This window comes from Cupressus sempervirens, chromosome 9 (genome assembly GCF_028749045.1).
Source record: "Cupressus sempervirens isolate cs-2001-9-10 chromosome 9, ASM2874904v1, whole genome shotgun sequence".
NCBI classification, from domain to species: Eukaryota; Viridiplantae; Streptophyta; class Pinopsida; order Cupressales; family Cupressaceae; genus Cupressus; species Cupressus sempervirens.
In genome coordinates, this window is record NC_143126.1 from 677,495,202 (window position 1) to 677,639,380 (window position 144,179).

General features: G+C 34.1%; 1 long non-coding RNA gene and 2 pseudogenes across 2 annotated transcripts; 2 read left to right on the top strand and 1 right to left on the bottom strand.

Annotated features, from left to right (window-relative positions):
* Window positions 1-19,107: 19,107 nt before the first annotated feature.
* Window positions 19,108-77,610, top strand: LOC149540544 (filament-like plant protein 4; annotated as a pseudogene).
* LOC149540545 (amino-acid permease BAT1 homolog) lies at window positions 51,736-53,290 on the bottom strand (annotated as a pseudogene).
* A 57,071-nt stretch (window positions 77,611-134,681) lies between the features above and the next one.
* On the top strand, window positions 134,682-139,374 carry LOC149540546 (uncharacterized). 2 transcript variants are annotated; one of them, XR_016356414.1, is made up of 4 exons: window positions 134,682-135,554; window positions 136,365-136,533; window positions 138,978-139,047; window positions 139,160-139,374. It is a non-coding gene; the product is annotated as an uncharacterized LOC149540546 (long non-coding RNA). The 2 variants fall into 2 exon arrangements; XR_016356415.1 differs by lacking the exon at window positions 136,365-136,533 and having other exon boundaries at window positions 134,683-135,554.
* Window positions 139,375-144,179: the final 4,805 nt, after the last annotated feature.

The following is a 144,179-nucleotide window of genomic DNA, read 5'->3' on the forward strand; positions in this document are numbered from 1 at the left end:
TTTACTACTATATCACATAGATTATAGTCACATGGTAAAAAGCATGGAGAACCTTTATGGTAGAGGTATATAAGAACTAATTTAATGGATCATATGATAGAAAATTTAAAAAATAATAAGACATAGTGAGACAACAATCTTAATAAATCTAGTAATCATGTGTAATAGAATAGAAGACATTTAGTACTATTTATAGTAGGAGTAATAAATTAAAATTTTTTGAGGATCTTTTAATAAAACACCTAGTTCTGTACGTGCAAGATGACTCACAATCAAATACTACAATGAGTTGTAAAGTTGTGAGTTAGTTCATAAAGGGATAAACACAAAGGAACAATCACAGTTCTAAAGCTATGAAGAGGAGCTCCAAATGCCATTCAAGTGGTGGTAGGTTGGTAGTTTAAGGAAACTTATTATCTACTCATATTTTTTCAATGTTGAACTCTATTAGAATAAATTTACAAGTTTCACCTAGCATGAACTGAGAATTCAACAAAGGCTTTAAAATATTTTTGCATACATGTCAGTGCACTAGTGATATATGATGATTTTGAGGCTACACTATATCAATATATTATTATATTGTTACGATGAATGGTGATCTAATGAATAAGAATCTAAAAAATCTAGAGGTCCAAAGTTGTGCAATTGTCATAGCATTAGGGATAAGACATTGAAATAGTGAGGTTTTCCTTTTGGAGAATGTGACAGTTATAGCATTATGGAAATAGTAGTGTTAAAGAAGATGACAATAGGCACTCCAAAATTCATGGCCTAAATGAGCAAAGGGATTCCAAAAGATGTCAAAACAATGAAGTTCATGGTTGTCTTATTAGTGATGTGAAAGATTATTTGTATAGTAGACAAAATGTAAAATTCAAGAAGTTAAAGAACAAAAAGGTTTAGGAAAGTAGTTTGCCACAGATGAATGTGGGACATGCATCCCATTATCTCAAAGCATTGGCATAATACACTTTTAAGGATATTAATTCCATGAAATTAGAGCCTTAAGCTAGGAGACATGGATTGAATGAGGTCAAGCAATAGATGTATGAAAGCTCTCTATAATAGCTAAAAAACATTAGATACTTGCAACCTCTATATTCACCATGCATTAGTTATAGTTTGTGACCAAGTTTTGAAAGGTTTTGTAAATTTATTCAAAGATACCTGTTTGCTGCTAGTTTTGGAGTTGTTTATCATGAAAGGGCTATAAGTATTGTCTCCACCATGGAAATTCCATGGTATTTTGGATTTCAATGCTACAAACCCTAATGTATTATATTATTCAAGCAAGGGCCTTGAAAGTGAGTGCAAAGAATTCTTTGACCAAGCCGTAGGCGAGCTAGGGAATGCCCGGCTAGGGACTGTCAACAAAGAAAGAGCTCTTGAGAGCAAAGCTTGAAAAATGAAAAATTTCCCTTCTGAGAAATTGAAGAGGGTTATGAGGAGGTTATAAATTGTGGAGGAGGAGTCTTGATGAAGTGTGAAAGGTGTCTTAAAAGTGGGGACAATAAGCAGCCAAGAAAACCCTACCAAACCCTCAATTTTGCTATTTTATTTGTACAACCTATATGCATCCTGAGACCCTAAAAATCCTTGAGCATGGGTCCTATGTATCAATTTTTATTAAGGAAAAAGGTGTTTAAACTCTAAGAAAAAGGAGCTATTGGCCCTAGAAATCTGGGTGGAGGCCTAATTAGGGGCTCTCCTTGTAGCCCTTTTGTGAAGAAATCTTGAAATCGGGTACAAACCCATTGTTGTTATCCATTGAAGCATAGTAAAAGTGTTCCAATAATACCTTAGGACATCATGGAAACATTTGTTGGATTGGGAAGTGATATGGTACCCTAGTAGACCTATAAAACTTTTGGAGGGATACTGTTCCTAGAAGAGTAAGGGAGTGATGCTGCAAGTTTGGATCAGTTAACCTAGTGAGGAGGTTGGGAAAGGTCAAGGGATGTTATAAGTAGAAAGAGATCCTATAGACCACATAGGTGTGTAAAAACCACCAAGATCCACATATAATATACAAGGTTGCATGGGGACAGGGGTACTTGGGGTACTTAGGGTACGGGTATAGGTACAAGTATAGGTACAACTATTTTTTATAATAGGGGACGGGGGTACTTGGGTATGTCAAACATTATTTTTAATTATACTTTTATATTTATAGAAAAAAATGAATTAATGAGTCATGACAATGATTTTTCAATCAAGAACAGTGATAAAGTTTGCAAATGTAATGTATTGTTTTCAATTTCAGATTTGTTATATGTTTGTAATAATAATTTATGATAAATGTTTAGATGCATAACATAGAAGGTAGGCTTTAAACATGAACATGAAGATCATAAATCATATGACAATGACATATTGTAAATGATAAATTTCTAGCTCTAACACTGATAAAGTTTATTGTTGATTAATATTTTATCAAAGTTTCAAATTGATTAGGTATTGAATTAAGCTTGATAAACAAATAACAGAGAAAGAAAAATTTAAACATGAACAAGATCATAAATCATATGACAATGACATATTGGAAATGATAAACTTATGCTTAAACAGTGATAAAGTTTATTGTCAATAAATATTCTATCAAAGTTTCAAATTGATTAGGTATTGAATTAAGCTTGATAAACAAAGAGCTGATACACAAACAAAAAATTGAAAAAAATAATCCAAAATCTCAATCAAGATCCTTAGCTATGATGCTCTCCACCGAGTGCCCGGTACTTGGGTACATGGGTACGAGTACCAGGGGTGTGGGTACAAGTACCCATGCAACCTCATAATATATTATGTTAACCAATAATGTCATACATGAACAAACAAATAATATATTATGATAACTAATAATGTCATACATGAACAAACATATAATATATTATGTTAACCAATAATGTCATACATGAAGGAACATATAATATATTATGATAACCAATAATGTCATACATGAACAAACATATAATATAAAATGATAACCAATAATGTCATACATTAACAAACACATAATATATTATGATAACCAATAATATCATACATGAACAAACATATCATATATTAACCAATGATGTCATGCATCAAATAAATGTCATACATCAAATATAAAATGTCATATATACATCAAATGTATATCGAATATGTTCACTGACATAAAATCCAAGATATATGTTCGTTGATGCCTATACATGTATGTCTATCAACTATATTTTCTCCTTCCCACAAGTGGAAGGAAACAAATCTCTAGAGGTCTTTGATCGTCATGTGGAGGGAGATGGTGTCGATGATGGGGTCTTCCTCACACACTTGCTTGTCCTCTTGTTGAGGCTCTTCTCTAACTCAAACTGATAAAAACAAAGTAGATATGAATCAATAATTATTATACATTGAAATACAATATATGTACACACAAAATTAATTATTTCCTTACTACCATCAAATAGTCACTCTGCAAGTCCACCTCGAAGGCTCGTAGATGATCGGGTGTAACAAGACCCTACAACAATTCAATCAATATAATCACTTATAAATAAAATTAGAAATTTTGATACTAACTATTATAAACAAAAATTAAAACCAGGAAATTTTTTTCATACCTCAGTTAATGGCTATGAACTAGCCATAGTTGCAGCCACTCCACGATTGATGGATTGCCAAAGATGAGGAGTCCCAGATGGCAAGAGCTACATGTCATAAAATTAATGTTACATGTAACATGAAACATGAAACAAATATAATCAAATAAATTAAATTAATGTGAAACAAATATACCTCTACGAAGCTTGTATCATGTCTAGGCTCGGAGTCTGTAGTGAATGTCAACGGTCCTGTAGAGAACTGATGGATATGCATAATTTTATTTGTCAATCCTTTATATGATTACTTAATAAATATATGTATTAATTTAAATGATTAAATTGATACATACCTCTGGACTCATTGATGAGACAAAAAATGGGGCTGGGGGATCGCTACTAGGGCCACCAACACTCTGACCTTGAATTTTGAACAATGTCAATACATGCTAATTAGTTAGTCATTCACTATACATATGAAATGTGATCAAATTAGTTTATTATAATTGTAATTTACCTAGATGTGTCAATGCCAAATGTCTCATTCATGAACTGATTAGTGATAAGCCCATCATCCACACCATCTCTAGCATGACTGCCAAATGTGCATAAAGATTTGCATGATGTGCACATGTGACTGCGATGTACATAAGGCTCCCCTTCAACTAATGGACTATCATGAAATGAATGAGGGTCTGTGTAAAAGCATTAATAGTCCCTAGAGTATTGGCCTCTACATGTTCGTTCACAACTAAAGGAATAGTCACATGCTCAACCTATGGCTTGACCATAGGTGCCCTAACTACATTAGGATCATGACATGCCCCCAACCTCCCAAATAATGACCCCCCACCTCTATCCTGAGATTCTAATATATCAAAATAATTGGGGATCTCCCCAAGGATAAAATCACAATACAATTTCCTTAAGAAATACATTGGGACCTCATGATTATTGCAGGGAGGGGCATCAAAAACCATCCACCATCTATCCCAAAAATTATTCCTAATACCATCTTGTATGCACCGATGGATGGGAACTGTTTAGTTGCCTCTCTAACAATATTTTGTTCACCAGGCTTTCTAAACAATGCACAAATTCTATCTTTTGGTATTTTTTTTTTTTTTTACATCTTCATATGATAATTTGTTTTCATAATATCTTTTTTGTTCATCCCTCCTAACCTCCCAAATTTCCAATTGACCACTAATAGAAACTACGTGGGTCTGAATGGACTCGAGGGAGGATGCCAATTAAGCTCTCATTGGATTGGTTTGTCCAAAAGCTTTCAACCTACCAATGGGTGCTTCTAATTCATTTTTGACTCTTTCTATTTCATTTATTATGTTTTCTTGTGTGCCAAGAGGAGGTCTTCCAATTGGTGCAAGTTGCAAATTTTTTTGTTCTTGTTGTAGAGGGTTTTGATTCTCATCTTGTTGAGGGTTTTGGTTTGGATCTTGTTGAGGGTTTTGGTTTTGATCTTCTTGGGGATTTTCCGGTTCATTATTCACATTTCCTAATAAGAAATCAATTGCAATCTAAATAAATAAACAAATTTAAAGAAAATTTGAAAAAAATCTACAAAACAATACAAAAAACATATAAAACAATGCAAATAGAAGGTTAGACAACATACGGTGTGCTCGTGATCTCGAACTTTGACGACGAGGAGACATATTGACAAGTTGGGTGGTGAAAACCTTCAATTTGTTCAATTTGCGTACACTCTATGAGGAGGGGAAGTAGGAAAATGCAAAAAAAAAAGAATGGGCTATGGGTATGCAACCCATTTATAAAAATTTGGGTTTTTTAGAAGCACGTACACACTATTGAAAGTTAGAAAAAAAAAAAAGGGTGTCAACTTTTTGGCACCACAACTTGGTGCACTTACCCACAACTAAGCGCATTGTAGAGTTTTATACATTGTATGAAATCATACAAAAGATATGTACATAAATAATGCATTGTATACCACTTGAAATTCTAAATTTTAAATAGAATGTTTACACTTGTTCCTTTGTAATTTGGTAAGATACTATTGTTTCAAATAATCCTACTCCAAACAATTTTCTTCCTACTATACTTATCTTTACTAGAAAATATTTATTTTCCTCTTCCTTGTCTTTTTTACTTGAATGTATTAGACTCTGCAGTCACCTTATTTTGATAACTCCTTTTCCATAGAACCTTATTAGTTTAAGTTATGTTTCTCTCCTCATTATTAATATTTTACATCTCTTTATTATGCATTTTAGACTTTCTTGGTTTGTCATTTAATGAAATTGATCTTTTGTATGGATGACTATAACAGAGTTGTGATTTTTTTGGCTTCAAAATTTGTACTGTTCTAGTCAATACTATTTGCATCCATTTTTTGTGCACCCCAAAATCAAAGGTATGTAACTTTATCACCTGTAAGTATAATTTGAAAATAGTACAAATGAGCAATTTACACAATAGTTTCTTCTAATTTCATGGTTCTCTTATACTGTGAAATGAGAGAGAGAAAGACAAGAATCACTATACTTCTAATGGGTGTTGCTTTCAACGATTTTCCATCTATCCTATAAAATAGAATCTCAAGTCTTTGTTGTTGATTGTCTATATAGGGTTCCATTAGGAATAAATGATGAAATAAATAAAAAATATGTTATTCATCTGTAAGTCCAATGATTTTATCTTCAAATATTCAGCCAATGATATTGTAATTTGTAAAATCAACTTAGATATTCATTTGCAAGTTTTATGAAATGTCGTTGTTCTTATCAAATTAGCTTATTACATATGTTGCTTTACTTGACATATTGTTCGAAATGAAGTAGACATATAGCATAAGATAATAAATTAGAAATTTAAATGGAAATAAATTATTTCAAGAACATCACCTTAACATTATGTTTATGTTAGAAACCCATTGTGGGAGAAAACTTCCACAAGTAAATTTAGTAATTATAGTTCAAACTGTACAATGGCTTGTTATAGGGTAAGCATTGTTAAAAGTCTTTTGGTGAAAAATACAAAGAAGTAAAGTACAAATGCTTCCCTAAGGACCCAAATTTAGTCTTTTGTTGTGAACTGATTTGGATTCCACATTTGAAAACTCTCGTAACACTTATTATGAGAAGTTTTTATTTATGTATTGTTGTGTTGGAAACTACAAATGGAATAATTATTGTGGTGTTATTGATGTCAAACCAAATGGAGAGACATTTACTAACAATGTAGAGTGTCATATCTATTGATTGATGAAGAGGATTTGAAAAGAGAGATAACTAAATGAACTAGTGAATTCGTTGAGTACAAAGGAGAAATTATGTTGGAATTACAGTGGGCACTTGATCAATTAGTCTTTAACAAGATGATGCATTGTTTAATCATTATATGAATTGAAGAAGACAATTGAGTTGATTCTTAGAAGAAAAGACAAGAAATTGGGTAAAACACTAAGCTTGATTGAGTGATAGTTTTAAAAGGTCAATAAAGGAGTTGAAGAAAAAGATTAAGGAACTTAAGAGTTAACCAAGTAAACAATATTAGCTGAGTGATAGTCATGGCCGAGAAAGTAGACAAAGGAAAATGTAGTAGTGACCAAGCATAGTTATGAATGAGAAAGCTAGTGAAAGTTGAGCAAGATAGAATAGTAGAGACTGAGCTACATAGTGATGATCGAGTGTTAGCAAAATAAGAGTTTGTGAAAGAATTGAGTTTGAGGCTGACATAGTAGAATTTTTGGATTAGTTAAAATGCATGGATGATAATGCTAGTAGAATTTTAACAAATGAATGACTACGTGACTAAAACTTTTAGTTACAAGACCAAAAATCTTAGTCATATGATTAAAAGTGATCAAATTGTAGTAATATTTTGCAATTTATAAGTGATTAAATAAAAGGCTAATTTGATCATTGGGTAAAATCACAAGGTTAGACAAAGATAAGTGACTAAATAAATGATCAAATAAATGACTAAACAATTGGTCAATAATAATTCATCACCCAAACAAATGACTAAATGAATGATATGTGAGTCTTTTTATTATATTAATGAATTATTTAACTTTTATTACTCGTTGATGTAGTTTTTGTAGATTATCAATACATATTACTAATTTACTTTCTATATTAAAGGAGAAATGAACTCAAAATCACCCCAATCTACCCTCAAACTCCTCAAAATCTATTTATGAACTATTGAAGAAAATGAAAACCTTTCATTCACTCAAAAGAAACATGCAAGTCTATCTCTGCACATCAAAAAGATTAATTATCAATGAAGTATTCTATAATCTAATCATGTAATTTCTATTAATCAAATTAATGTGATATAATAGCCATCTTTAAATATAACATTATTTTATTATCGTTGCATATAATATATTTTAGTATTTAGTAAAAGTAAGAACCACTATTTAATAAATATTAAACCTTGAAATAAAATGACTTAATAATAAATATATATTATTTAAATTATATTTATTAATAATATAAGGAAAAAAAACTATAATAAACATAATTTAAAGATTAATGAATTTACAAACAATGTTCATATTACATATACCTATGGGGATTCGTTTGGAAAAAAATTCAAAATTTTATAGGGAAAGATATCCATGACCACCAGATATGTAGGGATCCCAAATGATCCATTACCATGCATGTTATTAGAGATCCCAAATGATAGCTCCTAGATCCTTTAATTTGAAGTCTTAGGACAAACTTGGTGTTAAGATATTTTTCAAGAAAAGTCTTGACTCATCTCATTTTAGAATTACCATGGATAGAGATTTTTATGTCTTAAAACACTCAAACTCTAATTCAAATATGGATATTTCCTCTATTAAAACCTTTTCTATTGGAACCGATCAAATGGATCTCTATGAAGGTTGGTATATTAAGGACATTTAAAAGGTTATTATTTTTCATAAAATGGGGCTTTAAAATTTCCTTCAACCCCTACTAAAATGAATAATAATTTTCTATTGGAAAATTTGAATTCTTATATCATTTTGAGACCTAATGGTTCATTATGCATTTAGAATAAGATTTTGGAGAATCCTTTTGATTTAACCATTCCTCTTCTTCATTTGAACCATGAGGCCTCAAATTGAGTACTTGATTTGGTTTCTAGAATTTGAGTTAGAAGTTTATTTGAAAATAATTTTAATTTATGGACATACTAGCATTTTTTGTACCAAAAAGAGGCGCAATAGTTAGGCCAATAGTAATATATATTAGAAAAAATGAAAACCTAAATATGAATTGATGTAGATTCATTTAAAAATGTGAAATATACAACATTTGTAGAAGGCCAAAATTTGGTAACTTCTAACTTATTAAAATTAATAAAATTATGTTAATCTAAAAATGAATATAATTGAAATTTCAAATCTACTAGCCATTTGTATTAATATTTTAAAATTATATTACTTATATTAAGCCCATGTAATCCAAATAAAATTTACTTAAACATTTGACAAGTAGGGTTCAAATATTTGATAAATAAGAGTATCATCATCCCAAACACGAATATTAGAAATTGGGAGTTAGGAAGATGGACATTTTCAGCTTTGTCTTATTGCTTCAAATATTCAATGTAACATTCATCCACCATGTCAAATATTCAAATAGCATGCTATGAGTTGGGTAGAAACATTATTCTAATAATTCTAATATTTTTAAAATATATAATTGAATATTGTAATAAGAATTATTTAAATATAATATTATTTTTAATTTTGTATTGAAATCTTTAATAACTATAATTAATTATTTTATAAATTAGGATAGGTTCTATATGAATATAGCACCTTTTAAAGTTGAGATGAATGAGTTATATTTGTAAACTATAATGACCTCAAAGTTTCAAGTTTGATGAATACAATAGCTTTAAATGTTTACATAGTACTTTATTAGAAGTGGAAAACTTGAAATCTAGTTTATTTAAAAGCTACACAACCATGATCAAACCATTCAAACATTAAAATGAAAATGGAAATTTTTGGAATGGCAGAGAGGAGTCTCACTGATACAAAAATAATAATAGAGAAATATGAATTATAGTTTTGTGGAGATTTAAATGGTTGATCATGGATTGTAGGGGTATGCCCATTGCTAAATTTTCTCAAGGAAATGATGTTAGAAATTCTTTAGAATAACTGAGAGAGGGAGTGTTTGGGGGGGGGTGTGGGGTGAATCAGTTATTCAAGGTCCAAATGTCCTATTCAAACTTCTCCCTAAGTATAGTGATCCCATTCAACTATTCATTCATCCAAACTTTAACTTTTCTAACCAGAAAGTTACTGTAAATCAACATGCAAGCATAACACATAAGAAATCAACACATAACACAGTGATTTATGTGGAAAACCAATTTGGAAAAAACCACCAGTAAAATGCTACTCAATTCTCACTCTTCTGAAATGATGCCCTATTAAAGGCTTACAACACACTATCAAATGTGACCTTGTTAGAGGATTTAACCACCCTGTGAGAAGTGATCTTGGTTAAAGGACTTTAGAACATTCACTTGGAATGCCACACTGTTAAAGGATTTACAAATGGCTATTAAACCAACCTAAGTCCATATTATTTTTAGATCTAATACAATTTCTAGAGAGTATTAGAAAATCTTGACCTGACTACAACATACAACTTATCTTGTAGATCTCAGATCACTTCTCAGCTCACACTCTTGCTTGGCCTTCAATCTCTGCAATTTTGACAGCTTGCCCTTTCTTTCAAGCTTAATCTCCTTGAGTCTTTATGCTCAATGTACCAGTGCAATCATCTCTTCATGACCACTTATAGAAGCAGAGCCTCTGTGCTCTTCCTTCTTCTAGATGTCTCCCCCTTGACACCCTTCCAACTACTTCACAGATTTGGCTCTTTAGCAGCAACAATATCAGCAACTAATTGCTTCTTGGTATATGACTCCTTAAATAGAAGTCTTGAAGTTCTTTTCTTGCTCGATTCTTCCATTCTTTAATTTCAATTCTTATGGATTAGGTAAGATTCATTGCATTTAACACATATTTTGTTTCCTATAGAAACTTCTTGAATAATCCTTTAGAATTCACCCAAAAATAGTTTACATAGAATTTTGTGCCACTAGCTCATCATCTTTACCTTCCAAATCGTTCACAAAATTCAAGGTAACTACTTTGTTAGCTTAGATTTGGTGAATCTTTGTCATTTGAAATAATGTAGAAACTCGGCACTATTGAAATATTGGTTCTCGACACATACTATGTTACTCGGCATCAACTATGTTTTTTCTGTAGTTTAGCACCTGAAGATCTCTCAGCGCCAACTAAGAATTTTTTGATGCTCGGCACCTAATCTTCACTTGACACCTAAAGATCACTCGGCACAGACTAGATTTTTTTTTGTTACTCGACTTCAATTTGAGATTTTTCTCGGCTTCAACTAACTTGCTCAGCACTCACTAATGATTTTAGTTTAAGCTTTGCAATCAAACTTATTGCGACTTCTTCCTCCAATGTTTCTAAGTGTAACCAACCTCTATAACTTTGAGTATGTAATCAATACATCATTTAACCATTACCTTAACTGATCCTTACACTTCATTACAACATCATAACTCAACCTTTCCCTTAGGTGCTCTTGTTACATCTTGTTGATCAAATCCTCTTCATCAATCAAGTAAGTGATAGTACTTGGATCTTATAAGAAAATGTCATTCCTACAAATAGCAGGTTTGACATCAATGACAAAACAATGATTGAAAACATTCTTTTACAAAAATCTTCCTTCTTTACAACAATCTTCCTCTTTGATTTTCAACAATGAACTTTTTCAATTAGATTTCCAACAGTCTCCCTCTTTGGTATTGATGGAAAACCAAACTAATCAACCATCAGACTAAACTATTCAACCCCAAACTTACTAGGTTAGAATAGTAAGTCAAATGCCAAAAAGTAATTGCATTACCAATAGTTTTCACATCTCCTTTTACTATTCTGATTGCTTCATTTCTGCTTCTCCCTCTTTGTTGTTGCCTCCTTGTTCTTTGTTTCTCTCCCTCTGTATTACTTATCTTCTTCTATTCTAATCAACCTCTGATTACTTCAGTCAAATTCTCCCTCTATCTTCACATTCTTTATCTTCAACAATGGTTGATCAGTTTTCTGCTATTTCTCCCTCTTTGACAACAATGCCAAAGACATATTAGCATATTAATATGCAAGTGTAGCTTTAAAGATTCATTCAATTTCTCCCTCTATCACCTTGCTTGTGACTGATTTGGGACTTCAGTACTTCAATTACTTTAGGCATGGATCCCAAAGTAAACATCCTTTGCATCAATGTGTAAAAGCTACAACATTCAGCTCATTTGATGTAGGGCATTCTTGCTTTTACTTTAAGTAGCCTTTGCTAGGGGTATCACCCCTAATTTACCTCTAAGATACTCAAAAGCATCTTTAAGTAGCGACTTTGTGAAGATGTTAGCAATTTGTTCTTTTGAGTTAACATATTCCATCTTCACTTGTTTGTCTTCCACCAACTCTCTTACATAGTGATACTTGATTGCAATGTGCTTGGTTTTAGCATGTATTACAGGTTCTTTGATATTAAGATAGTACTTGTGTTATCAAAATAAAGTGTCATACGCTCAGTTACCTCTTCCTTCATACCTTGTAACAAATATTTGATCCATACAATATTGGTGCAATTTATAGCAGCTGCGACATATTCAACTTCAGTAGTAGACTGTGAGGTGTAGCTTTGCTTTTTGCTAGTCCATGTAATCAACCTTTTTCCCAAGAAAAGTGCTCCTCCACTGGTGCTTATTCTATCATCAATGTTACCTCCCCAATATGCATCAGTGTAGGCTCTCAGTTCAAACTTTTCACTCATCTTGTTGTACAAACCAAAGTCATTAGTTCCTTTTAGGTACCTCAATATTCTCTTCATTGTCATTAAGTGATTTTCTCTTTTATTTGTAGAAAATCTTGCCACTATACCAACAAATAATGCAATTTTTGGTCTACTATGTACAACATATTGCAGCTTTCCAATCATTGATCTATACAATGTCTCATTTACTTCAGCAAACTCATCATTCTTAGATAACTTATGTTCAGTTGCCATTTGTGTGCTAATTGGTTTTGACTCTTCTAACCAAAATGTTTTGAGTATCTCCTTGATTTATTTGGATTGGGTCACAAATATGCCATGCTTCAATTGATGTACTTGTAATCCAACAAAGAATTTGATTTCTCCAAACATTGACATCTCAAATTCATGTTTCATTTGATCAGCAAAATCTTTGCATAGAACATCTTTTCCTCCAAATATTATATCATCAACAAAGATTTATGATATCAAAATGTCTTTACCTTTTTCAGCTTTGATGTACAGGTTACTATTGTCATCTATTGTCTCAAATCCTATCTTCACAAGATATTTGTGTAGTCTCTCATACTATGCTCTTGTTGCTTGCTTCAATCCATAAAGTTCTTTGTGCAGTTTGCAGACTATGTCCTTGTTCTTTTCATCAATAGATCCCTCTAGTTGTTCTATGTAGACTTTCTCTTCTAGTATACCATTCAAAAAAGTAGACTTGACATCTATTTGGTAGACTTTGAAACCTTTGTATGCAACATATGCAAGTATTGTTCTTACTCCTTCCATTCTTGTAACAGGGGCAAATGTCTCTCCATAATCCAATTCTTCTTCTTGTGCATAGCCTTTGCAAACTAATTTGGCTTTGTTTATTGTTATCACCATTCTCATCAAGTTTGTTTCTAAACACCCATTTGGTACTAATTACATTCTTATTAGCTGGTTTGGGAATTAGGGTCCATTTTTTGTTCTTCTCAATCTGGTCTATCTCCTCATCCATGGCTTTATACCAGTCATCATCTTGCAGTGCATCTTTCACTATTTTAGGTTCAAACTTACTCAACAGACATGATTCATTCCCGAGTCTAGTCCTTGTCATTGGTTTGGCATCCTTGTCACCAATGATTTGATCCACAGGGTGGTGTCTTCTCACATACTTGGCTAATCTTGGTTCTGTCTTTCTTTCCATGTTTGATCCTTTAACTTTAGAGTCATTTTGTTCTTCTTCATCTGACATTTCATCATTCCTCTCATGTATACTATTTTCAGAACTAGAATGTGCACTCTCTACATTCTATAGCTCAGCTTCTGAATGCAACTCGACATTCATAGGCTGAGACTCAGCAGAAACTGAAATTTGTTGCTAATTGCCAATTTGATTTGCATCACTATATTCAACAGTCATTCCTTCATAGAAGTATACAAAGGATCTGTAATCCTTAGTTTGCTTGGACTCATCAACCTGAACTTCTACATGCTCATCAAAACTTACATTTGCACTCTCCACAACTTGTTAATGTTAGTGTTCAAACATTTATATGCTTTGCTTCTAGTGGAGTATCCAATGAATATGCCTTCATCACTTTTTGCATCAAACTTGCCATTTCTAGTATCTTTAAGAATATAACATTTAAAACCATATACTCTTAAATGTTTAAGATTAGGTGAGTGACCATACCACAATTAAAAAGGTGTTGCATTTGTACATTTCTTGACTTGAACTCTATTCAGTGTGTAGACTGCAGTGCTTATAGCTTCTCTCCAGTACTTTAGTGCAACATTTTTCTCCATCATCAAGGTTCTAGCACAGTCAATCACTGACCTATTCCTCCTTTGCGTAATACCATTCTATGGTGGAGTTCTTGGTGTTGATGTTTTCCTTTTGATTCCTGTGTCATTGCAAAATATTTCAAATTCTTTTGATGTGAACTCACCACCTTTGTCTGACCTTAGGCACTTCAGATTCTTTTCTGTTTCCTTTTCAACTCTAGCCAAATACCACTTAAACATTTGAAATGCATCAGATTTTTGCTTTAAAAATATAATAGTCATCATCCTAGAGTAATCATCTACAAATAGCATTATGTATCTATCTCCTAGGTATCTTTGCACTTCTATTGGACCACATAAGTCTATATGGACTAACTCTAGTACTTCTTTGGAAGTGTACATTTTGATTTTGAAGCTAGACTTAGTCATCTTCCCTAGTTGACATTGTATTTTTAGGTTTCTTCAACTTGGGCAATCCTCTGACCTTCTTCTTGCTGATGCTAATCAGATTATCAAAGTTAACATGACACAACCTTTTATGCCACAACCACACATCATCAAATCTAACAACAAGACATGTTGCATCTTCCATATCTAGGTAAAGCATATTACTCCTAGTTTGTTCACCTTTTCCTATTAGATTTCCATCAATGTCATAGATCTTAGCAGTCTTGTTTCCAAATTCAACTTGGCAACCTACATTGTCTAACTCTGATACACTCAACAAGTTGTAATTCAATCCTTCAACATAGTATGCATTATCACATGAAATTTTCTCTATGAGCTTAATAGAGCCTTTTCCTTTCATTTGACATGGAGCATCATTACCAAATCTAACACTATTTCCATCATATTGAGTAAAGGTAATGAACTTACTTTTATCTCATATCATGTAATGTGAGCATCCACTATCTATGATCCACTTTTCATTCTTGTTCACACAGGTAAGCAATGTTGTTGCTTCATCTTCATCTTTATCTGATTCATCCTTCATTGCCACATAGACTACTTCATCATCATTTTCATCAGAATCTTTTTCAATAATGTAGCATCTTTTGCCTTTCTCCTTGCAGTATTTGCTATCATCTTCCCTCTTGTTCTTGTACTTGTTTCCTTCTTTGTAGTTCTTCTTTTATGTACATCTTGCAACAATATGACCTACTTCATTGCAATTGAAACATATGATAGGGAGCTTACCTTTGAATTTACCTTTGCCTCTATGGAATCTCCTAGCCAATAATGCTTCTAACTATTCCACATCTTCTTCATTTGCGAGGCTATCACTAGATGCATGTTTTCCCTTTCTTCTCTTTTTACTTCATGTTTCCTCCTCAGTGTCTTTTATTGTCATCTTGGCCTTGAAATTAGATTCAAGGTTCTCAGGTCTATAATTATCAAAATTGGATAGCTCAAATGTAGTAAGTCTTCCCACTATTCCTTCAAAGGTTAGTGTGTTTCCTTGTACACATCTTAGCTCTTGGATAACTGAAACTCTAATAGCATAAATAGGGAGTAGAGTTCTTAAGTATTTGTTGATGACAGTTTTTTCTTCCAATTGACCACCTATACTTCTTATTGCACTTACCACTTCTTTCATTCTTGTAGCATACTGAGCAGCATTTTCACCTTCCTCCATTTTCATGTCATCAAATTTTCCTCTTAGGCTTTCTCTCTTTGCTCTCTGGACATTATGATCTCCTCCATAGATATCTGATAGGGCTTTCCACATTTTGAATGCAGTGTCATAATCTTTGATGTCATCATATTCTGCATAATTAAGTGTAGAGGTAATATCCATCATTGCTTGATTGTGCTCCTTCTTTTTGTTCAAATCATCTGCAGTAAGAGGTCTTGCTAGATTTACATGTTCTGTTCCAATTGAGGTTTGTGCATAGTCACCTATTAATCCAAGGTCCAATTTCATCATACTCTACCATGCAAAAAAGTTGTCTTTGTTGAGCTTGGGAACTTCTCTTTTGGACATCTTGATCTTCCTGCTTCTAGTACTTTGAAACTAAATCAGTAGATGGCTCTGATACCAATTGTTAGAAATGCTTTAGAATAACTAAGAGGGGGGGGGGGCGGGGGGGGGGGGGTTGAATCAGTTATTCAAGGTCCAAATGTCCTACTCAAACTTCTCCTTAAGTATAATGATCCCATTCAACTATTCATTTATCCAAACTTTAACCTTTTTAACCACCAAGTTACTGTAAATCAACATGCAAGCATAACACATAAGAAATCAACACATAACACAATGATTTACGTGGAAACCCAATTTGGGAAAAACCACCAGTAACATGCTACTCAATTCTCACTCTTTTGAAGTGATGCGCTGTGAAAGGCCTGCCCTATTAAAGGCTTACAACACATTGTCAAATGTGACCTTGTTAGAGGATTTAACCACCCTATTAGAAGTGAGCTTGGTTAAAGGACTTTAGAACATTCACTTAGAATTCCACCCTATTAAAGGATTTACAAATGGTTATTAAACCAACCTAAGTCCATAGGATTTTCAGATCTAATACAATTGCTAAAGACTATTAGAAAATCTTGACCTAACTACAACATACAACTTATCTTGTAGATCTCAGATCACTTCTCAGCTCATACTCTTGCCTAGCCTTCAATCTCTGCAATTCTAACAGCTTGCCCTTTCTTTCAAGCTTAGTCTCCTTGAGTCTGCATGCTCAATGTACCAGTGCAATCATCTCTTCATGACCACTTATAGAAGTAGAGCATTTGTGCTCTTCCTTCTTCTAAATGTCTCCCCCTTGAAAACCTTCCATCTACTTCGTAGATTTGGCTCTTCAGCAGCAACGATATCAGCATCAATAGTATCAGTAGCTGATTGCTTCTTGGTCTATGACTCCTTAAATAGAAGTCTTGGAGTTCTTTTCTCGTTCGATTCTTCCATTCTTTAATTTCAATTCTTATGGATTAGGTAGGATTCATTAAATCTAACCCATATTTTTTTTCCTCTAGAAACTTCTTGAATAATCCTTTAGAATTCACCCAAAAATGGTTTACATAGAATTCTGTGCCACTAGCTCATCATCTTTATCTTCCAACTCGTTCACAAAATTAAAGGTAACTACTTTGTTGGCTTAGATTTGGCAAATTTTCATCATTTGAAATAATGCAATAGCTCAACACTATTGAAATACTTGTGCTCAACACATACTGTGTTACTCGACATCAACTATGTTTATCCTAATGCTCAACACCTGAGGATCACTCGACACCAACTAAATTTTTTTTGATGCTCGACACCTAATCTTCACTCGGCACCTAAAGATCACTCGACACACACTAGATTTTTTTTCTGTTACTCAGCTTCAATTTGTGAATTTGCTCGGCTTCAACTAACTTGCTCGACACCCACTAATGATTTTAGTTTAAGCTTTGCAATCAACCTTATTACAACTTCTTCCTCCAATGTTTCTTAGTGTGACCAACCTCTATATCTTTGAGTATGCAATCAATACATCATTTAACTATTGTCTTAACTAATCCTTGCACTTCATTACAACATCATAACTCAACCTTTCCCTTAGGTGCTCTTGTTACATCTTGTTGATCAAATCCTCTTCATCAATCAACTGAGTGATAGTAAGTACTTGGATCTTAAAAGAAAATGTCATTCCTACAAATAGTAGGTTTGACATCAATGAAAAATTAATGATTGAAAACATTCTTTTACAACAATCTTCCTTCTTTGCAACAATTTTCCTCTTTGATCTTCAACAATGAACTTTTTCAATCAGATTTCCAACAAATGAAAGTATCATTTTTTATATTCTATGCATCTTGAGAGAAGCCTAGAGAGCACATGATCATTCCCCATGGCATCAAAACCTTGATTTCCTTCAAAAAAAGTAATTATTGCACTTTTGTTGCTCCAACACTGAGAGCTTCAAAATCACCAGTTGAGTCAAATCTATAGGCTTTTAGATAAACATGGGAAAACAAGTTATTGCCTAGCCAATCATCACGGTCAGTGTTAGTTATATTCTAGCCAACTATTAAGGTAAAGACTCATTTTCTCTCCACTTGTAAAGTTTTTCTCTATAAAATTTATGATATTATGAAAAAGGGAATAGTGCTCAAGATCTTTGATAAAATAAATTTGTGATTTTTTGGGTCTTTCTATTGCTTCCCCTTTTTTTCTTGTGTAGAGCATAAGATTACTCAGTAGAGCATATTAACATTTTGTATTTTTGTTAGTCTAAGTTTAGAATTTGAGAAATTATATCATGATATAAACATTTGCTATCTTGTCTTGACTATGTTCAACAAAATGAGACATCGTATAGGGTTAATAACATAGATCTCAAAGCAAAGTTGTTACAAATCTACCATCATCTACTAAAAATTTATAAAAGTTATAGATGTTGTTGATTAACACCTAGAATACCTATTATAATATAAGGAAAAAAAGTTATTATTTTGTGTAAAGATCCAATATGCTTTCCAAAGTATCATTCATTTGTTGAAACTATATGATAAGACCTTCTATATCCCAAATCAATGTCATAGGAAGTACTATGATATAAGCAAGGGCCTCTGTAACCAACAAATAGATGTAATTTAATCATTATTACTAATTGTTATGAGTATTTTTAGGCACCCTACTTGCATTGCACATGATTTTTTTGGGAAGTGTTCCATTCATTCTCAAGAGAGTATTTCTTGTGAACTTCTATTCATGAAACATGAGTTAGTGAGATTATTTTGAAAACTACACAATTAAATCTTGATAGAAATGAAGTCCAGGAATATATAAATTGCATGTATATAATATATGTTTTCATATTTTTGTGTTCAAACACAAAATGAGATTTTTTTTTTCCTGGAGATACTATCACTCTTGGGATTTTAGGTAGTAAAAAATGGACCACTGGGGTTAGTCTCAGAAGAAAAAAACTTTAGTAAAAATGTGGTAGCATCAGATCTTGTAGAACCATTAGTTGTTAGATCAATATCCCATAATAAGGAACAAGATATCATTAAGACTCTTGTAGATCATGTTCGGATGTCAGAAGAGGAAATGATTCAAGTTCATGAGTTAGAGGAGAAAGTAAAGTATTTAAATAAATAAAAAATTGTTGCAATGTCAGAGATAAGTCTAAGGAATGTTTGGTGAAACATCACACCAAAGTGCTCAGGTTGGGAGAACAACCAAAAAGAAGCTTTGGCTTCAAAAAAACAAGTTGAGTCTCTAACATAGCAAAATTTTGTTCTTGAAGAATGAGTAACACATTTTGATGGTTCTCTAAAAGAGTGCATGAAGCAACTCTGACATGTAAGAGGAGAAAGAGAATAAAATTCATGAGGTTGTCATCAATAAGACTAGAGAATGTGATAAAGTAAAATTTGAATTTGAAGCCAAATTAGTGGCTTTGGAACAAAAACTTCTTCAATAAAGTGGAGAGAATATTGCACTATCAAGGTCACTACAAGAACAATTAAGATCATTGGTAGAAGTAAATCAAGTTAGATCTCAATTTGAAGCTAAAGTTAAAATGATCCATGAATATTGACTCATATCAAAATGAGAACTCTTCCCTAAAATACAAACTTAATGTACTTAGCAAGGAACTAGAGATCTGCAATGAAGAAAGAAATATGAGCATGAAAAGTACAAAGGAAACTAACAAGCAGTAGTTGGAAACTGTAAAAAAGATTGCAAAATTAGAAGTTGGCTATCAAAGACTCTAGGTTTTTGAATGAAAAAATTTGTCAAGGCCTATTGCACTTTCTCAAATGAATATGGAAGTTGAAAATTGGGGAAAGGGGGTAGGATAAGTAAGGAATAGGAGGTCACTTATGAAAGCTTTTGGTTGATATCTTTCAACTTCATATGATTCTAGCTATGTTGATTCTCAAGAACAAGGTAAAAAAGAGTTTGAATTTCTAACTGGATGCCTTTTTACCATGGAAGAGGAAAGAAAAATGCTAAGAGAGGTCTTATCAAAGCCTAATAGCAAGATTCAAGCTTCAACTACAATGTCTGTTATAACAGCTGGTAAACTTTCCAGTAGTAAATTTTCCAGTTTAGAAAAATAATTAGAAGTTTTAAACAATGGTAAAAAAAAAAAAACCTACCCTTGATCTACATGTAAAATAACCATGAGATCAAACTACAAGCAACCGGCCACCAAGCTTAAGGCTTATTGTGTAAAGGTCAGAATGATGATGAGATAAGTTGTGTAGAGCTATGGTGATGCAGGAGCATCCAGAGGTATAAGGGCAATCCTGTGTCAACCAAAAAATGTACTTAGACTTAGTTTCTATTTCATGTGTTTTCATTTCTGGATACTTGTTTGGGTCAAATAAAGGTTCCAACTCTCATAGTTCCACTATCAGTGTTCTAGGATAGAGTATTTGAACACCTTGGGATACATATAAATGCCAAAAAAATAGGAGTATGTAATTGAGCCATCATTTTGGTGAACTAAAATTGTAAATTGGTCGAAATATTGTAATTGTAATATAGAGCATTCCAGAAAAAGAATCAGGTCAAAAGGCCCCACGGTTTGAAAGTTATCGCAGTTTTTTAGTTTCTGGAGACATCCTAAGAATGTTTCAAAGTCAAGTTAGGGGCATTAAATGACCTCAAATAGGGCTGAAAAATGGGGGATGAGTGAAGCTGGTCCATAGGGCTATAGATCACTTTGAGAGCTTTTTGGAAATGTAAACAGTTCATCAATCGGAGCTACGGTTCAAAAGTTATGCCTCCCGAAAGTTCAGTTACCATTTTTGAATTCTTCTAATTTTGTGCCAACTTCTAATGCGACTTCTAGAGCCTTCTATTTGGTCAGTGGATGCCTACTTGCACTTTCTAGAATTTATTCCTAATCCTTAACCCTTTGAGGTCTATTTAAGAATAGTTTTGGCATTGTAAAAGACAGTTCAGAGTGGAGTTTGAGAGGAGGTACTAAAAGGAGAAATTATCTCCAGACTTATACTGTTGTAAGCCCTTAGGGCATGTTTTGAAGTCTATTTTCTCTATATTGAATGTAATAGCATATTTACATAGTTAATACAATTTTTCCTTTCTTGTTGTGTCCATTCTGTGCTTGGGTCGTGTCCCCATCAAGTGGTATCAGAGCTGGTTTTCCTGATTGTGTAGATAGAGCGCCAATTGTGAGGCAGTTTGCACCAGGGCTGTGTGTTTGTGGGTTTGAGTTAAGAAGATGCCTCCATAAAGAGAGCGTGGTGGTAGGGCCAAAGCTATTAATCCCAAGGAGGTTAGAGCCCTCCAAAGGTAGGTACAAGCATTGCAGGAGGAGCTCTGTAGAGGAACAAATGTTGTTGTAGGTGACGAAAATGAGGATAACAATGAAGAAGAAGAAATTGGACCAGAAGGGGAATTTGATGGGGAAGTTCTGAATTAGGCAGAGGAAAGGCTTTTTAGGGCCATTACTAAGTTTGGGAAAAGACCTACAATTGATATGGGTGTATTTTCAAGAAATTTGAAACCAAATGAGTTGATCGACTGGATCAATGAACTGGAAGAGTACTTTGAGTATGAGGATATCAGGGATCTAGATAGGGTTAAGTTTGCAAAGGCCAAATTGAAAGGCCATGCCAAAATGTGGTGGCAAGAGGTTCAATTGGAAAGAAACAAAAGAGGAAAGGAGAAGATCACAAGGTCGGATCGTATGGTGGACAAATTGAAGAAGCAATTCATTCCTGTTGATTATGAGCTTGATTTGTTTAAGAAGATGCATGGGTTAAAGCAAGAAGGAAAATTAGCACAAGAATATACAGAGGAGTTTTACCGACTTCTGATTAGAGCAGGGCATGCAAAAGCAAATAAGGAGAAGGTTGCTCATTATATTAGTGGGTTGTGACCTAGCATCTAGGAGGAATTAAGTCTAGTAAGAATGACCAGCATTGAAGAGGCATACTAGTTTTCCCTATGAGTTGAAGAGAAGCTAAATAAGAGGTTTGAAGGGAGACAAAGAGGGTGTGGTCAAGGAGGAAGAGGTAGTGGTAGGTCATCTAGAGCTCGAAATGGAACCCAAAAGAAAAATAAAGATGTGGGTACTAATAGGAACCAGAGGAACAAGGGTTTCAACCGCTCCCATGATCAAGACTTTGGAAATCAGAGAGGAAGAGGTAGAGGACCTGGAAAAGGAAGAGGAGGCTTCCGTGGTACCTATTTCCATTGCAATGAAGAAGGTCATCATGCCTTTGAATGTCGTCAATGATAAGGAAGGACAGATAGGAGAGTTGAGGGTCAAGCTAGGGTTGCTCATGTGGATGAGGATGCACAATCATCACATTCAGAGGATGCAAAAAGAGGAGAGACTTTAGTAAATGAAAGCGTCCTACTAAGTGGTGAGATTGAACCAGGACAAAGGAGGAGTTTATTTTGTACCAAGTGCAAGTGTGAGGATAAATGTTGCGATGTGATCATTGATGATGGTAGCACTGACAACTTGGTGTCAGAAGAGATGGTCTCTAAGTTGAAGCTTAAGAGGGAGAAACACACCCAGCCCTATCAAATTGCTTGGGTGAAAGATGATCATAAGGTCTTAGTAAGTGAACAATGTTTAGTGAAGTTCAAAATTGGGAGTTACCATGATGAAGTTCCTTGTGATGTTATTCCAATGGATCTTTGCCATCTATTGTTGGGAAGACCGTGGCAGTTTGATAGGCATGCAGTACATGATGGCAATGTAAACACATACTCTCTAACAAAGGATGGAGTTCACCACAAACTAAAGCCCATGAAAAAAGAAGGTGAAAAGGTATGTAGCAGTGCTAAGATTTGTCTTGTTGATGGAAGGAAGTTTTTAGATGGCATGAAACATTAGCGTATGTGCTATGCTTTGATTCCTAAGAAAGATAAAGAAGGTAGTAGTGAAATACCACTTGAAGTTTTAGATTTACTAGGTGAGTTTCAAGATATCATCTCTGATAATGTTCCAGAAGGACTGCAACCAGTAAGGCAAATCAATCATCAGATAGATTTAATCCTAGGAGCTAGTTTTCCTAACAAGGATGCTCACAGGATGACTCCTGAAATTGAGGAGCTAAATAGATAGGTTCATGAGATATTGAGGAAGGACTTGATTCGGGAGAGCCTGAGTCCATGTGTAGTACCCGCAGTACTAGTGCCAAAGAAGGATAGAGAGTGGAGGATGTGTACAGACTCTCAAGCTATAAATAGGATAACCATCAAGTATCGGTTTCCTTTGCCAAGAATGGATGATCTTATGGACTGCTTGAGTGGAGCTCAGTACTTCACAAAGATAGATCTCAAGAGTGGCTATCATTAGATACAGATACGAGAAGGAGATGAGTGGAAAATAGCTTTCAAGACCAAGGAGGGTCTTTATGAGTGGTTAGTCATGCCCTTTGGATTGACGAATGCCCCAAGCACCTTCATGCGGTTTATGAATGAGGTACTTAAGAAGTTCTTGGGAAAATTTCTTATTGTCTATTTGGATAATATTTTAATTTTCAGCAAGACTTTGGAAGAACATTTATTGCATGTTCGTAGTGTCCTTGAAAGGTTAAGGGAAGAGAAACTGTTAATTAATCTGAAGAAGTGTATCTTTGCAAAAAGGGAGTTAGTCTACTTGGGGTTTGTTATATCACCTGAAGATCTCAAAATGGATCTAGAGAAGGTAAAAGCCATCTTGGAATGGCCTAATCCAAGGTCTAATACTGGAGTAAGATCATTTCATGGTCTGGTTAGTTTTTACAGGAAGTTCATTAAGAATTTCAGTGGCATATGTGCACCCCTGACTGACACAATAAGAGGGGATAGAAAAGAGTTCAAATGGACTGCAACAACTGCGAGAAGTTTTGAATTGCTAAAGAAAAAGGTGATAGAACAAACTGTGTTGGCACTTCCAGATATTAGAAAGGTGTTCTAGGTGGATTGTGATTCTAGTGGCAGTGCTATTGGGGATGTATTAAGCCAAGAAGGTAAGCCTATTGCATATTTTAGTGAAAAATTGAATGATGCGAAAAGGAAGTATTCTGTTTATGATCAAGAGTTCTATGCAATAGTTCAAGCTTTAAAGAAATTGAGTCATTATTTATTGCCAAAGGAATTTTTTTTGTATACTGATCATCAGGCATTAAAATACTTAAATAGGCAAGGTAAATTGAATTAGAGGCATATGAAGTGGGTAGAGTTCTTGTAGAGCTATACATTTGTGTTGAAGCATAGAAGTGGAATCTAATAGGGTTGCAGATGCACTAAGTAGGAGACAATTGTTTCTTACAGTAATGCAGGTTGAAGTAGTTGGGTTTGATGAACTCAAAAATTTGTATCCTAAGGATCTTGATTTTTCTGAAGCATGAAAAGCTTGTAAGGAGGGTGTTGCTGTAGACAGAACTAAGTGGTTAGACTATCTAATTTAGTATGGTATGTTATTCAAGGGCAGTCAATTATGCATTCCAAGGAGTTCCATGAGGGAAAATTTGATTAAAGAGAAACACAGTGGAGGGATGGTAGGAAATTTTGGTTGAGATAAGACCATTGCCATTCTTAGAGAACATTATTTTTGGCCTCAGATTTCACAGGAGGTGAAGAAGTTTGTACAGAGTTGTCAGATTTGTCAAGTGGCCAAGGGATTTAGTCACAATACTGGACTATATCAGCCATTGCCTGTTCCATCAAAGCCATGGGAGGACATAAGTATGGATTTTGTTCTTGGATTACCAAGGACACAAAGGGGTAATGACTCAGTATTTGTGGTGGTTGGTAGGTTCTCCAAAATGGCACATTTCATTCCATGCCACAAAACTCATGATGTTGTCCATATTGCAGACTTGTTTTTCAGAGAGTTGGTAAGACTACATGGTCTTCCAAGGAGTATAGTTTCTAACAGAGATACTAAATTTGTAGGGTATTTCTGGAGAACATTGTGGAAGAAGTTGAGAACAGACTTGAAATTTAGTTCCACACATCACCCACAGACTGACGGCCAAACAGAAGTTTGGGCAATTTGCTGAGATGTTTAGTTGAGGATAAACCCAAGGAGTGGGATTTGATTCTACCACAAGTAGAGTTTGCTTACAATAACTCTATAAATAGGAGTATAGGTAAATCACCATTCTAAATTATATATGGAAGTAGTCCAAGGACTGCACTAGAATTGAGGAAGATAGAGCAAGGGGAGAGGACAAGTGCTGAAGCTGAAGAATTTGCTAAAAATAACAAGCATCTACATGGGGAGGTTAAGGCACACATTACCAAGATGAATTAAGAGTATAAATCTAGGGATAATCAAAGGAGAAGAAACAAGGAGTTCCAAGTAGGGGATCTAGTCATGGTGCACTTAAGAAAAGAAAGATTTCCAGCTAGTACTTATAACAAGCTGAAAATGAAGAAATTTGGCCCCTGCAAAATTTTGAAGAAACATGACTTAGGAAATGCATATGAGGTGGAGTTGGCAGATGGAATTCACATTTCTCCTATTTTCAATATTTTAGACTTAACAGAGTATCATGATGATGGTGCAGATGAGGAGCTGATGTTAGAGCCATGTCCAATTCCTACTTCTAAGAAGGAGGAGATAGAGGAGATTCTGGATAGTCGTGTGGGTAGGAGTACCAGAACTAGGTAGTATGAAGAGTATTTGGTCAAGTGGAAAGGATGGCCGATAGAGGACTCAACTTGGTTTTCAGTAGCTGAGGTTTCCCATTTGGGATTTCCTCTACCATTCATAAAGTGACAGGGTCACTTTTCAATCTACCTTGGGTGTCTGATGCAGTGATCCAGGCGATAAAAATTACTGAAAAGTAAAATGTCCCCAATGCTCCAAGAATCAACATCATTACAAGTGTTCACAATTTTAACTCCAACATAACTCGAACGATCAAAATTGGAGTTCAAGTGCAAAAATTATGATTGGTCAAAATGGTCAAACTGGGACCAAAGGTCATAAAAGGGTGAAAAAATAATCATCTCAAAAGTATTTGACAATGGATTCCAAATGAAAGAGCTTGTCAAAAGCTTTCCAATGGCGTTCGTTTCATCAAGAATGGAGATCGGATATAAAAGTTATGATGGTTTCAAATTCAAGCAAAAGTATGGATTTTGATGATGTCAGCATGACATCACGAAATCATAAAGAGATGGAAAACATTCAAATTCGAATTAAAATAGCTATTTAATTCGAATTAAAGGAATGAGATAATGGGAGTTGAACTCCTAACCATTGGCCTCCTAAAATTAAGGCCAACCAATGGGTTATTTATGGTATATAAAATATTAATGGAAGAGTTTTTATCTATCCATAACAAATCCGCCCAATCTTATCTAAATAAGGGTATTTGTTGAAAACAAACCCTTAATTTTGGTGTGAGATCATAACAAAATATTGGTAAAAGGGGTAAATTCGAAATATGTAACCAAAATGGGGGATTATGTTGGTTAATTGTTTTAGCCCATTTTTGGCTAAATTTGATGTATAAAATGGGGGTAATAGGCTTTGGAAAGGCATCTAGGTGATGAGAAGGAGATTATGATCTTAGAGACTTGATGATTATTCCTGCACATTGGAGAGTAATGCTGCAATTGTGCTTGAAGGGAAGATCTTGAACACTTGTAATTTATTTTGGAGCAAATCGGATCGGTCCCCCTATTGGAGCTGGACCCGGAGACGTAGTCCTTCCTGGATGAACTCCGTTATCAATCGTATTTTGTCTTATGTCTCTATTCTCTTTCTTTCAGTCATTAACTTTTTATGCTTTGTTCATTTAAGCATTTAAGTTGTGTTAATTTGCTAATTAACGCTTTGAAATTTTACTTTATGAAATAATGTTAAGCATTCGTCTATAATAGTCCTAGATCCTAACCAGATCAAATTTGGTATCAGAGCTTTTGTTGGACTAGTATTGCAGATTTGAATGCTATCAAGATCCAAGATTGAGAAAGGCGAAGGAAAGCTTGAGGAATACAATCCTGAGATCAAAAAGCGAAGGACTAAACCATCATCACAAATGGCAGACGAAGGTGGACAAGCTTTTCAAGATAAGAGTATTCAGAAGACTCTTCAAAATTTGTAGACAATGGTAGAAGTTTTGGTACGAGAAAGAGAAGAGAAGATGCAAAGACATGCAGCTTGAAAGTACAAAGGGAAAAAGAAAGGTGTTGATCGTGATCCACCAAAGACACCTCCTTCTTCTCCTTCTTCTCCCTCTTCTCCTTCTTCCCCCTCTTCTCCTTCTTCTACCCATTCTGAGTCTTCTCATATTTTCAAAGGAGGACATAAGCCTCGAATTAATTTGGATGTAAAGTTTGACTTACCAAAATATTGTGGGGAGTTAAATGCCAAGAAACTAGATGACTGGATTCAACAAGTAGAAGTCTACTTTAGAGTTCAAAACCTTGTAGATGATGTTGACAGAATTCAGTTAGCCACTCTTCGTTTAGGTGGTGTAGCCCTAACTTGGTGGGAGAGTAGGTCTCGGGATGAAACTTCACAACATGGTAAGTTTAGTTTGTCTTGGTCAAAATTTGTTACTGCTTTAAAGAAACAATTTTACCCCCTAGGCCATATGCAACAGTTAATGATGAACTGGAAACATTTTAGGCAAGGGAAAGGTCAATCTGTCCAGGATTACACCCATGAATTTCATAAAAAGGCTATTTCATTAAATGTCCCATTATATACCCAGGACACTTTACTCAAGTATATAGGTGGTCTTCATTCTTACCTAAGGCATTCTATTCTCGTCCTGAATCCTTGTAATTTGGATGAAGTATGTGTCTAGGAAACACATTTAGAATCAAGGGGTAAGGGTACTTTCATTGATAAGTCTGATAAAAAGCCATCCAAGTCTGAGGAAAAGTCCAAAGGAAAAGGAAAGGGTAAAAAGACAGCAACAATAAAGAAAGAGGGTGAGAAACCCACATGCTCACATTGCAAGAAAGAAGGGCATGATGATTCTAAGTGCTGGAAGTTACATCCTGAAAAGAGGCCAAAGCGATATGGTGGAAACAAAGGTAAACAGAAAATTGCTGCTGTAATTCAACAAGATCTTGGATCTGACTCCGGAGATGAGACAAAGATTGTTGCTATCGAGGTTCAAGGTAAAGGAAAAGGTATATCTCTTTCATCAGCTCCACGTTCTTCTAGCATAAGTGCAAGTACAAGTAAAGAATCTTCTCCTAAGAATGATAAGCAAAGGAATGAATTATTTCACATTCAAGTTGTTATCAAGCATAATAAGGTTGATACATTATTCGATATGGGTTCCCAAGTTAATTTGATATCTGAGGAAGTTGTTAAAAAGCTTAACTTGACTACAACACCTCATCCAAAACCATACCCTCTTGGATGGGTTTGCGATGATGCACAGTTACAGGTAACTAAACAATGCAAGTTAAGATTTGCTATCACTGCAAACTTTGTAGATGAGGTAGAAGCTGATGTAGTCCCTTTAGATATATGTGGTATTGTACTTGGGAGTCCCTATTTGTTCAATCGTCAAGCTATCTTTTATAGGGGGGAAAATAAATATCATTTGTTTAAAGACAAGATTGAATACATTGTACGGGCACATAAGGTTAAGACTAATCTGGCATTAGTCAATGCTGGTCAAATGAAAAGGTTAGTCAACTCTAGTAAGAATTTTGTGTTGATGATTGTAAAAGCCAAAGAAGATGAAATATCTGAGGCATTTAAGGGATGTGATCCAAAACATAAATCTGAAATGGTCAAAGTTGTTTCCGCTTACGATGACTTGTTTCAAGAACGAAAAGGATTGCCTCCTAAGAGAGATAAAACATGAGATTTAGTTGCAGCAAGATGCACCACTTCCTAATATCGGCATGTACCATTTATCAATCTTGTAGAATGAAGAAATCAAAAAGCAAGTTCAGGAGCTCGTTGAGAAAGGAGTTATTCATCCTAGTACTTCTCCTTATGGTTCTCCTATTGTGTTGGTTCCAAAGAAAGATGGGAATTGGAGAATGTGTATTGACTACAGGGCTCTGAATAAGATAATGGTAAAGAACAGGTACCCTCTTCCTAGAATTGATGATTTACTTGATCAGTTGAAACATGCAATTTATTTCACTAAGTTAGACTTATGTAGCGGATATCATCAGATAAGAATTAGAGAAAGTGATATTTGGAAAACTGCTTTTAAGACAAAACAAGGACTTTATGAGTGGTTGGTTATGCCATTCGGGCTTTGTAATGCACCAGCTACATTCATGAGAGTCATGAATGATGTCTTTTGTCCCTTTATTGATGATTTTTCATAGTCTATTTAGATGATATTCTTGTATTCATTAAGTCTTGGGATTATCATGTAATTCATGTAAAGAAAGTATTTGATATATTGAGAAAAGAAAAACTATATGTAAAGAAGTCAAAATGTGAATTTGCAAAGACATCTTTAGTGTACTTAGGCTATGTCGTAGGGAATGGTCGATTGAAAGTAGACCCTGTGAAGGTCGAATGTATTGTAAAATGGCCTAAGCCAAGTACAGTTACAGAAGTTAGGAGTTTCTTAGGTGCAGTTCAGTACTGGAGGAAGTTCATTCCAAACTTCTCTTTCATTGCATCACCGTTGCATGCATTAACCAGTACCAAGGCAACTTTTCAGTGGGGAGGTCTGCAAAAGAAGGCTTTCGATACTTTGAAGGAAAAGTTGAGTACTGCACCAGTGTTAGCTCTACCTGATTTACGTCAACCATTTGAGATTGAGACAGATGCGAGTGGGTTTTCCATGGGAGCTGTACTCATGCAAGGAGGTAAACCAATCTGCTACCACTCTGAAACTTTTTCAGGATCAATAAGTAACTATCCTACGTATGACAAAGAACTTTATGCTTTAGTTCAGAGTGTTAAAAAATGGAAGCACTACTTAATGGGAAAGGAAACTGTAATCCACATTGATCACCAACCACTACAATATTTGCACTCACAATCTAAGTTGCAACAAAGTAGGCACTTTAGGTGGATGGGTTTTCTGCAATAGTTTCATTTGGTAATTAAGTATAAGAAGGGTTCCCATAACAAAGTAGCAGATATGCTCTCTAGGCCTCCTGTCAAGAATGCTTTGATAATCCTTCGGAATAGTTCTATGGTTCATGAAAGTTTTCAGGAACAATATGCTAATGATGAGAACTTTAAGGATATCTATGCAGCTTTAATCCAGGGTAAACATGTAGAAGAGAAACATTACTATGTGCAGGATAATTTGTTGTACCACTTGGGAAAACTATGCATTCCTAAAGATGAGCAGGCACATGTAATGCATGAAGCACACACCTCTTTGATTGCAAGACATTTCGAGGTAAGTAAAACATTGGCTCAATTGCAAAAATATTGTTATTGGCCTCGTATGCAGGAAACTGTCACCAAGTATATAAAAGGATGTGTAATGTGTGCAACCAGCAAACCAAGTAATAGGAAATTGGGTTTGTACACACCATTACCTGTACCATCCCATCCATGGGAAAGTGTATCTATGGACTTTGTGGGAGGTTTACCTATGTCTAAGAAGGGTCATGATTATTTGTATGTAGTAGTTGATCGGTTCACCAAAATGTGTATTTTAATGCCTTGTAAAAAGCAAGTTACTGCTGAATTGACTGTTCATTTGTACTTTCAAGATGTATGGGTTCATTTTGGGTTACCCACTTCTATTGTATCGGATCAAGATTCTTGATTCTTAGGGGAATTTTGGTCATCTTTGTGGGGACTCATGGACACCAAGTTGAAGAAGAGTACAACCTTCCATCCGCAGACTGACGAACAGACAGAGTTAGTGAATAGGATAGTTGTGCATTTGCTTAGAGGTTACTGTAGTAAACATCCTAAGTTGTGGGATGAAAGTATTCATTATGTGCAGCATGCTTACAACCATGCGGCACACTCTTCTACAAAGAGGTCTCCTTTTGAGACTTGCTTCGGTTACTTGCCTAAGACACCAATGGATTTTTCTTTTGGGAAGGATGATGTTGTAGATGGACGCCATGATGCAGAAAAGGCTTTAAAGTTCATCCAAAAGGTCCAAGCAATCCATCAAGTAGTAGAAGCACAGTTGGAGCAGAGCCAAGCAAAATACAAGGCTCGCCATGATAAGCATCGCATTTGATGGGGACACAACCCAAGAATAGAAATGGACATAATAGAAAAGGGAAATTGTATTAACTAAGAAAATAAGCTAGTACAAATAGTATAGAGAAAATAAACTTCAAGACATGCCCTAAGGGCTTACAATAGCATAAATCTGGAGATAATTTCTCCTTTTAGTACCTCCTCTCAAACTCTACTCCGAACTGCCTTTTACAATGCCAGAAATCTCCTTAAATAGACCTCGGAGGGTTAAGGACTAGGAGTACATTCTAGAAAGTGCTAGTAGGCATCCACCGACCAAATAGAAGGTTCCAGAAGCTGCGTTAGAAGTCGGTGCAAATCTAGAAGAATTCAAAAATGGTAACTGAACTTTCGGGAGGCATAACTTTTGAACCGTAGCTCCAATTGACGAACCGTTTACATTTTTGGAAAGCTCTCGAAGTGCTCTATAGCTCTATGGACCAACTTCACTCATCCCCCATTTTTTATCCCTTTTCAAGGTCATTTAATGCCCCTAACCTGACTTTGAAGCATTCTTAGGAGGTCTCCAAAACCCAAAAAATTGCAATAACTTTCAAACTGTGAGGCCTTTTGACCTGATTCTTTTTCTGGAATGCTCTAAATCAAAATTACATTCATCTGGCCAATTCACACCTTCTAGGTCACCAAAATGATGGCCAAATTGCATGCTCCTATTTTTTCAAGATTTTCTAGCACACTGATAGTTGAACTCTGAGAGTTGGAACCTTTATTTGACCCAAATGGGTGTCCAAAAATAAAAACACATGAAACAGAAACTAAGTCTAAGTACTTTTTTTTTTGGGTGACACAGGATTGCCCTTATACCTCTAGATGCTCCTGCATCATACACCCAGGGTAGATTGAAAAGTGACCTTGTCACTTTATGAATGGCAGGGGAAATCCAAAATGGGAAACCTCAGCTGCTGAAATCCAAGTTGAGTCCTTGATCGACCATCCTTTCCACTTCACCAAATACTCTTCATACTGCCTATTTCTAGTACTCCTACCCACACGATGATCTAGAATGTCTTCTATCTCCTCCTTCTTAGAAGTAGGAATCGGACATGGCTCTAACACCAGCTCCTCATCTACACCATCATCATGATACTCTATTAAATCTGAAATGTTGAAAATGGGAGAAATCTGAATACCATCTGGCAACTCCACTTCTTATGCATTTCCTGAGTCATGTTTCTTCAAAATTTTGCAGGGGCCAAATTTCTTCATTTTCAGCTTGTTGTAAGTATCGGCTGGAAATCTTTTTTTTGTAAGTGCACCATGACTAAATCTCCTACTTGGAATTCCTTATGTCTTCTCCTTTGATCAGCCCTAGCTTTATACTCTTGATTCATCTTGGTAATGTGTGCTTGAACCTCCTCATGTAGACGCTTGATATGTTCAACAAATTCCTTAGCTTCAGCACTTGTCCTCTCCCCTTGTTCTATCTTCCTCAGCTTTGGTGCAGTCCTTGGGCTACTCCCATATACAATTTGGAATGGTGATTTTCCAGTACTCCTATTTATAGAGTTATTATAAGCAAACTCTGCCTGTGGTAGAATCAAATCCCATCCCTTGGGCTTATCCCCAACTAAACATCTCAGCAAATTGCCCAGACTTCTGTTTACCACTTTTGTTTGGCCATCAGTCTGTGGGTGATGTGTGCAACTAAATTTTAGGTTTGTTCTCAACTTCTTCCACAATGTCCTCCAGAAATACCCCACAAATTTAGTATCTCTGTCAGAAACTATACTCCTTGGGAGACCATGTAGTCTCACCACCTCTCTGAAAAACAAGTCTGCAATATGGATAGCATCATGAGTTTTGTGGCATGGAATGAAATGTGCCATTTTGGAGAACCTATCAACCACCACAAATACTGAGTCATTACCCCTTTGTGTCCTTGGCAATCTAAGAACAAAATCCATACTTATGTCTTCCCATGGCTTTGATGGAATAGGCAATGGCTGATATAGGCCAGTATTGTGACTAAACCCATGGGCAACTTGACAAACCTAGCAACTCTGTACAAAATTCTTCACATCCTGTGAAATTTGAGGCCAAAAATAATGTTCTCTAAGAATGGAAATGGTCTTATCTCGACCAAAATGTCCTGCCATCCCTCCACTGTGTTTCTCCTTAATCAGATTTTCCCTCATGGAACTCCTTGGAATGCACAATTGACTACCCTTGAACAACATGCCATCCTGAATCAAATAGTCTAACCACTTGGTTCTATCTACAGCAACAGGTTCTTTACAAGCTTTCCATGCTTCAACAAAATCAGGATCCACGGGGTACAAATTCTTGAGTTCATCAAACCCAACTACTTCAACCTGCATTACTGTAAGCAACAACTATCTCCTACTTAGTGCATTTGCAACCCTGTTAGATTTTCCACTTCTATGCTTCAACACAAATGTATAGCTCTACAAGAACTCTACCCACTTCATATGCTTCTAATTCAATTTACCTTGGCTATTTAGGTACTATAATGCTTGATGATCAGTATACAAAACAAATTCCTTTGGCAATAAATAATGCCTCCATTTCTTTAAGGCCTAAACTATTGAATAGAACTCTTGATCATAAATAGAATACTTCTTCTTTGCATCATTCAATTTTTCACTAAAATATGAAATAGGCTTACCTTCTTGGCTTAATACAGCCCTAATAGCACTGCCACTAGCATCACAATCCACCTGGAAAACCTTTCTAAAATTTGGAAGTGCCAATACAGGCTGTTCTGTCACCTTCTTCTTCAACAATTCAAAACTTCTCACAGCTGTTGCAGTCCATTTGAACTCTTTTCTATCCCCTCTTATTGTATCAGTTAGGGGTGCATATATGCCACTAAAATTCTTAATAAACTTCCTGTAGAAACTAACTAGACCATGAAATGATCTTACCTCAGTAGCAGACCTTGGAGTAGGCCATTCCAATATGGCTTTTACCTTCTCTGGATCCATTTTGAGACCTTCAGGTGATATAACAAACCCCAAATAGACTAATTCCCTTTTTGCAAAGATAAACTTATTTAGATTAATTAACAGTTTCTCTTCCCTTAGCCTTTCAAGGACACTATAAATATGTAATAAATGTTCTTCCACAGTCTTGCTGAAAATTAAAATATCATCCAAATAAACAATAACAAATTTTCCCAAGAACTTCTTAAGTACCTCATTCATGAGCCACATGAAGGTGCTTGGGCGTTCGTCAATCCAAAGGGCATGACTAACCACTCATAAAGACCCTCCTTGGTCTTGAAGGCTATTTTCCACTCATCTCCTTCTCGAATTCGTATCTGGTGATAACCACTCTTTAGATCTATCTTTGTGAAGTATTGAGCTCCACTCAAGCAGTCCATAAGGTCATCCATCCTTGGCAAAGGAAATTGGTACTTGATGGTTATCCTATTTATAGCTCGAGAATCTATATGCATCCTCCACTCTCCATCCTTCTTTGGTGCGAGCTCTACAGGTACAACACATGGACTCAGGCTCTCTTGAATCAAGCCCTTCCTCAACAGCTCCTGAACCTATCTATTTAGCTCCTCTGTTTCAATAGGAGTCATCATGTGAGCAACCTTGTTAGGCAAACTAGCTCCTGGAATCAGATCTATCTGATGACTGAATTGTCTTATTGGTGGCAATCCATCTGAAACATTATCAGAGATAATATCTCCAAACTCCCCTAGTAAATCTAAAACTTCAAGTGGTATTTCACTACTACCTTCTTTATCTTTCCTAGGAATCAAAGCATAACACATATGCTGATGTTTCATGCCATCTAAAAACTTCCTTTCATCAACAAGACAAATCCTAGCACTGCTACATACCTTTTCACCTTCCTTTTTCATGGGCTTCAATTTGTGGCAAACTCCATCCTTTGTCAGAGAGTATGTGTTTGTATGTCCATCATGTACTGCATGTCTATCAGATTGCCATGGTCTACCCAACAATAGATGGCAAACATCTATCGAAATAACATCACAGAGAACTTCATCATGGTAACTCCCAATCTTGAATTTTACTAAACATTGTTCACTTACCAGGACCTTATGATCATCTTTTACCCAAGCAATCCGATAGGGCGTGGGATGTTTCTCCCTCTTGAGCTTCAGCTTAGAGACCATCTCTTCTGATACCAAGTTATCAGTGCTACCACCATCAATGATCACGTCACAACATTTATCCTCACACTTGCATCTGGTACGAAACAAACTCCTCCATTGTCCGAGTTCAATCTCACCACTTAGTAGGACTCTTTCATTTTCCAAGGTCTCTCCTCTTTCTACATCCTTTGAATGTGATGATTGTGCATCCTCATCCACATGAGCAACCCTAGCTTGGCCCTCAGCTCTCCTATCTGTCCTTCCTTGTTGTTGAGGGCATTCAAAGGAACGATGACCTTCTTCATTGCAATGGAAACAAGTACCATAGAAGCCTCCTTTTCCTTGTCCACGTCCTCTACCTCTTTCTCTCTGATTTCCAAAGTCTTGGTCACGGGAGTGGTTGAAACCCTCATTCCTTTGGTTCCTGCTAGTACCCTCATCTTCATTTTTCTTTTGGATTTCATTGCGGCCTCCAGATGATCTACCACTTCCCCTTCCTCCTTGACCGTGCCCTCTTTGTCTTCCTTCAAACCTTTTATTCCGCTTCTCTTCAACTTGTAGGGTAAACTGGTATGCCTCTTCAACGCTGGTCATTCTTACTAGGCTTAATTCCTCTTGGATGCTAGGGCGCAACCCACTGATATAATGAGCAACCTTCTCCTTATTTGCTTCTTCATGCCTCACTCTAATCAAGAGTCAGTAAAATTCCTCTGCATATTCTTAGACTGATCTTCCTGCTTGCTTTAACCCATGCATCTTCTTAAACAAATCAAGCTCGTAGTCCACAGGAATGAACTGCTTCTTCAATTTGTCCACCATGTGATCCCATCTTGTGATCTTCTCCTTTCCTCTTTTGTTTCTTTCCAATTGAACCTCTTGCCACTAGATTTTGGCATGGCCTTTTAGTTTGGCCTTTGCAAACTTAACCCTATCTAGGTCCCCGATATCCTCATACTCAAAGTATTCTTCCAGTTCATTGATCCAATCGATCAACTCATCTGGTTTCAAATTTCTTGAAAATACACCCACTTCAATTGTAGGTCTTTTTCCAAACTTAGTAATGGCCCTAAAAAGCCTTTCCTCTACATGATTCAGAACTTCCCCATCAAATTCCTCTTCTGGTCCCATTACTTCTTCTTCATTGTCATCCTCGCTGTTGTCACCTACAGCAACATTTGCTCCTCTATGGAGCTCCTCTTGCAATGCCTGCACCTGCCTTTGGAGGGCTCTAACGTCCTTAGGATTAATAGCTCTGGCCCTTCCACCATGCTCTCTTCATGGAGGAATCTTCTAACTCGAACCCACAACCACACAGTCCTAGTGCAAACTGTCTCACAGTCGGCGCTCTATCTACACACTCAAGAAAACCCGCTTTGATACCACTTGATGGGGACACAACCCAAGAATAGAAATGGACACAACATAAAAGGGAAATTTTATTAACTAAGAAAATAAGCTAGTACAAATAGTACAGAGAAAATAAACTTCAAGACATGCCCTAAGGGCTTACAATAGCATAAATCTAGAGATAATTTCTCCTTTCAGTACCTCCTCTCAAACTCTACTCTGAACTGCCTTTTACAATGCCAGAAATCTCCTTAAATAGACCCCGAAGGGTTAAGGACTAGGAGTACATTCTAGAAAGTGCTAGTAGGCATCCACCAACCAAATAGAAGGTTCCAAAAGCTGCGTTAGAAGTCAGTGCAAATCTAGAAGAATCCAGAAACGGTAACCAAACTTTCGGGAGGCATAACTTTTGAACCGTAGCTCCGATTGATGAATCGTTTACATTTTTGAAAAGCTCTCGAAGTGCTCTATAGCCCTATGGACCAGTGTTGCTCGTCCCCCATTTTTTAGCCCTTTTTGAGGTCATTTAATGCCCCTAACATGACTTTGAAGCATTCTTAGGAGGTCTCCAAAACTCAAAAAACTGCAATAACTTTCAAACCGTGGGGCCTTTTGACCTGATTCTTTTTCTGAAATGCCCTAAATCACAATTACATTCATCTAGACAATTCGCACCTTCTAGATCACCAAAATGATGGCCAAATTGCATGCTCCTATTTTTTTGAGATTTTCTAGCACACTGATAGTTGAACTCTAAGAGTTGGAACCTTTATTTGACCCAAATGGGTGTCCAAAAATAAAAACACATGAAATAGAAACTAAGTCTAAGTACATTTTTTTTTGGGTGACACAGGATTGCCCTTATACCTTTGGATGCTCCTGCATCAGCATTGATCACCAATTCCAAGTTGGTGACAAAGTTTGGTTACATATCAACAACGAAAGAATGCAAAGTGAAGGAAGGAAGCTCAAGCCTATTAGGTATGGTCCTTTTTAGATCTTGTAAAAGATTGGTACCATTGCTTTTCACCTTAATCTTCCTCCATACATGCAAATTTACTCAATTGTTAATGTTGAGAATCTAAAGTTGTATGAGCCTCCAATGATTTTGGATGAAGATATCAGTGTTCAGGTTCCATCAGTTGATGATCTGTCACCAGATTATATGTCAGAATTGCCAGAAGATGTTATCCTAGACAGGAATGTTAGAACTTCACGAAGGGGACCAGTTGAATACCTCTGAGTGGGATTGAAGGGGATGCATCCAAGCAAGGCAAGATGGATGGAGATTGGTAAAGTGAGGCAACTATACCCTCACCTTCTTTCTAAGTAATCCAAACTTTCGAAGGTCCGAAAGCTCTTCAGTGGGGAGGCTTGATCCAGGGGATAAAAATTACTAAAAAGTAAAATGTCCCCAATGCTCCAAGAATCAACATCATTACAAGTGTTCACAATTTTGACTCCAACATAACTCGAACGATCAAAATTGGAGTTCAAGTGCAAAAATTATGACTGGTCAAAATGGTCAAACTGGGACCAAAGGTCATAAAAGGGTGAAAAAATAATCATCTCAAAAGTATTTGACAATGGATTCCAAATGAAAGAGCTCGTCAAAAGCTTTCCAATGGCATTCATTTCATCAAGAACGGAGATCGGATATAAAAGTTATGATGGTTTCAAATTCAAGCAAAAGTATGGATTTTGATGATGTCAGCATGACATCACAAAATCATAAAGAGAGGGAAAACATTCAAATTCGAATTAAAATAGCTATTTAATTCGAATTAAAGGAATGAGATAATGGGAGTTGAACTCCTAACCATTGGCCTCCTAAAATTAAGGCCAACTAATGGGCTATTTATGGTATATAGAATATTAAGGGAAGAGTTGTTATCTATCCATAACAAATCCACCCAATCTTATCTAAATAAGGGTATTTCTTGAAAACAAACTCTTAATTTTGGTGTGAGATCATAAAAAAAAATTGGTAAAAGGGGTAAACTCGAAATATGTAACCAAAATGGGGGTAATAGGCTTTGGAAAGGCATCCAGGTGATGAGAAGGAGATTATGATCTTGGAGACTTGATGATTATTCCTGCACATTGGAGAGTAATGTTGCAATTGTGCTTGAAGGGAAGATCTTGAACACTTGTAATTGATTTTGGAGCAAATCGGATCGGTCCCCCTATTGGAGCTGGACCCAGAGACGTAGTCCTTCCTGGACGAACTCTGTTATCAATCGTGTTTTGTCTTATGTCTCTACTCTCTTTCTTTCAGTCATTACCTTTTTCTGCTTTGTTCATTTAAGCATTTAAGTTGTGTTAATTTGCTAATTAATGCTTTGAAATTTTACTTTATGAAATAATGTTAAGCATTCCTCTGTAATAGTCCTAGATCTTAATCAGATCATGCAGGAGCATCCAAAGGTATAAGGGCAATCCTATGTCAACCAAAAAATGTACTTAGACTTAGTTTCTGTTTTATGTGTTTTCATTTCTAGATACCTGTTTGGGTCAAATAAAGGTTCCAACTCTCACAATTCCACTATCAGTTTTCTAGGATAGAGTATTTGAACACCTTGGGATACGTGTAAATGTCAAAAAAATAGGGGTATGTAATTGAGCCATCATTTTGGTGAAATAGAAGGTGTAAATTGGTCAAAAGATTGTAATTGTAATTTAGAGCATTCCAGAAAAAGAATCATGTCAAAAGGCCCCACGGTTTAAAAGTTATCGCAGTTTTTCAGTTTTTGGAGACATCCTAAGAATGCTTCAAAGTTAGGTTAGGGGCATTAAATGACTTCAAACAGGGTTGAAAAATGGGGGACGAGAAAATTTGGTCCATAGGGCTATAGAGCGCTTTGAGAGCTTTTCGAAAATGTAAATGGTTCGTCAATTGGAGCTACGGTTCAAAAGTTATGCCTCTCAAAAGTTTGGTTACCATTTTTGAATTCTTCTAATTTTGTGCTGACTTCTAATGTGACTTCTAGAGCCTTCTATTTGGTCAGTGGATGCCTACTTGCACTTTCTAGAATGTATTCCTAATCCTTAACCCTTTGGGGTCTATTTAAGAACATTTCTAGCATTGTAAAAGGCAGTTCGGAGTGGAGTTTGAGAGGAGGTACTAAAAGGAGAAATTATCTCCAGACTTATACTATTGTAAGCCCTTAGGGCATGTTTTGAAGTCTATTTTCTCTGTACTGAATGTAATAGCATATTTACATAGTTAATACAGTTTTCCCTTTTCTGTTGTGTCCATTCTGTGCTTGGGTCGTGTCCCCATCATATGGGCTTCTACACTAATATCAGAGCCATCTCACATTTAGAAAGAAAATATCTCAAGCATGAGTACTAAGGCTCTGGACTCACACAATATGGATCTAATGGATGATTTCAAAGAGATGGAGAAGGTGGTCTCCCTCTTTTCACACAAAATGAACCAAACAATTGTTAAATTGGATGACCCAAGTGAAAAGAGTGTGGTGGGAACCAAAGAGAAGATTTCCTTGGAATAAAGTCTTGAGAAAAGGGATTTAGACACTAGTAGAATTTGGAAAAATAAATGACTATGTGACTAAAATGTTTAGTCATGTGACTAAAATTTTTAGTCACGTGACTGCAAGTGACCAAATTCTACTATTTTTTGTCATTCACCAATATAAATGACTCAATAAATGACTAATGTGGTCATTTGGTAAAATTACAAGGTTAGAATAAATTAAATTGACTAAATAAATGAGCAAATAAATCACTAAATCAGTAGTTACTCAAACAAAGATGACTCAATAAATGATTATTACTTTTGTACACTAATATTTGGTAATTTTAGGATAAATGATGTATATGTTGCTACACAATCAAATCATTTTTCTCAATTCCTCAATATTATCTTTAGGATAATGAAGTAACTAGAGGAACTTATTAAAAATATCATTGACTACACCTTTTAGACACAAATTGTGACATTGATCATTCACAATTTTTTGTTTTGCTAATTCTTTTACTAGATTGTCACATCACTATTCTATGTTACATAATTTGACATTAAAATTTGATTAACTATAGTTAATTACATATTAAAACATTTATTTTAGATTGGCATTCTAGAATAGGGTATGAGACTTTGATGAGGGAATTTATAACCTCCAAGATCACGTGGTAGCCTATTATTAGTATATCCGTGATAACTTTGCAATATATTACATTAAAAATTGTGTATTGATAGTCATGGAAGGTGAGAATCAATGGAGGGGTGTTATTGAGATATTATTTGAATTTATTACTTAAGAGCATGACACAATTTGGGTTCACAAATTAAGCTTTCATAGATCTTGTATTAGTTTATGCTAAAATATTTGTATTACCATGGCTTAGATATCTTTGTTGAGAAAATGGGTGTTGCACACATTGCATAATATTGTTATATTGTATTATTTTATTTTATTATGTAATGTTGTATCTAGGAGCACTTAGATGGACGTGCAATATGTAAAGATTCCATGGGATATACTTGATGAGTTTTATTGTAACATTGTGATAATGTTTCATGTAATTATTTAATATTGGAGAAAATAATTAAATTTTCAATATTAAATGTGGATTCAACAGGTTAGGTAGCACATGGTTTATGTAATACTACTTGGTGTTTTTGTGGGACTTGCTACTAGATAAGCAACCACAAGGGTAGTTGTTAGTGTGATAAGAAAAAAGGGAAAAATCAAGAGTTGAGCAAGAAAAGTCTTGATAGGTTAGCCAAGGAAGCATTTGTGAAGTTTGGAAGCATGGCATGGTATGTGTGGATTCATGCTTGTTCACATAGATTGCTTGGCGGTGGCTATGGCTTTGAACGGTTCCATGGTTGTATTGCAATTGTGTTTTTGTTGAATAATACATGGTGATGGATGCTTTTGGAGACTGGATTTTTCTCTCAATGAGGGTTTCCTAGGGTATATCTTGTGTCACATTTTTGTGAGTATCTTATCTATTCTCTTGCATATGGATTTTAATTGCATATATGTTTTAGATCTATTATAGGTTATGTGGAAATAGTTATATTCTTTGTTGCAAGTTTCCTTACGAGTGGTATTAGAGCTATGGTTTTATTATTGTAACCCTAGATTAAATCTGTGAGAATGCATGAGAGGATAAAAGAAAGGGCAAGATATATGAGTTATTTATTGCAGATCTAAGGCTTTTGAATTTTCTGTTATGATGGGATATTGAAATATTTTGGGCATGTGAAATTGTTGGACAAAAGGGTTTTTTAGATGTTTTATTTAAATGAGGGTTTTAGGTGGGAGGTTGCAGAAATGACCTCCTGGGTAAAAAAAACCTCACCATTGGATCTGGGTTGACATTTCCATAAATTTTGCTATATAATATGCCATAGTTTGGCCATGTTTAAAGGAAATAAAAGAGTTTTTAAGTTTTAGGCCATGATGGCCATCAAATTTAATCTTGTTAGAATTTTTGTTACAAAAAAAAATCATAGTGAAAATGGCAAAAAGACTGTCTTAGTAAAATGGCCATAACTTTCTCTCATGATCTTAGATTTCAGACTTCTTACAGGTGTTGGAAAGCTAATTCAAAGCACTAAAACTTGGTGTAGGTTTGATTTTTTGATTTTGACATTTTTCAAGTTTTAAGAGCCCAAATGTCAGATGATATTTATTTTTGAGTATAGATTAGAGCATAACTTGGGCATATGGAGTCGAATTTTGGACTTCAACTAGTCAACAAAAAGCCCTTGGAGAGCTCTACACATTGGTTTAGATTTGGTGCAAGTTTGGCATGGTTTATTTGGTAATATATTAATTTGAATAGTTTATGATATATATTGAATATGGTAGCATTGCGAGTTTATGGCATTGTATATTGTTGAGATTTGAGTTTGATGTCATTGTATACTTAGCTTATGTTTCAAATTGGTCTCATGATGATATGGTTATCGGTGTTTGGTTTGGATATGTATGATGACTTGTTAGATTTGAAAGTTATGTAGTGTTGTTAGTGGTCTATACTTACAAGTTGCATTTATGGCTTGGTTATGGGTTGTCTTTAACCATTGATATTTCATTATTGATGCATATTCAGATTGGTGTCTTGGATTTGAGTTGTCTATGCGCTAAGTCACATGATTTTTTAATTTTTTCTTCATGTAGAAGGGATGAGATGTTGTTACCAGGTACAATCATGGTGGAGGATTATGGTTGACTATTTTATGCTAACAGGTTGGGCACATTGAGAGTTAGATGCTAGGTTCATGGATGTGATCATGGTGCCATAGATTTTGGCATGACATGATTGGATATATAGGTACATCCTTGATGTTCACTGGTTTGGATTCTTGATTTGGTTATAGTAGTATATCTTCTTGGTTGAGGATCATGGTTATTTGGTTTCTTTTGAGGAGCTCATGATGTGCACTTTGAGTTCTTTGATGGTTTTATGCCTTGGTTGATTCTCATGGTTAGAGGATGGTTTTTTTTATCATGTGTCACGGATAGCTTGGATACATAGTTTAGTGAGAGCTTGTGACAATGATGGGGTGATAGTGTAGGATTAGTTCTTGGTTTGGTTTGTATCTTCTTGGTTTGGAGATCTTGGTTTCACTTTTAACACTTTGGTTGTGTAAGTGGAGACCTGAAGGATCTTCATGTAGGAGATGAATTTTATGATTCCATAAGTTACACAATACCATAGTTGAGTGGGAGTTGTTGGCATTGATATATATATATATATATATAGTGTTTGTAGATGTTGGAGGTTTGTCTTAGATCATGTTGCTACATAAGAATTTTTGACATTTTCATGGTGCACTTGTTATTTCCATGGTGTGTGAAGATGGTTAGATCTTGAGGAATCATGGGGTTCTTGATTATGTTCATGTTGTGTGGAGATGGTTCTTCATGGTATGTGGAGATGGTTTTCTTCATGGTGTGTGGAGATGGTTGCATCTTGAGGACTCATAGGTTTCTTGGTAAAGGTGTGATTTATGCTTTCATTTGACATGTTATCCTTGGTGTGAGGATGGTTTTATTATTATGTCATGATATACTCTTGATACGCATTTAGAGTTTTGACATGTTATAGTATGTTCATATGGAGCATGTTATCTCTTTGGTTGAGATGGTTAGATCATGTTGTCATGTTTATGTTCCTAAGGCCATGGTTGGAACTTTGACATTGATCTTGGTTTAGTTTCTTGGTATTGAGTACATTGATCATAAGATGGATACTTCATGATATTGCTATGTTGCATTTGGAGTTGGCATGGATTGATTGGTTACAGGTTCTCATGGATACTTAGAGATGATGGTGATGTTGATTTCTCTTGGATTAGAGATGTGTTTGTTGGGACGGTTGATGGTTTTAGCAAGAAGTCTGAGGGGCATTCACTTGATATGGACATGAGAGGAGATTGTTCTTAGATGAGTCTTGGTTGGAGACTTGGATAGCTTGATGAGCATTCTCATTCCCCACTCTTGGTCTACTCAGAGGTTTGCTACTTGAGAGGTATAGCCCATTGTTTCTCTTAGGTGCATTACATTTATGCTTATCTTTCATGGATATGAATCTTGAGCTATGATACATGAGTTAGTTCTAGAGGGTTCATTTGAGAGATAGTTTAACATTGGTTATCTCTATTTGCATATGTCATTATGCTGGTTAAGTTTGGGAGATGATTTTATATTAGGCATATTCCTTGGATTAGGAATGGTTTATGAGTTTGATCTTCTTGTGAGAGGATTACACCCATGATTAGTTAAATGGTATGGTTTGGGTGTTGTTGAGGCTTCTTGTTGGGGTTTTATGGAGGAGATCATACTTGCACATTTTACATCTAGAGGTGTGTATAGAAGGAAATGATAAAGTTTATGATTTTCATGGTTTCTCTTTCATCTTGGTTATGTTCTTGGATGTTCAATTTTCACTTACATTGGATATGAGATTGGTTGGAGATTGTGATCACTAGTTTGTGCTCATGTATGTCATGTGAGAGATGACATAGTTATTCTTTTATCTCTTTCCTCTATTGGTTATGGAGAACTTGGGAGAGTGTTGGAGACTTGTTATAAGAGTTATTATTGTAGGTTATTGGTTTATGTATTGTGGATGTCCTTGATACTACATGGATTCACTTTTTTGATATGTTGTGAGTGGATTGGTTATAGATTTGACATTATCCTTTGTAGTGGGAGCTTCTTGCTATATATGTGATAGGTATTGCTCTTGAGGCTTGTCATTATAGGTTATAGATTGGATATGTTGATGATGTGAGATTCACTTGGTATACCTTTGGAGGTATAGATTGTTAGATGGGTTTGACACTTGTTGTGGGTGTTATTTCAGCTATGGATATTTTGACAACTATGGATACATGTGATTACCTTTGGATCAGTTTTTTGTGCTTGGTATTTTAGTTCATACAAGATTCTATGATCTTTTAATGTGATAGGTTGGTTTGATTTCTTTTTGGATGACTTCTATGTATGTCCAGTGGTAGTGGTATAATAGAAGGTGGCTTCATTCATGTTTGAGAAGCTAGATACTTTAATTTTGTTGCGGGTATCAAGATGGAGTACTTGGTCTACTTTAATTCATGATGGTGGATGTGCTAGGAGGGATTGTTCCTTTGTTCATTTATGTGGCTATAGATTGACCCTATGCAATGTATACAACAAGTGGGAGATTGTTGAGAAAATGGGTGTTGCACACATTACATAATATTGTTATATTGTATTATTTTATTTTATTATGTAATGTTGTATCTAGGAGCATTGATGGACGTGCAATATGTAAAGATTCTCATGGGATATATTTGATGAGTTGTATTGTAACATTGTGATAATGTTTCATGTAATTATTTAATATTGGGAAAAAGTATTAAATTTCTAATATTAAATGTGGGGTTAGTGGGTTAGGTAGCACATGGTTTTAGCACATGGTTTATGTAATACCACTTGGTGGTTTTGTGGGACTTGCTACTATATAATTAACCACAAGGTAGTTGTTGGTGTGAGAAGACAAAAGGGAAACAACAAGAGTCTAGAAGGACAAGGCTTGATAGGTTAGCCAAGGGAGCATTTGTGAAGGTTGGAAGCATGTCATGGGATGTGTGGATTCATGCTTGTTCACATAGATTGCTTGGTGGTGGCTATGGCTTTGAAGGCTTCCATAGTTGTATTGCAATGATATTTTTGTTGAACAATGCATTGTGATGGATGCTTTTGGAGGCTAGATTTTTCCCTCAATGAGGGTTTCCTAGAGTATATCTTGTGTCACATTTTTGTGGGTATGTTGTCTATTCTCTTGCATGTGGATTTCAATTGCATATATATTTCAGATGTATTATGAGTTATGTGGAAACAATTATATTCTTTGTTGTAAGTTTCCTTACAATTTTAGTGTAGTCTCAAGCTCATTATATATTTCATAAAAATATTAAGATTTACATTCTATAACTATTATTACTTATTATGTTAATTATTAGATTTTTTTAAAGTATAATGTGAAGCTAGTCTAATTTCCTTCTTGAAACTTTTATAAATGTTAGCATATCAAATGTATCAAATAAATTATTATAAATCTCATTAATAAAATATGATTCTAAAAATTTAGTTACATTTTGAGGGATATTTCAAATTATAATATTACATACACTTTCATTTCAAAAGGTTAAATTAGGTTATTTTAGAACCAATTAGATTCAATTTATATAGATTATAGAAACATAATAATGTTTTTAAAAGTAATTATTTATAAAAGAGTACCTTAAAAATGTTAGAGTAAATAATTAATTAATTATTAATTATATATTCTATTACTTAAGCTTACTTAGGTAAATGTATTTATTTAATATTTAGTATTTAATGCATGTAGTGATTAGTTGTTGACAACACGGGAGTTTGTTCCCTTCTAGCATGTTCCACCTTTTGTGGATATGTGCTGAGTTGTCAAGCTTATCTTCTACCACTTTCTAGCTTGTTTTACAAGCCTTCATAAGCTCTTTATAAGTGGGCTCCCTCTTTGTATTTTCATAACATATCATAAGGCATTGCACATATTGTCTCTCATGTCCATTTAGGGTTTTTCCCTTGCTCCATGCTCTTCCTCTTCTTGGCTTCTCTTTGATAGGTTTTCGCATGCAGGTGATCTTGGGCATCTTCAGAGTTGGCTTTCCTCAACTCCAACATGGTATCAGAGCCTTCCTGCTGCTGCTTGGTTGAAGAATTTTGAAGCTGTGATTTGAAGTCACAAACCCTAGTTTGTTTGTGCATTTTTTTTCAAATTAGGGGATTAGCAAATTTTTGGAGCACTTTGAGCCCAAATGGACATCACCATTGGATCCGAAAGGTCATTTTTAGTCAGGATTCATATGAAGCTTTTCAATTTTGGACACAAGGTATTTTTAGAAAATTTTTGAAGCCTCTAGATCGCTGTTGTATGGACTATACAGACGCAGGGTCAAAAAAATTTTAAAACTGTCGCACCACCAGTGCACCACCGGGCAGCCACCCACGCTCCACTCGTTGGCCACCGTGGCAGGCTGAGCCGCTGTTGGGCTACTCTGGTCTGACCGCTACCGGCGGGCAACCTCGACATTGCATCTCCAAGCGGCACCACACCTCTGCACCAGTGATCGCCACCTATTTCATAGCGTCTGCCTATCTCATTGCTGCCACCGGCTTTTGCTACTCTACCTCCGCTCGGTACGTTCATCGCCCAGTCAACGACAGGTGTCCCTCTCCTTCTGCCAGCTCAACTCTGCATCAACCGTCCCAGTCAGTGCCACGTAGATATCTGCACGAATAGCTCAACTTTTTTCTACTAGTCTACAACGTATCAACAATTGACATGTGGCACGAGCGCCATGTGGCACTTTCCATGTGGCTTCTGCATGTCAGTCGCCTGCCACGTGGCATCCACGTGGTACTGCCAAGTGGCCTCTTTTTTGTAGTGACAACCATGTGGCCATCAAATTTTTTTAGTGAACTGCTGATGTCAACATGACATCAGCATGACATCATCAACCTTGCTTGCACATCTCCTTCTAGGTCATTTTGGACCTACCTTTGATTTTTTGGCCATAACTTGAGCATACAGATGTATTTTTTCGATTCGAAAGAAGTGCCGAAAAGCTAGTTCTAAGATGAAGACTTTGGTGTAGGTATTTTTAGGTTTTGATGCATTTTTATTGCCTATTTTTTTAGTTGAAGTCCAAAGTTGTGTTTTTGACTCTGGCAAGCATATCTTTTATGTTCCATGCCCATTTTTTGAAAACTTTATATTTTTGGAAAGCTGGTTTTGTCACCTTTTTAGAAATGTGGTCCTTTTTTTTGAGATTTTGACCCATGCTCTTTCTATCATAGTTTTGGCATTTTTGCTATATGGTGGATATTTTGAGTGGTTTATGCCCGAGGATCATTTTCCTGACATGGATTCTCTTATTTTTAGCTGTACTTTATTTTTTGTAGCCTTTTTTCAATTTTGATCATTGTAGCTATCATTTTGAAGAACTTTTATGTATCGCACTGAGATAAAGTGTCACTTTTGCATTCTGGGAGTCATGAACATTATTTTGAGTCAGTTGTACATGCATTATTTTTATAAAGCACCATGGGGGGGATAGTTTTTTGTTGTTTTAGGCATTCTCCCTTTGTCATGTGAGTGTCCCTTCCATGACATTAGCCCCATGTAGAGTCAGTTTGACCGTGTCTTTATAGGTATTTTGTACCTCTTTCCCTCTCTCATCATTCTTGGTTCATCTGCAGGAGACTTTGGCCCACCTTCTTAGTTGCCTGTCATCACACCCCGTCTGCATTAAAGGGGGGTTATGCTATTATTCTAATGTATCTGTGGTTTGATGGTTCGATAGTGTGAACTATGTATTCAGTGGTTGATCCTATATACAAGGTGATTGCAGTGGCTGGCTACCTATGCATTTCAGTGAGATGGATCATCTACCATATAGACATGCTCGGTTCGTGCCTTCTTCTTCCATGGAGGTTTTTTAGATCAACAATTTGGTAGATTTTTGGATTCTTCATGCTTCAGTGATACTCTTCATGATCACTTTGTGTTCCTGCTTTAGGGGACATTTCCCTAGTTGGAGGCTTCTTCAGTTCTTCACTAGGTTCTTACCTCTTTTTGGGGGAGGGTTTTTCCCACGTGGTTTTCTCTCTTTCTCCACTTTTAGAGGTTGCATTTTCTTGCATTGTACTTGGGTACCTAACATGGTCTCGTTGTCGGGACCCATTTTGCATTCATCTTAGTTTTGTGAGCATAAGGCATTTCCCTAAGTTGCACTTAAGGGGGGGTGTTAGAGTAAATAATTAATTATTTATTCTATTACTTAAGCTTACTTAGGTAAATGCATTTATTTAATAATTAGAATTTAATGCATGTAGTGGTTAGTTTTTGACAACATGAGAGTTTGTTCACTTCTAGCATGTTCCACCTTTTGTGGATATGTGCTGAGTTGTCAAGCTTATCTTCTACCACCTTCTAGCTTGTTCTAAAAGCTTTCATGAGCTCTTTATAAGCGCGCTCCCTCTTTGTATTTTCATAACATATTATAAGGCATTGCACATATTGTCTCTCATGTCCGTTTAGGGTTTTTCCCTTGCTCCATGCTCTTCCTCTTCTTGGCTTCTCTTTGACAGGTTTTCACATGCAGGTGATCTTGGGCATCTTCGGAGTTGGCTTTCCTCAACTCCAATAGAAAATGTAAGGTCAAAGAGTTATTTATAGAAGAAATTAGATTCAATTTACATAAATTGTATGAATTTAGCTTATTCCAAATGAAGACAAAATAACTCTATAATTTTGGGGCTCCATGTCTTTAGTGACACCTCAAACCTACCATGATTAAAAGGTAAAAAGACTCTAGACCTTGGATTGGAAGTGGTGAGAAATAAACATAATTAATTTTAAATGTTAATTAGTATAACTAAAAATATATACTAATATTTAATTATTAATATTATAATATTATTAATAATAATGCTATTTATTATAAAGTACAATATCAATTCAACTCATGAAAATAAAATAATTTCAAAAGTCTGCAAGTAGATTTCTCATCTTAGACATGACGATTTCTTAAATGAAATTATGAAATAATATATCTTTCAAGTTACTCCAATCCTTCCCTACTAACTATCTTCAAAAAATATACAAATAAAAAATAAGCTACAACTTGTTTTTGTTTATCGGAGTTGGAAAATGCAAGGCATTTACTTCATAATAAAAGACCCAAAATATTTTTTTAATGTAATTGGTCTTTTATGACTAAAGAAACCCTCAAACAAAAATTCAATCTTATTTTTGTTCTTTTTAATATTTTTATTTTATATTTATGCTCTCTCTGCTTGTGTTGCCATGGAGGATAGGGTTTATTCCATGGAGATTTCAGGGAGTCCTCTCTTCCGAGGTTGTGTATCCTCATATATGAATTTGGTATGTTTTTCATTACCCTGAGTTCTCTTGCAAGTCATGAATTAGATCTGGATTATTTTAAACCCTTGTCTTTTCCTTCACAAACCAATGCATTATATTTTCTTTATTTTTATTATATATATATTCTCCTCCATTATGAGAGGTTGTGCATTATTTTTTCTATATCTGTCTGATACTATGTATTCTTGTGGATGTGGGTTTCATAACCTGGTGGGATCCATAACCTTGAATTCTTCACACTTATTCATACTTTTGGTAATGTGCATTCTTAAGGGCGTCACTATAAACAAGGCATGATTCAACTTTTGCAAACCCTTGCAACCAACTCCACTTTTCAAAACTATCATGATTAATTGCTTTATAGATTTACAATATAATATAATAATAAAATAAGGGAAAATAAAATCGGCTATTGCCTTGAGTTAGACCCATTTTTTTTATTGCTATACCTCTTGATAATTCAAGTTTTTTAGTACTTTTCTCTACTATCAATGCAAGAATTAAGGCATTCAAGTATCTACTAAGACTTCTTCAATTTACATAAAAATAAACTGGTTAGAATACAAATGAAGATGTGGAGGGTTCTCTATAATGTAATATGGAAGATTTGCAGTCTTTTGAATTGTTTATGATCTTAAATTACAATTTAAACATCACTTTCAAGTCCTTTTAAGGGAGATTTAAACTACAATCTCATGGTGAAACATCCTTTTAAATTTTTGTATTCAAAGTAGTGCTATAAAATCTAGAAAATAGATCATCAAATATGAGATAAAAATTCTTCAATTTGCATAAAATTGAGCTGGTTAGAATTGAACAATATAGAGGGCTGATGTTATATAATGCAAGCTCGAAGCTTTACAGTCACATTTAAGATTCATAGCCTCAACCAAACTGAAACTTTTAAAGTTCAAGCTCTAGGAGGAAACATTTACACAGCAATAATTCATAAAAATCTAGTTGTAAATCTCCTTATTCAAGTTAATATCATAATCTCTAGAAAATAGGTTGTCAAAGCTTTGGCAAAAATTCTTCAATCTGTACAAAATTGATTGGATTAGAAGCAAGCCAAAAATATGGACGCCCCATGTGAAGTGATATGGAAGATTTATAGTCACTAATATATTTGTGGCTTCTAATTAAACCTCAAACATCAAATTACTTCAAACCCTAAGAGACAAAAAATTACACTATAATCTCACAATGATTCTCCTCATAAATCTCTTTTTTCAATTTTTTTTCTTGTTTAAAAAGAAATTGGTGTGATCGGCTAGTAGAAGATTGTATTCCACTAGAGAAATCTTGAGTTACAACATAGGCTTAAATGTCCTTTTAGAGGAAAATGCTCTAGGTGAAATCTAGGTCTATATTGATTGTAAGAAAAGTCAATCAGAACACTATAAATTGCTTTAAGTAATTGACATAAGATAATGATAGGAGACCCTTTAAAATGCATATGAAATTAAAATCATAATGGCTATAAAAATTATAAAATAATATGTAGGGACTCATTAAACTTTTTCATATGAAGTTTCAATATTCCTTATTGGGTCCTTAAACTACTTTCTTGCATATACCAACCATTAGAACATTATCATTCCTAGTACTACACCTAGTGCTTAGGGTGCATAGTTGAATATATTCTATTGACATAGATACACCATTGACAAAAGGAATACTAAACATACATCATGTCCAAAAGGATGCTATCAGAGAAACTGGATGTATATGACACCCCAAGAAGAAAGGTCATGACTTACAACTCTTCCCTAGAATAACCATTCTAGCAAATAAGAGGAAAAATGTATCCACCAACATATCCTATGGTATAGATTCATGTGATAGTTGTGAATACCACATTTACTTTCAATAAGGAAGATCCAAGATCATATATAAAATTGTACATAACCATATTGTATTTGCAGGAACCTTGTACTTTGGGTGCATTTTATGCCAAACTTGTGAGAATGGAATGCCTTTGTCTTGAGATATAGCATAAACAGCTCAAGAAAATTGTTGTGATTGAAAGGCCTCCAAAGAAAAAATAACACAATATAACAAGTGGCAAAACTACTGCATATGACATTGACAATGAAATGCATAATATAGACTCTTTGCTGGCACAAAGATGCCAATTGTTTCATGGCTTAAATGATATAAGTGTCTAGGGTCTTGAATGGTAAACATAAAAGCTAAGATATAGGCCCATCTAAAAATTGATATAATTCCAAGACTTGTGAGTATTGCAATCAGACCATTGATATTTGGATCCTTTTTTTCTTCAGTTAAACATGTCGCGACATCATAGCCATAGAATGAATGTTGACTAACAAGGAAGAAAAGAATTACATAATATGGATTTATTTGAATTCACTTGAATACAATAGAGGTCTTTAGGTGTGCTAAAACATAGGATGTTGATTGAGTAGATTTTTCAACTAGTTGAAATATCACAAGTTACAATACTATCTGCTTCTCATATGACCCGACACCAAATTGAGATGGTATCAATGAAGGAATCACATCCAACTAAAATGTTTTTAAAATAGACCATATGAAAGTGAGCCCCATGTATATAGAAAGAAAGACTCTACAGATCTACATAACCTCCATCTTTATTTATTCCAATGATCAATAATATACTACTTTGTAAAATTTATGATCGAACATAAGCCTGAGTTCAAATGCCTACAATTCGACTAATGGTTTCTAGCCAAACACAACACCAAGATGTAAATGTACCCCCGATAGAGCTAGCCAAAAGAGAAGCCCCAAAGTACAAGGAACTAGTTGTATAAAATAAATAACAAATCTCTACCATGGAAACTACAACCATTACTATATAAAAAGAAACAATAATCCATCCCAAAATAAGAGTTGTAGGCCTAGTTATAAAAAAATCAACCCATCGAGTAGTTTTATCCCTATGAAGAATGTCATGGTTGAAAATTAAAATACAAATGTCTTGAAAAATGTCATTTCTCTTCAAATATCTTTCTTGTAGCTAAGCTTATTGAGAAACCTCTTTCCATAATATAGACCATTTGTAGGCTCCTGAATTGTCATGCCCAAAACTACGTGGGCAAAAACACATAATTTTTTTTTAAAATTATAATAATTAGAATGCTCTAAGTTTGATAAGTTTGCGATCACAGTTTAAGTAAAGGTTCTCTACATTACGTCTTAAGTTTAAAACTCTAGTGGATGAATACATTGCTAAGATTTTGAAGCTTTCGTTAGAAAACTGATGTCGCCATTTGTTTCTTTATTACATTGCTTATACATTCATTATAATGAAATTTATTGAAAACTATCTAAAAGAATACGGGTCAATTAAATTGAATTATTAAATCAAGAACTAATTAAGATAGAAGTCACAACACGATTTTTATTTGAATCACTTGATTCAAAGCACGAGTCTTATTTAAATCCATGAATACAAATTTTTTTTTGAATCAACATTCCTAATTAAATAATGAATTTAAAACATAAATTCCACCGAATGTTAAAGCAAAACAATTTAACCTTTCTTATTAGTCTCACATAAATATACGACTAATATTAATTTACAACTTTTAAACTAATTACACAACAAGCTATTCTCAAAAAATCACTTTAACAATATTAATAAATCTAATTTTAAAACTAACTAAAATAAATATCTAAATATTATCTAACAACAATTCATAACTAAAAGTAAATACTAAAAATAATTTTAAACTAAAATTAAATAGATAAATAAATAACTTATACTAACTCAAATTTAACTTACTAACACTAACATTAACTTGAATGAAAGACTTAAATTTAAAAATATAACAACTAACTAACTAAAAACTTTAATAAAATAAAATAACATCAAAAACATCCTAACTATCCTAACATAATTACTAATCTAAACTAACATTATTAAAAAAAACAAACTACAATTAAACAAAACTTAATATTAAACATTTAATATGACATAAACTAAAATTAAATTAATAAACTAACTAACCTTAAAAATAGCTAAACCCCTACTAACACCTACACTAACCTAACATCATACTAACCCTACAACTAACCCTCAACTAACACCTAACTCTACCCCCCCTACACCCTACTCTCACCTAACAACTCGGCTCCCGCCCCCACATACCCTTGCGCTTCCCAAAGTGCACTTCTCAAATTCTGCGCTTGGGACAGTGCACTGCCAAGGGAAGTACTTGCTGACGCCTCCCCTCAGGCACATGGCCAAGACTGCCATGTGAGTGCTAGGAAGAAAATAAGGTGGGGAGAAAGATTTAAAATATTTGCCTCCAAAAAACAAAGTAAAGTGAGCGCTCCAAAAACATATGGGGATGGGATGTGGTGACAGGTGACATCACCCTCCCATCATAACAAATTGGCTTTTGCTAAAATAATTTTTTTTTTTAAATAAACAACCAAGAAGCTGGCGCCCAAGGGGACTTGGGTAAGAATTTAAGACATAAAGTTTATTAGGTAAGGGTAGATTTTTTTGGATATTTAGTTTTTAAATATGTTAATATTCTATTTTTGACTTGTTAAATTCATTTATAAATTGATTAATTTATATTTATATTTTAAAATCAAAATATAAAAGGAATCTTTAAAAGATTCTTTGTTGTAATGAGGGGAATTAAATTGCCTCCTCATACAAAAACTAGAGAGTTTTTACTCTCTTGGAATACTTTTTTTTTTGTCAATTTTTTTTTTCTAAGTATAGATTTCAAAGCAATGTTTTTTTTTTTCAAGGTGTATTTATTTTTTTGATGGATTTAAAACATAGATTTAATCATTGTGACACAATAATACAAGATTAATTGATATCTTAAACAACTTAAATTGAACTATCAACCATAACCATTTTTTCTTTCCTTAACATAATTTTCATTTTGAACATATAAGGAAACTTGAAAATTTTGCTTAACTAAACCATCATCATTTCATCCTATTTTTTAATGTGCATCCATATAATTGAAAATTACAATTAAATCTCATGATAAAAAAATATACTCAATCACCATTTTATTGGCAAACTTGATTCAAAGGCTCAGCCGAGAAAGAACCAGGAAGAAAACTCGGCGTCGTTGCCACTTACAACAAAATTTTGAGATACAAATTTCATAAGATTTCAATCCCGAATTACAAAAATTTAATTGAATTTTCTTCATGACCCACATCAAGGGTTCCATAACAATTTCTGCAACACATTTCTAAGAATCGTGGAGAGAACAGAATCTAATTAGGTAACAACAAGTATGACCAAGAAACAAATCAAACATGCATAATTCATACAAGGTTTTCACAAAAGGATTCACAATAAATCAAAACTAGGGAAAGGTGGATTCTTCCAATAGGATAAGTCAGGCACAACACCAAAATAGATGCCCAATTGGGGCTATAAACCAAGAACTTCCATTCTTCCATTTTAACATGCCAAACTCATATGAGGTTTGTGCTGACAGGTAGGGGCCCATAACACCCTACCCTCTCTCCCTCTTCTCATCCTGAGAAGAGACTCTACACTGGTTGGAGTCCAACTAAAAAGAACTTTCCCAAAATTGGTCACTTCTGCCCTATCCAAGGGTGAGTAATACCAAAACACCCATACAAGAAAACCTCAAAATTCAAACATAAACATGAAAGGAAAATATTCAAAAAACATATTTTTCAAATCTTCCCAACATACCCACAATCATACAAGCATTCAAACAACAACAAGGTAGCATAAGCATGAAACAAACATGAAAATCTGTACAAGGGAGATGAAAATTCCTACCTTCACAAAGAGGTAATGGCAAATGAACAAGTTTGAGTAGAGCTTTTCCCTTCCTTGCTTCAATCTTCCAAGAATCCTCTCTAAATGTAGAGATTGGGTAACAACCTCAACTACTCCAAGAAGGGCCTCTAAATAAGCCTCAAAATCAACCACCAAAAAGAGCAATAACTTCACCCACCCACCTACAAATCTAGAAGCTCCTAACTCAATCCACACTATGGTTAATCACTAAGTGGAGTTGAGGTGATGCAACTCATGGTAGCCATAGTCAATTTTCGCACAAATGCAAAAAGAGACTTTTTGAGTGATCTAAAAAGTCAATAAAAGGGGCTTAGGGGTTGGAAAAGACTCCCAACCCATACCCATACCCCTTGGGTATAGATATTTCATGTTTTAAAGCCTTAGGAATAGGTTTGGAACCAAACAAAAGCTAGGAAATAAATAGGACCAACTAACAACTCTAAAATGCAGATTAAGCACTAATCCAGATTAAGGGTGACTAAACTCGATTAAGAACCAAAATAGCAAAAAGATACTAACTTAATCCGATTTAGGTCCAAAGATTACATAGCTAACGCTAAAAGCACACTGAAGAACATAAACAATTCATGAGTGTCAAGTGACACTAAAAGAACATAGTTACGAACATTAACATTTACTGAACACAAAAAGATACATACATACATCTCACAACAAATTGACTATGAACAACAAGGTTTCCAAAATTAGCACATAGGGATCAGTTCTATTCCTCCGTTGATTTTCTCGGCTAAAATATTTGCACACTCATTGCACACATCAGTATTCCTGTAAAATCACATGTACATATATGAATACATATCAGAAATTCACATAAATTGAAACATACATAAATTAGGGTTTCTCTCATTTCTTAATGATTAAAATCTCTTAAATCAAAGTATCAATCCTACATTTACTGATTTCATCAACATACATATACATAAAACATTAAATGACAAACATCAAATATCTGAAAGTAACATCACACAGCATGAAATAATATAATATGTTCTAAGCATCAAATAATGTCTCAACATCTCGAGTCGTGAGTATCAAAATAATAGTAATGTAACAACTAAGGCTATGAAGGGTCGGGGCGAGGCCTCACATGAATCTCAACTTCTAATGTTAGGGTAACTCACACATTGGAATCCATAGTCTTGGCTTCCCTCTTCTTTCAAGTTGACTTCAGCACATGAGAAAATTTATTATTTCAATAGAATCTTCAAATTGAACAATATACTACCTAGTTTTACAGAGAATTTATCCACATAATTAACAAGAATTTAAGAACCAAAAATTAAATCTTGACAAATGATAGTGAAAATCCACCTATTTCTTAATATTAGAACACCTTAAATCGAAATAATATCTTGGGACAACTACATTATGAAATCATAGGGTTTGATTCTCTCTCTCTCTCTAACTCAATAGTCATGCAATAGGAGAGTATGATGGATTAATGGTAACCCATCCTTATCGTTAAGTATGTGCTAAGGAGATTATGTGGTGGGGGAGAATGTGGAGAAGCGTTGGCTACCGGCTGGGCTAGGGTTTTTGCCCTAGCCTGTTCTTGGTGTTTGATCTTTACTATTTTTTTGTTCTGTTTGGATTGCTAGCTACTAGACATAATTTGCGTCGGTGTTTTTGGAAATCTTCTGCAGTCAATTTTAGATTGGGGTTTTATTGTTTGCATGGCAGGGCTTGGGATTTCTTCTCCGTTGGTGAGAACAAATGGTTCTTCTCCAACTATGCATGCAATGCGATCTGAATCGTTTTATTCAGGGGAGAGCTCCAAGCTGAAAAAAGTTAATGGTTCTTTTCCGCATAGCCATGATTGCCCTGTTATGGTTATTCCTCCAATGACTGTAATGGAGGACATTGATTATTGGACCAAGCATGCTTTGATATGCAAATTTCTTAGAATCTGGATTTCCCTATCCACTCTTGAGGCATGGATCTGCCACTCATGGCAGGTGGAAGGCGATATGGAGATTATGTTGATAGGGAATAGTTTTTTTTTTGTTGTATTCTCTTGCATGTCTGATCAAGATCATGTTTTTGAAGGAGGCCCTTATTTATACAACCATGTGGGGTTATTTGTCAAACCTTGGCATTCAGGTTTTAATTCTGCTGAGGATCTCCCTTCAACAGTGCCAGTTTGGGTTCGCTTGCCTCGTCTTCCCTTGGAATTTTGGCGTGAAGACATCCTTCGACAAATTGCTGCTTTGTTGGGGAAGCCGGCTGCAATCGCACATCAATCCCTTGATAAAAAGGTTATTTCTTATGCTAGAATTTGTGTTGAAATTAATTTGAATAACCCATTACCAGATTCTTTGGAAATTTGTATGGGGGATTTTTCTTGGGTGTAGCAGTTAGATTATGAATCTCTCCCTTTCCGTTGCCAGATTTGTCATGAGTATGGTCATTTACAGCGTCAGTGCCCCCGTAACTCAAGTTTCAAAGGAGTGGATGGTTCTACAGCTGGAAATACTAGTGGTTTGTCAGGTACTACAGGGAAAGGACAATCTCAAATGGCTAATACTACCAAGGGGATGAATCTGCAAGATGCTACAGGTAAGGGTAAGGCTCAAATGCAGGATAAGGATGGATTTACCCCTGTTTGCCCTTGAGCTAAGGGACATGGTCAAAAGAGGCCTTTGAAAGAAAGATTATCTTATTTAGGTTTTAACTGCTTTGAGGTGCTGGATAGTATGGTTCTAGAGGAGGGTATTCCTCCTCCTGTCTCTTCTGATCCAATTTTCCCAGATGAGAGATCTGTTCCTAATGATGCTTGTGGGGCATCCCAAGTTGTAGTATATTAGAACTGTGAGGTCCCTATAGCTCCTGTGATAGAGGCTCTAGTGACTCCTGTAGTGTTGGAGGATAATGATGTTGTTTTAGCTGACTTGGTTAAGGATGTGCTACCATCAGGTAAGGGCAAGGGTTCTCCTCTCCCCTTGGGGTTGATGCCTCAAGCCTTTAAGCAGGTTTCTTCTACTCCCCCTCTAAGGAGTGGGCACAAAACAGACCAAGAGAAGATTAAACTTACAGGAGATATATTGATTGAGTCTGGTTCAGTGAAACCTTTGGATTCTCATTTTCCCAATTCTACCCAATGATGATTATTCTCTCATGGAATGTAAGGGGGTTGAATAGCATCCCTAGACAAAAGGCTATTCATAACTTGGTGGTTGATCATAGCCCTGATGTTTTTTGTATCCAAGAGACTAAGCTCTTTGTGGAGTCTATGGTCCAACATGCCTCTAGTATTTGGTCTCGTGGCCAATACTAGTGTGTTGGGGCAACAGGCAATGCGGGTGGTTTAGCTATATTTTGGGATCCTCAAAATTTTTTTCCTCTTGGCTGGATGTCTTCTCACTCGGCTCTCTCTATGGTAGCTTCTGCTCTAGACTCAGGAGAGGTAATCATGGTTTCTAATGTGTATGCACTTGTTGATCTTGTGGGAAAGGAGAAACTTTGGGAACATATTCAATATGTTAGAAATTGTCATCTTTATCATCCTTGGGTGTTAGCAGGGGACTTCAATTCAGTTTTAAGTCTGGAGGAGAAGCATGGTGGTTTGGCTAGATTGGGGCCTTCTTCTACTCTTCTTCGGCAACATATGTCTCTTTTGCATCTCTTTGATGTTAAGCCTTCTAATGGTCTCTATACCTAGAATAATCACAGGACTAGTGTTGTTGCTATCTCAGAACATCTGGATAGATTTCTTGTTTCTTTCTTCTGGGTTAGTGGCACCCTTACTATCTCTTCAGAAATCCTTGATTGGAGGGGTTCAGATCATTGGCCAATTAAATTTTCCACTATAGGGGCTTATGTTCCGAAGCATCCTCCTTTTAAGTTCCAATTGATGTGGCTTCGAGACTCCTCTCTTCATTATTTTGTTTTCTGTTGGTGGAAAGATGGTGCTCCTGCATATGGTACTGCAATGTTCTCATTTTCTAAAAGGCTTCAATATGTTAAAAGGCAGCTCAAGATATGGAATAGGGAATGCTTTGGGAACCTTCACTTTATGAAGAGGCTTGCTCAAGAAGATCTTGATGTCATCACAAGGGAGATTAGAGATCGAGGTTTCTCAGAGGATCTTGGCAAGGTTGAATCCCTTGCTTCTAGAGCTCTAGAAGAATGGGAACTTCAAGAGGAAATTTTTTGGAAGCAAAAGGCTAGAGTTGATTGGCTCTAGGAAGGTGATTGTAACACTGCCTTTTTCCATAAAACAGTGCAATCTCGCCGGAATCAGAGCACTATCTCTTCTTTGGTTAATTCTCAAGGTATCCAACTGAATTCCTTGCCATCTTTGTTCTAGGAGGCTATTTGGTACTTCTCTACCCTCTTCCTTGAGGACTCTCCTCCTGCTGATAATGAAGAAAATATTATTTTGTCCTGTATTCCTTCCCTTATCACTCAGGAAATGAATGATTATCTCATGCGTCCTATTTCTTTGGAAGAGCTGGAGGAGGTGGTCTTTGGCATGCCTAAGGGGAAGGCTCCTGGTCCTGATGGCTTTCCAGTTGAATTCTTTCAGGAATTTTGGGACATCATTAATCATGATTTGTTGGAGGTGGTTAAAGAATCCTACGCTAGCAAGCAGATGCTTCAAGCTTTGAACTCTACATTCTTGACTCTTATTCCTAAGAGAGAGGGTGCTAATCAGTTGGAGTTTTTTAGACCAATTGCCTTATGTAATGTGGTTTACAAAGTTATTACTAAGTTGATTGCTGAGAGACTGAAAAGGTGGCTTCCTATTATTATCTCATAAGAACAAGGTGGTTTTGTTGCTGGCAGACAAATTTTGGATGGGGTGGTTATTACTACTAAGGCTATTCACTCTATGGCTACTTCAAGGGAGAGAGCCATGTTTGTTAAGCTGGATATGGCTAAGGCCTATGATAGAGTTAAATGGAGCTTCCTAAGGAGTATTCTTCTTTCTTTTGGATTTAGCTTTGACTGGGTGAGTTGGATTATGAGTTGTGTTACTTCTGCCTCTTTTTCTGTTCTTATTAATGGTCAACCTTCTCAACTATTTGGTGCTTCTAGAGGCCTCTGCCAGGGTGACCCTCTTTCCCCATATCTATTCATCATCATGGCTGAAGGCTTGGGCAGATTCATTAAGCATCAGGTGTCCCAGAATTCTATTCAAGGCTGGCGGTGGGGTAATGGCTTACCTTCTCTTTCCCATCTTCAATTTGTTGATGATTCTGCTCTTGTTGGTCTTGCTAGGATCAAGGAAGCTGAAGCCTTTCAACATGCTTTGGAAATTTATTTGGTAGCTTCAGGCCAAAAAGTTAATGAGCACAAATCTTCCATTTACTTTTTTAACACTCCTGATTCTATTCAGCACAGGATTGTTGGTATCCTACGGTTTCAGATAGGATCATTTCCTTTGACTTATCTTGGCATCCCTATTGCTGTTTCCAGGCAGCCACATCTCTTCTGGCAAAATTTTATTACCAAGCTTCAGGATAAGGTAAATCATTGGACTCATAGATGGATTTCTATTGTTGCTTGGGTTCCTCTTCTTCAAGCTGTTATCCAAGCTCTTCCTACTTATCGAAGCATGGTTCACGCTGCACCTATTTACTTTCTCAAGGAGTTTGATGCTCTTTCTCAACAATTCCTTTGGAGTGGTAATTTTCGTAGTACTAAATGGAGCTTGGTTAATTGGGCAACTATTTGTAGGCCTAAAAAGGAGGGTGGTCTTGGTCTTCGATATGCTCTATTGAGTAGTCAAGCTTTGGCTGCTAAACTTTATTGGCGATTGTGCTAAGGACAACATCAACTTTGGGTTTGTATTATCACTCATAAATATTTTCATGGTGCTGATCCTTGCTCTATTTCTACACTTCCTCTTGAAGGTCATGGCTCAATGGTTTGGCATACTTTGAAGATAGGTGCGATGTTGGATAAGAGGGGTCTATTTTGGATATGTAAAGGAGGTTCTCAAGCTTTGTTTTGGTCTAATTCTTGGGATGGATTCCCTTCCATTTTATCCATATACCCTCATCTTCAACCTCTTTGTGACTCTTTTCTTGCCGCTGGATGGGATAAAGTGGCTCATTACAAGACTCCTTATCAATTGGGACCTGTTGTTGGTTACAGATGAACGCATTCTTTTGATTGGCCTCCTGGAGGTACAGGCATGGATCATCAAGAGCTTTTTCAAATTTTGGCCTCTAGAGAGTGTTCTTCTTTGCTTGGTCTAGATCTTTTGGCTTGGGGTGGTACCTTGTCTGGTAAATATCATGTCTCTGCTAGGTATCAAGAGATAACTAGACAATTATTTGGGGATGCTAAGGTCCCTTGGTGGAAGCAAGTTTGGAATAAATTTTCTTGGTCCAAGTGCAATTTTTCATGTGGCTAGTGGCTCACAACCATTGTCTTACCTGGGATAATCTTTATAAACGTGGATTTCAGGGCCCCTCTTATTGTGTTTTGTGTGGTAATGGAGAGGAGTCTGTCTCCCATCTGTTCTTCCATTGCTCCTATTCTACTCAAATATGGCACCTTTGGTGGAGCGCTTGGGGTTGCTCTTGTCGGCATGCTTCCTCTTTGCCTGAGTTTTGGGCCCGCTTGGGTATTGCTCCCTCCAAGTCTTCTTTTCTCCATGCTACTTGGATTGCTGGCCCATCTTTCATGCTTTGGCATATCTGGTTGGAGAGGAATCATTGCATATTCCAAGATGTTCAGCTTGGTGTTTTGCATCTTTGGTGGAAAATATCACATTCTCTTCAAGAAACTATTCTGGTGAAGTGTGAGCTTGATGGGGGTATGGATTCGGTCAATCTTGCTATCTGTAATCGCCTCAATTTTCATCTGCAGGATGGGGCTATAGCTCATAGGTTTCCTTCTATGTCTAGGCAGCTTCACCATCAGAGGAATGGTCAATTAACCGGGATGGGCACTGTACTCCTCCTCCCTGTGGAGTTCTGAAAATTAACACTGATGGTTCTTCCCATGGGAATCCTGGTCCGGCTGGTATTGGTGGAGTGGCTCGTTGTAGTTTTGGGGATGTTAAATTTTTCTTCTCAGTTCATAAGGGTGATTATACTAACAATCTCATGGAAGCTCAGGCTATTTTATATGTTGTGGAACAGTGTTGCTTGCGGGGATGGAGTAAGATTATCTGTGAGTTTGATTCCTAGGTGGTGGTGAACATGCTTTCTTCGCAAGAGCTTGAGGATGTTAGTTGGCAGCTGGCCACTATTGTTAAGCAGATTCTTTTCTTCTCTTCCTCTTTTCAGTTCATTAGGTTCACGTATATTCCTCGTGAATGGAATAGAACTGCTGATTGTTTAGCCAAATGGGCATCTAGTCATGATCTGGGTTGGAATATTAGGGATAGGAGGCAACTGTCCTTTGAGATGGTGCAAGAATTTGATGATCTTGTTGCTCAGGATCGAGCTCCTTGTTGAGCTCTCCTTGTTGTATTCCTTTCTGTCTTAATAAATTTTTACCCCTCTTTTTGCACAAGTATGTGCTAAAAAATTATGAAACATATATTTTTTTTAATAAGAGTCAGCATTTCCTACTTGGCAAAGCACTACATCTTTGGGAACATTTCTAGCAAGACTATTTAGAATGGCTTCCACATAACCACATTCTTCCTAATCCATCAATCTCATCTCCTGCTATAGATCAAATGGTTGATTGGTCATTGTGTCGAGTGAACCATTTGATTCACTTGAGTGCATTATGGAACTAAAAGCTGATAATAATAGTCAAATTATTGACATGCCTTTTGAAGGCTAAATTGGATTCTTGATTTTGTAAACTCATTTTGTTTTATCTGCTATACTTCTTTCTTTCAGCACAATTAGTGTGCTTTTACTACTATTTTGTATGAAACCTTGTTAGTGATTCTGAATGTAAGACTTACAGCTACAATAATAGGACCATTTTCTTTTTTTCTTCGAAACCAAAAGTCATATTCTTATATTCTAATTGATGCCCAACATTGTCAAATTTGGGTATGGAAACACCCCTCAACCATGCCCATAATAGAAGGCATCAACCAATGTTGTGTACATTAGCATTAGTAAAATTGTGCAAGCAAGGTTACTACTGTGGAGTATTCTTTGAAAAATCCATATTGCCAACTACCTTAACACCTTTATTTGATGTTCTTGTAGAATATCCAGTATAGGTTGTATCACATGTTCTTTATCCAAAATTTGAACAACACATTCTATATCACATAAATCACTCACAAGAGTACATTTGTTTACAACACCTACACTACATAGTTTTATTTTCCATATAGATTTTTCATTTGATTCAAACACTCAATGGAATCAACAAGTGGTTCAGAGGTGGGGACCATAAGGAGGCTATTTATCGATTCTGCTACATGAACGCATAAGAAATTTTTTTTGTGAATAGGTTCCTACTTGGACCCAGAAAAACTAAAAATTCTACCCAATGCAAAATCTTCTAATAGGATTTTGGGGAGTCCAACATTGTCTGACTGAGCATCTTTATTGGTTTCATGTATCAGAATAGACTACAACTCTCCTCCCCACATTTCCCTGATTAAGATAGAATAAGTAACCATATATGAAGATGACTAATCTGGATAGCATTTGGTATATGCACCTCTAAGTATGTACTATATAAACTTTACTTTCTTAGGCTAGGTAATGCATGACACTATAAAGACAAGCTGGAAGTACTACCAACATATGACAATACTTTTAGTCCAAGTGTTGGGAAAGTGAGCCACTTATCTGTTGCATTTTGTAGCTATTACTATTGAGCTTACACCAAATTTTTCAAATAAAGAAATGCTTATTTAGTGGGGAAAATAATTGAACCTACATCCCATATAAGTTAACATACTACATAATAACAAAGATAACAATGAACTACTTGTCTTATGTTAATTTATATTGATTGTTCTATGGTTTGATCATGGTTTTTTTCTTCAACAATTTAATTACTTATTATGACACAAAAATGATTCAATTATATCTTTGACTATCTCATCAACATCAAAAGTTTGATCCAAACACAAAAGTAAACATTCACTATCATATCTAAATTGCTAAAATATTTTCATTATACAATGGACTAAAGGCCATATAAATTTTTTGGTTTACCTAATGACGTAAATATTCTCATTGCACAATGAAAGTTTTTGTTGAGTTAGGGGACTAGAAGGAAAATTAAAAGTCATTGAATTTTGATTGATTATGTTATAACTTATGCCACCACTGAGTTTGTTCCATTCATTCATTCATTTAGGATTCAAGAGTGAATATTGTTGGTGTAAATATGTATTTACTATTTACACTTTACTTAAGTTTACTTAGGCTAATGCATTATTTTATTATACTACATTATTTTATTATTTATTTAGTGAGACATTTAGGAGTTTGCATACTTTTATGAGTTGTTATGTTGACAACACAGAAGTAAGCAACTCTAATTTAGCACATGGTGTCTACAACACTGGAGTTTGCATCATTAACTAAGTTGTCATGTAGAGAACATAGTTATTCACATTCCTAATTTAGCACATGGTGTCTACAACATAAATTTGAGTGCTACACCTTTGTAGGCTTATCCTCTCATCATTGCACTTACTCCTGTACTTAATAGAGGATAACCCATATCTGGTGGACATGTGTTTGGTTGTATGACTTATCATGTTACTTATTCCTATGCATTCTAGAAGCATTCTAGAGGCCTTTATATACAGACACTCCTAGTGTACTTTCACATTGAATTGAATAGATATTGTTATTCTGATCATACTCTTGGTCTACTATTGTGCTTGTGTTTGAGTTCCTTGATCTTGGGTGAATTTTTCCCTAAGGCAAATTCTTACATGTTATCAGAGCTTGGAGAATTTCTCTTCACATAGTCATTCAAGACCATTGTTACTTTAGCACCTTGACCTAGATCTAGAGTATCGTTGTCATTGGGAGTGTCTAGAGCCAAAAAGGACCTCGCCATTGTGTCTAGAATGTCAACTCAATGAAAATCAGCTATACATTCACCTACCCTAGGCCAAAAGTTAATTTTGAGGCAATTTTTTTTGCAAATCGAAACCTGAAGGCCTAATTTGCAAACCCAGTATGATCATTTGCAAATTTTCCTAATTGTTTTTCAAATCTGTTAATTTTCTCCTTCTCTGCAATATTTTTGAATTCTACATTTGTCGAAAAAAATTCGGCCCTACAAGCCTCTATAGGGAATTTTTTTTTGCAAGAATTGAGCAGTGACACCCTAGCCCCTGTAGAGAATATTCTTTTTCGCAACATTTATCACATATTTTCTAGCAGTCTAAAATTATACATTGGCTAAATCTTACATTTATTTCCAGTGGCATTCATACTTCCCACACCAGATTCTAACTACACTAAGCAGCTGCACAATCCCTCATCAACAATTACTGCTTTGTTTAGAAACTCTGTGGCATAGTGTTTAACAACACTACCCACTACCTTTGCGGGGTGCATGTGGGATTATTCCCATTGCTCCCCTATTGGCATTTGATTTTTTGAAACCTACAGTCAAACCTCTGCCCACCAGAAAAACACAGCACCGACTACTGGTGCCATGCAGCAAGCTCCATGCACGAAAGAATTTGCCATTGACACATCAACTCCTCTACCATCATGGACCAACACCACCTCAACAACTCTGACACAACCACCTCATCTACCACATCAGACTGAGCATGTAAGCACCATACAACTAACACATATGCTTGATCATAGATCCATACACTGATATGTGTCAGTAATCTATGGTCAAGTCAGTGTACCACATCATCTAGGGTGGCTTTTTTTTTGTTGACATCAGCTAGACATAGTGTTAAATTTGATGATCATCTGGCTGTCATTCCCAGGCATTTTTCAATTGCTGCAATGGTCATTTGTTCATCAAAATTAAGCTCACAGCTTTTTGCCTAGACCCCTCACTAGATGTAGTTTTGATTTGACAATTTGACTTTGGGAGGCCATAACTCAGTCATCTGGACTCCAAATCAGGTGTCATTTTTTTTTTTTCAGGTAGAATTTTTTGAACTTTTTAGTGGTGGTATTCTTTCTAGTTTTGGTGCAAGGATTTCTTAGAAATTGCATTTTTTGGTGACTGTACATGTCCAATCCTACATTTTGCAACTTGAAACACTTCATACGGGCTCATCTGGACACATTTTTAGGTTCCATTTTTTTTTTAAAATGTATTATTTTTCATTTAATTTCCAGATCTGCATTCAAATTCTAGTGTTGTGTGGACAAAAATCTCACTTTTAGACTTAGGGATTTTTTGCATTGTATTGCTTTGATTATGTTTCAAAAATTTTGTACATGTGAGCTACAATGCTTAGTGATAGATTTGGGCCTCAAAAGGAAATTGTAAACAATAAAATCAAAATTCCACTTTGTACATTTTGACAAGTGGCCTATTGTACATGCATTACATATAAAGTGCCAACAACATCTTTTTTGGGGAATCTTTTGATTGAGTGAAAAGGGAGGGTGTGTATTGTGTTTTGTGTCTCTCTTGTGTGTTCTTTTCATTTTTTTCATCATGGCTTCATCTAAATGTCCACTTCTAAATTCAACCACAATTATTCTACATGGAAAGATATTGCATGGAGTAGATTAATGGAAAAAGGTATAAGTCTTTATGCTAATGGTACAATTCCCAAACCCACTGATGCTACAACACTCATTGATTAGAAAAAACAAGACCAACAAGCTTTAGAAATTATTAGGAATTGTATACATAGAGATCTCTTCTTCCACATTTCCAGTTTCAAGGAATCCAAACCTGTATGGGACAAACTTGAAGCATTATATGGTATGGTGGATGAGGAAAAGGGTTTTCAGATTGAGGACGATCTACTTCTATTGGATCCAAAGAACTTTGACACAATTCAAGATTACATTAACAAAGCCAATGAGTATAGGGCACTACTTAAACATTATGGAAATCTCATGAATGATGAAAAGTTGATTCATCATATCCTAAAGAGAATAGCTTCAGAGTATGCTTCCTTTGTTTCAAGTTATAATACTCACAGATTAACCATGGGATGTGCTTTCCAAAAGCCTACATTTGATGCATTTGTAAAAATGTTGATTCTTGAACAATCTCACTTGATAGATTTGGGACTTCTCATGACATCAAAGACCAAAGCATTAGTGGCTAGTGATGAGAAACAATCAAGTCAAGGAGGAAAAAGTTCTAACAATAGCAAGAAGAAGCAGTGGAGGCAGAAATCACAATTTGAGACACAACAATCCTCCTCATAGCAAGGCAATTCTTCTTCCAACAAGAAGGGAAATAATGAAAAGGACAAAAAAAATTGTGCATATTGCAAGAAGCCAAATCATGATGAGCATCATTGCAATATTAAGAGAATCGATGAGTTGGAAAACCTACTCAGGAAGAGCAAAATTCAAGTGCTAGATACTTCCAAGGATTCAACTCCACTCAATTCAAAGGGAAAAGGGCAAGTACTTATGGAAGATACAAGTTCTTCATCGGAATGGATTCTTGACTTAGGTGCCTCCTATCATATGGGTTCTTCAAAGGGAGACTTTTCTTCATTGAACCAGTCATAGGTACCACATATCTTTGTGGGAGATGATACTAAAATGGAAGTTGAAGGGACAGGAGATGTGGAATTGAAAAATTGGGAATTCAAATACGTTCTCTATATTCCTAACCTAAGCTCTAATCTTCTCTCAATTTACCAAATCACTCAGCTTGGAGATGGCAACAAAGTTGAGTTCCTTCCAAATTTAGTAATGGTGCAAAGTCTAAAAGATGATTCATTGGTTGCAGTGGGGAAAGCCAATCATGACAAGAGGCTTTATTCCTTCTCCCACTTTGTGCCTAAGTCTCCTTATCAAGCCTTGTTGACTCAATCACATCCACAAATAAAATTATGGCATGAGTAGTTTGGTCATCTTGCCTTCTGTTATCTTTAGCAACTTTGCTCCAAACACATGGTCAAAGGTCTACTAACACTCAACTTTTCTAAAGGAGAATGTTCATCATGTTCAGTGGATACACATCTCAAGGAGAAGTTTGATAAAGGGAAATCTTCAAGAGCACCAGTTGTTCTTCAGTTGGTTCACATGGTTTTAGCAGGTCCTTTTGTAGTGACATCAGTCAACTAGGGTTGCTACATCCTTACTTTCATTGATGACTTTTCACACTACACATGGGTCTACTTTCTTCATCACAAGAATGAAGTGGTTGATAAGCTTCTAACCTTCAAGACTCATGTTGAATAGAAATCCAAGAAAGCCATCAAGGTTCTATGAATGGACAATGAAAGAAAATATGTGGACAAAAGACTTAAAGACTTTTGCAAGCTTGAGGGAATTGATCTTCAAAACCCACCAACATTCAATCCGCACAAGAGAGATGTTGCACCATTGAGGACACAAACTCTTAAGTCCATGGAAACTTGCATGATACAATCCAAGTCTCTTGATCCTACACTTGAAGTCAAAGTTATTAACAGTGCCACTCACATACTTAATAGGTCTCCTCATAGTGCCTTAGATGGTAAGACTCCTTTTGAGGCATGGTGCGGCAGAAAACTAGGTGTGAATCACTTCAAAGTCTTTGGTTGTCCAGTATGGGCCAACATAACGGATGCAAGGCACCACCATCTAGGCCTTATATTTTCATTGGATATGAAGACAACGTTAAGGCATACAGACTTATGGATCCTGAGAATTATAATATTTTTGTAGAGAAGGATGTTCACTTTGAGGAAAGTTCACCCAGTTTATCCTCTAATCCTCTTCGCACTTCCTACACTATGGAAACTGATAGTGACACCAACAATAGTGCTTCAATAGATTTAGATACATGGGGTTCTATCGACAGTTGCAGTGAGAGATCACAACATCAATATAGTCCACATGCATATATTACCATAGTGATAGGTCCAACACAGTAGGGTACACCTTGTCTTCTAGCTTCAACAATAGGGGATGACTACATAGCAGACATTTCAGGTTTGTTTGTGGAGTCATACATAGCAGAATTGGGAGACATCATTGATGATTTACATCATCTCTTTGATGAAGATGATCCTTCTATAGTTGTTGTGAGGGCTCACTCTTACTGTCATGTCCATTCTCTACATGATCAATCTTCACACGTTGACATGATTATGGATCCTTATGTACAATAGTTATAGGAGGTTTCTTCATCATTTGAGGAGATAGATGGTTCATTCAAATAGGTTCTACAGACAATGTTGCGAGATCTACATTCATTCTTTTCAGCACTATTGGATGGGACAACCATCAACATCAACACAAGGACACTTGAGCAAGTTTTGGGGCCACCATACATCTTTGGGATTGTACCTTTGCCATTGTTTCTTCCCAAGGGGAGGAACATGATTCAACATTCATGGACTAGCTTCTTCATTGGAGTAGCTACCACTAGTCAACATTCTTCCTTTGGGGGGGGGGACTACCTTGGCTCTCTTCCCCTTCTTTCTTATGGGGGGGGAGGGGGGGCTTTTTCTTCTTAGGGGTTTTTTTCCTTATCATTCTTCACTATTGTATATACTTGATGTATGTCATAATGGGGGGGTCTTGATTACTCCATCCATCCATGCATCTTGTCTTTTCATATCTCTTTTTGGGGGAGGTTTTTTCACATGAGGTTTTCCCTCTTTCTTCTCTTTATGAGAGATTGCATTTCATTATGTACATTGGTACCTAACATGGCCTAGTAGTTGAGACCCATCATGCATTTCATCCTAGTTTTTGTAAGCTTAAGGGAATTCCCCTAAGTTGCACTTAAGGGGGGGTGTTGGTGTAAATATGTATTTACTATTTACACTTTACTTAAGTTTACTTAGGTTAATGCATTATTTTATTATATTGCATTATTTTATTATTTATTTAGTTAGACACTTAGGAGTTTGCATACTTTTATGAATTGTCATGTTGACAACACAGAAGTAAGCAACTCTAATTCAACACATGGTGTCTACAACACTAGATTTTGCATCATCAACTAAGTTTTCATGTAGACAACATAATTATTCACACTCCTAATTTAGTGCATGGTGTCTACAACATAAATTTGCATGCTACACCTTTGTAGGCTTATCCTCTCATCATTGCACTTACTCTTGTGCTTAATGGAGGATAACCCATATCTGGTGGACATGTGCCTAGTTGTATGACTTGTCATGTTGCTAATTTCTATGCATTCTAGAAGCATTCCGAGGCCTTTATATATAGGCACTCCTAGTGTACTTTCATATTGAATTGAATACATATTGTTATTCTGATCATACTCTTGGTCTACTGTTGTGCTTGTGTTTGAGTTCCTTGATCTTGGGTGAATTTTGCCCTAAGGAAAATTCTTACAAATATATATTTATGTCTTCTACTATGCCCTTGTGATCTATGTCTTCACAGTGAGCTTTTCCAAAGGATAAGAAAGGGAAAAGGAAAATGAAGGGTCTTGTTCAGTCTCTGTATTAGATGTGGCTTACATAAAACCACATTAGTGGACAATAGTAGTTATAGGATGCTCTGTCAGTCAATAGTAGTGGTGGTAGTAGTAGTACTTAGTATTAACTCTACCATAGCGAACTATGTAGAGGCAAACTATGATTCCACATTTTGCATGCCTGTCTACCAAGCTAACAGAGAAAAAATAAAATCCAACAATAGTTCTCTATAATTTATGCTTTAAGAGATGTCTATAACCCATTCCAAATGTTCCATTTTGACATAGATGAGAGGATGTTGGAAAAACACATGTTTTTAACACACTTTCTTTGATATACATGTGCACACTCGTATGTGCATACATGTGTGCAAATATTTTCAGCAAGTCAATTTGCATATCCTACAACATTGACTTGCCTCAAGACAACATTTCATTGAGGCATTCAATATAAGAATTAAAATGTGTTTCCTACGGTTCTACATTTTGCATGCATGTCTACTAGGGAAATTGCAACTTCAACATATATATATATATATATATATATATATATATATATAGACACACACACACACACACACACACACACACACACACACACATCTACATACATATATATACATACCTATGTATACATACATATGTATATGTATGTATGTATACATATGCATACGTACGTATGTATACATATAACTATGTATACACATATATATGTATATATATATATATATATATATATACATATATATATACATATACATATATATATACATATATATATATACATATATATATACATATACATATATATATACATATACATATATATATACATATATATATATATATGTATATGTATATATATATGTATATGTATATATATATGTATATGTATATATATGTATATGTATATATATATATGTATATATATATATTCTCTCTCAATATATCTATTTTGTGCATATCTAATAACCATGGCATTCGATGCCCACATTTTGTTCACACATTATGTCCAACGGTTCACATTACTTATCTATACTTCCATTTTGGAAGCATGTCTCTCAAGGAAAATGCATTGACATCATCTACACCATCTAACAAAATCCCTTATGCATTGTTGGATGGTCATACCTTATCCTAAAGCTCTCATTTAGCATATATGACATGATCAATCAAGAGGAAATAATTGAGAGCTTGTATTATCACAATTTTCAAATGATCATATGAAATGAAATGGGCACGTGAGTAGAAAAAAATTAGATAGACATTGTGTATAGATGGAGGAACAAAATGGATGATTTTGGAGTACTCAGTACAAACACATAGCATTTAGTATGTACATAGCATCATTCGAGATCAAATGGGTGTGTGGAATTATACACACACTAAAAAATAAAGGAGGGGATTTTACCTTCCTTCCCAAGGCTCCCACATGTTGACATCCACTATAGCATTGGCCCTTCCTTTGAAATTGTTGTCTAAATTTTTTTGATGATATAATTTGTCATGAGCTCTTCATCAGTAGGATGTAACCTGAAACTAGGAGGTGGTTGTGATTGTAAATAAAGTTAAAAGCCTCAATTATTGAATTCTCTTCCTAATCTTCTCTCAAAAACACAATAAAACAAATGGATCATTTCAACTATCCTCCACTATATAAGCTAAGGCAAACCTACTCACTTTTCTAGATGCCCACTTAGCCATTTGCAAAATCTGATATGTGGGTTGTGGCGAGATCTTGTGTTGACTTCTTATATGGGTTTTAGGAGAGGTGGGAAAATTAGATAGGCTAGGATGTGTGCAAAGACATGAATATTTTATGATACTATTATATTATTATTTTTTATCATTGTCTTGCTTTTGTTTAAGGATACAACAAGTTCTGAAGGGCCACTGACCCTTGTTACAAACAGGTGGGGGGCATTTGATAGAGAAATTTTTTAAATTTATTCTTGCTTTTAATTTTTAATATTTATGGTACAAACCAATAATTTTTTAATATTTTGAGCATACAAATATTTCAGGATTTCATTATCATTATTAATTTTCTTCCAAGTAAGATATTTTTATCTATTAAAAAGAGGATTAATTTTCTTCCAAGTAAGATATTTTTATCTATTAAAAAGAGAATACATATATATGATAAATCTATGTTAAAATTGATATGCTATTAGATTTTCAATAAAATCTCTAATTACATTGAAATATGTAATTAACATTCATGCTCTCTGACATCTGTTATATTTGAAATATGTCGGTGCAAGTGCTAGTTTTATCCAACCTCGGTAAAATTGATTTGTGCCATAGAAGAGTCAACCAACCCATTCATAATAGATAATTAAGTAGATTCAAATGCCCAATTAGGAGTTAGGACAGAGATTAAAAAGCTAACATATCTTGGCATGCTAGATTTTTAGCACATATTTAGTATATTGGTTAGGAATATTCTAACTTTTTCTTAGCAACCTATCAATTTCTATCCTTCAAATTAAACCAGTCTTTTTGAATAGACTAAACTAGACAAATTATATTTCATTTTAGGAGATATGTGTTTGTAATTTGTGACCTTGGATCATTGATTTTATTGCTAATGCATGTTTGGGTAAATGAGAAAGCCATTATCTATTCAATTTATTACTAATGCACTAATAATATATTATGCAATTAATTAAATATAACAAGATAATGGTAATAATGGTTGAGACATAGTGATTGATTCATAATTGGATTCATTTACTTCTTAAATAAATGAATAATTGTTAACATTTATGATATATCTTAATGGGGGCAAAGAGTACATATTTGGAGTATGTGTTAACAAAATTGATAGTTACATAATAGTGCATTGAGAACAATGCATTTTCATAGTGTATTGTTAATTTGTTACATTATTTGACTTGCCTATATTTTTCAATTTGCATTTGTGAGCCATATTTTTATTCATATTTTCAAAGTTTGGTGCAATAAATGCATCATGTGTAGATATCATTAGTTTTTCTTTTAATTAAAGCTATTAATTGTGTGTACTATATTATTATGTTGAATACTAATTTCTTCATGCAACCAAGATCTTTTGTCATATTCCTTGCTAGTGAAGTGAATTTGGTGGATGGAGTTCAAGATGAGTGTCAAGGTTATCATGTTCATGCTTTACTTGCAGAGAACTTTATGAATAGCTTGTGTAGTGTAGAATATAAGGGTGAAAGCTTGAATTTGAAATATGCATACAAGGTAAACTTCAAAGAGACAAAAATTTGATTAATGTTCGATTTACTTTAAGAATCATGTGGGATTAAGTAAGAGTATTGTGTTTCCTTTATTTATTTATCCTGTGAAAGCATGCAGAAGATATTAATTTATAAGTATGCTATAGGATAAAGAAATGACTCTCATACCATTTATGAATTCACCTTACGGGAGGATCCAAAACATTTAAAAACTTCTCATACATGCATTATGTTAAAGCTTTTGGACTAACATTATGGATTCTTTGTCAAAGTATGTGCTTGAAGAGATACTAAAAGCTAGATTTACTAACTAAATGACTATTCAAGCTTAGGGGTGGCCAATGGCTCTAAAGAGGTGGGATTTTATTTTACTTGTTGAAATTGGTTTTGAGAAGACATTGGCATATCTTTTTCCTAGCATTGTTCATGTTAATGCACAACAAACCTTAGGTTAGTGATTATGTCTTCTATATTCAGTAATTCAAGAATACATTAATATGATTTTATGGCTTATTTAATTTTATCTTCTTTGACTTTTTGAACCCTCTTCTTTATTACAATGAAGTTTCTATGGTGTCAAAATATATTGGTTGAGGAATTTTCTCCAAAGATGGTGAATATTAGATATATGCCAGGCCCAAGAGAAGGTCCTATTGTTTTAGTCCTATCTCCTAAGGAGCTTTCTATTCAAATCCAAAATGAAGTAACCAACTCTAAAACATTTAAAAAAATAAAAGAACACATATGTGTATGGAGGGGCTTGAAAAGGCCCACAAATTCAATATCTTCAAATAAATTGGTTGGTTTGTATGAACATGAACTTTATGGAGATTATTTCAAAATTTTGTCTAGTGTATTTCTTTATAATTTTTCAACTCATTTAGCATCTTCCTAATTTTGATTCCTTTATGTTCAAGGGTTGAGATAGGAATTGCAACAATGGGTTGATTGATTGATATGCTAGACATCATCTTTGAGCCACATATTAGAAAAATGGTATCACAAGTATGTATTCATTTTTATTCAAGCATGTTTTTATCTCAAGTACATACCTTTGCAACCAAGAGTAGTCATTTCTATTTTAGTAAGTATACTTCCTAAACTTTTTACAAGAATATTTTACCTTTAACAATGAAAAATAAATCTTTTTCATAAGTACTACACTAATATTTTATTTTATACTTTTGGCCTTTAATTACCTATGTAAGAAAACATGCTTTTTTTCATTTTGTATAAATGTTTTGATAAAATTAAAGAAGGGGATAAAGTGTGGTGGCCTTTGCTAGTTGGTAGCTCATAGGCCTTGTGCCTCGCTGTACTGCCTCACAGATTTGAATCCTCCATCAAAAAGAAAAGATAAAAGTTTTGCATTCATATGATGGTTGTGTTTTTAGTATTGAGATTATTCACTCCTTATCTATTTTACATGGAGAAAACTTGAATAGAACTAGAGATGTCAATGTAGACATTATAACTATAAAAAGTAATATATCACTTTCTTATGAAGATAAAACAGATGGATCTATTCATCTCAAAGAGAAGAGGAAACCTTCACACAGTGGCCACTGTAGTATTTGGAGAAAATGACATAGTTGATCAATGTAATATTAGTTAGAAAATATGGCTCATTATTTTATATTTTAGTATTTTGAATGTGTTGTTTAAATATTTTAATTATCAAGGTATATTTGAAATCGTTGGAAAGTCTTAGACAATTTTGACATGTTTTATCATATTTATGTGTATACTCTAGATAATTTTGACATATTATTACTTATATATATTTAGATTAATTTTTTTATCCCAAGTTACCTTTTTTTTAATTCATGATATCAAATCAATCCTTTAATTTTAGTGTTGTTCATGTGTAATATTTTTATTCTTCATGATTTTGAACCAACCTTTTAATTTTAGTATTGTTTATGTGTCATATTATCATTTGCTTAATATTTTCAACTCTAATATCATATATATTTTTTAATTTTAAAATTTATGATATTGAATAAATTATTCATTTCATAACTAGATCTAGTACTAGTTAATGGAAATGAACAAATAAATGACAAAATCAACTATCAAATAGATGACTAGTCAACTACCAAATCAACAACTAAATATGCTACCAGATCAAATACCAAATCAACTACCAATTTGATTACCAAATATACTACCACATCAACTAACAAATATACTACCAAATCAACTACCAAATATACTATCAAATTAACTACCAAACTAACTACCAAATATACTTCAAAATAAACTACTATTTAATAACAATAAAAAATCTAATCAACGACCAAATTAATGATTAAAATAATTTAATTATAAATTTGGTTACCTTATTAATGATTGGAAATAAACTACCAATGATCACGTGATCAAAATTGATCATATATATGCAATTTCTAGTAGTTTATTTAGTCATATATTGTTATTTTTGTACTAGTAAGAGCTTCAATCTGTGAATTAGCAATGCTCAGATATGTCCCAAACTCTTGTTTCTGTGTTGAAAGAGTTGATTAAATTGCAATCTAAAAATATTGCCAACAGGAATACTTTAATCAATCTTCAAGAAAGATTAGATATGATATTTGAGGCACAAGCTGAGGGTGGGGATGTGCAAAAGGTTTTGCAAGATGTTCAGTGTGCTGTAGTAGAAGAAGTTGAATCACTTTCTACTTCCCATGCTTGTGATAGGAAGCTCCCCAAATAGCCTGGACCTTCCCATGATATTTGTAATCAAGAAAATACTTTTTTAAGCCACCAAAAGTTTGATAGCAAAGGGAGATATTTCTGGTGCAAAGCATCAAGTACAAAGGCACTCAAACAGGTTAGAGGCCATGGAATGGGTTATTACATCCATATTTGAGTTTATATGATCATATAAATATATTTTAAGTTCATTTGAATCAATATGCAAGTCTATGGAAGCCATTTGTAATAAGTTGTCTAATTTTTTCTAGTTACATCCTCATAATGTAAATAGACTACTATGGTAATTGGTTTATTTGTGTCCATTTCAATTTTTCTAGGATGTTATTACATGATAAGATTTCAAAAGTACAAAGAGCTATCAAGTTGTCATATTGTTAAAAATAAAATGTATTCAAAGTTGTTAAAAAGAGAAGGTACTCAGTTTTGGAGTTAGTTGAACAATTTATAACTATAAAAGACAATATATAAGTCATACCAAGGTCAATCTTGATGAAGGGGAGACAAGTTGGAGGAAGGAATTTATGTTACATCTTTGATATCTTTAATTTTCTCACATTCTGTGGTTTTATTGACAATCACTATTATAAAGTAATTGGAAAATATTTGCTTGATTTAATAGTAATCAAGAGATCAATCTATTAAATAGACAAAATGATGTTTCCTTAAGAAATAATCGTAAAGAATAGAAACATTCTATTCTAGAAACAAAAAATGAAATATTAGAAACATTCTAATATTTACAAGAGATTACAATAGATAACCATTAGATACTAAATATAGATACTAGAAACTATATATTATTATCATACCCTCCCTTAATGGTTAATCTATCTATAGCATGAAGCTATCAAAAGGCATAAAAGACATATTTTGTCTACTCCATGTGCTTCACATTGTTCATTGTGGGCTACGAACCATATTGCTTAGATTAGGACCTACTTGAGTAGGTTGAGTTGTAGTACCTAGAACCATCTTATCATTGTCACGATATTCAAAGATGGCTAGCATCCATTGTTTCCACGTGCCATAATTGTGATCGTTGGACTTTTGTTTTCCATTAAGAAAAATATTAGTCAAAGATGTCATAACACATTTTTCAATGAAAAAGAATGAAAATATGTGAAGGCACATACTTCAAGGAAAAAAATAGAAGACCCTAAAAAGTGAAAAGGTACCCAGAAGAGAGCTCGAATATGTTATCAAGTTCTGGATCTACTAGCACAAAAAATGATGCACAAAAATTGAGGGATCTAGAAAAATTAGACGACAACCCATATGAGCTCTCAAAAAACCCACCAAGAATATTTAAAAATATTCTAAATCTAGTACTGAAAAATTAGGTTTTTAAACAAAAATGGCCTTGGCTACATAAAAGCTTAGGAAAATGGTGGATTTGTAGAGAAAACTGTAGAATGTGGGTGCAAATAAATATAAGAGGTTTGTAAAAAACCTAGACACCTCGAAATACGCAAAAAAAAAAAACCTTTTTTTAAATGGAAAAAATTGGCCAAAAAATAGATGCACAATTTTTCAAAGAAATTGAACGCGAGTGGCAGAAAAATTTGGGTGTGAGTTGCAGAGAAATGGTGCCCAACAAAATTCCACATGAATAGCAAAGAATAACCGTTGATTTTTAGAGGATTCAATTGCACTAGTTGTAAATAGAAGGGTGCAAGTTTGTAGATGAAAAAAATCACAAGAGTTACAAATGAAATGGTGTGATTTTTTTGGTAGAAAATCCTAGTCAAACCAGAGGTTTTGGAAGAAAATATGCATGAAAATGATTTCAAAAATAAAAGGAAAATAATTTCAACAAATAAATTTATAATTATTTTTAAAAAATTAGAGTATTGTCTTTGATGACATATTACGAATTAATTGGAAAATATTTGCTTGATATTAATAGTGATCAAGAGAGCAATTTATACAAGAGATTGAATGATGTTTCCTTAAGAAACAATTGTAAAGAATAGAAACATTCTATTCTAGAAACATAAAACCAAATATTAGAAATATTCTAATATCTACAAGAGATTAAAATAGATAACCATTAGATACTAAATAGAGATAATAGAAACTATCTATTATCGTAATAGTCACAATATTTGTACACCTTTGAAAATATGAGCCTTCTTAGAAAGATGGATGCAGTAATAGGGAAGAAAGGTCCTAATATGTAAATCCCTTGAAAAGTTTTTATTGGTAGATTTAATGAATGTGAGTATTGTTTTTTTTTTGGAAAAATTGATTAATTTTTTCTTTGTCATGCATTCCCAATGGTGTTGAGCTTCAACAAATATAATAGATTTCTGCAATGCATCTTTATAATCAAAATGAGCCAAGACAAAGACATGATTCTATTGGAAGTTTATTGGGATAGTGAGATACTGAGAGGAGGTTGATGGGGGTGAATTAGGATTACTTAAACTTTTATCCTTCAAAGAAAATAATGACTTAACTGTAATCACCACTTAATCTATCTCATATCTAAAGCATGAATAACATAACCTTAAACTTGAAATGGTGAAATAAATTTAACTATTTATCACATCCATTTGTTTAAAATTAAACACAATAAAAAATATTTTGGTTACCTAGAAACCCTCCAAGGTGAAGGTAAAGCTAGGGTGGGGATGACACCCACAAATCTTCACTACTGTAGTAACAAAGTTCATCACTTTTGATGATCTACCATGTGAGGGGTTTGACTTGTTAAGAGCTTTATAAGACTATTTGGTCTACCTTGATTAAAGGATTTAAAACTTACAATGAAGTAAGCACTTTGTTAGGAGGTTTACTTAGGCCTATTATTACTACTTTGTTAAGAGATTTACCCTGATTTATTTGCAAAAATGTATTAGTACCTGATCCTTTAGTTTGCACTCATAATTTTGATTATAGATCTTCTCTTTCCACTCTATGATATTATCTCCTATCTGACATATATTTTCTCTTCTCTTCACTACTTCACCTAGTCGCTATACTCTATTACTTCACAATTTCTCTTGCAACCTCCAAAACACAATTCCTTCGCATATGCATTCACCACTCTTTGCATCATTTTGGAATAGGGTTTGGATTTTCCCTAAAATAGACATCTATAGAATCTTCTAGAATATAATCAATGATCTGGATGCTTCCCTTTTTGCCTCTTTATCTAAGTGGTTAACTTTCCTTCATAGGGATTAATGATCCATGCCAAAATGCATAACACACTCTATAAAAAACTCTACAATCAATAAGATTGCTTCCTTTTTCATAACACAGTCAATGTGCCATACTTCATACCCACTTGTTGTCATCTACCTCCAATTTACAATTATTGGATCCCTAGTAAGTCCAATTTCTATTTTTAAGTTTTAGAATTGCTTGCATACAAGTAATTTGGTCCAATAGTACAACTCAAATTGGTTTGAGCCTTCATATGGGATGTTGCAAAACTTTTGATAGACATTAACAATGGATTTAAACTCCCTCTCTTTCCATTTTCATTATTTTCATTTTGTAGAATATGTGTATGATCTAGCAAATTCGAGCAATGTTGTCACCTCAAGCTCTATAGGGCATTCCATTAACATTTGTAAGTAGGTAGCTTGCATTTTTCTTTCATTTGTATCAATGGTTATTCATTGGAATACTTTTCGCCCAATGTTTAAAGTTATAAAAGGATGACTAACAATGACAAGGGGTAGTTTTTGAAGCATGTAACATGTCTTATGCACCCCTACATCACGTTTTGCAATAATTTATGTTATGAATTTTAATAAGAATAAAGAGTTGGACTATCATCTCATTGAGCCCCTGATATTCTTACTAATATATTGTGCAAGTCTCTGATTATGTCTTTGCCTTTAAGGCATACTTTACAATGTAATTTAGAATAAGTGATCACGAAGTTACTGGATAATAGCCTATGTTATCTCCCATATTGACAACATGTCTCGATTGTGTAGTTAAACTTGTCATCATTTCTTGTAGGTTCATATTTTTTTATTCTATCATTGTTGCATGACAAGGTAGAGACATTTTTCTCTTTCCATGGAGCTTTGTATCAAAATTCTAATTTTTTCCCTTTCTTTCGTAGGTAACTTCCCTCTCAACATTTTGTGTGCCTTTGTAAATGGTGAACAATATATTTGCAAACATCTATAGGATCTGTAGAAAATATTCCATTTGCGGTTAATGAATATGGATCATCTAGTAGAGATCTAAACATTGTGTTTCTTATATGACCTGCACTGCATGATATCAGTCAAAGAATTTTCTTGCCTTGTCAAGCTCTACACCATTACTCCAATCAATTTTGTCTATATCTAGTACATCTTGAAGCCATATAAGTCCATGTATATGCAAAATTCCTTTATGTTGTCACTTATATTTGTACCAATAATTTTTTCCATTAAGGATTTTTTCTATTACTTCTTTGCAAAATATTGTGAATCGTTGATGTAAGTAAAGAGTCATGATGTGTGGGTTATTGATTATATTTTCCAAATATTGTTTCCTTATTTGCATTTTTTATAGAATGACTATTATTAATCAAGTATTGTAAGTTAGACCAATTTGTATCTTCTATGCTTAGCGTAAAGAATAATGTTAGAGAACCTATTTGATTGATCATGTTTGTTAGCTCTATTCAACACTTGATCCAATGTGATCTTATACACTTGATTGAAGATCCAAAGTGTATGAGTTCCTTGACAAGTTTTATTTCTAAAAGATTTTTTAGGTGTACTTGCAAATTTTCAATTATGGTTGGTATTTTTCCCTTAGCATTTCTCTTGATTAATAAGGTTGCAAGGCTCTAGATATGATGTCACATCATGAGATTGTAGATAAAATACCTTAAAAAAGGATGCCTTCCAAATCTTTGGCCAAGATACTACATCGTATGCAATGCAAATTAATGCATTTGCACTTCTTTTAGTCATGGTTGCATAGGTTATTTAGATCCATTGGGGAAGAGGGTAGTAAATTCCATATCAAGCAATCCTTCCATATTATATTCATTTATTGGAGATAGATTCATTTCTTATGAGTTGATAATATCCTCTACATTGTCCTCCAAGTTGAATGTTTTCTTGATAATTTCTAGTTAATTTACTTTTTGGAACTTTTGTTACAAATAATGATGTATAAGCCATGATTTCTTCAATTGTCTCCATGCCCACTTTCATTTCACTACTGGGACTTTCCATTTCTTTATCTACTTCAATACTCTATATAAAACTTGAAATGTCTCTTTGATCCTTTGGTAGTTCTTCTATGTAATTAGTATCTATTGTAACATATGCATAGTATGGATCATTCCTAATCTTTTATAATGATGCATCTCTAACATGGATTTTGATCACATGATAATCATAAATCTAACATTTTTTTTGTATCTTTTGAACTATGAGCACATGTAATTCTTGCAGTCTATGTGGGAGTACCTTTGCGATAGTCTTTATATCTTGTTCAAAGCTAATTGTATGTCCTTTATATTTGTACTGAACTCCAAACCTCTAGGTTACTTTGACTATAGGGTTCTCTTATGCAATGAGCATTTCTTCCACTTAGGCCAGTCTTTGCAACACTACAGGTTGTTCAACTAGGTCCATGTTGTTCAAAGATGAAAATTGATGGATGTCTTTCTCGTTATAACATCTTTTGTTAGTGGTAGTCTTTAATGTTTGGAGTAACATTCCTAGGTAACACTCTTTTCATATAAAGAAAACCTTTAAGTTGGATAGTGCATCAATCCTATTTTTAGTTTTTCTTTTTTCCTGTTTGTAGTCTTTTTTTTTTGCCACCTATAATTTTTTAATTTTGTTCATCTTTTGGGGTTGGTTCATCTTCACTTGTAGATTGTTCCATCCTTGATAGTTATTGTTGCACATTTTTATGTCTATGTCGGGCATGATATATTTGGTTGACTTTGTAGTTTTGTAGCCTTTTTTATTGTATTTGACCATTTCCATCTAGTCCTTGGCATGTCCTTTTAGTACACCTAATTGTAGCTATCTCATCTTTATGACATGCATAATATTCTCTACTTTTTCAATGACTTTGTTGAAGTGCAAATCCATGTTCCTAATTGCTCAACTTTATAATTTTGATGGTTCTATCCATCCTTTAGATCCGTAAACATTAGACACTCACTATTTATTGATGAAAAAAGGTAGTCAATTGAGTTATCTTGTAAAAGGTTTGTTTTCATTTACTCTATGAAATTTTGTGTCAGATCTAATACATACAAGCATGCATTTTAAAGAAAATAATTAAGATTGATTAAATTTTAACAAGGAAATGAAATGCATCATCACATATCAATTCCTACATGTAATATTAAAGTTACAAGACTTAAAATATAGTCAAAAAATTCTTGACACACACTCAATGCCAAATTTTTAGCTAACAGAATTAAATTTTAAAATTTTGGCTGGAAATAATTCAAAGTTTTTTGGAAAAGTTGGATTTCAACAAGAATTATTAAAAAAAAACATAAATTAAAACAATCTTTTGTATTTCTACTTTAAATACTACTTTGCAAATAATTTGGGACATGAATCCAATTCAACCATATAAGACACTACATTACATAGTTAGCATTTATAACATTTACATTAATCATGAGAATAGATGTCTATGTATGCTTGTGGCATATCTCTGCTTGGTCATATAGTTCTTTTTTTTCTTTTTTTCTTTTTCTGGCGAACATCATAGTTCTTTTATGCATGCATACGATGTGTTACATTATTGAGATTGAAGACAAAATTCAATATACAAAACTCCCATTTGGTCTTTGTAACATATATTGTATGATTTTTTTCATGTTTTTATACACTAGTATATTTATTATCTATGCTCCAATATCATTTTTGCTTCCCAGTTCTTTGATTTCACTTTCCAGAGCATTGTTTTCAATAACAAAGTCTATTGGTTTAGCCCACGTGATCATTGCCTTCACTCATTCTGCATCATTGTGCATCTCTTTCTTACATGTTATGATGAAAATATATTCCTTGTTTAGTGTTTTTGTTATCACATTTCTAATATTTGTTTGTACCTCTTCAAAAAGTTGTAAGGAGTATAGCTCCTTTGTAGGTATTCACATAAGCTCTATTGCCCCCTCATAAAATGTTATGACCCATAATATGTCTGTGTGGTCTTGTAATTTTATTTATGGCATATATCTATAATTACAATTAGATATAACAGTTTAACACTTTAGGCAAAATAGATTTCCATCTTTGTCTTTTACTAAATCTTTCTTGAATTGTTTCCCACCCATCACAAGGGGACATGCTAGATAGAAAAATTCATCTATTTTGATGTATATAATATCATTGCCTTTACCGTACATTGGATGGGTTAGTTTCTTGAATTATGTATTTCTTCTTGAGTGTTTGCAATTGTCATTCTTCCAACATCAATAGGTGCTGAAGGAAGCCCCTTTGAAGGATCTAATAAACTAGAGCCACAATTTGCAAACCAAGATTTAATTTTTTTGCATCATCTATGTCTGGGTTTATCGTTAGTGTAGCACCCATTTGTTGCTCTCACAAAATTTGCACTATACTCAGTAACTCAACCACCTCCAATAGAAAGAACAATTGGCTCGTCTTTCAATTTTTTGTTCTATCTATGTTCATTCCTTTTCTGCCAAAGGTCCCCATAACATGACATCTATAGATGTTGTAGACATTTCCAATAGTTGTACAATATGACAATGAACTCCTTTTTCATCATTCCTTCTTATAATTGATGTTGGGCCCACATATTCCACCATTGTAAATATATTTACAATTTTGTTGTTGCTTTTCTCTATAATTTCTTTGATGGGAATGTGTGTTATCATAGAATGGATTGATCATTATCACAAGGGGTGATTTTGTATGAAGTAGGTAGCACAATTTCTAAGCCACTATTCTGCCTGTTGTAAAACTTATTTGCAACTTTTATTCTTCCATGAAATATTTTGTATATCTCTTCCAAATGGATTTTATTATAGTGAACATCAAAAACTTCATTAAAACATGTCACTCATTTGTCACTCACTTCTTTGTCTATTACATTAAAACTAAATACTTGTCCACTTCCTTGTTGTTTTTTGTAGTGTTGGGTCTCTTTTTTCTTGTTACCCTTATTTTGATAGTTTCTCTTCGCTAAAATGGGTTCAATGCTTAATTGGAGTGACTATGATTGATGCTTCTTCCCTAACTTGGGAAGGGTGTAAACTAAACATTATTTTTCTAGATGATGATGATGTTACTAAGTCAACCTCTTTGTTAGACTCACCATGACCAAGGATTCTTCTGTGGCCTCTTTTGTAAGGTTCTCCTCCTCTATCTCTATATCCTTCAGGTGGCAATTATATCACATCCTTCATGTGCACAACCTCCAAGCTATTTATTATAATCCACCAACACATTTAGTGCACAACCATAATTTCTATTTTGTAGTGTTTATTGTGATCATGCGCTCGACCAAAGTTGGAGATTGACATTATTTGTACTTTAGGCTACAATATTGTCTCCCCACTCTAGATTAATCATATTGCATCATTGGTTAATTCTATAGACATGCCTACTATTTTTTTGTTTATTTTTATACATATGTCTGTATGCATTCTTATGATTTTTAGATTTTGTAAATCTTATTTTCTTTGCAAGAAAAAAACCAATTTCTCTTCTATCAAGGATGGTACTTTTTTTTTTTTTTGTTACTACATAAATCTTCACATCAAATATCTACATACAAGACACCATATACATTCTAATGATTATAGAGCTCTTTGAGCTTTCTTTTTGCATTTTTTATACAAGCAACAATATATGATACATTACATTTTCCATACATTATACACTTTTGTATGCTGCCAAAAATTGTTAGTTGCTTAGCACACTAATTCTCAATTACAAAAAAAGGGCATTTTTTTATTAGTCTATTTTAATATATTTTCCAAACATCTTCTAAGAAGGTGTGGAACATGTGTTTCAGTGTTGAGGCACTCCACATTCTATAGTACTTATCATATTTTCTTTCTCACTATAAATTGCAATACATATCTATCACCACACTCATCACACGTTCATGTTGTCACTTCCTCCACCTTCTCTATCGCATGGTCCAAAACATTTTGCAAATTTTGGCTCATTGAACTAATTTCCTCTATTATTTGAATATTTTTTGAAGTGATTTTGTTCACAAGATTCTTTCTAGATTATCTTGACATGTTCCCGACCAATTCATTGAAGAATATACATATAGTCGATATTGTCCCTTTTTATGTGTTGTCAGTGGGGGCATTTGTGTCTCTTTTGCATCACTCCAAATGTCTATGATTTGTCTTGATGCACCTCTATTTTCCATGGCTTGAGATTGTAATGCTAATTCTATATTTGAATACCCTGCAAGCACCCTTTTCATTATTATTTTAGATGAAATGTTCATTCTTCCAAATGGAGTTGGAAAAAACTCTAGCAAGATTTTGTGATTTAATATTCCACTTATTTCTTTTATAAATTGTATTTTGTTGCTTTCTTTTTCACCATACTCTTTAAAATGTTTGAATAAATAAAATTACATTTTGTACCAGAAGGAAAATAATTTGTAAACTAGCATTAACTTAAATACAACTATCAAATATAAGTTGGACCAAAATATATTCTAATAATAAAGAAATATTTAAAGGTGTATCCAAAGTTGGTATGCAATTTAGCTACATATCTGTCTATCTATTTGTCTATCTGTCTATCTATCTGTCTATTTGTTATCTATCTGTCTCTCTATCTGTCTATTTGTCTCTCTATCTGTCTCTTTGTCTATCTGTCTCTTTGTCTGTCTGTCTATCTATCTACCTGTCTATCTATTTGTCTATATGTTTGTCTCTCTCTCTCTCTCTCTCTCTCTCTCTCTCTCTCTCTCTCTCTCTCTCTCTCTCTCTCTCTCTCTCTTTGTCTGTCTATCTCTCTATCTGTCTCTCTGTCTCTCTGTCTCTCTGTCTCTCTATCTGTCTCTTTGTCTATCTATCTATCTATCTATCTATCTATCTATATATCTATCTATCTACCTACCTACCTAGCTACCTATCCACCTACCTACCTACCTACCTACCTACCTATCTATCTATATTCATTTAGAAAGTGGAATATACAACAATATTTGTAAAATATCAAAAAAATTTAGCTTCAAGTTTTTGAAAATTGTAAAATTTTATCAATCTAAAAATGAAAAAAACTAAAGTATTGAAATATATTAGTTATTTATATTAATATTTTAAAAATATATGACTTAAATTAAGACTATGTGGGTTAAACAAAATTTAGTTAAATACTTATTAAATAGGGTTCAAATATTTGTTAAAGACTATTCTCATCATCCCAAACATTAATATTCACTCATCTCACTCTAACTCTTGCATAACCTATATAGTAGCCTCTGGTATAACTAAAATTAGTCATGTTGATCTCATACAATGCATGATTTTCTTTGTTTAAAAAATAAAATGAAATGATTAGGACAATGAGACATTTTTTAAGCTTTGTCCCATTGCTTCAAATCTCCAATGTAAAATTCACCCACCATATCAAACACCCTACTAGCATGTTATGCACCTAATATTTTTAACTTGCATAATTAAGTAGTGGATTAAAATTTATTTTTATGTTTTATTTCATTTTTAAATATTTAATGTTTATATTTAATAATTTATAAATTATTATTAATTATATATTTGAGTAGGGTACATTTATTTCATGCAAAGTTTTCTTTTAGTTTTTTATTTTGTAAATAACATCATTCTTTTAATTTTGTTTATTAATAAGGTTCTTTTAGCTCATTTTATTATTTATTATTATTTATTGTGATTAATTAATAAGTTCGAGTAAATCTGAATCCAAGACCTCCTAAATAAGAGGCTCACAATTTTACCATTGTGTTATAGGCTCTTGCCTGATTTCCCTACTATTAATTATTAATAACAATTTCCTAAATTAATAGGTCACTACTTTACCTTTCCTCATACTCTCATTCTTAGTACCTTTCAAATTCTTAATATTAAATATTAAAGATAAAAGTTACTAAGATTATTTTTTGAGCTTCATGAGTGAAGCTTTTTATCGTCTTTGATTCTTATTTATAGTTAAATCAGGGTAGCAGCTATGATTTTTTGAGCAAATATCAATTTGAGGATTTTTTTTGGTCAAAATATCAGTTCATTGGTTTTCTATTTATTCTAGCCTTAACATTTTCAAAGTGGAAGTCTAGACATTGACAAAATACAACTTGCAAATACTAGCTCTAATTACATTTATGAAGTTCTCCAAGAAGCAACTAAAGGCTTTTGTAATGCAAACAAACTTGGACAAGTAGGTTTTGGTGAAGTGTACAAGTTAAAATTTTAGCATTTGGTAGATATAATTGGAGTCTATTTCTACCAATTTTTTAAGATTGTGAATAAATACCACCTTAGTACCCACCACTAAAAAATACATAAAACCATGTAAAATGTGATATTAAAATGATACTTTCTTAAATTCCTGGTTTGCCTAGGAGTTGGGTACTAAAAATATAATAACTTCACCCACAAGCAAAAGAGAACCCTAGGAAGCAGCATGTGCAGTCTGCCACCTTGGAATTGTAGAGCTCGGAGAAGGGCGTGACACAGACATTATGACCATGTCATGAAGAAATGGGAGGTCGTGGACAAAGAGCTTCCTGTCCAACAAAGTTATGGGCTGCTCTACGGGTCTTAATGGTTGCAATGCCAACTCTATGTCAGATTGTAAATGGGGCATCATTTTGCAGATAAAAATATTTTTCTCAGCTCAGAGCTACAATACTTGTATTGAGTTGGGCTCTCAAGGGACAAATACTATGGATTTGGCTCAGAGATAGAGTTCGCCTCTCAGGGACAAATATCATGGATTCTAGAGAGAAAATACACAATTCTTCACCTCTTTCAGGGACAAATACTATGAATTTATCTCAGAGCCACAATTACTGATCTTGAGTTTGACTCTCAAGGACAAATATTGTAGATTTTGAATTGAAATACAAAAGTGTTCACCTCTAATAAGGACAAATGCTACAATTTTTGGATTGAAATGCAGAATTGTTCACCTCTTTCAGGGACTAATACTACGGATCCACCCCAGAGCTATCTATTACTAAACAAATATTTGCACGTACCTAATAGGTGGATAATTTGGTTTTTAGATGAAGCGTTGCGCAAGAGTCTCAGATTTATCTCTATCCTATTTCAACATATTTTCTTATAGTGTCTTTTGGCAGTTCCAGTTGGCCCAGGTCGGCAAAAGTTCCAGAGCAGTCGACTGGTGTAGTCATCCCTATAAACAACTTGGTTGGGTTGTATTTGTGTTGTGCATTTAATGCACATTAATGGATGCATATTTGTTCATTTTGCTAGAAATAATGAATGGTGGTTCAACTTTCTATTCGAGCTAATCTTTCATAAAAATATATTAAAGACAAAATAAAGTCAAATCTTTTTTTTTTTTTTTTCAAATTATTTGTTGTTTTGGACTATAAACTATGCAGATATGAAGATCAAAGTTGAAATTTTCAAAAAAAAATTCATGATGTTTTTGATCTTTTCAAAATTGGTCACCTGTACATTTTTGTAGGAGGATAGTCGCGTCTCTTTCTATATGATTGATTATAATGGCTTCATTCTAAATAGAGTAGTTTGTTTTATATGGCAACCAGTAAATGTTGTAGTTTACTCTTGCCTTTTTCTTAATATGTGCTACATTGGTGGTGTTGAATACATTAAGTATAATTCGATATGTCGACTTATGTTGTGAGATTATTTTTCAAAGTCCACAATTTCTATAAGTTACAGGCGAGACATCATACCTTTTCGTTAGTAGGTTCCTACATAACTAGCCTATCAACTAATAATTAAAATGTAGTTTTTAAAAAATTAAGATTTTTTGTTTTTTTTTATATGAGGTGTACTTTTAATATCTATTTAAAATATTACATGTATGTATGAATATATATGTTGATAAATAACGTTGTATCAAAAAGATGCAAAGGTTAGGTCCATAGAAATATATATATATATATATATATATATATATATAAGGTGCTACATCATAGAGAAAATAATGATATATGAGTAGAAGATAAATTGCTTTAATTTAAAAGATTTGTTTAAACTTCAAACAATATAAGAAATTAATTTATACAAGTTATTTGGATTTAAATTTTTAAGTGTGATAGATATTTGAAAATAGATTACACTATGATATTGTATATATACCAGAAATGCAAAAAAGAGGTTCAAAGAATAAGGCGACCTTATTATGGTAGGTAGGCGATTACTTGAAATGATGATGGTATTGTAAATCACATGGCCCAAATGAGGTCATCGACGTTGTGGATGGAAAAAAAAATGGCTGATTTAAAGTGATTGATTTAGATGAGCCTTTCTCAAAAGAGTTAAAACCTAATCATGCAAATAGATAATCAATTATCTCTCATGTTGGATTTCAACTCTAGATTTTAACATTTTGCAAATCAACTTTTTGTAGCCATGAGTTTAAAATAGATCAAATTTTATATAAATGTTGATCTATTTGTAAACATCTATAAACTATTAGTACACTAGAACATTTGGGGTCAAATTGTGATGGAAATTTGCCATGGCGGTGTAATTTGTGGTGATTTTCATATTTTGTTGTTGTTGCAATTGTCCCCAACATCATCGCAATACCAATGTTGGCATCATTATTGCGATGCCCGTGTGGGTATTAAAAAAATGGTATAAATCATTCCCCATTTGTTTTGATTATGGAGAGTTGTGCGTGAAAGAGGGTGGAGAGCTCTGAACATTGTTGTGCCCTTGTGATCAGTGCATTCCATTGTCGTGCCCTTGTGATCTCTGCATTTTGTTTTCATGCCTTTGCTTTACAATTTCATTGTCATGTCATGCCCTTGTGACCTCAATGCCCTTGCTTTATGATTTTGTTGTTGTGTCATGCCCTTGTTATCTTTTTGCCCTTGCTCTATGATTTTCTTCAAGGGCTATGTAAATGTTCTTTTCTTTTCCTTTTAAATGTGTATATCTTAGAGATTTAAGGTGCTTATTACATCTAAGTACAATAGAAAAATTGATCCAGCTACATACATATTCTAGAATCCAAATAATAAAATAATTAAACTCACTCAACTTGTGCGAAGTGACTTACCTCAAGATCATGCACAAAAAAATGCAGACTAGGAAAAATGGGCAGAGTTTGCAAGAAATTTTACAAAAACATATCATAGCAAATATTTTTAGAAAGAAACTAGCCATAACCTAGTTAAATGGGTCTTGTTACTGATTAGCTGGGTTGATTACAAATTCTTGTAGAACTTTCATCACATTAAGTACAATAAAATGAACAATAAGTTGTTCTCAGCTAGTAGGATCAAATACAATTTTCCAAGGTGATAAAATTGCATATGTAGATGCATCACTTACATGCCAGGCATGAAGCACATTCCCCAATTTATAACAAATGGTTGGATATAAAGGTTCCATATGTTGGCCCAACAATGGAAGCCAAGGATGTAACCATGCATGTATTGGCACACTCTTCGTGTGAGGATCCCAAGTATCTACTAATGTTGTTAATTGGGGCATCACTATATGATCCAGAATGTTATGAAGTACTAAAGCTAGTAGTAACTTATCCCGTGTCTCTAGAAAATGTAGCATAGGTTCAAGATCCCTTGGCTCCCAGGAATTTTTAGCAGCCATTCTCACTATTGGAAGAATAACTTCAATGAAGAGTTGAGTGCAAGGAGTTGAAGAAGCAAGTTCTGCTTCTGTGTAAATGCCATAATCACTAGGCTCATTCCCTTGCAGAAGCCTCTACCACAATGAAATTACCTCTAAACCATGCAAAGGATGTTGAAGTGGTTCCCAACCCTGAAACACTCTGATAAGCAATGGATACTTGGGATCATCACGAGAAAGTTGTGCCAATACTTGAAAAACTCTAATAAGAAAATGTAGATGCAATACATGAAAAATTACACATCTTGTAGTCCACCCAATATTTGGACTATAAATTCTCAAAAACACTTGTAAGTGATTCCAATGTCATGGTACCTACCACAACACTTTCCTTGATTCTATCCAGTGGCTCCCATAATATCCTCTATGTTGTCTAGTTGTTGTTTATGTCATGCAATCCCTTTCTAAATTTGCTCCTTCTCCTTCTCTCTCATGCCTTAAATTTTTATTATCAAACTTTTGAATGTTTTCCTCTACCATATTCAAAATCAACTTCACATTGTGTTGTAACTCTTTCGTAGGTGTTTGATCATTGATAGCTTCCATTTCAACATTCAAGATTGGTCAACACCCTCACTTGTGGACCTCTCATGTCAAGCACTTTTTGTATTGTTTCAACACCATGTTCTTGCTTCTGAGCTAACAGTTCCTTAGGTGCATTTTCTTGTAAAACATTAATTTTGTTGAACAATTGTAAACCCTTAGAAAAAGCATTGTTGTTTTCATATATGTATGTATGTATATATATGTATGTGTATATGTATACATGTGTGTGTATATGTATGCATGTATGTATATATGTATGTATGTATGTATGTATATGTATGTATATACATACATATACATATGTGTATGTATGTATGTATGTATGTATGTATGTATGTATGTATGTATGTATGTATGTATATATATATATATATATATATATATATGTATGTATGTATATATATATATATGTATGTATGTATATATATATATATATATATGTATGTATATATATATATATATATATGTATGTATATATATATATATATGTATGTATATATATATATATATATGTATGTATATATATATATGTTTGTATATACATACATACATACACATATCTTTGTGTGTGTGTGTGTGTGTGTATGTATATATATAGGGAGATCTTGTGGATTGTGGATTATGGACTATAAACAAACAAAAAAACATGACACTAATCAGTCCCCATTTATTTTGATCGATTGTGCAGAGTTGTGTGTGAAAGAGGGTGGAGAGCTCCAAACAATGGTAGAGAGATCTAAACATTGGTGGAGATTAGTGGAGATCTAGGATTTTGTCGTCATTCCCTTGTAATCATTGCATTTCATTGTTGTGTCATGCCCTTGTGATCTCTGTGCCCTTGTTTTGTGATTTTCTTCAAGGGGAGAAGGGTACCTATGTAGATTTTTTTTTTTGACTTCTAAACATGTATCTATTTATATTTTCCTCCGTAGGTGAATAGAGAAGCTTATCTTTGTGTATATGTATGTATCTATATACACACGTATGTGTGTGTGTCTATGTATGTGATGCAGTGCAAGGCAGGAGAATCCCCAAAGGAGATTTCCTAGCCCCCAGCTATACAACCACACAGTGGAAACAACAACAATGAATAATAATGCAAGATTTGATACCAAATTACAAAAATTTATTCATAAAAGATAATCAATTACATGCAATATGCTCGGCTGTAAGGCCTTTCGAGTTAGGGCCAACTACAAACAAAAATTACAAAATCAATTATGTAAGATCCACAATATCCAACTTACAAATCCAATCCTACCTAGTCTAGATAGATACACAGCTAGATAAGAACACCAAGAGAATCCACACTTGTACCCTTAGGTTCACAAGCAATCCTCTAGTTCTCAAGTTGTAGCCCTAGCTCTCTAATATTCACATCTTCTTCTTCCCCTAGTAACTTCCCTACCAAAAGACTCAACAAGACCCTTATTTATACTTGTCAAAATGGCTTACAGAACATTCTAGAACATTACATAAGAGGAAGGCTGACCCAACAATGGTTTGGACACATCCCAAGAAAAGATCTTAACATAAATATGGCGATCGAAATAAATCTTGCAAGTTGGCTCACAAAAATCATGTCCAAATGCTGACACTCGACATACACTAGGTAACTTGGCACATGAAGGAATTGCTACAATAACTCGGCACATGAAGGAATTGCTACAGTAACTCAACACATGAAGTAATTGCTATGGTAACTCGATACATGAAGGAATTGCTATAGTAACTCATCTCCAATTGAGTGCTACAGTAACTCAGCTCCAACTGAGTACTAAAGTAACTTGACACCTACTTGCAAAATGAACAAAATGAGTAGGATAACAAGGCAACCCAAGATGCTCCTACATTAGACACTCCAGGTTCACAAAGATGTTCTAATAGCTGGAAGAACATCTATTAGGATTCAACACATAAATCCCAAATTGGTTCTACACATACATATCCTCCAAATCTTCAACTTGTACACTCTTTCCCTTGTTCTTCTTCTGCTTCTTCACATCCATCTGAGGTGTGCTACAAGTCTTCTTTCCATAATGATCTCCAACCTTCTCAAGATCTTCCAACTCAACTCGGCTACCAATACTCAAGTTTCCACTATCGAGCTCTTCATTCTACAAAAGAATTAGGGAAAACTTCCTACCACCTTTCTCAACAGTAAACACATTCTTGACACAATAATGCACAACCCTGCAATCATATTGCCAAGGTCTACCAAGCAACACATGATAACTATTCATGTCCACAATATCACACAACACTTAATCCTTATACTGCCCAATTTGGAAATCAACAAGGCATTGCTCCCTCACTTCCAAAGCATGCTGACTTTGCAACCAACCAATCCTATAAGGATAAGGATGTCTCCTTTTCTTCAAACCAAGTTTCTGAACCATCTCTTCAGCAACAAGGTTATCAATAGTACCACCATCCATAATCACTTTGTAGACTTTACCACTAGACTTACAACAAGTCCTAAACAAACTAGTCCTCTGAGAAGGATCTAATGCCCTCTCACCAACCAGTACTCATTGGGCCAACAAACTTTCTCCTTGCTCAGGCTAATTTTCTTAGACTTCAACCTCATTTATAACAGCAACTATCCTACCAATCAGACATTCAAAAGATCTATGCCCTTCTTGACCACACTTGAAACAATTACCTCTGAACCTACCTCCACCTGTCCATTTTTTCTGATCAACAGGTTTTGGTTCACTTTCTTCTTTTGGTTTAGCTTGTGTTGAATTGTCCTGCTTCTCCTTCCCTCAGGAACTACCTTGATTGTTCCTCTTCAGCTTCTCCTCTTCCCTCAAAGCATACTGATAAGCATCCTCAACTGAAGAAATATTCAACATACCAACCTCATCCTGAATATTGAACCTCAAACCATTAATATAGCATGCTACCTTTTCCTTTGACAATTCTCTATGACCAGACTAAATAGTTAACTTGTAGAACTCCTCAGTATAATCTTTCATAGTTAGATCCTTTTGTTTCAAATTTTACAACCTCTTAAATAGCTCAAGTTCATAATCAGTAGCAATGAGCTTAGCCTTCAACTTAGTCACCATTAATTTTCATGTAGCGATCTTCATTTCACCTTCCTCTTCTCTGTCTCTTTGCAATTCTTTCCATGAAAGAGCAACATGTCCCTTCAACTTTGTTTGTGCCAACCTTACTCTAAGTGGATCCTCACTGTTCTCAATCTCAAAGTAGTCTTCCAATTCACCAATCCAATCAATCAGCTCTTCAAGATTCAAAGTACTCAAAAAATTAGAAACCTCCATCTTATGCTTCAACTTCAACTAAGATCCAGGTCGAGCAAACTGACCAGCCCTATTTCCCATAGGTCTTTCCATACGATCAGTTTTGGCCTCACCACTTGATTCAAAAAATTCAAAGTCTTCAATAGCTTCCTCATATCCATCTTCAATACCCACATGTCTAGGTGCACCACCTAAAGCACTTACAATTTCAACAATCATGCCACTCTTCATTAATGCAATCTTAGATGTAAATTCTACTCTTATCTTCTCTAAGATCTATTCTTCTATAGTATCACTAAGATCAACACTTTCCTTAGGGTCTAAACTTCTTGGAGGCATCTTCCAAAATTTAGCAAACCCTAAGCAACAACTCCACCAGTCAAGAAGATCAATTAGTCGCAAGATCAACCTTCTTCAACCCAAGTCCTGGTGCAAACTACCTTAGCTTTAGTGATATCTCTACACACTTAGGAACAACCTTCACTTTGATACCACTTGATGCAGTGCAAGGCAGGAGAATCCCCAAAGAAGATTTCCTAGCCCCCAGCTATACAACCACACAACAAAAAAAAAAACAACACGAAATAATAATGCAAGATTTGATACCAAATTACAAAAATTTATTCATAAAAGATAATTGATTACATGCAATATGCCCAACTATGAGGACTTCCAGCTTATGGCCAACTACAAACATCAATTACAAAATTAGTTTAGCAAGATCCACAAGATCCAACTTACAAATCCAATCCTTGCTAGCCCAGATACACAACTGGATAAGAACACCAAGAGAATCCACACTTGTACCCTCAGGTCCATAAGTGATCCTTTGGTTCTCAAGCTGCAACCCTAGCTCTTCAATATTCACATCTTCTTCTTCCCCCAATAACTTCCCTACCAAAAGATTCAACAAGACCCTTATTTATACTTGCCAAAATAGCTTACAGAACATTCTAGAACATTACATAAGAGGAAGGCCAACCCAACAATGGTTTGGACACATCCCAAGAAAAGATCTTAACATAAATGTCACGATTGAAATAAATCCTGCAAGTGAGCTCGCAGAAATCATGTCCAAATGTTGACACTCGACATACACTGGGTAACTCAATGCATGAAGGAATTGCTATAGTAACTCGACACATGAAGGAATTGCTACAGTAACTCAACTCATGAAGGAATTTCTACAGTAACTTGACACATGAAGGAATTACTATAGTAACTTGGAACTTGAAGGAATTGCTATAGTAACTCTGCTCCAACTGAGTGCTACAGTAACTTGACTCCAACTGAGTGCTACAGTAACTCGACACCAACTTGAAGAATGAACAAAATGAGCAGGATAACAAGGCAACCCAAGATGCTCCTGCATCATTATGTATGTATGTATATAAAGAAGCTTCTCTTTATGTATATGTATGTGTATTTATACATGCATACACACACATATGTGTGTGTCTATGTATGTATGTATGTATACAAAGAGATCTTTTTGGAAGTGCTTATTACATCTTAGCACAACAGAAAAATTGATCCAGCTACATAATATTCCAAAATCCAAATAATAAAATAATAAAACTCACTCAACCCATGCTAAGTGACTTACCTCAAAATCTTGCACACAAATAATGCAGACTAGGAAAAATGGATAGAGTTCATAAAAAATTTTACAAAAACATATCATAACATGTCATAGAAAATATTTTTAGAAAGAAGTAAGCATAACCCAGTTAAATGGGTCTAGTTGTTGATTAGTTGGGTTGATTACAAATTCTTGTAGAACTGTCATTAGATTAGGTGTAATAAAATGAACAATCAGTTGTTTCCAGCTAACATGATCAAATACAATTTTTCAAGGTGATAAAATTGCATATGCAGATGCATCACTTGCATGCTAGGCATGAAGCACATTTCCCAACTTATAATGAATGGTTGGATATAAAGTCTCCATATTGATGTAGAGGTAAGGGTGGTGGGAGTCAAAACCAAGTTAATCCCACTTAAACCAATAAAGGGAAGTACAAGGTTTCAAACCCTCTACAGAGAAAAAAAAAAGTACACAAACAACTCCAACACCTCCCCGTTGATTAGGATGGGTGCCTTAGGCCAAATCAAGGTGGATTCAAAAGGTTTTAACCAATTTTTTGTCCTCAAGTAACATCCAACACCCAAATCCCTCAAACTGTCCTAGAGGGCTAATTGATTTCCTAGTAGACCTATAGCAATACAAAAGTGAACTTTCCTCTCAAACTTTCCAAAACACTCCCCCCAAAAATGGTGGATTCAAATACCCATTAAGCCATACTACAACATATCAGAAGGGTTCCATGTGTTCCTTTGTACCATATCCCGCTGTTACCATACTATGGCTAAAAAATGCATGAAAAGGGGGAAATTTAACAAAGAAACTACAATTTTCTTGTATACCCAAGACCCCAAACTTTGGAAAATCTCTCCTTATGTTGCAAATGTTCCAAATCCAAAAGGAATTAATCCCAAAACTTCTATAACCCCAAAAGCTCCAAATTAGTCTCCTACAAACACTCAAAGGTAAGGTTTTCTAAATCTTTACCTTCAAAGCACATTCAGACCCAATTGAAGGTTGTTTCACCTTGTCTACAACAAAAAAAAGCACTACCTATCATTAAACATTGACCTCTATTGGGTAGAACTCCCGTTGCTGCTCCATAGCCATGAATTTAGTGCCCTTTACTTCACAAACTCCAATGATGATCACCAATCCTTAGAACTTATAGTCAAAAAATTGCCACATATGATGTGTGCATATTGTTATAAGATCATTCCATAAGGATCAAAATCCTACATTCATGGAATGATCAACATTTCAAGTAGAAACTCAAACATGTTAATGAAAACAATGAAACCCTTAAAGAAGTGACAACAAACTTAAAAGGAATGAACTTCAAAAATCTCAATGCATAAGGAATTGATCAGAAAAATATGCAAAAATTCTTATGAGATCATAAGAATACAAGAAATCAATGATAGTCAAGCCATCATGCACCAAATGCTTGAAAACTGAAGTTTTTATTGGCTCTTTTTACACAATTTGTACAATTGATCAATACCAATACTACTCTCTCTTTACAATTCCTTAAACTTGACTTAATATAATCCCTTACAACTATCCCAACCAATTTGGATTGGTTTCAATTCCTAGTTATGCCTAAAACTCATTAAATCTAATTTCCCCCCAAAATGGAACTAACTGGCGGGATTCAAATATTTGAATTTCCCAATTTACAATTTATTGAATAAAACAACTAATTAACCCACTAAACTCACCTATTAGGTCATCAAGACCAATTTAACCAATCCTAAACCTTTATAATTCTCCTAAGGACCCAATTAACTCCAATACGCCATTATGCCCATATTTCACTATCAAATTTCCTAAAGTCCTTAATAGGCCCTTTAGGATTCAGTACATTTTTATCATCTTTAAAGCCTTTTAAGGCCATGATTAGCTTCAACATATGCCAATTTATTGGTTTAAACTCCTCCTTGCCTCTGATCCATTTTTGTCTTCTTTAGGGATCATGTCCTGATGTTCCTACATCACGTACGTTGGCCCAACAATGGAAGCCAAGGATGTAACCATACATGTATTGATACACTCTCCCTACAAGGATCCCAAGTATCTATTGTTGTTGTTAATTTGTCTTATGAAGTACTGAAGTGAATAGTAACTTCTCCCATGTCTTTAGAAAATGTAGCATAGGTTCAGGGTCCCTTGGCTCCCAAGAATTTGTAGTGGCTATTTTCACTTTTGGAAGAATAACTTCAGTGAAGAGTTGAGTGTAAGAAGTTGAAGAAGCAAGTTCTACTTCTGTGTAAATTCTATAATCATGAGGTTCATTCTCGTGTAGAAGCCTTTGCCACAATGACATTACCTCTAAACCATGCAAAGGATGTTGAAGTGGTTCCCAACCTTGAAACACTCCTATAAGTAGTGACAAAGAAAATGCAGATGTAATACATATATTACTATTATTTATGTGTATGTATGTACACACACACACACATACATGTATATGTATGTATATATATATATATATATACATATATATATATATACATATATATATATATATACATATACATATATATATATATACATACATATATATATATATATATATATGTATATATATATATACATATGTATATACATATGTATATATATATATATGTACATATATATATACATATGTATATATATATATATATGTATGTATATACATATATATATATGTACATATATATATACATATGTATATATGTATATATATATGTATATATACATATATATATATGTATATATACATATATATATATGTACATATATATATATATACATATGTATATACATATGTATATATATATATATACATATATATATATATACATATGTATATACATATGTATATATATATATATACATATATATATATACATATGTATATATATATATACATATGTATATATATATATATGTATATATACATATGTATATATATATATATGTATATATACATATGTATATATATATGTATATATATATATACATATGTATATATATATGTATATATATATATACATATGTATATATACATATATATATATATATACATATATATATGTATATATGTATACATACGTATGTATACATATATATATGTATATATATATATACATATGTATATATATATATACATATATATATGTATACATACGTATGTATACATATATATATATACATATGTATATATATATATATATTCATATATATATTCATATATACACATGTATATATGAATATATATATACATACATATGTATATGTACATACATATACATATGTGTGTGTATACACACACACACACACACACACATGTGTGTGTGTGTGTGTGTGTCTATGTATGTATGTATGTATGTATATAGAGAGATCTTGACACAACAAAAAAATTGATTCAATTGCATACATATTTTAGAATCCAAATAATAAAACAATAAAACTTACTCAAGCCATGTTGAGTGACTTTCTTCAAGATCCTGCACAAAAATAATGCAGACCAGGAAAAATTGGCAGAGTTCGCAAGAAATTTTACAAAAGCATATCATAGCAGATATTTTTAGAAAGAAACAGGCCATAACCCAGTTAAATTGGTCTAGTTGTTGATTAGAGGGGTTGATTACAAATTCTTGTAGAACTATAATTTACAATAAAATGAACAATCAGTTGTTCCCAACTAGCAGGATCAACTACAATTTTCTAAGGTGATAAAATTACAAATATCAATGCATGTATGCATGCATATATGTGTATATGCATGTATGTATATATGTATATATGTATGTATATATATGTATGTGTATATGTATGTATGTATGTCCATATGTATGTATGTATGAATATATGTATGTAGGTATATATGTATGTATGTAGGTATATGTATATATATGTGTGTGTATATACATACACACACACATATGTCTGTGTCTATGTATGTATACAAAGATATCTTGTGGATTGTGGAGATTAGTGGAGATCTAGGATTTCGTTGTTGTGCCCTTGTGATCACTGCATTTCATTGTCATGCCCTTATGTGATTGTTGCATCTTGTTGTCATGCCCTTGTGATCTCTATATGTGTATGTATGTACATGTATGTATGTATTTGATAACAAAAATGTGCATCCACATAGATGCTACATTTATAAAGGATACATTGATATCAATGGGCACTTGTATGAAAAATGATTACAAATAGCCATTTACAAACATTTGTAATGTGTCAAATCTTTGTCCCTTGTATACAATTTCTTATATTATTGAGCTTTTCATGTCTAACTTGGTCATGTAGCCTTTGGGATTGCTTCAAATGACTCCACTCTCAAGATGATCTAAATCTAAACACATATTTGGCTCATTTTGCCTATGGTCTTCAAAAACATATGAGCACTTGAACCATGTTCATGGAACCAACTAGAAAAAAGGCGTAAGCCACTCATTATTATACTTTCAGAAATATAATCTATAATATGGTTATATAAAAAAAATTACACTCCAATGTCCCATGATATTTTGTACATATAACATCTACCCATTGAATTTATAGGTTGGTCATGTATAACTGATCTTCATTGTTGCAAAAAAGAATTGATAATCTTCTTAGTAGTAAAAGAACCTCATTGGGCAAGCAACAATTTTTTTAAAATAATTTGGCTACCTGTCATAATTGTGGTGCCTTGTTCTGATGGATAGTCATCACTCTCACAACATAGTTGTTGCATACCCATCACACTTGTGATGAACTATTCTAATAGATAGTCATTGTTCCCATAGCACAGTTGTCGCATACCCATCACACTAGTGATGGAAGATTGAAATCTTAAGCCATCATAATTGTGATGGTCTACTATCACAATTGGGATGACATGAAGATGAACTCTTTCCCTTGCCTTATTCCAAGTTACAATAGTTTTATCCATCACAATAGTGAGAAATGCCTTTGTCATCAAAATTTGTTACGAAAAAAGTTTGATGCTCATCTGATGGTAGCCAATTCGTGGTACTGTCACTTGGGTGATGGTTGGTCATCGCAATTCGGATCCAAATGTAGTAGTGATATAAAGTTGAATTTGAAATACACCAAATCTAATAATTCAAGAGAGAACAAACTAATTGTATAACACACACAAAACCAAATATAGATCAATAAGTCCAATAAGAAATTTTAGAAAAAATCCATGAATAATAACTTAAATATGTTCAATTATATGTACCCATGTGTTTGCATTCAATTACAAACATGTGTTAAGTTTATAAATATGTATGTTGTGTTTAATAGAAAAATGATACAACATCAAAATTGGTTGACTAAAACATTGTTTTTGTGGGTTATCAAAATGTTTTCATCGCTCTTGACCATGTTCTTGCAAAGATGATGACCTATGACACTTGCGCACTAATGAATAGTGGGTTTTACATTCACATGTCGTACTTATTCAAACATTTTGTAACAAAAATAAATGTTTGAGCCAAAATAATTTTTTATTTTATTTTAGTAGAAGTGGAAAGCCACTTAACTTCATTCAAAATGAAAAATACATTACAAATAAACTAAGAGAAAATGGAAAACTTAAAAGAGTTTCCCTACTACCCATTATTCTCATGACCAAAGATACAAAATGTCATTATCCAATGATCTAATTTGGTCAAATCATGAAAAGTGAAAAATACAATAATCATCATGGAAATGATACTATAAAAAGAGACATTGAGGAAGAAGAGTCCAATACAAAAGTAGACAAAAACTAGAGGGTAAGAAAAAAGGGAGGTGGGAGGAGAATCTAAAAGAAGTGGAGAAGATAATCCACATAAAGGAGCCTCATCTACCTCAACGTGGTCATAACTATCCAACATGAACTCAAACTAATCTTAGGAGGAGAACAAATAATTGTCAGATAGAGAGAGGAGGATCACATGCTATCTTTTAAAAGAAAATTTTCCTATATATTTATTTAAAATGATTAATCTATATGGTTGGAACCACCAAAACCTTGAAAAAATCTCCAGTCTTCCTTATAATATCCTAATTATGGTACAAAATAAGACCAAACTTAATGTCAATTGAAACTCTACAAGAACACCATAGATAACAATGTCAAGAAAAATCAAAACATCCACCAAAGGTAGCATGGAGTATCAATCTTGTAACTTGAAAAGGCAAGGTCAAGTAGAGAAGGAGAAATGATGTGGTTATAAAATAAAACTCAAAGATATTTCATGAAGCAAGTGAGGGTCATGCACCATATCCATGTGTATGGTTAAAAATCTAGATACAACCTATGTAAATAAAGAATTTAAATTAGGTTCAAGTCATCTTTAGAACATGTCCCCGACTGCGCTTGACCTCATCTTTTCTCCTCAATCCATATAGTCCCAATTACTATCTATAAATCTTCCAGTCTTTAGTATGTTGGCATGAATGACAAATACTAATGTGATGTTGCTCTCATCTTTTGAAATCCTCTTTATCAATCAAATCTAAATCTCTTAGGAACGACTCTTCATTAGTGTTGATGTTCCCCCATTGATATACTTTCTCCATTGACATCAATATTTTGTCCATCACATGTACAAATCTTCCCCATTCTCAGGAGATACTTATCTTTCCCATTATCAAGAGATATTTTTCATGCATTTTCTCCCCCATTGACATTAATGAAAAAAAATCATTTTATTAATTTGTTGCTCAATATATTCAATTAGCTCAAGTGTCTTAAGACACTATTCAAATATCAACTACCAAGAGTCCTTTATGACTCAGCTGAAACATAGATACTCTCCCATAGAGGAAGCATTAACATTCAATCCAGATAAACAATAGTGCTTTGCACCACTAGATTGATGCAATTTATGCATCATCTACTCTAAAGTAGGTAGGGGCATAACCCCAAGCATATCTCTCAAATACTCAAATGTATCCTTTGGTGAAGGCTTGGTAAATATATTTGCAATCTTCTCTTTTGCACTAACATATTCTAGTCTAATCTTTTTCTTTGCAACTTTCCCTCTCAAAAAATGATATTAATAGATATGTGCTTTTTCTTAGAATGTAACACATGGTTCTTAGACATACTCATTATACTTGTGTTATCACAATATATGATAACATGTTCCTGTAAAGTCAATTCCAATATCCTTCAACACATATTTCATCCACTTGATTTGATTGCAATTGTTTGTTGATGCTACATATTTTGCTTCTGATGTGCTCGATAAGATACAATCTTGTTTCCTTCTTAGCCAAGAAACCAATCTTCCTCCTAGAAAAAATGCTCCACCACTTGTACTCTTTCTGTCATCCACACTACCTACCCAATCTACATCAATATATGAACATAAAGTGAAGTCATTTGATTTGTCATAACATAGTCCAAAATTAGGTGTACCCTATTGAGAATGAATTGAAGAAGTTAATCAAAGAGGGAGATTGTAAAGAGAGATTGTTGAGAACGTACAAGTATGCTTCAACCATTGTTTTGTCACTGATGTCAAACTTGCTATTTGCTGGTAAGACAACCACTTATATGATTTAAGTACTATCACTTTGTTGATTGATGAAGAGGATTTGATCAAAAAATGTAACAATAGTACCTAGAGGAAAGGTTTAGTTATGATTATGTAATGAAGTATAAGAATCAGTTAAGATAGTGATGACATAATGTATTGATAATCTACTTAAGGTTACAAGCTTGGTTACACTAAAAAAGTTTAGAAGAAAAAGTTACACAAAGTTGTCTTGCCAAGCTTGACCGAGTGGATGGTAGGTGTTGAGAAAAGTCATTGCAAGTCGAGCAAAAAATTAGTTGAAGTCGAGTAAAAGTTCATTTTAGTGTATGCCAAGCAGAATAGTGGATGTCAAGTAAATTTTAGTTGATGCCGAGCACTAGTAAACTTTAGTTCATATCGAGTAATTTCACAATGGATGTTGAGTAACATAGTATGTGCTAAGCATCAGAAGCAAGATAATGCCAAGTTGCTACATTATTTAAAAGATCATGAATTTGATGAATCTAAGCTAACAAGTTTGTTTCTTGGATTATGTGAACTCGGTGAAAGATAAAAATAATGAGTTGGTGGCACAGAATTCAAGGTAAACCATTTTTAGGTGAATTCAAGGAAGATTCTAGAAGAAGTTTCTAGAAGAGAGATGGAATGTGGGATAGATTCATTGTATCCTACCTAATCCGTCCTAACCCTAAATTGGACGATGGAAAATAAGCATAAAAATATCCTAATTTCCTATTTATAGGAATGTTTTTCATGAAGCAAAGAGAGTTAGGTGCGAGAACCTAAGGAAGACAAGGAGTCAAGGGCTCTGCTTCATCAAGTGACCTAAGAGAACAGTTTGTATTGGCATACTAAGCAAGGAGGCTTAAAGAGATGAATGCTTGAAGGGTGAACAAGGTATCAGAATTGAAAAGAATGAAGGCCAAGTAGAATTGAGGACTAAATAGTGATCTGTAATTTTCAAATGAAGTTGTAAGTTGTATCAAATCAAGCCTTATTGTTACTCTCTAATAATTATATCAATCTAAGGTAAATCCTTTGGATTAAGGTTGACCTAATAGTCATTTGTAAATCCTTTAACCGAGTGACATTCCAAGTGAATGGTCTGAAGTCCTCTAACAAGGCTCACTCCTAATAGGGTGATTGAAATCATTTAATAGGGTCACATTTAATAGTGTGTATTGCAACCTTTAATAGGGTTGGCCTTTCACAGGGCATCACTTCAGAAGAGTGAAAAAGGAGTAGCATGTTACTGGTGGTTTTTTCCAAATTGCATCTTTGCATAAATCATTGTGTCAAATGTGTTGATGAATCTATTATGTTTCATCTTTACATTTTTGCAAGTTGATTTGACAGTAAGCTACAAGTTTTAAAGTGATTGCATAATCTTATGGATGCATGCATGATGAAGATAAATGTTTTATGGGTTCACTGATCCGTGAAAATTTTTAGTTATACATTTGGATCTTGGATAATTGATTTACCCCCCCTCTTAGTTATTGTAAAAGTATTCCAACACACCCTTCAAATAGATGAATATTCTCTTTACTGCTACATAATGTGGTTCCTTAGGTTCATCTTGAAATCTTGCTACTATACAAATTTCATTAGCTATATTGAGTCTTGTATGAGTCAAATATTGCAAACCTCCAATAATAGATTTGTACTTTTCTTGCTTAATAGTAAGTGTCTCATATTTTTTCGATAACATATGACTAGTTACCATAGGTATAACAACAAGTTTACAACTTTCCAAACCAAATCTCTTCAATAAGTCTTTCAAATACTTAGTTTGTGGTTGGAAATACCATCATTGTTTGCACAATTTGTAGACCTAATAAATACTTCATCTCACCAATCATACTCATCTCAAATTCCTTCTTCATTTCATGAGAAAGTTTATCACTTGCTTCATCATCACCTCCAAAGATTATATCATCCACAAATATGACAATAATCAATAGACCATTCTCAAATTCTTTTAGACACAGGTTACTATTTGTAGCACCTTTAGCAAATCCCAATTTTTCCAAATACTTATCCAACCTTGCATGCCAAGTTCTAGGTGCTTGATTTAATTCATACAATACTTTCTTCAAATTGCATACCATATCTCATTCTATCAAAGGAAAACCTTCAGGTTACTCAATGTAGACTTCTTCTTCAAGTTCTCCATTAAAAATATTGACTTCATGTCCATCTGATACACTTTGAATTTCTCATTGGTTACATAAGCCAAGAACATTCTTACTGCTTCAATTCTGGCAATAGGTGCAAATGTCTCCTCATAATTTATACCTTATTTTTGTGAATATCTTTTATGTACTTGTCTTTCTTTATTTCTCACAACTTCACCTTGTTCATTCATCTTATTTCAGAAAACCCACTTAGTTTCTATACTATTTGTGTCCTTAGGTCTAGGAACTAATTACCATGTCTAATTCTTCACAATCTAATCTAATTCTTCCTTCATTGCTTGAATCCAATGATAATCCTTGCAAGCTTCATCAACATTTTTAGGTTCAACTTGAGAAATCAAACACAATTCTTCATGTACCTTATTTCCTATAAAAACTCCTTTATCTTAGCTTCCAATAATTTAATCTTATCTAGACATTTGATCTTCAATCTAGATTCATTCTCAACTCTATACTTAAAGATCTTAAACTTCTCAAATGCTTTAGAATTTTATTTAAGAAATGATACCCACATCATCCTTCTAAAATTAACAACAAGGATCATGAAATACCTTTCACCGTAGAATCCTCATCTTTGAAGGACCACTCAAATCTGTGTTAACAATCTCTAACTTTATTTTTGAAGTGAACTTCTTGCCAGGAAAAGAACTTTTCTTTTGTTTATCCATGACACGTTCCTTGCATACAATATTAGTAGGATTTACAATTTTAGGCAAATGTCTTACTTCAAATGTGGTACTTGCTTTTATAAATATCATCAAAATTTATGTGACAAAACCTTCTATGCCATAACCAATTGTTGTCAACCTTAGCAGCTAAATATGTCATCTTAGTAGGATTCAACTAAAAACATTACCTCTAGATCTTGTACTAGTACCAATCATCTTACCAACCTTATCCTTGGTAATACATGTTTTATCTGTAAACTACAAATGATATCTCTTGTCAACTATTTGTCCAACACTCAAAATATTATGTTTCAATCCATCAGCAAAATAACCATCATTAGTATTAGTCTTTCCATCACAAGTAATGGATCTTATTCCCTTTATGTGACAAAATGCATTGTTTCCAACTCTGACAATTCCTCCATCATGATTATTGAACTCAACAAATTTATTCATATCACCAGTCATATGATGTGAAAAACCTCTATCTATGATCAAATCAACTTTCTTCTCAACTTGTAACACTAAGGTTCTTTCTTCTCTAACTTATTTTTTAGGACTTTCTTCTTTTATAGAAACAAATTCTAACTCATCATGAATTTCACTCAAAATTTTATCATCTAATTCATCATCGTCATTTGCATACAGACATTCTCTAGGATTTCTAGATAGACTTGAAATTATTTTTGTTCTTTACTCTTTTAGGGATTTTAGAAGAATAATGACCAAATTCATCAAAAGTCCAACATTTAAAGATTTTCTTACCATCTGGTTCTCTTCTCGCAAGAAGGGAAATTTTTTCTTCAATCTTTCTATCTTCTTTAGATCTTGATTTACTTCTGCTAGCATAATTTTCACTAGTGCTTGCACTACTAGATAGGGTAGGATGAACACTTAATGCACTAAGGACAATCTCCATTCTAGGAAAATCTCCAGACTATTTCAAACTTATTTTTTTTGCTTCCAATCTTCCAAGAAGAGTCTCTTTAGAGAACTTCTTAGTACAAGGTATCACTTGCTCAATCATCTATGATGTTTGCTTGAATAGTGGTGTTAAATTTTTCAAGATCTTTCCTATAATCTCATCTTCTTCTTTACTTCCTTTACAAGCCTTGATTTCTACAACAATTTTTACTATTCTGCCAATATAACTTCTTATAGATTCATCTTCCATCATTTTAGCTTCTTGAAATAGACATATCCAATTCTATAGTCTAATCCTTTTAGCATATTTATCACCTTCAAAAATGAATTCCAAAGCTTTCCAAATTTCACATGATAACTTAGAAGATTTTACCTAACTATACTCATTTTTAGGAAAAGCTAACAAAGTACTTCTATGGCAATCATGTTAAACATGGACAAATATCTTTTAGCTTCACTACATTCTTCAAGCTTATTTTCTTCAACTATTGCCTTCCCATTCTTAGTGATCAACCAGTATCCTAAACCCATGCATGACAATTGTGTCTTCATCGTCTCTTTCACTTGTAATAGTTAACTTGACCAAATTTAGGACTTTCTTTTCTAAAGTGAGCTTCCATTGATGTCCTTAATTTGTTAAGCTTTTCCTTCAAGGACCTGATGCTCTAACACCAATTGTTAGAAAGTAAAGTCCACCAAGATAACTTAGAGAGGGGGGAGGGAAGGGGGGGTTGAATTGGTTAGTTAATCAATTTTTTTTTATTAATCTTGTTAGTTCTCAAACATGTGATCAATATAAGTAACAACCATAAGAAGATATCCATACACAATAACACTAGACGTGTTAACTAGGAAAACCTTTGATCGAAGGGAAAACCCTGGTGGGGATGGTACCCACAAAATGATGTACTAATATATAAGTTCCTTGCAAGAGGATGGACTTTGTTAGGAGCCAATGAAATACATTCAATACATATTAGTCCCTGCCAAGAGACTTTGAATCCCTATGAGGAGATTCCAACCCTCTTAGGAGTTGTAAAAGGTAGAAGGACCCACTATCCAAATAGCTTTAGAGGAAGACCACCAAACTCACTGTCCAACTGGCCTTTGTATTATTCCTTGTAGAAAAATACTAAATACAACTGATCTCAAAAACTCATACTCTTTCTCTATCCTCTTATTGTGAATATTTCATACTAAACACTTCTCAGATCTCAATACAAGATATGCAAACTCACATCACAGTAATCCCTTAGATTGCTTACTCGTACGTACTAATCATTTTCATTCATCATATATACAATCACAAGGAACTCAACTTTCCTTTATACCAAGTCCTCAAAATTGTTTATTGAGTCATCCTTGAGGCTTTCCCAATTTATAATTACAAAAGGACCTTATTAAGAAACAACAATACACATTACATTACATATTTTCATAATTACATAATACTATCAGCTCACACTCTTTACAAATCTTCACATGTGTAACCTCTAACTTCACACACTTAGTGACATCATCATTTGGATGTCTTCTACCTTTGTCTAACTTCGCTCAACCATGTGCTATCCCTCTCAGGAGATATAACTCAATTACCATAAACCACTTCTCAACAACTCTTTCTGAAAATTGTCTTATGTAAGTGTCGAATAACTGTGACCAATCTTTGACTTTCTATATGTGCACTTAACCACAAAATCATGACATTTTGTAGAACATGTCCCCAACTATGCTTGACCTTATCTTTACTCCTCGAACCATACAATCCCAATCAATGTCTACTAGTATGTTAGTCTTTAGTATGTTGACATCAATGAAAAATACTGCCATGAATGCAACATATGGTCACCCTAACAATATCCCACATGTTTCAACAATGCTAGGATACTCCCCTATAGGAATATCATCAACATTCATGCTAACACAATTACCATCCAATTTGTGTTGGGGTTGTATTTTGTATGTTTCACCTTGTTGGAAAAATATTTTTTTCTAAGGTGATAATTGTGTAAATTGGTGCAATAGTTTTATGGTTTTTTGGGGTAAGTGCAAGAAGTTGAGTCTAATTATCAAAGAACTTTTACACTCAGTCACTTTCACAAAATTTGGTTCTACAAAATGTAGTTGTGTTTAGCTTTAGGGTCCCAAGACAAAATTTAAATCAGAGACATGTATCATAAAAGACCCCAAGTTAGATTTATAAATCGTTATCCCATTCAGAATGGGAAACATTTTGTAAAAGTGCTCAATTATTTACCCCACTATAGGTCATTTTTTACAAAACATGACCTTGAATCCAAGTGTGAAGCCTCTCTCTTTTTTACCTCAACAAGCTCCAAGTAGGTCATTTTTAGGATATTTTTCATTTATGTTAGTTTTTAAATATTTTTTTGGTTTTTATTAAAAAATAGGTTGTATATGTCAATTATAATTATTATTTATTTACATATAAATAAAATTTGCATTGCTTGTTGTATTTAATTTTTCATATATTTTGTACTTATAGAATTAATTTTTATTAGGCTATTTTTATTCTTTCTTTGTGAAAATATGATCAAACAACATAAAATGAAAAAAATAAAATGACTGAGAGACTCACAATACAAATTATAAAAGTAATATCTAGAATAGAAATCACATACACTTTAATCATACATTAAAAAACATTTAGAACAGAAACCTTAAATCCTCAACCATCTTTGTGCTAAGTGTAAACCACTAGTTGAATCTTTTACCCTCTACCATAAACCCTATATTAGCCAGCCCTAGGTATCCATCAATGTATCATATGACCCATTAATACATGACAAGACTCCTTAAAACCACTTATGACACTTAGGACTCCAAGGACCCATTGATGAATTATGGGATACCCTAAGACCCATTAATGTATCTTAGAACCCCTCGAGACCACTTAGCACACATCAATGTGTCCTAGGGTCTATTATTGTATCTTAAAAACCCATAATATCTCCATGACTCATAAATGCTTCCTAAAATGCCCTCAAAATCTTTAATGTACCATAATGCCCATTAGTTTACCCTAGGACCACTAGAACCCATTAATGTATCAAAGGAACCGTTGTTTATATTAGGATTACTTAGGACCTATTGATACTTGTGAGGACCACTTGTGATCCCTTAAGAAATCATTGAGCCCATTATGTGTCCAAGAACCCCTTATAACCAATTTAGACATTGTAAGACCCATTAATGTATCATAGGACCCCTTAGAACCCATTATATATCCTAGAAATACATATGTTGTCTAGGATCCACTAGTGCATCCTAGGATCCCTTAATGCCACTTAGCACATGTAAATATGTCCTGGGGCCTATTAATATATCACAAGATCCCTTAGGACCCCCATAACTAATTAATGTATCCTGTGATACCCTAGGGCCCATTAAAATAGCCTAATACCCATTGATGTATCCTAAAACTAGTTAGGACCCGTTAATGTATCCTAGGACCCTTACATATCCTAGGCTGCTTAGGACCAACTATACACGTGAGGACCTATTAGGAAAAATTATTACACCTAGGACCACTTATGACCCCTTAACACATCATAGGGCCCATTGTGTATCCTACGACCCTTGTGACCCCTTAAGACATTCTAACATCTCTTAGGACCACTTATGACACCTAGGACCACTTATGATCCCTTAAGACATTTTAGCACTCATTGATCTATCTTAGGACCCGTAGTATCCATTAATGTATCCTATGATGTCCTAGAATCCATTAATGTATCCTAATACCTATTAATGTACTATGTGACCCATTAATGTATGATAAAACCTCTTAACACCTTTGTGACCCACTAAAATATCCTATGATGCCCTAAAGTATCCTAGGATCACTTAGAACCCATTAATGCATCTAAAGACCCCATAGAACTTACTATGTATCCTAAGACCAATTATGACACCTGAGACTAGTTATGAATCCTCAAGAAATTACAGGGACCATTATGTATTTCATGCCTATTTATAACCCCTTGAGACATCCTAATACCCCCTAGGACCACATATGATCTCTTAAGACATTGTAGGGCTCATCATTGTATCTTGTGACCATTAATACCCCCATTAACTACTAACGTATCCTATGACACTATGTAACCAATTGATGTATTTGAATACCTATTAATATACCCTAGGACCACTTATGACCCATTAATGTATCATAGAACCCTTTAGGACACATCATGCATTGTAGGACCTCTTAGGACTTATTAATATATTTGAGGACCCCTTAGGACCACTAATGACACCTCAGACCAGTTATAACCTCTTTAGACATTGTAGAGCCTATTGATGTATCTTTAGGACCCATTATGACCACCTATCACCCATAAATGTATCATAGGACTACTTAGGACACCTAGGATCCCTAAGACATGTCAATGTATCCTATGACCCTTGGGACTACCTAATACACATCAATGTAACTTAGGGCCCATAAATGTATCCTAAGTTCCACAGATGTATCTTACGACCAATTAAGACATCCAAAGGCCGATTAATTTATCCTACAAGTGCTTAGGTTCCATTATGTATCCGAGGACCAAATATGACATTTATGATACCTTTGACAATTATGAAACCTATGCCTCATTACTTATATTAGTATGACTTAGAAATTATGATCTAGATTGATGTTTCATAGATGATATTTGATAATAAAAAATTGGCCATGATTCATATATTGTCTACATAAAATATTTCATAAACCTTATGTTGGTTATGTTTGATAGGTTAAATATAGATTACATGTACAAAGACAGGGGGTGGGTATTGGGTAAGGTGGAGGGAGGGATGTAAAATAACACAAAGAATAAGAAAGTGAGAGAATAACAAGGAGTGGGGGAGGATGATAAATGTAGTGGTAAAAAGGGGGGGTTAGAGAGAGAGAGAGATAGAGAGGGGGGGGGGGGGGGGGGGGGGTTGTGGTGGCGGGGGGAGAATAATGATGGGAAAATACCTAGAGAGGAAACATATGGAGAATAGAGAGAAAAGAGAGATGAAGGAAAATACACACATTGGAAATACCCTCAACACTATGTACTCTAAACCTTGTACCATCAATCTTACACTCCAAACTCTACATCAATACCCTCAATCATATACCCTATATCTTTCACCCTATTTCCAAAAATCTATTTTTAAAATAATTTACATACCCTAAAATCTATATATTATAAAGGAGAGGGGCAGGTAATTAATTAGAGGTAGGATGTGTGGAGTACAAGATATACATAAGACCAAAGAGAGGGTGGAGTAAGAAGGGATACACACACACACACACACAGAGTTGGGGGGGATAAATATTCACCCTCAAATGGAAGGTGAGGTAGAGAGGTGAGAGGGTGAGAGAAACCTAGAAATTGGAGAGAGAGGTGAGAGAGGGAGAGATATAGGTCTAGATTTTGGAGGAGATGGAGAGAGTGAGGTACTTAAAATGAGGGAATACCAATATGAGCATGTTGATTTCTCAAATTTGACTAATTCTTTTAAATTTATATGTTCACAAAAAAAAAAGCATACAATCTACATCACAACTCTTACAATTTTGAAACCACTCTCAAACATCCTAACAATGTTTACATGTGAAATATAACTTAAAGTATAAAAAGAACAATATACATCAAAATGAATACCCCATAAAAAATACCTTGGGAAACACTAAACCTTAGGCTTCAATTTTCCTTGGTTATTGAACCTAGAGGCTTGGATGACTATACTAGACATTTTTTTTTTTAAAGATTTAACATAGAAAAACCTCTTACAATGGTTCGTGTGTGGTTCAATGTAGATTAAATCAAATACCATGATGTTGTTAAGCTTTCTAATAGTTATCTAACCATATATCCTCATTAGAATTGATTATATTAAGCTTTGCATCTCTAATTTGTTTTTAATGAGTACATTTGATTTTTGCTAAAACCCATTGTGTCATATATTTTGGTTCATTTGTCAAAAAAATTAAAATTATACTCCAAGCTACACAAATAGAAAAAAATATTTTTCATTTTTTAAATTAATTTTTATCAATTTCTAAGGGGAGCACACTCAAATTCCATATTCTCCAGATGTATCCACTTCAAAAATATGTAAAATATCATACATTAATTAAAAACATAGCCAAAACATCCAAGATAAACAACATGATGTTAGATAACTTCTCACTATAGTGACTAAAAAATAATTAAAAAGTTGACAATTTAGGGGGAGCACACTAGATGCTACATTTTTAATTTTTTTTGTAAAAAATAGAACGACTTATTGTGCTCTCCCTTCTCAAGGCCTTCAATCTCAACCTTTTTTTAAATTGTACTTTAGAAATTAGATTTAGAGTGCTACAACTCTTTTTCTTGTCACATCTTCAAAATTTGAGTTTGACTATCTTGATTTTCTCATTGAAAATTAGAGTTTGCTAAGTTAGATACCCTAAACTCTATATACTATAAAGGAGAGTGGTAGGTAATTACCTAGAGGTAAGATGGAGGAAATACAAGATATACATAAGAACAAAGAGATGGTGGAGTAATTGGGGATCTCTCTCTCTATATGTGTGTGTGTGTGGAGAGAGAGAGGGGTAATTACCTAGAGGCAAGATGTAGGTTGTACAAGATATATATGAGAGAGAGAGAGAGAGAGAGAGAGAGAATTATACAATTATTTCACCCTGAAAATGGAAGGTGAGGTAGAGAGGTGAGAGGGTGAGAGAAACCTAGAGATTGGAGAGAGAGAGAGGTGATAGAGGGAGAGAGATCGGTCTAGATTTTGGAGGAGATAAATAGAGCGAGGTACTAAGAATGAGGTAATACCAATAGAAGCATGTTGATTTCTCAAATTTGACTAAGTCTTTTAAGTTTATATGTTTACAAAAAACACACAATCTACATCACAACTCTTAAAATTGTGAAACCACTCTCAAACATCCTAGTAATTTTTACATGAAATATAACTTAAAGTATTAGAAAGAACAACACTCATTGAAATGAATACCCCATTTAAAATACCTTGGGAAACACTAAACCTTGGGCTTCAATTTTCCTTGGTTATCCAACCCAAAGGCTTGGATGACTACAACAGACATGAAACCTATTTTTAATATTTAACACAGAAAAAACTCTTAGATTGGTTTGTGTGTGGTTCAATGTAGATCAAATCAAATACCATGATGTTGTTAAGCTTTCTGGTAGTTATCTAACCATGTATTCTTATTAGAATTGATTATATTAAACTTTTCATTTGTAATTTCTTTAATGAGTACATCCATTTTTTGTCAAAACCCATTGTGCCATATATTTTGGACATTTTTTGGTGGATTTGTCAAAAACTTTAAAACTATACTCCATTCTATACACCTAGAAAAAATAGATTTCATTAGTTAAAGAATATTTTATCAATTTCAAGGGAGCACACTCAAATTTCACATTCTTAGGATGTATCCACTTCAAAAATTTGTAAAATATCATACATTCATATAAAACATAGCCAAAAAAATCCACGCTAAACTACACGATGTTAAATAAGTTCTCACTTCAATGATTAAAAAATAATTAAAATTTTGACATTTAAAGGGGAGCACACCAGATGCTACATTATATTTTTTTGTAAACAAAAGAACCACTTAGTGTGCTCTCTCTTCTTGAGGACTTCAATATCAACCTTTGTTTAAATGGTACTTTAGAAATTAGATTTAGAGTGCTACAACTCTTTTTCTTGTCACATCTTCAAAATTTGAGTTTAACTATCTTGATTTTCTCATTGAAAATTAGAGTTTTCTAGTTTTTACCCCTTTATTTGTCCCATGTTTTTGTGCAATTATTCTCATGGATAAGTGCTTCATTGGTATGTCGTTGAATTAGTTTGTAGATTTAGACTAGTGGTTGGGTTAATTAGGTTTACAAATAGGATTTCATGTTCAACGTGTGTATACTAGGAACATTGACTTTTTAGAGTGTTACAATATATCTAATTAATTTGGTTCAATCCAAACACATTTTTTTACATAGCTTATTTTCCATAGTAATTATCTCACCTAAAAAGTATAGATCTCAAGGACCTTAAAATATGCTCTATACAATACTAAGGAAGAATCCACTACTCACTTATTCTTTTAATGCTCTTTTAGTCTAGGTGTTTTGGAATAGTGGGGACAATTGGAATCAACAAATAATCTAAGGTAATAATAGTCTAAGCTTTGGGGATAATATTTATTGGTATCCCTCTCCAATTTGGAAAAGTGGTCCCAGTTTCATCCATTAGATTAAGAATAACTGCTAAATTTTTTAAGGTCATCGAAGTTTGATCTCACAAATTTGGCTAAAGACTATGAATTATATTAAGAAGACTTTTAGCTCCAAGCAAACTCTATTAAAATGACCATTTTACTCCCTATGATATTTGTATTTCAAAAATACTTGAGTTTTACTTTGATGACACATCCTCTTCTTAATCCTGATTTGCCTCAATAACTTCTAAAGAGGTGAGTAGGTCTAGTAAATTGATTCCTCTTTAGCTTTTCCAAAAATAAATAGTGATAATGAACTTCTTATGTCAATGTAAGTGGTGCAAGGCTTAAAGGGGTTGAATATGCTAACCAAGAGTTTATTTGATGATATTTCTTTTTTGCTATGGGGATCAATGCAAATAATGAAAGCAAACATTATGTTATTCTTTTGTATCTTAGAAAGCTTGCAGTGAACTAGGATAGAAGAAAATTGTTTGTGAAACAAGCTACTTAATCATTGTTTCTCTTATAAATGGAGTGATGTTCCATGAGTCCTCAACTAACAATATTTTCTAAACATATTATTCATCTTACTCCTCAATTTGAAGTGATTCCCTTTCTTCATATCCCTTGAGAATGAAACTCACTTATGTATTGTTTTACTAAGTGAAGTAAAAATAAAATAAAATTTGAAATGTTTATCTCAAAAAAAAGCCTCTTCTTCATTTTAGTTGGAATGATTAAACCTAAAATCCCCTTCCTTCTTTAATTTAGAGCAATCTTCAAGATTTCCATTCTAGATATGGAGTTTTCCTACTAAAAATTTATAATAGTATTATAGTCTTTTTTGGGATGCTTCATAGGCACTATAGATTTTACTTAAAAATGGGATTATAGAAAATTATGAGTTTTCTATCTGTTTAATATTGTTGTATTTGACAATACAAAAACATTATTTTATAATATGTTTTAAAAGTTTTGTAATATTTCAAAAATAACAAGTGTCACTTAGCAATAGTATTTGCAATGTAGTCATAGCATTTAATATAATTTAATTAAGTATAATAAAATAAAATTTTATAAAAGGTAATAATTTAGTTAAAATCAAAGAAACAATTTGAAAATTAATAATTTAAAAGTGAAGCTATATATTATTAGTTGATAGGTTATTATAAAGGGAACCACTAGAAAAACATCATTTCATCATAAATGATGTGTTGTGCAAGTGAAAATTTTAATTCAAATAGGTTCTTAGTGCAAGGTGCATTGTTTGACATACACAACAGTGGATACATGCCCATCTGAGCCGATAGAGAATATACTTGGATCATTCACTCATTTTAGTGTTAGGTAAATGTGCCTTCTTCACTTCCTAAATACTTACAATCCACCTATCCAAGTGAAGGATTTAATCAATACAAGTCCACAAAGCCCAAATAATACCTACATGTAAAAACTTGTTACAAAGAAGAAAAAGACAAGAGGAGGCAAGGGTTTTGCTCTGAAAATATGCAAATTGTATTCTCAAAAATGAAAAAGATAAAAGATAATTACAAATGATCTATCCTTATAGAAGGATATCAAAACCCAAAAAGGGTAACCTAAAAGGTAAAAGGGTAATCTAAAAGGTAAATTCTATTTAATAATTACTAATTAATTATTAAATGAGAATGCAAAAGGTGCATAAAGTAAAATCTTAAGAAAGAAGAAAAGGTAATTTAATAAATGGAATTAAATTAACCTTTTTCTCTAACACCCCACCTTAAGATGAGCAACAATGTAACGACAAACAATATAGAAAACAAACTTGGGTCCCGACAACAAGGCTTGATGAGGTACCCAATCACAATCAAATCTCTATGAAATAGAGAAATAGAGAAAACCCACTGGAAAAAACTCTACTCCAAAAAGAGATAAAAAAGAATGTAGAAAATGAAACATCTAAGGAGAATCTCTCAAGACCATAAGTACAATGAAAGCCTTCATGATAGAAGCTCGAGACTCCATAGCTCCCCTAGAATGGCAGAACTCCTGTGTCGATGAACATACCAACGTGGCTCCAATCTAAAGGAAACAAATGTAGTGGACAAGGATGATAAAACCTATCTATGTAAGGTGCACCTGGATGTCCTAGCTGATGCTTAAAGGAGAAAGCATGAGAATCCTAAAATGGAATCTCCAATGGAGGTGGAATAACAAGTGTGTTGAATCTATCATTTGAGAGGAGATGTGTGTCCTCTGATATATCCTCAACAACTGCAGTAGGTGGCTCGATGACTAGAGTTTCAATAGTAGGCAATGCTGACGAGTAATCCCATGTAAGAGATGGAATCTAAATAGGAGGTGGAGGTGTATAAGTCACAACACTGGTCTCAGGAACAACACAGAAATTCAAGTGACCTGACTTGACCTTAGTAGACTCTTGCGAAAAAAAAGAGCGAGTCTTCGATAAGGGAGATGGTGGACCAAAATGTGAGAAGAAATATAGGCGGGAAGCATGATCAACACTCCCTATAGAAATAATATTGCCTATCTCACAGATGTGCACTGAATCCTGTGGAAACTCAACTGTCTTCCCCATCCCATTATGTGTAATTTGATAAATAGAAAGAAGCTTAGAGGACAAAGATGGAACACAAAGTACATCATGAAATGTACCATCATCAATGTTGATAGAACCTTTCCTACATACAATCATAATAGTGTTATTCCCCATCAAAATGTGTAGAGTAGGAGAAGCCTCAAAAGAAGAGAACAATTCTTGAGAAGATGTCATATGGTGTGAAGTACCAAAATCTAGTAACCAACCAGAAGAATGAGGGATAGTAGTTGCACATAGTGCATGACCCTTTCCCATATCTTTACTATCTGACTGAAGTGATGATGATGAAGAAGGTCTATGAGAAGTAGAAGGAATATCAATGTTGCTCTTTTGAAGGAGAGTGGTAAAATCTAAAACCTATTTGGCATAGCCATCTAACTTCTTCTCATAGCATGTGACTCATCATGATTAGGCTTATTACAATAAGCACACTTTGGTCTTTCTAGCTTTGATATAATCCCCTTAGGAGGAGGTGGCTTTGATGAACTATAAGTGTTGGAATCAATCTAAGACTCTATAGAATGAGATTTTCGAGTCTTCTCCTTCATCCCTAAAGATGGTCGAGCTACCAATGCATGAGTCTGTGAGCCTGTGAGAGAAGCCAACTAAGAGAGCTTAGCTTGCTCTCAAGTCAAATGATCACAAAAAACCTCAAAGGATGGCATGGAAAATCTATTACCCAAAGCATCTTTAGTGGAATAGAAGGTAGAAGAAAAAATCTAAAAGTTTCCACGAAGCTTAGAAATAATCAGGTAGATACACTCAACATCAGTCTTCACCTTTCCACAACCTTGTAATAAGAATCTATTGATTGAACTTCATCAAGAAGTCCTCAATGGAAGGAAAGGAATCTGGTACAAGAGAGGTAAGCTCTGCCTCTATTTGAAGTTCCTTGAACTCATTCACAATAACAAACAAGCCATAAAGCTTGGTCCACATTACTAGAGGAGTATTGCACCCATCTAGATGAAATTGTAGAATATCTGATACCTATAATGCAATCAATTTGATTGCCTCATCCATTTTGTTCAAATATTGCATGATCTCATAAGGTCTCTAAAAATAGGTTGCACAACATCTAAACATGACCACAAACCTTTTGACTGGAGAAGTCATGTCATCAAGGTCTTCCATGTGTGATAATTATGAGGGGTCAAAAGTTCTAGACAAGAAGAGGTCTCAGCCATTGTTTTAGAAGGTGTTGAATTCTGTTTTTTATGTAGTTCTGGTTTACATAAGTAAATAATAGAAAGAATATGACAAAACACCCCCCACAATGCAAAACACCGAAGCCCAACTGCTAGAAGGAATGCTTAAATAAGTGAAGAGGAAAAAAGCTTTAGAAATGAATCAAAAATACCTGGTACAAAATACTTGTGAAATGATAGAGAATCTGGAAAGTTCTTGTTTCCAGTGCTTTTTTTTGGAATGGAAAATGGAGCTATAATGAAGAAGTTATGTCCCCTAGAAGATAAAAGTCATCAACAGACTTCAAGGGCCAAAATATGTATCAAACTAGGAAAAAAATTCTCAAAAATTCCTACTTCTTCATCTCCATCTTAGAACCAGTTTTCCGGTGATTCTTTCGGATAAAAAAAAACCATGTATGCTCAAGATATCATAAAAAAATGACAAGGCCCTCGTATGAGCATCAATTTTTTATTTATTTATAAATAAATAAATAAATAAAAATTTTCACCACCCCAGAGTGGAGCAGAGCTCAGGTAGAGGGAGGGCAGAGCCGTTATTAGTGGGGCTGTGGTGGTGGATAGCGATGGCACGATAATTGCGAAGGAGTAGCTCGTTGGCAGTGATTGTAGTGATTATTGTAGCGGTTCTACTACGGTTACATAACCACGTGGACGGCCACCACGGTTAACTAATTGTGACGATAAAAAAACTGCCATTTTATATTATTATTTTTGCAATTTTTTGATTAAAAAATGCCTCAGAGTGTATGCAAGAGGCCATATGATTTGCTGGGCAATTTTTTTTGTCTCTTAGATCAACATTGTCCAAAATCAACAAACTTTATATGAAAATAGGGGTTTTGACACCTTCTGAATCCATCAGTGAGGTTTGTTTGGCATCAAAGTGCTCCAAAAATTAGAGACCCCCTATTTTCACAAGAAATATCTAAAAAACTCTAGATCTGTTGTGTCAAACCCTCGTTCTCCTTTTTCTCCAAATATTGAACAAGCTACAATAGATCTGGCTCTGATACCATGAAGGATTTGATTAATACAAATCCAAAAAGCTTGAAGAATACCTACATGTAAAAACCTATCACAAAGAAGAAAAGACAAGAGAAGACAAAGGTTTTGCTATGAAAATATGCAAATTGTATTATCAGAAATGAAAATGATAAATGATAATTACAAACGATTTATCCTTATAGAAGGAGATTGAAACCCAAAAATGATAGCCTAAAAGGTAAAAGGGTAATTTAAAAGGTAAGTGCTATTTAATAATTACTAATTACTTATTAAATGAGAATACAAAAGGTGCATAAAGTGAAATCTTAAGAAGAAAGGAAAGGTAATTTAATAAATGGAATTAAATTAACCTTTTTCTCTAACACCAAGTTTATATTTTTCTTTTGCTAAATATTTTTGCTCAATGATATATATTTTTTTGTATGTTTGAAGTATAAGACTATTTTAATTAGTTTTAAATTATTTATCTAATATTAATCTTATATATATACACACATAATTATTAAAACAAATATTAATATAAATATAGCTTTCATGTTAATTTATTTTTATCATTTAGAGTGAATTATTTAATTTTGGTTGTTTAATAATTAATAATGTTATTTTTCAATATTTAAATGAAATTACTAATATATTTATAATTATGATTTCAATTATGAAGATTAGATCTCTTGTTTAACTTTACAAAGTCTTTTAAAATAAACAAAATTTCTTACACATTGCCTACTGGATTAGATTACCTATTTTATTTTATTATTTTTACTTTTTTGAAATAGAAAAAAAAATATTTCACTTTAAATTTTTTTAAATTAGTATTTAAAAAATCAAAATAATCTCTAATTACTTTTTTTGGGATCTGTAAGAGGCTGAAGCCAAGATTAATATTTGTTATTTGTTTTGATTAATTATTTCAATTACTAGGTAAGCTTGAGTATATTTGAACCCAAGACCTCCTAATTAAGAGGGTCTTAATTTATTGTTGTGTTGTAGTTGGAGGTTGTTGCCTAAGAATCTTTAATTACTTATATACATGCTATAATCTTTTTAAAAGCAGTTTAAGAAAATATGTACTCTTTATTTTGAAAATAATTTTAAATAATTTCAATTTGTATTATAATATTTATCATATGATGCTTCTTATCTTTATTTAAAATAAAGAGGTGTTGAAAGATAATAATATATTTTTAATACAAATTAGATGATTAAATATATCTATGAAAAACTATGAGTAAATAGAATTAGTCCAAATAAAATATTTTTTATTACTAGAGAGCAACTTGATATATTAAATGATATCAAGGCTAAAACTAAATATTTTCTAATAATAGATTTAGCAAATAATGACATATACAATTAAATTAAAATTTTACTTATTCAATATTTACATTTAAATTTGTTTAAAATATATTATATTGTATATAATAGATGTAATTTTAAAAAATTACTACTAAAGATAATTTAAAATTAAACAAAAAAAATTATTCATCTAAGTATTCAAATAAAAGAAATGTTGCCCATAATTTTTATTCCATAATTTTTTTACTACAACAAAATAAAAACATTACTAATATAAAATAGAATAGGGTACAAGAAGGATTTAATTGTAAATTTTGAAAGAATTTTGTGCATATTACTAATCGTAAAACAAGTAATCAATATTACTTTGACAATTATGTTCGTTGCGAGCAAAGTACATAGCATTCGCAAATGGTTAGACCATGGCATGGGCATCTAAACTAGCTAATGGGTCTGATGTAAATATGTTGCACCATAGTAGGTGCCACATTGTTCTCTCATATTAATTGAATGTACTATCAAGTGTTACAAGCTAGAGTTGGCATTGCACCAAAAGATTGACCTATTAATGCCCAATACAACCATTAAACTTATAGAACACAAGAGGTGGTTAAGCCATTTCATGAATCTCGAAGGGGAAGGCTGGCAGTTAGTCCAACAATTCCCCCCTTAGCATTACCCGTGGAGATTCGTACCTGTGACCAAGCTCTGATACTACTTGTTACAAGCTAGAGTTGTCATTGCACCAAAAGATCGACTTATTAATGTCTGATACAACCACTAGACTTATAGAACACAAGAGGCAGTTAAGGCATGTCACGAATCTCAAAGGGGAAGGCTAGTAGTTAGTCCAACATCAAGTGGTGGTTTGAGGCATTGTTTGCATGTTTGCAAAATGATAATATATTCATCTATTATGAAAAATGTGGTAGGTGCATATTGTAAAAAGTTGTTAGGTAATGTTTGACGTATATTTTTGTTCTCTAGTGGATTGGCATGAGCATTTGGATTAATATGCACTAGTGGAAACTTTGGCACAAATTTCATCCACAACTTATGAGCATTGTTGGAATATCCCAAGTGGTTTAAAATTATATCTTACAATCTCCAACAACATTACCCTTACATCTAAGCCTTGGTAAAAACCTCTTGAAAACCTGTGAAGTTTCCTCTATGTACCATATACTTTGAATTCACTTTGATAGTGTCAAGAAAAGGATGCTTTTATTGACACATTTGCTACAAGTTTGAGCTCAGTGTTATGAATCTTGGTATGAAATGTTGTATTCACCTTTGAAGTTTCTTGGAATTTTAGGATAAGTATTGTAGCCAAAAAAGTGTAGTGGAAAGTGTTGGTTTCTTGCCATAGTTATTGCCACTTGAGTCCAATATAACAATTCCTGCATTGAGTTCTAATAGTGTCAAAGTTAACTATGTTTTTCTATTTACAACAAATATATTTCCATTTCAATCCCAGTGATATGAATATTGCCTAGCAATGTTTAGATACCACTAGTGCTGCACTAAGTTTTCAATCAATTTTTTTTGTCATGTTTGTGGCCATTTTGATTTTTGAGACAGTGATTCAACACTTGGTAGAAATGTTGCATAAAATCTTGAAGCATAGTGGATATGTCCAATTTTTAAATTTATCTATGAGAACGTCAAGGAAATTATGTTTTTCATGTTATATTATGTTTTTTTTGTATAAATGACACCATATAGAGCTGGATGGTATACATCTTAGTAAAAATCTTGCATAATTTTGTTGTCATGTTTGTAGTTCGATGCAAATTTTGGTAAAGTGTTTTATCTAAATTTGAAGCTACATGGGCATACCTCATGTCTTTGACATATTATGAGAATGTGTGATATCTTGGTTTAGGGGTATTGTAAGCTTTTAATCGATTTAACTTCACAAGATACACTAATGATTAATAGTAACATTTTATTTTTCAAACCAATTTTTACATGCTCAACAATTCACACAAAAATGAATTATGAACTCTTGGAGTGAAATTTTTTTGCATTGATTGTTCGTTCCTCTTATTACAATAGAAATTGCACTTGTTTTAAGTTTAATTTACTAATCTTCTAGGAATAATAACAAAAATATCATTACATACAAAACATTATATTTTGGTAGGGTTTCATTCATTTTTCTTGGGACTTATTATTTTCTCATGGACAAATTTGAGAGCACAATATAAATTTGTGTAGAAGCTTGAGTTATGTCACTTGCCATTGTTTTCAATTACTATGATATTGGTCTAGAGCCATAGTTGTAGGGTATGCTTGTGATGAAGTGTCTTCAAAATAGGCCAAGCCTAAGTGATGGAAAGAAGAGAAGACCTATGTTGACCAAAATGAACTATGGTACAATTAGATCAAACCATCAATCTCCAATACATAAATGTGGCATGCCAAGAGTTCTTTTAGACCTTATGTTTAAACCAATATTGTTGATTCATTACATATACTTTGTTTATGTTGAACAAATTCCATTGTTCCATTTACTATATTTAAAATATTGCTTTTTAAAAGTCCCAACATGGTATAGGAACTTAAATTTACATTATATAATTGATACCATTATGACTATCATTAACACCAACCCATATCTCTCTCTCTCTCTCTCTCTCTCTCTCTCTCTCTCTCTCTCTCTCTCTCTCTCTCACACACACACACACACACACACACACACACACACACACACACACAGATAGATAGATAGATAGTTCACAACACTAAAAAAAAACTATGATAATGTATAGCTCTTCGACAAGAGCAAGATAAGTAAAATAATTACATTTTAACAAATGTGTTAATAACTGGTTGTTCATACTAATTCCACTAAGCAGTGCTCTAGGAAGGAGAACTATCTTTTTCAACTATGATAACGAATTCTAGAGGTTCAATGTATGCTTTGTGCTTGCTCAAACATGTACTATTAGTATGTATGTGTGTGCACGCACGTGTGTGTGTGTATCATCATTGCTGAAGTAATTTATTATGATTTGTATTAATAGATGACTTATATGTTTGTTTGTCCTATCACAAGTGAATCAACACATTCCATAGCAATTCAAACAATACGACAATTGCTTTGTTGTGATAAATTGCACATATAAATCATTGTCTATGGGAAATACTTACTCAACAATTTTTTTATTATTATTTTTTGTATATTTCATGGAGAAATGTAGAATATACAACTAGCAATAGAGCCTCTTTCTAAAAGTCACAACCAACATTAAAACAATGTTTTTATATAATTATGTATATAATCACCAATATTCATGACCTCTATTTATAAAATAATTCACATTCCATATGTTTGTAGGCCCACAATGGTAGCAAGACTTCAAATCACACTTTTCTTAATCCATAATCTAGACAAGAGAGCTAAAGGAGAAAAAAATTTAGTCATTTTAAGATCAACTACGGAGACACTATAGATTTTGGAAAATTGCTATAATTAAATATCGTAATATTTTCTTTGCATTTTGATCATCAAGAAAGCAATAAAATGTAATAGTTGACCATATTCTACACTCATATTCAAATTATTTATGTTGAAAGTTTGAATTGTTATGGAGAATCAATTATTATACACATAGATGTCCTTTATGTTGTATTAATCTACTCAAAATCAAGTAGGAGATTTCTAAAAGGTTTTTGACTACCATAGATAAGCAACAATTTTATGACAATTAAAATTTTGTTTATCACAAATGGAGTCTTTCTTAAATTAGTCTTCTTTAGCTCTTATCTTGTACAAGATAGATTAACAAAATTTAAGAAAGAATAAATGTTTCTTATTAGTCATCAGTTTTAGGTTTGCTTAATAAGTTTTTTGGGTAGGTTCCTTGTGAATGTTGGCATGCCTTTTTTCTTTGTCAATCTTATTGTTCTCTAGGTCTTTAAGACAACTACCATGGATCACAAAAATATTGACAACCACCTCCAAAAATATATTATACATGGGTAATCTATTACTTCATTAGACCCTTCAATATTTTATCAGAGTATATCTTCCTTTCATTGCACCTTATTGTACTTGTCATAGGCAATACTATTGCATTCACCTATGCTGAATTAGTCAATAGTTCTGCTCTAACGAACCAATTATAAATAAGTATTTCTTTCTCATTTTATTATTTCTAAAGTTGTAATAAATATTTATTAATTAGAAATTTTATATTTATGATTTATAGATTTGGTGTTATAGGACCCCTATTTGAGGCATCCTTCATATTTATTTCTTCGAGACAAGATTTTAGAATACAAATGTAAACCTTACTAAATATTATAACAAATTTACACTAAAGAATTATAATTTTTAAGAATGTATAATTTATAAGTTAATATAAAAATTAGGATCACTCTTTTATATCCATTCACAAAATATCAAACATTACAAATGATTTAGATAATGCTCTATTTTCACCAATCATTCAATTTTTTAAAGATAAAAAAATATAAATTAATATTCATTAACATTTACATTCAAATTACACAAGTTTATTATGTACTTGCATAATTTATTTATTTTCTAATGATATTCTTTATAATTTGTTAATCAAAATAATAAAAATAAAAGTGATATTTAATATAAAAAATGTAATGAGAGTTATTTGAGCTTAAAAAATGTTTCAAAATTAATAATAAAAAATCTAATATTTTTAAAAATCTTTCTAACATTTATTTTCTTTAACTCATTATAATTTACCATGTCTATAACCACAAGTACACACCACTAAGTGACACTTGTTATATATATATATATATTTGAAAAAGAGGGGTGAAATTTTATTCAATCAAAGCCAAAAATTACAAAAGGCCTCAGGCCCAAAAAAACCAAACTCAAACACAACAATTAAATTCTATCCTTTTCCACTAACTGCTCAAAAGTCTCAATATACTCAACAGGAAGTCCATCCCTTCCTAAAATATCCCAACCATCTCCTTTCTTCGATGCTCATTTTGCCAAGACATCAGCCACTCCATTCCATTCCCTAGGAATATGACAGAAAGAGATCCAATCCAAAAAGCTACTTAGATAAAGAATCTCTTGAATAATAGAGGCTAATTGCTAGTTAACATCATCCATACTCTGGTTATTGATCATATCCACAACAATCTGAGAATCTGACTCACACAACATCTTCCTCTAACCTAAAGAGCATCCCTACTCAATAGTTATCTTAATGGCTAGGCCTCCATCAGGTTATTGGAATTAACTCCTTTAAAAATAGAGAATAAAAAAATAACATTACCATCTTTACCTCTTCCAATCCTCCCACACTTGACTACCCAAGTTTCCCATGGGAAGATCCATCAGTATTAATTTTAAGGATATCCATCGGTGGCGGTCTCCATCTCCCCACCCTACTAACCTTTCTCCTGAGTGGTTGAGATCTCTTACCACTTGTGCATCCCGATCCTTTGTCCACCAATCCCAAATTCCTGACAATAATGTAGTCACCAGGGTCCACAGGTTCAATCATATCACACTTGGTTAGATAGTTTTTTGGAGTCTACTCAGAATCATCTGCTACAAATTAGTGACTCCTAAACTAGAATTACAAAAAAATCTTGTGATTACATTCTAGCCAAAGATTCCAAAGAATAAAAGTAGGTCCAACAGCCCAAGCCACCTGGAGGAACATTGTTTTCACTAGAGGTCTGCAAAGGCTATCCCAAAATTCAACAAGAGACTCAGCATGAATGCACCCATAGCACCACACCTCCCACCATTTATGCCAGAATTCTCTAGAGAGAGGGCATAAGAAGAATAAGTGAGAAACACTCTCTCCATTCAACATACAGAGGGAATAGATAGAAGGGCCCTAGAACCCTCTTCTTTGAAGGTTATCACAAGTAAGACATTTATTCTAAGAAACCAACCATAAGAAAAAATTACACTTCGGCCAAGAGAATTTATTTCAAACCTTCTTCCATTAGGGTACTTCAATTATTCCATGACATTGATTATCCAACCAAGCATAACCTTGGGCCACACAATCCCAAGCAAGGATATCCTTGTCCTTAGAGGTGTTGCACAACCTATCAAAGAGGAGACTAGCTAGATCAGTGCAAATCTCCAAGGAACCCCCCAAAGGCCACTCACTTGGATCCTTCCAAAAAGCCACATCCACTGATCCACATTGTTTGATATCTTGAAATGAGCCACCTTGATCCATCCTCTAGTAGTAAAAATCTGACAAAGAGCCTAGAAGTGAGGGTAACTGGAAAGAATGGGAGGATGGCCATCCCAAGAGTCCTGTCAAAATAATGCACTCGATCCCTCATTACATATCTAGAAAAGGCCTTCCTTGATAAGAGGAGCTCCCTTTTTAAGAGTATCCCAAATAAAGGAACCCTTTCCATCTAGAGCCAATCTAGGAATATCCTGATACTGCACTCCCATATAGCACTTTTGGGCCAGAATCTTAGCCCAATCTCGATCCTGATTATTGCACCACTTCCAGTATAACTTGGTAGCTAAAGCCTTGATGCCAAGAGCCATACATTTAAGGCCCAGACCCCCAACAAACTTCGGCAAGCAAATTGTGTCCCAATTGACTAAGCTCCACTTAGAAGAGAGAAGATTGCCTAACCAAAGGAATTGTCGAGACAAAGCATCAAATTCTTTCATAACCCCAATGGGAGGAGCTTGCACAAGACACCTATAAATGGGAAGAGCCTGAATCACTATCTAGAGAAGGATAACTCTTTGTACGGAAGAGAGCCACCTATGAGTCCAATGGTTCACCCCGCTATGAAATTTGTCCAAAAGATCTTTCCAGTATTCCTTTACCTAAGTCCCCAGAGCTAAGGGGACTCCAAGATAAATCAAAGGAAGAGAGCCAATTTGAAACCTAAGAATCCTGGCAATCCTGAGCTAGATTAGCTGTAGAGTATTAAAGAAATAAATAGATGAATTACCTTCATTAATTTGCTGCCCATAAGCTTTCAAATAATTGTCTAAAATCATTCTAAAATTTCTTGCCTCATTTATAGTAGCCAAGCCCATCCGTCCAGTATCATCCATAAATTGGAGGTGCGTGTACGTTGGAATATTATTGTTCCACTTCCACCCATGGACAAGCCCTTGTTTGACTTGAAATTTTATAAGTCTACCTAAGCCCTCTACCATAATAATAAAGAGATATGGAGAGAGAGGATCCCCTTGTCGAAGTCCCCAAGAAGCAGAGAAAAGCTTAGTAGGTTCTCCATTAATAAGAATAAAAAAGGATGAGGAAGTCACACAACTGAGAATCCAATCAACCCATTCCATATCAAATATGAAATCTAGAAGCACACGAACCAAGAACTCCTAGCTAACCCAGTCGTATGCTTTTGCTAAATCTAGCTTAATAAACATAGCCTTTTCCTTAGACGTGGCCATAGAGTGGATAACCTCTGAAGTAATAGCCACCCCATCAAAAATTTGTTTGCCACCAACAAAGCCTCCCTGTTCCTCGGATATCAAAGTAACTAAATAAGGCTTGAGCCTTTTAGCAATCAATTTGGTGATAATTTTGTAAGTGACATTGCATAAAGCAATAGGTTTGAACTAATCCAAATTGTTTGCCCCTTCAATCTTGGGAATGAGAGCTAAGAAGGTAGCATTCAAAGACTTGAGCATTTGTTTGTTCTGATGTGATTCCTGGACTACTTCAAGAAGATCAAATTTAATAATCTCCCAAAATTCTTGGAAAAATTCAATGGGAAAACCATCCAGGCCCAAGGCTTTACCTTTCTTCATACCAAAGACCACCTTCTCCAGCTCTTCAGACAAAATAGGCCTTAACAGATTCCTATTCATATTGCTAGAAACAAGTTGGGGAATGCAATCTAAAATAGTCCTTGTCTCTACTATTGAACAAGGTCCCTCCTTAGAGAAGAGTTGGGAAAAGTATCTAATGGCCTCTAGAGAAATCGCCTCTTTGGAAGAGAGTTGATCTCCAGAAGCAGAAATGAGAGAAGAGATAAAATTACCAGACCTGTGAGCTTAAACCATGTTATGAAAGAAAGTAGTGTTTTTGTTTCCCTCCTACAGCCAATCCACACGAGACTTTTGCTTCCAAAATATTTCCTCCTGAAGCTCCCATTCCTCTAACACCCTTAGAGCTGAGGATTTTGCAGAAATTAAATCTAGATTCATTCCTTGGTCCCTAATCTGACAAGTGACACTGTCTAGCCTAGCCTAGGCCGCTCGCAATTGGTCTTGAAGATTCCTAAAGCACTGTTTGTTCCACTTTTTAAGCCTAAATTTCACATGTTGAAGCCTCTTCTCAAAGGAGAACATGGAGGTACCATGAGGAGGCATGCCCTCATGCCACCAAGCTATCATAAGATCTTGCAGAGAGGGATCCCTTGACCACATCAACTGAAACTTGAAAGAGGGATTTTTAGAAGCCTTAAAAGGAGAGACAAAAATCTTAATAGGCCAGTGGTCAGATCCTCTCCAATCAAGAACTTTTGATTTGGTATACCATCTAATATCCATCCAAAAATAAGAAATAAGGAACCTATCCAGCCTTTTCAAAATGGCCTTTGTCTTGCTCCTTTTGTTATTCCAAGTGAATGTACCAAAGCCAAGTTTAACATCAATGAGGTTCAAAGAACCAATATTATCTCTAAGCATACTTGAAGAAGGGCCCAATTGAGCAATCCCACCTCTCTTTTCCTCTAAACTAGTAACAACATTAAAGTCTCCAGCCATAATCCAAGGGAGGAAAGGATCTAAGGAGCAAACAAAGGTGATATGTGACCACATAAGAGATTTACCCGCCAAATCATTAGGAGTGTAAACATTCGAGAACATGCACCTTTCTCCCGTCTCAAAGTGAGAAGCCATCAAAGAGATAGAGGACCTACTCGAAATCCACCATAGAGGAGTCACCTTCTTAGGATTCCAGAAATGGGCGAATCCACCCGAGTTACCTTGAGCACCCACTCCTTGCTAGCTACCATGGGGCCACAACTTTGGCCCGCAGCTATCCAAATCATCAATTGTAAGCTTAGTTTCCTGAATGAACACAATATATGAACAATGAGAATCTATCAATTTACGAACAACCTTTTGTCTAGGGATGTTGTTCAAGCTCCGCATATTCCAGAAGAGAATAATCATTTGGAAGATTGTGAGAAGTGGGAATCAATGGGCTTCACAAACCTTGCCTCAACTAAAGTCTCTCCCATCATCTTAACCTTCTCCTGATAAGTCTTCCTTCCACTCTTAGTAGACTTCTCTAAGGGCCCTTTTTAAAAGGGTTTTCGTTGTAAGCCTAAAGAAGGTGCAACTTTAGTACCTTTTGTGATGTCTGGCATCCCTTTCTGTCCAGGGAGCGTAGAAGCTATGATATTTGGGGTGCCCCTAGGTTGTGACCCTCTAGGGACATCACAATTTTTCTCCTAATCCAATCCATCCAAAGGAACTGGTTGACCTTGTTCCTCTTCTAGTACCTGGGCTAGACTCCTTACCTCCCCCGCCTGGGGCCTTTGAAGAGATCCATCTCCCGAGGGCAACTCAGCTAGTATGCCTTCCTCTTGTACCAAATTATCCAAAACATTAAACCTATTTAAAGTGCCATCATTTTGTTTGTCCATCTAGGTCCTCTTCTTCCCTTTTCCTTTATTGCACGACTTAACTGGGATAAAACCCTCCTTGTCTACAGACCCCTCTACATAGGGGCCTTACCCTTATCATCCTTAGGGGCCAGTTTAGTAGAAGCCAATGGTTGAGAAAATTTATTTTGGGGACACTTATGTTGTAAGTGCACATACTCACGGCATATCCTGCATTGAAAAGGTAAAGTCTCATAGTCCATCTGTTGAATCCATGAGGTAGGGCCCAAGCAAATTTCCACAGAATCAGATAGCAGATTATTAAGATCAACCTCTACACAAATTCGAGCATATGAAATTACCTTTCGATCTTGAGTTTGTGTGGCCGACCCTACCAGTTTCCCATGGAAAAGCGAGATTGAATGAAGAATATCCTCTCTCCAAAATTCTAGAGGAAGCTGTAGAAGACAAACCCACATTGGGACTCGAGAGGGAATCTCCTCAGCAGAGTTAAACCCGAGGTGCTAGGGTTTCATAAAAAGCCCAACCTAGTTAAAGAAATATGGACCACCTTCAAACACCTTATTCCTGTCTGTCATATTTGAAAAAATAACCATAAAATAATTGTTGGCCGCCAGAAGAATCTCTATATCCCCTTCAGGATTCCAAATTCGATGTGCCCACGATTCCAACACAGGAAGAGGAAGATGAAGGCCCAGAAACTTACAGATGAGTGCATGCTTGCCCCAGTATTCTACATCTTCTGAAATATGCTTTGGTTGAATAACCAAAACTGGTCGATCATCAGATCACTCCAAACACCCATTCATCTTCTTAATACAAACAAAACCCTTTGACGATGAAGCATTCACCCCAGATGGGAGATTGTCAGTCTGGCTCTTAGCCCCCACCCACATCAGTATGGAGGAATCAACCATCTCCATATCAGCGGACAAAGCCTGAGACACAAGAATCTCTGATTGCCCCATGTTAAAAACCCCATAAAACTCTATCCCCAATCTGAAAACTTCTTACCTTCAAGCACCAACAAAAACCATGCACAAAGCCCAACAAAAGAAAAGAGGCTACACACTCCAGGTAGCCCCAGCCGACCCCAAACCCATGCTCCAACAAAACCCCCAAAACCCCCAAACCCCCCAAACCCCCCAAACCCCCCACACCCACTTGCAAACACTCCTCGATCCCCATGCAGCAGCACCAAACCACAACGGTAGGAACGATCTCGTCCAAAGGAGATCAATAATGGCGCAAAGGAGCAGGCCTCAGGCACAAAGGCCCTAGCCACACCAGTCATGAGTTGATAGGAGCATTCTCAGAGCCGTCATTTCTTCCCCAAAGGACATATGTATTAATTTTTAACTCCCACACTTGTTATATTTACTAACATTATTACAATCACTTATTCTTGTCTAGTGATCAATATTTTGATGCAAATATTTTTATTTTTAATTTTCGTAATATTTATTTTTAAATTATAAAATCATTAAAATTATTTTACATTAATTTAAAATATTAAGTAGATTTAATATTGTTTCAATTCAAACAAAACATTAATATTAGACATGATAAATTAAGAATTATTTTGAATTATTATTATTATATATATATATACTTTCCATTATTAAAAAAATTTCTTTTTAAAAAATATGAAAATTCATCTAAAACATATTATTCAAATATTATAATACTATTGAATATTAATTAAATAATTGTTATTATTGCTATTAAATTTTCATTTTTACTAATTTAACAAGTCAGCATGTGACATTTATTGTAAAGACAATTGCTAGTTATATTCAGAAACTTCAAACATTTAGCATCTCGTTTGATCATTTGATGAAGTTAATGAGAAAAGGTATCGAAAATGCAGTGTAAAGGGTCCTTCCGATCATACATGTCCGAATAGCAGCTAGGGTTAGGGTATTGAGTTTTATAAAGGGCCGGGTTAGGGTTTTGATCATCAATTGTCGATTCCCGGCAGGGATAATCTGTTCTGTCTGGTCTCTTTTGGTTTTCAGGGGATTCGCATTATACTATTGTTTGTTCATTTTTGGTTTCCAGGGGATTTGCAGTATCCCATTGTTGGTTAATGTAGATTATCTGTATTAGTGTAAATATTGGCAAGGAGGACTCAAAAGATACCATCAAAGTCTGAACCGCTATAATCGTGGGCTGACGATATTGTCTGTTTCTGAGCCAAAATCTCCATAGTTTGTGTCGTGTTCTCTGTTTTCTTTGTTTATCTTTTGGGGGTTTTGCTGAATCGTATTGTGATGGTTTGGTCTCAGAGCTCAGATGATGTGAAACAAGTTGAAGAATGAATCTCTTTGATTTTAAAAATCTTGTTGCACTCTAATTTTTTACTGATGAGCTATCGAGGCCACAGAGTTTTCTCTGTCTTTCTCAATCCGCCCTCTTTGAAAATCTGGGTTGTTAAGAGTAATTGATCATGGGTATTGGGTTTCTTTGGTTTTTGTTCGAAGTATTTGTATCTTATTTTTTCGTTCATTGGCCCCCGAGTTCTCTCAATCTTTGGTAATCTTTGCTGATGTTTGGAGAACATTGATAATGGGTGTTGGGGTTGATTGGTTCTGGTTTTAAGTTCGATTTAATCGCGGTTTCAAATGCAATCCTTTCAGATTCAGGTAAAATTTGTTCTTGATGATTGTTGGGGTTTTTTCGTCATTTCTTTCAGATTGCAAGCTTTCATGTTTGATAATGTTAACAGAATCATGGATCCGTCCTATCGGTTGGATTTATTAATCTGTATTCTTTTTCAAATGTTTTGTTCTCTATATAATTGCTAATTAGGAATTTGATAATCCATCATGTTATCGCCCGTTAGCTGCAAAAGGGTTTAAAACTGTTTGTCTTGAAAGAGGGATTCCAGACTCAACGAAGGCTGCAAATCGAAAAAGGTTTTCCATTTGGAACATTAACACTCCAATGAGGTTTTAACCTATTGGGGTGGGATGGGGGATTTATTCCCATGCATGAAATCTCATTATTGAAAATAAATAAAAGCAGATTCACAAAATAAAGAATATGAGATTTACAGTAGTTCGCTCTAAACTGGTAAATCCACTCTCAAATTAAGGGGTTATATTTATTAATGTTGCACCTATGCAATAGGTACAATTATATGATCTGTACGCATTCATTTATAAGAACTCGCGTAACTACGAAACAAGAGACGTGAGACCAAAAGTCGTGTGCAACCATTGAACTTCACATTCCTACCATTCTGTCTCTTCCCAACCAAATCACCCAAGTCACCCCTCTCAACATTTCCATCACAGGGCTAAGGTATTCGTATTCACATGGCTCGGTGGCCCTTTTCTGCTATCCTCGTATTTCGTCGCTACGCTTCTACATATAAGTTGGGCATGCTAGTTCAGACTTCTTGCACGTGTTTCCTTTGCAGGCCTCTCATTTATCTCATTTTTCCTTTGCAGGCCAGAGCATTCATAGTCTGGTTGACCTAAGTTTGCTTAATGATTTGCCAGAGAGCAAATATAGTCTGGTTGGCTTGAATTGTTTAATGATTTTCCAGAGCAATGTGGAGAAAGATTTAAGATGACAAGTTGGAAAGGTTATGGGAGAGTGGGGTAAAGGAAAATTTAGGTGAATAATATGTTAGATATTTCTGTCCATGGTTAAAAGAATTGTTGTGTTTTTGTAAGGATGGTTTTGTTTTTAAGGATTGTAGATACATTGAGAAGTTTGTGCTAAATGATGAATGATGAAATCTAATAAAGTTTGAGAACTTTGCAATCAAACTGATTATGCTTGATATGGTGGATATTCATTCATATGCAATTTTTTTTTGTTTGAGTGTTATTATATTCAGAATATTTCAGCAATTAATCATTTAAGCTATCAAGTGCACGACACTAATTAAGTCCAAGATCTAGCATTTTCTCAAGTATTCAAGTTATTTTCTTTCATAGATCTAACTTATTTCCTCTATTGGAGGCCAATCAAAAGAGTCTTTTTTTTGTCAAAGAAGGAGATGGACATCCATCTACTTTTATTCATGTCTTCTTTTTCTTCCCCTTAATTAAACATTGCGAAGCTACTAAAACTATTGAACAAAAATAAGTTGTAAAATAGGGATGTAGATCCCATTTAGTGCTTGTCACTTCTTGGTGTGTATTGGGACATCTTTTAAAGTGTGCATTTGTGAAAAGAAGTGATTTACCTATTTACATTGCTTCCCTTTTCCTTGAGTATACATTTTGGTGAATCTCACTCATAGCATTTCCATTTTGATTTTGGTGTAAGATCTCTTTTTTGTGCTTGACTAACATTCATGAATTTTACAAAGTTAGATTGGTGTTTGATAATCTATGTTGTTACATTTCTTTGTTGACATTCCTTCCTTCATGGTATTCTTGCATATGACATTGTGAACTTGTCAAGTATCTTTCTTCCTTTAAAGGCACATCTAAATACTTTTATTAATATTTTATGCGGTTTTATCATTCAAATTTTAACAAAATGCATGAATATGCGAATGAACTTGAACAACACTAATACCAATCTACCTATTTCTACTCCTATAGTGCTTAGTAATCACGATGATAAAGATCTACCTCCTAATGACCCTATCCTAGTGCGACACCTAGATCTTTTCTTCGTCAACCTACTCCAATGGATAGTCTTAGCGAAGCTAGTTAATGTAATTCCTTGGACGATTTTCAACAATAATCCTTTCATCAAAATATTATTCATAATTTTGATATTAGTGTTTTCTTCATGATTTCTCTCCATGAATTTAAGTAGACAAGATCCTAATAAGCCTTCTTCTTTACAACCTAAAGACGAAAAGAATAGTGATAAGGCTCTTCCCATAGAAATATTCCTCTTATTCCTCTTTGTATAACACATTTCCATAGATATCAAGATGAATCTCCTCCACCTTCTACATTAACAATCAATTAGAATGTGGAATATGATATCACTAATTGCACTAGGTGTGGTGTAGCCTTCACACCAAGATGCTACTTTTCCTTTATTGGAACTAAAACAATTGTTTGACATTCTTTTACCAACACTCTTCGTTGTCACATATCATTTTGATGATCACTTAGCTCTAGCTAAGAGAATCTTTTGGAAAATTAAATATGACCCTAAAACTCACTTGTGTTATAGATTGTTTTTTCAAAGAATCAAAGACCTATCAATGCTACATTTTTTGTCAATTTAATCAACAATAAGCAATCTCTTGCTAATTGTATTAAATCTTGACAATTTGTTCAAGATTTGGTAAATAGAACTCGTCTTGCGTTAATAGTAGATCTTATGCTTTTTCTTTATATCAAAAGACATACCTCAAGATATTTTTCTTGTCTCTATTCTTCTTTCATAGGATCTATTATATCTTTATTGGTTTTGTCTAATTTTTGGTGACGGTCTTTCCCTTTTTGGGTGGTCACTTATACTCCTATAACTTTTTGAACATGATATTAATAGTTTAGGCATTTTTGATTGAGGTCTCTTCTACTATTTGATTTGGACTTTTTCTAGTACTACCCCTCTTTGTGTATAGTCTCTTTTGTCTTTGTTTTTCCTTTTATTTTATTTTCTTTTCATGCCCTTGTGCATGGATGTCTTAGCTAAAGATCATTTGCTTGGACCCTTGTGTCTTTGAACTTAGGGTTTGTTTGGTTGCAGGAAGATGACGGGAATTGACTTTTACATAACCTGGTTTTGAAAAAAGTTGTGTTTGTTTCAAAATTGGCAAAATGGAATTATAATAGCTGACTTCTAATTTTGCCTCAAAACTAGGTTATGTGATTTCCCTCTCGAGACTAGAAATTGAGTTTTAAAGCCTGGTTTCACTTTTTGGGGAGTTAGTCAAAATGAAATTGGAAGATTTTTTATGTTCGCCTGCATTTTTTTCGCGCCCAACTCGTGAATATATTACTTAGTTGACCTAAAATATTCTTACCATTTTTTTGTCTCTACATTTTCAGCTGCTTCACTCTGCATTTTCATTGGTTCAACATTGTTTTAGCATTTTAACTTTAGAGGGTTTAATTGTGTTGGCATTTTTTGTTTTACAGGGTCAAAGTTTTCAGCATTTCCAGCTTGGAGCTTTATGTCTGCATTGAACATTCCTCGGTACTCAATAAGGTGCGTGGGTTTTTTTCTTGGTTCACCTTTTCTAGGCATGTAAAAGTTCGGGAAATTGCTTTTAAGTAGATAAGATAATATAAGATAAGATAAATTTATTAATGTTCAACAGGAAACCAACGATGGTCTAAGGGATTGGAAACAATACAAAAGGCAAACACCAGCAAAGGGATGCACCAAACAGATCTTATTTTTTATCCTCATTTATTTTCTTAGGTTTTCATATGTAATTGAAACTTAGTTGTGTTTTGACCTTCAAACACCGTCAGCTTCCTTGTGAATAGATGTAGCTTCATTTTTACAATGGTGCAAATTATTTTTACTGTATATTGCATTCTCAGGCACTATTTTTTGCTATATTTTGTTATCATCAGTGCAAACACAACACACACACACACACACACACACACTCTCTCTCTCTCTCTCTCTCTCTCTCTCTCTCTCTCTCTCTATTTGTGGTGTTGATTATAATCAAAGATGATTTGTGATATTTTCCTCCTGTCTTTACTATTTTGTATCGTGTATTTTTAAATACAAATCAAACTATATGTTGGTGATTTCATTTTAATGTTCTCTATCTCCAACCTCTTAAATATTCTTGAACTTGAATATATATCTGACACATGTATCTATAATATTCTTGTATATGTGTTTTGATATGTTGAAGCCATCGATGAAGTTTGTGAGTCTTCAAAATTTCGGTGTCTTTGTTGTTATGCCAAAACCATCGTGTGTTGTTCTAATCGTTCAAACCCTTCAATATTGTTTCTATAGGCTTTTATGTCACTGCACGATGTAGAAATTCAGTATCTTGTGGTCACATATTTCATATCTACATATTATTCAAACAGGGATCCGTAAACAAGCTCTTGTTTCAATCATTTGATTATGTTCTTTAGAGTCTTGAGAGTTGCTAAATGTTCACCGTACATGTGTAGTCATTGTCTAATAATTTTCCCTGCATACCTTTGTTCCAAGGTTGAGCCTATGAAAGTAATATTTCTTCTAAGGCATTGATTGATATGTTATATTAGTGTCAAATTACTCCAAGTTGAATTTCAAGTATGTCATGTATCTCCAGTTGTATTATGTGATGCACGACACTGCAAAATAGTTTAAGTGTATTTATTAATCTATGCAACTGCAATGCTCCATCCATTTACAAACAATTTTACAATCTATATCCTTTTTTCCCTCCAGTTATGCCTACAACAAGAAACTCCAGCACATGCTTCAATTCAAACTTTTGCATTCAATCAAGTAGAAAATGATTTACTTATATTGATGCAACGAGAACTGATCTTTTTGAGATGGTACTTGAAAGATCTCTTCTTCACCTGTGATCTTTTATTGAAGTTCCAAGATCCCTCAATGTTTAAGCTTCCTTTGCATGTCAGAGACAAAAATAATAGCATCTAGAACATGAATGCCATCATTGCAGATTCACTAGTGTGACATCCTTCAATTATCAATAGCAAATCAGTTTGAGAAGACAACTAAACTATTAAAAATATATGCAGAGGTGATAAAGTGATATATGTAACATATGTTGTGATGTGGAGCCTAATCAGACTTGGAGGTTTATTTGACGCAATTTCCCTCTAGATTATTTCTACGGGGGTTTGGGGGTAGCGCCCCCAAGACGAGGTCAAGGGGTAGTGCCCCTACAGGGTCTTGGATTAGCACCCTAGGTGCGCTCCTTGTTGCAGTACAGGGTGGGGTCGAGGGGCAATGCCCCTGGGGGGTTTTCAGGGGCAACACCCCCAAAGCCAAAAATGCTCTTATAATGTAAAAGGCGTCGGCTACTATTTTTCTATTATTCTAGCCCTAATTTTGTAAGCAACAAAAAGCCTATATAAAAGGCTTAGGGTTAGGGATTTTCATTATGTGTGATGTGAAAATTGGTTCTTGTGGTGGTATTAAGCTGTAAGGGATTACATATTGTAATCATTGGATCATAATAATATTGGACTTGCTGTTGGTGGACGTAGCCCAAGGATTGGGTGAACCATGTTAAATCTTGGTGTCTTGTGTTCTCTTATGTGCGATCTATTATTTTCTGATATTGGTTATATTTGCATGTAACTGCTATTTCTGTCTGAGCTTAATCTTAACAAGTGGTATCAGAGCTAGACTGTCGTCATTTTTTCTTTTATGTAGATCGTTGTCATTTTTTTTTATAATAGCAATCCTCTGCAAGAAGGTCTCACGGTTGAGTGGGGGTAACAATAGACAAGGATAAGTTGAGGGTTGACAAGTTTAATGGGTAGAACTTTCAGTTATGGAAGATGCAAATGGAGGACTATCTCTATCAGAAGGATTTATGAAGCCGTTGGAAGGAAAAACCAAGAACTAGAGATCTATGACAAATGACGACTGGGATCTTTTAGATAGAAATGCACTTGGAAGCATTTGATTATGCTTAGCATCATCGGTGGCATTTAATCTAACAAAAGCAAAGATGATGGAAGAGTTGGTGGAAACTCTCGCGAAATTGTGTGAAAAGCCCTCCGCTTCAAATAAGGTATTTCTCATGAAGCGTTTATTTAATATGAAAATGGCAGAAGGTGGATTTGTTGTAGATCATTTAAATGAGTTTAATACTGTTACTAGTCAATTATCTTCCGTGGGTATTAATTTTGATGAAGACATTAGGGCTCTCTTGATTTTGTGTTCTTTGCCTGAAAGCTGGAATGGTTTGGTAATGGCTGTGTGTAATTTTGTTTCTGGATCTAATACCCTAAAATATGGTGATGTGATTGATGTTATTTTGAGTGAGGAAACTCGTAGGAAAACCTCAGGTGGATCTACATCAAGAAGTGCTTTGAACGCACAAAGTAGAGGCAGAATGACTGAGAGAGGAAGTAATTTTGAAAATCGTGGAAAATCAAGAGGAAAGTCAAAGGGGAAGAGGTCTCAATCCAAAGGATCGAGAGATTACTGGTACTGTAGAACCCAGGGCATAAGAAGAAAGATTGCTGGACTTGAAAGAAAAATGAAGGAGATAAACACGAAGAGAATAGGGGGGCAAATGTGGTAAGTAACAAATCTGAAGATGATGCTTTGCTTCTATTTTTAGAAAGTATTGATGATTCATGGGTTTTAGATTTTAGTGCTTCATTTCATGCTACACCTTATAGAGGTTATTTTATTGATTATGTCCAAGGGAATTTTGGACTTGCTTATTTTGGGGATAATGAACCCTGTCAAATTGTTGGAAAGGGAAAAGTTAAGATTAAGTTGCAAAATGAGAATCATTGGCTTCTACATCAGGTAAGACATGTTCCAAGGCTGAGTAGGAATTTAATTTCAGCAGGGCAACTCAGTGATGAGGGTTGTGTAGTTACTTTTGATGATAAAAATTGGAAGGTTTCAAAAGGTTCTCTTGTAGTAGCAAAAGGTGTGAAAGTAGACACCTTATATCTTTGTACATGTCATATTGTTCCTTTTACTTTGATTGTTTTAGAGAAAAACAAATGTTCAGGAATAGTTGTCACAATTGAGCAGGGAGAACAAATAGCTACTGTAGATTCTGATACAATGTTGTGGCACAATAGACTTTGGCACGAGTGAGAAAAGTATAAAAGTACTTCATTCAAAGAAAGTTTTACCAAGTCTAAAATGTGTTAATATGGATATCTATGAAATTTGTGTATAGAAAACAAAAGAGAGTGAGTTTTGTGAAGACTGGGAAAGAAAATAAAAGTGAAAAATTAGAGCTTGTGAATACAAATGTATGGGGACCATCTCAGGTATCTTCCCATGGTGGCTCTCATTATTATGTTACATTTATTGATGATGCAACTAGAAAAGTATGGGTTTATTTCCTTAGACAAAAATTTGATGTATTTCAAACTTTTAAGAAATGGAAATGCTTGATTGAAAATGAGACTGGTAAGAAATTAAAATGTCTTAGATTTGATAATAGTGGTGAGTATTGTTGTCATGCATTTGAAGATTATTGCTCCACTAATGGTATTCATAGACATCAAACAATTCCAAGGACTCCACATGAAAATGGAGTGGTTGAACGTATGAACAGGACTATAATGGAGATACAAGACACATGAGGTTGCATGCAGGGTTGCCTTTAAACATGTGGGGGGAGGCTGTCAATACTATTATATATTTGATTAATAGAAGTCCCTCTACTCCTTTAGGCTATGGTATTCAAGAGGAAGCATAGATTGATAAGACAGAGAGTTATTCTTTTCTCAAAATCTTCGGTTGTGAAGCATTTGCTCATATAAATTCTGAAAATAGAACCAAGCTGGAAGCTAAGTCAAAGAAATGTGTATTTTTTGGATATGACATTAATAAATTTGGTTATAGGTTTTGAGATTTTGAAAACCATAAAATTGTAAGAAGCAAGGATGTCATATTCAATGAGAAAGTGTTGTACAAAGATCTGTTGCAGCAATATGAGAAGAAAAAAGATGATTATGTAGTGTTGGATGATACTCCAAAAGCTGATGTTCTAGCAATTTCTCATGATCTACAACAACCACAACAAATACCACATACCCCAGTGAATGTTAAATGGTTAACAAGGCCAAGTAGACCTCTAGAAATATTTTCTCCTTCCTTGTATACTATTTTACTTACTGATGTTGGTGAACCTGAATGTTATGATGGTGGATACAAAGATTCAGTGAGAGTTTGCAATGAAAGATGAAATGGACTCTTTGCTGAAAAATAAGACATGAGATTTATACAAGTTGTCTGCAGGTAAAAAGGCTCTACAAAATAAATGCGTTTATAGGTTAAAAGAAGAGGATGGAGGTAAGAAAAGATTTAGAGCCAGGTTAGTTGTAAAAGGATTTACACAGAAAAAGGGCATTGATTTTGATGAGATATTTTCTCCTGTTGTTAAAATGACTTCTATTCACACTATTTTAAGTATTGTGACTACTGAAGATTTGCATTTGGAGCAACTTGATGTTAAAAAAAACTTCCTTCATGGCGATTTGGGTGAAGAGATATATATGACACAACCATAGGGATTTGAAGTTAAAGGAAATGAGAATTTAGTGTGCAGATTGAAGAAAAGTTTATATGGCTTGAAGCAAGCACCTCGGCAATGGTATCTGAAATTTGATAGGTTTATGCATGAGCATGGATATAGTAGGTGT